The following is a 144,179-nucleotide window of genomic DNA, read 5'->3' on the forward strand; positions in this document are numbered from 1 at the left end:
GATGAATGGGAAGAAAGAAACCACGACCAGACATCTACCGATGAATGGGAAAAGAAAGAAACCACGACCAGACATCTACCGATGATTGAGAAGAAAGAAACCACGACCAGACATCTACCGATGAATGGGAAGAAAGAACGACCAGACATCTCCCGATGAATGGGAAGAAAGGAACCACGACCAGACATCTACCGATGAATGGGAAGAAAGGAACCACGACCAGACATCTATCGATGAATGGGAAGAAAGGAACCACGACCAGACATCTACCGATGAATGGGAAGAAAGAAACCACGACCAGACATCTACAGATGAATGGGAAGAATGAAACCACGACCAGACATCTACCGATGAATGGGAAGAAAGAAACCACGACCAGACATCTAGCGATGAATGGGAAGAAAGAAACCACAACCAGACATCTACCGATGAATGGGATGAAAGAAACCACGACCAGACATCTACCGATGAATGGGAAGAAAGAAACCACGACTTGACATCTACCGATGAATGGGAAGAAAGAAACCACGACCAGACATCTACCCATGAATGGGAAGAAAGAAATCACGACCAGACATCTACCGATGAATGGGAAGAAAGAAACCACAACCAGACATCTACCGATGAATGGGAAGAAAGAAACCACGACCAGACATCTACCGATGAATGGGAAGAAAGAAACCACGACCAGACATCTACCGATGAATGGGAAGAAAGAAACCACGACCAGACATCTACCGATGAATGGGAAGAAAGAAACCACGACCAGACATCTACCGATGAATGGGAAAAAAGAAACCACGACTAGACATCTACCGATGAATGGGAAGAAAGAAATCACGACCATACATCTACCGATGAATGGGATGAAAGAAACCACAACCAGACATCTACCGATGAATGGGAAGAAAGAAACCACGACCAGACATCTACCGATGAATGGGAAGAAAGAACGACCAGACATCTACCGATGAATGGGAAGAGAGAAACCACGACCAGACATCTACCGACGAATGGGAAGAAAGGAACCACGACCAGACATCTACCGATGAATGGGAAGAAAGGAACCACGACCAGACATCTACCGATGAATGGGAAGAAAGAAACCACGACCAGACATCTACAGATGAATGGGAAGAATGAAACCACGACCAGACATCTACCGATGAATGGGAAGAAAGAAACCACGACCAGACATCTAGCGATGAATGGGAAGAAAGAAACCACAACCAGACATCTACCGATGAATGGGATGAAAGAAACCACGACCAGACATCTACCGATGAATGGGAAGAAAGAAACCACGACCAGACATCTACCGATGAATGGGAAGAAAGAAACCACGACCAGACATCTACCGATGAATGGGAAGAAAGAAACCACGACCAGACATCTACCGATGAATGGGAAGAAAGAAACCACGACCAGACATCTACCGATGATTGAGAAGAAAGAAACCACGACCAGACATCTACCGATGAATGCGAAGAAAGAACGACCAGACATCTACCGAAGAATGGGAAGAAATAAACCACGACCAGACATCTACCGACGAATGGGAAGAAAGGAACCACGACCAGACATCTACCGATGAATGGGAAGAAAGGAACCACGACCAGACATCTACCGATGAATGGGAAGAAAGAAACCACGACCAGACATCTACAGATGAATGGGAAGAATGAAACCACGACCAGACATCTACCGATGAATGGGAAGAAAGAAACCGCGACCAGACATCTAGCGATGAATGGGAAGAAAGAAACCACAACCAGACATCTACCGATGAATGGGATGAAAGAAACCACGACCAGACATCTACCGATGAATGGGAAGAAAGAAACCACGACCAGACATCTACCGATGAATGGGAAGAAAGAAACCACGACCAGACATCTACCGATGAATGGGAAGAAAGAAACCACGACCAGACATCTAGCGATGAATGGGAAAAGAAAGAAACCACGACCAGACATCTACCGATGATTGAGAAGAAAGAAACCACGACCAGACATCTACCGATGAATGGGAAGAAAGAACGACTAGACATCTCCCGATGAATGGGAAGAAAGGAACCACGACCAGACATCTACCGATGAATGGGAAGAAAGGAACCACGACCAGACATCTACCGATGAATGGGAAGAAAGGAACCACGACCAGACATCTACCGATGAATGGGAAGAAAGAAACCACGACCAGACATCTACAGATGAATGGGAAGAATGAAACCACGACCAGACATCTACCGATGAATGGGAAGAAAGAAACCACGACCAGACATCTAGCGATGAATGGGAAGAAAGAAACCACAACCAGACATCTACCGATGAATGGGATGAAAGAAACCACGACCAGACATCTACCGATGAATGGGAAGAAAGAAACCACGACCAGACATCTACCGATGAATGGGAAGAAAGAAACCACGACCAGACATCTACCCATGAATGGGAAGAAAGAAATCACGACCAGACATCTACCGATGAATTGGAAGAAAGGAACCACCACCAGACATCTACCGATGAATGGGAAGAAAGAAACCACGACCAGACATCTACCAATGAATGGGAAGAAAGAAACCACGACCAGACATCTACCGATGAATGGGAAGAAAGAAATCACGACCATACATCTACCGATGAATGGGATGAAAGAAACCACGACCAGCCATCTACCGATGAATGGGAAGAAAGAAACCACGACCAGACATCTACCCACGAATGGGAAAAAGAAACCACGACCAGACATCTACCGATGAATGGGAAGAAAGGAACCACGACCAGACATCTATCGATGAATGGGAAGAAAGAAACCACGACCAGACATCAACCGATGAATGGGAAGAAAGAAACCACGACCAGACATCTACCGATGAATGGGAAGAAAGAAACCACGACCAGACATCTACCGATGAATGGGAAGAAAGAAACCACGACCAGACATCTACCGATGATTGAGAAGAAAGAAACCACGACCAGACATCTACCGATGAATGGGAAGAAAGAACGACCAGACATCTACCGATGAATGGGAAGAGAGAAACCACGACCAGACATCTACCGACGAATGGGAAGAAAGGAACCACGACCAGACATCTACCGATGAATGGGAAGAAAGGAACCACGACCAGACATCTACCGATGAATGGGAAGAAAGAAACCACGACCAGGCATCCACAGATGAATGGGAAGAATGAAACCACGACCAGACATCTACCGATGAATGGGAAGAATGAAACCACGACCAGACATCTAGCGATGAATGGGAAGAAAGAAACCACAACCAGACATCTACCGATGAATGGGATGAAAGAAACCACGACCAGACATCTACCGATGAATGGGAAGAAAGGAACCACGACAAGACATCTACCGATGAATGGGAAGAAAGAAACCACGACCAGACATCTACCGATGAATGGGAAGAAAGAAACCACGACCAGACATCTACCGATGAATGGGAAGAAAGAAACCACGACCAGACATCTACCGATGATTGAGAAGAAAGAAACCATGACCAGACATCTACCGATGAATGGGAAGAAAGAACGACCAGACATCTACCGATAAATGGGAAGAAAGAAACCACGACCAGACATCTACCGACGAATGGGAAGAAAGGAACCACGACCAGACATCTACCGATGAATGGGAAGAAAGGAACCACGACCAGACATCTACCGATGAATGGGAAGAAAGAAACCACGACCAGACATCTACAGATGAATGGGAAGAATGAAACCACGACCAGACATCTACCGATGAATGGGAAGAAAGAAACCACGACCAGACATCTAGCGATGAATGGGAAGAAAGAAACCACAACCAGACATCTACCGATGAATGGGATGAAAGAAACCACGACCAGACATCTACCGATGAATGGGAAGAAAGAAACCACGACCAGACATCTACCGATGAATGGGAAGAAAGAAACCACGACCAGACATCTACCGATGAATGGGAAGAAAGAAACCACGACCAGACATCTACCGATGAATGGGAAGAAAGAAACCACGACCAGACATCTACCGATGATTGAGAAGAAAGAAACCACGACCAGACATCTACCGATGAATGGGAAGAAAGAACGACCAGACATCTACCGATGAATGGGAAGAAAGAAACCACGACCAGACATCTACCGACGAATGGGAAGAAATGAACCATGACCAGACATCTACCGATGAATGGGAAGAAAGGAACCACGACCAGACATCTACAGATGAATGGGAAGAATGAAACCACGACCAGACATCTACCGATGAATGGGAAGAAAGAAACCACAACCAGACATCTAACGATGAATGGGAAGAAAGAAACCACAGCCAGACATCTACCGATGAATGGGATGAAAGAAACAACGACCAGACATCTACCGATGATTGGGAAGAAAGAAACCACGACCAGACATCTACCGATGAATGGGAAGAAAGAAACCACGACCAGACATCTACCGATGAATGGGAAGAAAGAAACCACGAACAGACATCTACCGATGAATGGGAAGAAAGAAACCACGACCAGACATCTACCGATGATTGAGAAGAAAGAAACCACGACCATACATCTACCGATGAATGGGAAGAAAGAACGACCAGACATCTACCGATGAATGGGAAGAAAGGAACCACGACCAGACATCTACCGATGAATGGGAAGAAAGGAACCACGACCAGACATCTACCGATGAATGGGAAGAAAGGAACCACGACCAGACATCTACCGATGAATGGGAAGAAAGAAACCACGACCAGACATCTACAGATGAATGGGAAGAATGAAACCACGACCAGACATCTACCGATGAATGGGAAGAAAGAAACCACGACCAGACATCTAGCGATGAATGGGAAGAAAGAAACTACGACCAGACATCTACCGATGAATGGGATGAAAGAAACCACGACCAGACATCTACCGATGAATGGGAAGAAAGAAACCACGACCAGACATCTACCGATGAATGGGAAGAAAGAAACCACGACCAGACATCTACCCATGAATGGGAAGAAAGAAATCACGACCAGACATCTACCGATGAATGGGAAGAAAGAAACCACGACCAGACATCTACCGATGAATGGGAAGAAAGAAACCACGACCAGACATCTACCGATGAATGGGAAGAAAGAAACCACGACCAGACATCTACCGATGAATGGGAAGAAAGAAACCACGACCAGACATCTACCGATGAATGGGAAAAAGAAACCACGACCAGACATCTACCGATGAATGGGAAGAAAGAAATCACGACCATACATCTACCGATGAATGGGATGAAAGAAACCACGACCAGACATCTACCGATGAATGGGAAGAAAGAAACCACGACCAGACATCTACACAAGAATGGGAAAAAGAAACCACGACCAGACATTTACCGATGAATGGGAAGAAAGCAACCACGACCAGACATCTATCGATGAATGGGAAGAAAGAAACCACGACCAGACATCAACCGATGAATGGGAAGAAAGAAACCACGACCAGACATCTACCGATGAATGGGAAGAAAGAAACCACGACCAGACATCTAGCGATGAATGGGAAGAAAGAAACCACGACCAGACATCTACCGATGATTGAGAAGAAAGAAACCACGACCAGACATCTACCGATGAATGGGAAGAAAGAACGACCAGACATCTACCGATGAATGGGAAGAGAGAAACCAGGACCAGACATCTACCGACGAATGGGAAGAAAGGAACCACGACCAGACATCTACCGATGAAAGGGAAGAAAGGAACCTCGACCAGACATCTACCGATGAATGGGAAGAGAGAAACCACGACCAGACATCTACATATGAATGGGAAGAATGAAACCACGACCAGACATCTACTGATGAATGGGAAGAAAGAAACCACGACCAGACATCTAGCGATGAATGGGAAGAAAGAAACCACAACCAGACATCTACCGATGAATGGGATGAAAGAAACCACGACCAGACATCTACCGATGAATGGGAAGAAAGAAACCACGACCAGACATCTACCGATGAATGGGAAGAAAGAAACCACGACTAGACATCTACCGATGAATGGGAAGAAAGAAACCACGACCAGACATCTACCGATGAATGGGAAGAAAGAAACCACGACCAGACATCTACCGATGATTGAGAAGAAAGAAACCACGACCAGACATCTACCGATGAATGGGAAGAAAGAACGACCAGACATCTACCGATGAATGGGAAGAAAGAAACCACGACCAGACATCTACCGACGAATGGGAAGAAAGAAACCACGACCAGACATCTACCGATGAATGGGAAGAAAGGAACCACGACCAGACATCTACCGATGAATGGGAAGAAAGAAACCACGACCAGACATATACAGATGAATGGGAAGAATGAAACCACGACCAGACATCTACCGATGAATGGGAAGAAAGAAACCACGACCAGACATCTAGCGATGAATGGGAAGAAAGAAACCACAACCAGACATCTACCGATGAATGGGATGAAAGAAACCACTACCAGACATCTACCGATGAATGGGAAGAAAGCAACCACGACCAGACATCTACCGATGAATATTCAGAAGACTGCTTTCAGAACAAGGTATGGACATTATGAGTATTCTGTAATGCCTTTTGGTGTGACTAATGCGCCTGGAGTATTTATGGAGTATATGAATAGGATTTTCCATCCGTACCTAGACAAGTTTGTTGTGGTGTTTATTGACGATATTTCGGTGTATTCGAAATCTGAAGAAGAGCATGCTGAACATTTGAGAGTGGTTTTAGGAGTTCTACGAGAAAAGAAGTTATTTGCTAAACTGTCCAAGTGTGAATTTTGGTTAGAAGAGGTTAGTTTTCTTGGTCATGTGGTTTCAAGAGGTGGTGTTGCTGTTGATCCTTCTAAGATAGAAGCGGTATCTAAGTGGGAAGCTCCGAAGTCAGTTTCTGAGATAAGAAGTTTTCTTGGACTTGCAGGTTATTATAGGAAATTCATTGAGGGATTTTCGAAGTTGGCGTTACCATTGACGATGTTGACTAGAAAGGGGCAAGCGTTTGTTTGGGACTCAAAATGTGAAGAAGGTTTCCTAGAGTTAAAGAGAAGGTTAACTACTGCTCCTATTCTGATATTACCAAGTCCGTCGGAACCATTTGAGGTTTACTGTGATGCTTCATTGTTGGGTTTGGGTGGTGTTTTGATGCAGAATAAGCAGGTTGTAGCTTATGCTTCGAGACAACTAAAGGTTCATGAGAGGAACTATCCGACACATGATTTAGAATTGGCAGCTGTGGTATTTGTTCTGAAGTTATGGAGGCATTACTTGTACGGGTCAAGATTTCAGGTTTTCAGTGACCATAAAAGTTTAAAGTATTTGTTTAATCAGAAAGAGCTGAATATGAGACAGAGGAGATGGTTAGAGTTTCTGAAGGATTATGACTTTGGTTTGAATTACCATCCGGGTAAAGCAAACGTAGTGGCTGATGCATTGAGCCGGAAATCATTACATATGTCTATGTTAATGGTTAAGGAATTGGATTTAATTGAGCAGTTTAGAGACTTGAGTTTGGTGTGTGAGAGTACTCACAATAGTGTTAAATTGGGAATGTTGAAGTTAACGAGTGGTATTCTGGAGGAGATTAGAGAGGGTCAGAAATCCGATGTGCTTTTGGTTGATAAGTTGACTATAGTGAATCAAGGTCAAGGTGGTGAATTCAGAGTTGATGAGAATGGTGTTTTGAAATTTGGTAATCGGGTGTGTATTCCGGATGTTATCGAACTTAAGAAGAGTATTCTTGAGGAAGGACATCGTAGTGGCTTGAGTATTCATCCTGGGGCTACGAAGATGTATCATGATTTGAAAAAGTTATTTTGGTGGCCGGGAATGAAAAGAGAAATTGCGAGTTTTGTTTATTCTTGTTTGACTTGTCAGAAGTCAAAGATTAAGCATCAGAAGCCGTCTGGGCTAATGCAACCGTTGACTATTCCAGAGTGGAAGTGGGATAGTATCAGTATGGATTTTGTTTCTGGTTTACCGAGGACGATTAAGAATTTTGAAGCTATTTGGGTGATTGTTGACAGATTGACAAAATCAGCTCATTTCATTCCGATCAGAATGGATAATCCATTAGAGAGATTAGCTGAGTTGTATATTGAGAAGATTGTAAGTTTGCATGGTATTCCGTCGAGTATTGTTTCGGACAGAGATCCTAGATTTACATCGAAGTTCTGGGAAGGTTTGCAGAGGGCTTTGGGAACTAAGCTGAGATTGAGTTCTGCATATCATCCGCAGACTGATGGTCAGACTGAGAGGACGATTCAGTCACTAGAGGATCTTTTGAGGGCTTGTGTTTTGGAAAAGGGAGGTGCTTGGGATTGTTATTTACCTTTGATTGAGTTTACCTACAACAATAGTTTTCATTCGAGCATTGGTATGGCACCGTTTGAAGCTTTGTATGATAGGAGATGTCGGACACCTTTATGTTGGTATGAGTCCGGTGAGAGTGCTGTGGTTGGACCGGAGATTGTTCAACAAACTACGGAAAAGATTAAGATGATTCAGGAGAAGATGAGGATTGCTCAGAGTCGTCAGAAGAGTTATCACGACAAGAGGAGGAAGTCACTTGAGTTTCAAGAGGGAAATCATGTGTTTCTTCGTGTTACTCAAATAACTGGGGTTGGTCGAGCTTTGAAATCGAAGAAGTTGACACCTCGATTTATTGGTCCTTATCAGATTCTGGAGAGGATAGGGGAGGTAGCCTATCGTATCGCTTTACCGCCGTCACTTGCGAATTTGCATGAGGTTTTTCATGTGTCTCAGTTGAGGAGGTACATTCCTGATCCGTCGCATGTGGTCCAAGTAGATGATGTACAGGTGAGAGATAACCTGACTGTTGAAACATCACTTATGAGGATCGAGGATCGAGAGTTGAAGCAGTTGCGGGGTAAAGAGATTGCTTTGGTAAACGTAGCTTGGGGAGGACCAGCAGCTGGCAATGTGACTTGGGAACTTGAGAGTCAGATGAAGGAGTCTTATCCTGAGTTATTCGCTTGAGGTATGTTTTCGAGGACGAAAACTCTTTTAGTGGGGGAGAGTTGTAACACCCCGATAAAAATATGATAATTATTTAAATTAAGTTAATAGTATATTTATTAATTTAATTAAATAATTGGATTATTATTATTGGAATTATTATTATTGGAATATAATGTTGGAATCAGTAAAAAGAGTCCCATTTGGTAAAAAGAGGTTTCCACGTGAAAACAGAGAAACGACTGAAAAGTGGAAAAAGTGGAGAAAGAGCAAGAGAGCAAGGGTTGAAGAAAGGAAAAGCTTGAAGCTAAAGGATTGCCGGATTAACTCAGGTAAGGGGGGTTTATCGTCGTTTAATGGGTATTATGGGTTAACATGTAATGGGTAGTGATAAACCATTGAATCTACTCTAATTAGAATGATGAAGGCTGCAATTTGGGAACTTTTGGATGAACGAGATATGGGTTATAATTGAAGAAAATTCGTAGGAATTAGATGTAGTAAGGTTAGAAATTGTGAAATTGAATTTGTATGATCTGTGTTTGATAATATGAATGAATGATGTGAAGAAATTGGACTGTGGGAGGTTGGATCTGAGGAATCTCGTAGCAGAGAAAACCATAGCAGATCTGGAAATTTGGTTTCTGGTCATACGCGTATGGCACTAGGCAATACGCGTATGAGATGGTCTGGTACGCGTATGGCACTGGGCAATACGCGTATGGATGAAGAAGATGATGTTTCTAACGTAGTTTTGTCTCTATTGGTACGCGTATGGGAGAGGTGTTACGCGTAGCATACGCGTATGAGATGGTGTTACGCGTATGGGATTTGGTCAGGAGACGGGCCATACGCGTATGGGCATAGGCATACGCGTATGAGAAGAAGTTTGATTTCTTCTGAGCTGTTGTTGTGCAGTTTTGGTCGTTTCAGCTGAGTAATGTAATTTAGCTGATGTATGATATAGTAGGGGTCATATCCCGTTGATTTGAGTAGTATAGGTATTCGTAGAGTGTGCTAATACTGTGATTTATTATTTGGCATGATTTGGCATGATATCATTTCCCGTTGTTTTTCGAGGACTTAGGTCCTAATGTGAAGAAGAACTCATTGCCCGAGCATGGGAAATCTGCTGTTAATATGGTTCAGGGTTGCCCTGGCAAATACAAGGTCAGATATGTCATCCATATCAGACAATCATTGGTCGAGATGTATAGATTGTTATGTGGATACAGTCATTACGAGCATGACCACGACAGTTGTCGTGTATGCACTGTCAATGAGAGGGGATGTCATCAAGTCAGGAAAGACATCCAAGAAATGCTGGATTAGGGTGTCATCGAGATACTTCAGAATCGTGATGAGGATGAAGTTAATGTTATATCCCCTGTGTTTAGATTGCCTGAGCCTGTTGTTGTCAGATATGATGGCAGCAAGCAGAAGGCCTCTCCTACTCTCATTATTAAGCCAGCTAGCTCTATTCCATAATCTTCCAACAAAGCTGTTCCCTATCGATATAATGTTGTTGCATTAGAAGATGGGAAGGAGGTACCTATGCCCTCCACCTCTGTGACAAATATTGCTGATGTCAGTGGTTTGACCCGCAGTGGTTTGACCCGCAGTGGTCGTGTATTCTCGGCGGCGCCGAAACCCCAACCTAACACCAGAAGGGCTGATGCTGCTGATAGTGTCGTCCGTCCTGTGGGGAATTCTTCTTCTTGTCTGAATCCGACACTTGCTGTTGACATACCTGTCGCTGTTGCTAGAGCTCCTATCCATGTTGGCCAGAATGGCATGTTAAGAGAGGACTGTGATGAGATGTTGAGGCTTATCAAGAGGAGCGAGTATAATGTTGTAGATCAGCTGCTACAAACACCTTCAAAGATATTTGTGTTGTCTTTGTTGATGAACTCCGAGCCACACCGAGAAGCTTTGCAGAAGGTGTTGGATGTGGCATATGTAGATCATGATGTCACCATAGAACAGTTTGATAGCATTGTTGCAAACATACTGCTTGTAACAACCTGAGCTTCTGTGATGCCGATCTTCCCGAAGAGGGAAAAGACCATAATTTGGAACTACACATCTCTATGAATTGAAAGGATGATGCCTTGTCTAATGTGCTGGTAGACACAGGATCATCGCTGAATGTGTTTCCAAAATCCATTCTGGCCAAACTTTCATACCAGGGGCCTCCCATGAGGCAGAGTGGAGTGGTCGTCAAAGCTTTTGATGGATCCAGGAAGATTGTGATTGGCGAGGTCGAGCTCCCAGTCAAGATAGGACCTAGTTATTTCCAGATCACTTTTTAGGTCATGGATATCCACCCATCATATAGCTGTTTGTTAGGCAGACAATGGATTCACGAGGCAGGCGCCGTGACATCCACCCGACACCAAAAATTGAAGTTGTTGTTTCTAAGAGTTGGAAGCAATTTTGGTAAAACAAAGAGTGTTCACAAGATGTTATGTGTGATGTCTTAACATGAGATATCCTATGTACCTGCTGGAGTTGAAGAACATATGCAAACATGATTGTTTCAGAATGCCACTTACAATGCTAAGGCTTCTGATATTGGATGTACCTGCTGGAGCTAAATTGGAAGACATATGCTGCAGGATTGTTTCAGTTGACATATTCATTGTCATGGTAACTGATATGGCTGTACCTGCTATAAAAGGAAACTGGATTATGCAGGATTTTTCCAAATGTCAGACCCGATGTCATGACATCCTGTACACAGAACATTCAGTATGAATGTCTGGTGTTTTGTGATTGCACAATTGGTGGCAATCATTGGTTGATTGAAGATATGGCTAGCTGGCGCAATCTATCACGGATATCAACCAGATTTGTTTATTTTCCAAGGAGATCTTTACAGCTGATATGAAAAGATTTAATTGGAAAATATATTTAGGGTTTTCAAGCTGTCCAATGTTTCTATAAAAAGGGACTTAGAAAACCTGATTGTACACACAACCAAGACTGAGTGAAATTTAGAGAGAGAGCTAGGGTTTGTGTCTGTAGGTCATTCAAGTCATCCATAGATGATTGAATTGGACTGATTTGTCTTCTTGATCAAAGCTTTGAAGCAAGATCAAGAGTGTGTCTTCTTGATTGAAACTGTGAAGTAAAATCAAGAATATTGTGATTGAAAAGTATTTTCTTTTCACAAGGGAATGTTATTTATAATCACGGGTGTGTGATTGTAAGGGAAGTGAGTGGGTTCTCATATCTAAGAGTGCTTAGGTAGAAATTGCACGGGTAGAGATTAGGTGAGAAAGACTGTAACTTGGTGAAGTGTACGGATAGTCTTTGAACTAATTTTATTTTAATGGATTTCCTTCCTGGCTTGGTAGCCCCCAGACGTAGGTGAGTTGCACCGAACTGGGTTAACAATTGCTTGTGTTGATTGCTTTACAATTCTGTTTATTATCCATTGTGTATTAACAGATATTAGTGTCGTGACATTACCTTCGACATCTTATATCTGATACCAGAATTTCAATTGGTATCAGAGCAGGCATCTTGCTTTGGCTCTGGGTGAGATCTAGGGAGAATACTTTCTGGTACAATGGAGAGGGATGGAGGATCTGTTCATAGGCCACCAATTTTGGATGGTTCTAACTATGACTATTGGAAACCAAGAATGGTTTCTTTTTTAAAATCCCTTGATAACAAGGCGTGGAAAGCTATCTTGACAGGCTGGGTGCATCCTGTTGTTACTAAAGAAGGAGAAGCCACCACTGAGAAAAAGCCTGAGGAACAATGGTCCAATGAGGAGGATGACCTAGCCCTTGGAAATTCTAAAGCTTTGAATGCCATCTTCAATGGAGTGGACAAAAACATCTTCAGATTGGTAAACAATTGTGAAATAGCTAAAGATGCTTGGGACATTCTCAAGACCACTCATGAAGGCACATCCAGGGTGAAGATGTCTAGACTACAGCTACTCACCTCCAAGTTTGAAAACTTAAGGATGAAAGAAGAAGAGAATATTCATGAATTTCACATGAGTATCCTTGAAATTGCTAATGCCTTAGGAGCCCTGGGAGAAAAGATGACAGATGAAAAACTGGTAAGAAAAATTCTCAGGTCACTCCCCAAGAGATTTGCTATGAAGGTAACTGCCATAGAAGAGTCTCAAGACATCTCCAACATGAGGGTAGATGAGTTAATTGGCTCCCTCCAAACCTTTGAGATTGGATTGACTGAGGGAACTGAAAAGAAAACCAAGAGCATTGCCTTTGTTTCCAACACAGAAGAGGAAAATAGTCATATATGGATAAAGAATGGGCCAATGAAGTTGCAATGCTGGGGAGACTGTTTAACAGACTGTTAAAGAAAATGGATGTCAGATCCAAGGCAAATGTCAAGAACATCTCGTCTAACATCAGTAAATCCAACAATGCTGGAAGAAAAGCAAGAGCAGATGAGAAGCCCAAAGAAGGAAAAGAGGTTCAGTGTTATGAATGTGATGGGTATGGACACATCAGGTCTGAATGTGGGACCTACCTTAAGAAACAGAAGATGAGCCTTGCTGCCACATGGTCTGATTAGAGTGACACTGAAGAGGCTGCAAATCTTGTGACTGCTTTGACAGGAAGATGTGAATCTGATGAAGAGTCAAGTGATGGTGAAGTAACCTTTGAGGAATTGGCCTCTACCTACAGAGAACTGTGTCAGAAAAGTGTTGAACTGAACAAACAGTCTTTAAATCAAGAAAAGGACATAACTCAACTTGAGAATGAGAAGGTAGAATTCTTGGAAATCATCTCCAAATTGAAAACAGAAGTTGTGGCTCTAAAGGTCAAGCTAGAAGAAGATCAACAAGTTGAGAGCCAGAAGATAGTGCAACTGGAGAAAGAAAAAGCAGAACATGTGGAAATTATCCTCAAGCTAAAGACTGAAGTTGTGCTCTTAAACTCAAAACTAGAAGAAACAACCAAGTATGTAAGGATGCTGAACAATGGATCTGACTCCTTAGACAAGATTCTTCAGACTGGACAAGTCACAGGAGTCAAATCTGGATTAGGGTACCATAAAACCAAGGCTGAAAGTAGCTACACTGGCTGCAAACCTCAAGCTAAACCTAAATGCAGCAATAGTAAGAGGAGTTCCAAGATGTCACATCATATGTCACACCATCAGAAGAAATACAAACACCAAAGATGGAGATGTCATTACTATGGGAAATTTGGACACTCAAGGGCCTTCTGCTATAAGCTGTATGGTTACCCTACCCACCTTCATCAGCAATAGCAGAAGAGAGGACAACAATATGGCAGACACCAAAGATGGAGATGCCATTACTGTGGGAAAGCTGGACACTCTAAGTCTTCCTGTTATAAGCTGTATGGTTATCCTAGCCATGGGCATCAACAGATCCACTATCAACCCAGACCCAAATGTTACAGGCCTATCAACAAGAAGCAATGGGTTCCTAAGACTAATGTCACAAGTCTAATGGCTCTCAAAGAAGAATGGTACTTTGATAGTGGATGCTCTAGACACATGACTGGGAACTCATACTTGATAACTGATCTTCACCCTCATGACTTAAGCTATGTTACCTTTGGTGATGGAGCTAAAGGTGAAATAAAGGGGATAGGCAAGCTTAAATGTCCTGGAGCTCCTAAACTTGACAATATTCTTCTTGTTAAGGGCTTGACTTCAAATCTAATAAGCATCAGTCAGCTAGGGGATCAAGGTCTGAGTATCATCTTCACTAAAACTGAATGTCTGATTATGAACAAAGACAGTGAAGTAATTATGAAAGGAATCAGGACCAACAACAACTGCTACATGTGGAGCTCTCAAATGGATAACCCCTCTAAACTGAGTACAGTTGCAAGAAGAATCATCAAGGGAAAATTAGGGGCGTGTTTTCTTGAGAAAATATGGCAATTAATGAGGAGTGGAAAAGGCAACAAGAATATTGGCTGCCCAATAAAAAGAAAAAGCCACATTACTAATGAACCATCTCTTAGTATTGGAAATAACACACTCTGCCTGAACACAATCAAACTCCTCAAAGAACCTCTGCTAGGGCAAAGAACATTTTCTCAAAAGTTCAGCAACATGTCTCAACATCCGTCAACATCTAGCTCAAAATCCTTTCATACTAGAACTTCCTCCATGGAATTTTTAGATGAAGATTTGATGGAAGTAACTCCTCTACGTATGATACCAGGTAACGTTCCAAGCGCACCTTCCATGGCTAAAGCTAAGCAAGGTAACATTCCTGAAAAATCACCTGAGGACATGCACTCTACTGATCGCATCATAAGAAACCTAGTTACTAGCATACTGAACGAAGAGCATGGAGTTAAGGACACTTTTACCCCTCTGTCCAGAAGGGAACCCTCACCTAAGGTAGAAAGCCAAGCTGAGAAAGATGATAACTCATCTAAAACAGAAAAGGAAGTAGCTGCTGAGGGTCTGTGTTCTCTTGGAAAAAACTTACCTAGTATGTCCCCTGATACTGCTAAGAACATTGAGGAAGAAAGGTCTGAGGAAGAAGATGACACGTTGGTCAGTCTTGTGAAAACAAGTGTAGCTAATAGACCGAGGAAGAGGAAGAGTATGGCTGAGATAAGGACAGGTAGGAAAAAGAAAAGGGGTGCTGGTATAGGTCCCTCCAAGACTTGGAGTAAAGTAGAGGTCAGAAAGATGAAAGAGAGTGAGAGTTCTGAATCTGACGAGGATGTCAAATCATTTGAAACTTGGAAGGTCATAATTCATGTCAAAACATTATAGGTCATTTTGACTGAATCCCTAAGTTTGGGTCAACTTCCCAAGGACCCAACTTCACATGCACATGAGTTTTCTCCTTGCTTGCATCAGCCTTGCCTATAAATAGAGTGCTGCATTCACTTCAAAATCCAACCTCAAAGCGCCTGAACTGCTGCACAAGTGAAATCCCAACCTCCATTAAAAGGAATTCTGAGTTTTCTATTTCAATTTTCAAGTTCAATTTTCAACTTCATTGGTTGATCTTTGAGCTTCAATTCCTAAACCTTGCTTCCTTGCTACCTCAAGAACACACTGCATTAAAGAATTGGAGTAGATCAGGCATTGTAAAGCTGCTCTTCAAAGGTTTTCCCTCAAACTATTTTCATTCGAAACTCATTAGATATTGATCATATCTTGCATTGCTTGGTACCTCTGAAGTCCTCATGTGAGAGGCAATTGATCTGTGCATTTAATTTCATGAATTGAACAAACTCAGATTGAACACCACAAATTTCCATCTTAGATTTCTCTCTCTCTATATAGAGTGGAAACCAAGGGTACAGGGGTGATGTACATCACCCCAGCTTTCTATTGATGTATGGATCGTGCATTTTAATGAAGGTTTGAAAACCTGTAAATTCTGGCCGGAACGGTGAGTCTCGCCGGAGAAGACGGTGGTTTCCACCACCGTCTCCACGTGGACGAGTTCATGGCCATTGGATCTGTTACTTTTGATCTAATCTGGACCCTTGGCTGTTATGACTTGCTTTAATGCCATGTGTTTCGCTGCTGACTTTGGTCTCCCATGCACGCGCATCTCCCAGCCTTGTGATCAACCACGTCAATTAATGAGGTGTGATCCAAGCGTTGTGGATTTTTGTGATTTTTAATTTCTGATTTTATTTTCTTTTATTTCAATTATTTTCAAAAATTCATAACTTCTTCATTTTTAATTCTAGTTTCTAAAAATGATTTTAAATATTTTTTATGATTCCATTTAATATTTTTTGTGAATTTTCTCTTTTCTGGTTATTTTTAATTCATTTAAAATACTTTCCAATATTCAAGAATGTCAAAAATATTTTCTTAACATCTTTGAATGATGATGAATCTATGAAAAATATTCTCATCAATTTATTAATTGATTTGAGATTTATTTGAGATTTTAGTTCAATTATGTTATATTTTATTCATTTTTAATTATTTAAAATTAGTTTCTGGTTTCTAAAAATGATGAAATTTTTTGTCAAGCCTTGTTTGACCTTGTTGAACTTATAATGATCCAATTGGACTTTTCCAAGTTGATTTGAATTGGATATGAAGTTTGAGCTTTATTTGTTTATTTTAATTCAAGTATTATTTTAATTCCAAAAATACCAAAAATATTTTTATTGTTTCTCGACTTCTAAGCTTCATCTCACTTCTGTTTACCATTGATTGATGTTGATTCCATTCATATTTGGTCAATGTGTTTTGCTTATGTCATTTGAATTTCAATTTATGTACATTCCATTTCTTCTTCTTCTTCTTCTTCTTCTTCTTCTTTCTTTTTGATCAATGAGTTAATGATTGGTGGTTAGCCTTGACATATGAGGGGCTTAACCTTCTTTGATCCAAATAAAATTCATCTTGATCAAAGATCAAGTGAATTGCTTTGCATTAGAGATGGGTTGCTTATTGGTCAAGCAAAAAACCTAAATCCATACAAGATCATTCTTCTTTTCTTTTGGCATGGCAAGTTGTAGGAGCTTGGCTTACTAGCTCATGTTTATGTTAATGCAATTTGCCTTTTGCTCACTTGAGCATATTATTGTGTATATACTATTGTCTTGTGCTTTGTTTTATTTTGTTTGTGTGAACCCAATGCAAATGGAGAAAGGACTTAGATTTTAGGACCTTACCTATGCTAAATGGAGTTTGAAGAGCAACTAGGCCTCATTCCTTTAGAATGCTTAAAAAGAAAATTGTCAAAGAGCAACTAGGCCTCATGCCTTTAGAATGCTTAATCTTGAAGAAGACATTGAAAGGACCCTTAATTCTAAACTCACTCTTGTCCATTCTTTCTATTGCATTGTGGAACTTTTTGATTTGTGTGTTCTTGTGTGCTAGGGATCCTAAACTTGAGCCAAGTAGAAGAACCATTGTCATGAGCATCCAAAGTGAGAGATACAAAAGCCAATTGGAAGATTCCTAGGAGCTTGATTGATTATTTGCTTATTGCTTGCTAATTCCAAAGGAAAGGGAGCAACTTGGATCATCTTTATGATCTCAAGAAGGGAACTCCAAGTGGTTTTATTTCTCTTCCCTCATCTTTGCATGCTTAGGACCTAGCCTTTCTCTTCTTCTCTCCAGTCTAACCCAAGCCAAACTTTTTGTGCAAACATTAACATTGTTTTCAAAAATTAGAAACCTAGGCACTATGCCTTTGATTTTTCAAACTCTTTTCATAACACTTATTTTGAATTGAATCCTAAGTCAACTTTGACCTTATTTTGTGAATACTTTTCATTTGTAAATACAACTCACTCAATTGTTTTTATGGTTCCAATGACCATTTGTGTTAAAGCTTTTCATAAAACATTAACTATTAGGTTTGAGTTATCCTAGAGGTTGATATAATACTGACCTGTATCCTTACTGATGGACTATAAGTCTTCCATGCTTATTATAGGGTTAACCCCTCACTAGCATGTTAAAGTTTTCCTCACATGGTGGATTTGTGGTTCTAGGTTGAGTTTTTTCCCTTTGATAACAAAAGACCTTAAGGCTTTTGACCAATCAGTTCACAAACTTCTTTTGAGATTTTTACCCCGAACTACGAGGTTTTGATCCTACCTTTTTAAGATGATACATAGGCAATGGGTTTATCCATTCAAACACAAAATTGTAAATAACTTGTATATTCTTTTCTCATCTCCCCAATCATGTTTGCACAAATATTTTCACAAATACCAACCTACCATACAACATTTGTAAAAAGGGCTCCCTTAGAGTACTAAGGATGTTTTGGGTGCTTAAAACCTTCCCATTGCATAACCAACCCCCTTACCCAGATCTCTGACATTTTTATTAGTTTTTGATTTGATAAAACTTCTCGGTTTTTGTTCGCTTTCTAACCTTTCCTTTGGATAAATAGAAGTGCGGTGGCGACTCGAATTGTATGATTTACTTTTGATTTATTTTATAAATCTAAAGGTAACGAATACCCGGCTACAAGTTCCCCTAATGACTTTACCAAAATGGTAAATATGGGGATGAGGTTAGAAGGAGTTTGTGAATGACGTCTATCTAAAGAAGAAACATCGTCTAACAAGAAGTATGGGGGTAGTTTCTCCAAGAGGAAGGAGGGAGAAACTAATTCAGTCACTATGGGGAGGCAGAGGATGCCTCATGTCTGGAAAAGTTCTCAACCTCGTCAACATCAACATCAAGTTTCTTCAGTAATTCCTGTTTTTTCCAACAATTCTAATCAATCTGTTCCGACTCAGCTACAATAACATCAACAACAACCGCAACAAAGAACCAACTACAACAACAACAATAATCAACAACAAAGCTTTGAGAGGAAGAAGGTCTCCTTTGACCCTATTCCTATGTCATATAAAGAATTATATCAATCCTTGGTTCTCAAGAACCTTATTCAACCAAGAAATCCTCCACAAATTCCTGAACCACTTCTATGGTGGTTCAAACCTGAACTTCGTTGTGCTTTTCACCAGAGAGCCCCTGGCCATGACATAGAGAACTGTTACCCGTTGAAGTATGAAGTACAAAAGCTTGTGAAGAGTGGGATGGTCTCCTTTGAGGATAGAGCATCCAATGTGAAAGACAATTTGTTGCCTGCTCATGGTAATGCTACTGTCAACATGGTGGATGGCTGTCAAGGAAATTTCCGAGTATTCGATGTACGACGTATCTATAGGTTATTGGTGGAAATGCATAAAACCTTGTGTTTGATCAGTGATCGTGAGCATGACCATGATAGTTGTATGATATGCAGTGTGAACCCCCGTGGATGTATGGTTGTCAAGAGAGATATCCAGAAATGGATAGATGAGAATGTAATCTAGATTCAACAGTCGAGGGATATAGATAATGTGAATATGATTGTGCTAGTGTTTAAGACCCCTGAATGAGTAGTTATTCAGTTTGATAGAAGAAAAAACAACAACGTTAATAGATCGGTATCTCCGTTGGTTATACGGTTAGAGGGCCCTGTTCCGTATGCATCCGATAAAGTTGTGCACTATCAATATAATGCCATAATGGTAGAAAATGGTCAAGATGTTCCTTTACTAGTTGCAAACTCTGTGATGAATATTGTTGGCATTGCAAAGGTGACCCGTAGTGGTCATATATTTGGTCCGGTTTTTCCAAAGGAGGTAGAAGTTGATGTAACCAGTAAGAAGGCAGAGATTCTAGTAGCGAATTCGGTTAGCACTTTAGTGTGTCAGTCTGGTGAATCCAAAAAACTAAAGGCTAATGATGATGATGAAGTTCTGAAGTTAATAAAAAGAAGCGAATTTAATATGGTGGAACAGCTACTTCAAACCCCGTCAAAGATCTTCGTGTTGTCATTATTGATGAACTCTGAGGCACATAGGGAGGCATTGCAGAAAATGCTCGAGCAGGCTTATGTTGAGCATGATGTTACTGTGGATCAGACTGACCACATTGTTGCCAATATTACTTCTTGCAATAATTTGAGTTTTTGTGATGAAGAGCTTCCTGAGGAAGGCAGAAATCATAATTTGGCGCTGCATATTTCAATGAACTGCAAGGAGGACTCTATGTCCAATGTGTTGGTTGACACTGGGTCATCACTGAATGTGCTTCCAAAGTCAACTTTGTCCAGACTTTCTTATCAAGGCGCCACAATGAGATACAATGGCATAATTGTTAAGGCATTTGATGGTTCTCGTAAGATCGTCATTGATGAAGTGGACCTTCTAGTGAAGATAGGTCCGAGTGATTTCCAGATAACCTTCTAGGTAATGGATATCCACCCGGCCTACAATTGTCTATTGGGAAGGCCATGGATTCATGAAGCAGGAGTTGTGACGTCTATTCTTCACCAGAAGTTGAAATTTGTGACAAATGGCAAGCTTGTCGTTATTGGTGGAGAGAAGGCACTATTGGTAAGCCATTTGTCATCTTTTTCGTATGTTAAAGTAGAGGAGGAGGTTGGAACTCTGCTTCAAGCCTTATTTATTGTTGAGGAGAAGAAAACTGTGACACCCATGTCTTCTTTAAAAGATGCACAGAGGGCTATTGAGGCTGGCAACATTGACCAATGGGGCTGAATGATAGAGATTGCTGAGAACAAGAATCAGGCTGGATTCGGATTTCAACCAGGGCCATTCAACGTCAAAACTGAAGTTATGCAACCGAGTTTCCATAGTGGAGGGTTCATTCATGGGAATGATCAATACTAAGTTGTTGTGATTGAAGATGGTGACGATGAAGACGAAGCTTGCGCCAACTTTGTGACACATGGCCAGACTTGCAACAATTGGGTTGCCATTGATGTTCCTACTGTTATTCATCGCTCTAAGTAATTTGTTTCTCATTTTAAAGAAAAATCCTTCTCCTATGCCTAAGGGAGAAGTGAACATTGTTGGGCATTTCTATTATCATCAATAAAATACAATTTTATTCATCCACATCTATGATATTTTGTTTTTACTTTATGCTTTTCTAAAAATGGTAATCACAAAAAACATAAATAAATAATAATCTTCCATCTGTATAATATTTGGTCACAATTTACTTCTCTAAAATCAAAATATCAAATCATTATGCAGGTTAGTTCTCAAACCCATTGAATACAATGATCATAATCCCTCTCCAAACTTTGATTTCCTTGTGTTCGAAGCTGAGGGAGAGATTGGTGAAGAAGTATCTGATGAATTATCTCGTTTACTTGAGCATGAGGAAAAATCCATTCAGTCGTTCGAAAAGCAGATTAAACTAGTCAACTTGGGTTCCGAAGATGATGTGAAGGAAGTCAAGATTGGGTCTCAACTGTGTCCAGAGGCTAAGTAGGGGTTGATTGATCTTCTGTGAGAATATTCAGATGTGTTTGCTTGGTCCTATCAAGACATGCCTGGGTTGGATTCTGAGATTGTGGAGCATAGATTGCTGTTGAAGCCAGAATGCCCGACGGTCAAGCAAAAGTTGAGAAGGTCTCATCCAGACATGGTAGTTAAGATCAAAGAGGAAGTGCAGAAGTAGATTGATGCTGGTTTTCTTGTTACCTTCGAGTATCCGCAGTGGGTGGCCAATATTGTGCCTGTTCCTAAGAAAGATGGAAAAGTCCGCATGTGTGTTGATTATAGAGATTTGAACAAAGCTAGTCCAAAAGATGATTTTCCTCTACCACACATTGATATGTTGGTAGACAATACATCTAAATTCAAACTCTTTTTGTTTATGGACAAATTTTCCGGTTATAATCAGATCAAGATGGCACCTGAAGATATGGAGAAGATCACATTCATTAAACCCTAGGGAACATTTTGTTATAGAGTGGTGCCTTTCGGTTTAAAGAATGCTGGTGTAACGTACCAGAGAGCTATGACCACTCTTTTTCATGATATGATGCATAAAGAGATTAAAGTTTATGTTGATGATATGATTTCCAAATCAAGTGATGAAGAAGAAGATGTTGAGCATTTGTTGAAGTTATTCCAGCGTTTGAGGAAGTACAAACTGCGCTTGAATCCCAATAAGTATACTTTTGGTGTTCGTTCTTGTAAGTTGTTGGGCTTTATTGTGAGCGAGAAGGGTATTGAAGTTGGTCTTGCCAAGGTAAAAGCAATACGAGAGATGCCTGCGCCCAAAATTGAGAAGCAAGTTTGAGGTTTTCTCGACCGCTTGAATTATATCTCAAGATTTATATTGCATATGACTGCCACATGTGCACCTATTTTCAAGCTTCTTCGGAAAGACTAGTCTTGTGATTGGACCGAAGATTGCCAGAAAGCTTTTGACAGTATCAAAGAGTATTTGCTTGAGCCTCTGATTCTGTCTCCACCTGTTGAAGGAATATCATTGATCATGTATTTTGGCTGTGCTTGATGAGAGTATGGGATGTGTTCTTGGTCAGCAAGATGAATCTAGAAAGGAAGAATATGCAATTTACTACCTCAGTAAGAAGTTCACCAACAGTGAGACTCAATATTCTATGCTTGAAAAGACAGGTTACGCATTGGCTTCGGCTCCTATGTGTCTGCGCCAGTATATGTGTATTCATACTACTTGGTTGATATCCAAAATGGATCCAATCAAGTAGATTTTTGAAAAGCCTGCTTTAAGTGGGAGGATCATCTGTTGGCAGATGTTGTTATCTGAGTATGATATCGAATACTGATCTCAAAAAGCTATAAAAGGTAGTATTTTGGATAACCATTTGGCTTACAAACTGATTGAAGATTACCAGTCAGTGCAGTATGATTTTCCTGACGAAGAGATTTTGTACTTGAAGATGAAAGATTGTGATGAACCATTGCTTGAAGAAGGGCCATAACCTAGTTCCCGTTGGGGCATGGTATTTGATGGAGCTGTTAATTCGCATGGTAATAGCATTGGGGCAGTGATTATTACTCCTCAAGGCACTCTTTTTCCATTTACAACAATATTGACCTTCAAGTGTCGATGCATGCTTTTCGCAAGTATATGAACGCGTCAGAGTAATATAAAAGATTGTCAAATCCACAGAGACCAAGTGTCAACCTATCGTTATCTATTGTTATGGTGTTTATCTAAGGCAGTCAAAATAGGGGTTTTTAGAGTGTGCAATGAAAAGTAAAGTGTTGAATAAAGTTTAATTAATAAAGACAGGGTCGAATGTAATTCACATAATCAATTAATAATCCAAGTACTTGCTAATAGAACTACTTATGGGCAGTGTTTCCTACTTTGAAAAGAACCAATTTAACAGGAACTATCGCTTTCGCGTATTCAGAACCGAGTTGTACTCCCTAATCAAACCCTCTTATTGTCACTTATAAAAAGGCGCGCATTGCATTAGAGTAGTAAACCTATTTTTAAGAAATATAGTATCTTGACTAAGTTGAAAAGTATTTTAACCTGGATTTTCTTAACCAAAAGAGGTTCTCACGAACCAAACTCTAAACTTGTAAACGCGTCCGAAAATAGTTTTAAAATATCTTTTCTTCTTAAGTTAAAAACTCCTAATGAACTAAACAAAGCGCTTTCGCTGTTTTGGAAATACTTAAAAACAATTAAGTTTAGATAGACGTTGGACGGCTTTCGATCTTACCCAACGGAATTTAAGTGCGGGAAAACTTAATGTGAAAGTTAAAATAGCCCTTAAGTTTCTATGAACAATTGTACGGATTATCGGTTCAATTACGATCCTTACATTCTAACCTTATAGATTTAGTTAGACATGGTAAAGTAAAGGTGCATTTAATTTAAATAAAAGTAGTGCGAGTGCGGAAAATAAATAAAAGTAGTGTGAGTGCGGAAAATAAATAAAAGTAGTGCGAGTGCGAAAAGTAAATAAAAGTAAAGCAAGTGCGGAAAATAAATGAAAGTAAAGCGAGTGCGGGAAATAAATAAAGTAAAGCGAGTGCGGAAAATAAATGAAAGTAAAGTGAGTGCGGGAAATAAATGAAAGTAAAGACAGTGCGGGAAATAAATAAAGTAAAGACAGTGCGGGAAATAAATAGATAAAGGTAAGGCAATAAAAACCTGCTCCAATCGGAGGGTTGAATAAAATGCAAAGCGCAAATGAAAATGGCGGCAGGATTAACTTCCTTCCAAAGTGCCCCAAACTCAATTACAGACTTGATCACAGACTTGATTACACAATTGTGGTAACACCCCAATGCGAAGCGATTACCACTCTAAAATACTGAATATATGCCTAAGTGAAACAAAGTTTGCTCTAAGTTTACCTCTGCTCTAAGTTTGGATCTTCCTCTGCTCTAAGTTTGGGTGCCTAAACAAGTGAAAGCCAGTTTCTATTTATAAGCAAGTAAAATGATGGAAATGACAAGGATGCCCTTCAGTTTGAATTTGGGAGGGAAAACTTTTCCTCTTGTGGCGCCCGCCACAAGGCCATGGCGCCCTCCACAAGGCCAATTTGTGGCGCCTTAGTGGAAGTAGTGGGGAACGTGGCAGTTGAGGGAAGTTGAGCCAGGACACATCATGGCAGGGTCTATGGCGCCAGCCACAGTGGGAGCCACAAGTACAAAATGCTGACTTTTAGGGTTTTTAGCTCTTTTTCACTCCTTTTCTCGATCGGGGCTCCGATTAAAGTAAAAACCTGAAAACAAAGAGAAAGATAGTAATAACACAACAAAATGACAATAAAACTATTAAAATGCATGCGAAATTGGAGTTGAAAATACGGTGAATTTCAGTGTCATCAAACTCTCCCGCACTTAAACCTTTGTTTATCCTCAAGCAAAACACTAAAAAGCTCATAGAAGAAAAACTGGTGTAAACGAGTGCTTCAGGTTAAAAAGGTTCTAAGTTCAAGTCGGAATGCAGTGATAGGTACTAACTGAGTGAACTAAGGGTATCAAGATGACACTAATCCGCAAATATACGAACATAGACTCCATTCCTATATTAACCAACCCATATTATCCCACAATACCTAGGCTTTCCTCTTCATCTCTTTTTGTGTCCTTTTCATTCAGGCGCAATCATATTAAGCCCGTTATCCGTACATGCTTCATAGCAGAGTGACCTGTTAGTGATTATGATCCAAACATGGGGTTTCTGGTACATAAATATGTGTAAACCCTTTTATTTGATCCAACTGCAGTTGTGGGGGATCGGATCGTAATCCGCCCTACCGAGTTCAGTGCCAGATACCTCTGAACCAACTAACAGCGGGTAAGTTTTTCTTTTTCTTTTTCTTTTTCTTTTTCTTTTTCTTTTTCTTTTTCTTTTTCTTTTTGCAGCAAATTTGTACAACTCTTTGGTTTAAATGACTTTGTGAGGGTCACCTATACCGGATTTGCCTTTTTTATTTCTTTTATTTATTTATTTGGATCATTCCCTTATGTTCATCGATCCTCTGCGTAGAGGATGTGTAGGCCGGAGCTTGCTGTTGGGATAAACTACTGAGAACTTATGCTGAAATGATGATTAAGGCCATGGTATATGGGGTTTCGGGAATGATTCCTATATTTACGAAGTTTATGGTGCTAAAACAATACTGATGTTTCACAAAGTTCAACCAAGTCACCGCATCCTTACTCAGACCCGTCATTAAAAACCCAAAAACTTTCAGAATAACACTGTTTTCTTTTGCAAAATTTTTTTGGTAGGGTTAAAGGTATAGGGAGATTAGACTGTACTAAAGATACACTATATTTGGTGACTCGTCTGACTCATGCATTATCTAAGACACTAAAAGCAAAATAAGCAACTAAAAAGCGATAAATAGAAATAAACAAACTATCTAAAAACAGCAAAGAAAATAAACAAACTGACTAAAAATAGCAAAGAAAAGCGATAAAGTCTCCTACCACACTTAAATCGAACATTGTCCCCAATGTTTCGAAATAAGATAAGGGAAGAGTTACCTGACAACCTACTGCAAACCACTAGTGCCCTCGCCATCCTGAGGTGGACGACGGGATCGGGTACGACGACGATCTCTCTGATCCATCCTGGCCCGTAAGACATCCTGAGCAGTCCTCACTTCTTGAAGGTTACCCATAATGGAAGCTTGAGTGGCTTCAATGAGTGCAGTATGTTGACGGTGGTATTGTTCCTGACGGGCTTGCGTAATGGTGATCGTTTGCAAGGACTGTGAAATAGTGTCATAGGATCTATCCATCCTCCGCTGCGATTCTTGCATGAAGCTCATGTTATCCGCCAGTTGTTGTTGGATGGTAGAGAGTAGGTCATCACGCCTTTTCTCTCTAGCCATGTGGTCACGCCACATCTCTTCTGTAATATAAAAGCCAGAAGCGGTACCTGCAGAAGAAGAAGATTGTGCGGTATGTGATGGTGAAGGATGATGGGGGGACATATCAGGTACGGGAGATCTCTCTCTCTGATCATATTCTTCATCAGTGTCATGTCCCGCCTCATCAGGAATATTAGGAGGAAGAGGACCCAAAACAGGTGGAGCATCTAAAACATAGGTCCAATTCCTTTCATCACGTACATCAGTACGTCTAGTGCATAGTAAAAAGACATATGGGATAGCTACACCATGAACCATAACTACATAGTCTCCTTATCTCATTGTTCAGGTTAAGCGCCCGAGCAATAGACTTAATCAATCCTCCGAAAACAATCGGTCCCGCTTTATTTAAAGTTAAAGCCATATGCGCGAGCATGAACGGGACCGAATTAATTCTTCTATTTGTGAGGCTTCCTTGCAAAAATAGAAGCTCTCTAGCATTAACCTTATTTGGATTCTCCCAGCCAAAAATAGTACATGCCAACAGATATCTAAAAACTCTGATGGCGGGGTTATGGATAGTCGAGGCAAGAATTCCTTCAAAAGAATTTATGGAAGTGTTTGACAATCTCTGCCAAAAGGAGAACACCTCGACTGACCAATCTGAATCCAAAGGGGCCTCACAAATAGCACCGTCCCCATGAGGGATTCCTAACAAGCCTGCTAGTTCGTCGGTACTGAATTCATATTCAACAACAAACATTCTAAATTGGACAGTACCAACTGTGCTAGCAGTGTTAGGATTAACAATATAAATTAAAGAACTTAAAAATTCGATTGTCAATCGCTCATAGGTAGGTTCTTTGTTTGAAAAGATACTATGCAAACCTAAATTATCTAATAAACAAAATATGCTATGATAGATACCCAACGTGTAGAGACAATTTTCATCAACATACCTTGTCGGGAGGATCTCCCGATTTTGCAACCGTTTGATACTCTTCCTTTGCCTATCTCTCGGTTTCCCTCCTCGAAGAATGAATCCATTAAACTCCGTTGTGTAGCTCTTGTAATGTGACGAAGAAGATGAAGTGGGCTTGTAAAAAGGTTGGATTTTTATAAGATTCGACAGATGAAAATGAAAAATGGAAATCGGGAAAATGATTTGTATGGTGTGAGGATGAGAAAGGTGGGAGCTTTTGTGGGTTCAAGGACGTTTTTGCAAGGTGGAAAAATGGGTTTTGAAGGTTGTAAGGTGTGAAAATGGTGAAGAAAGGGAGTCTGCCCCGAGCTTATACAGACGCTGTGGCAGGCGCCACAGGGTCTATGGCGGGCGCCACAAGGCAAAATTTGGCTGAGCCGAATTTTGCTCTTTTGGCTTGTGCTTCTCGTTGTCTTTGTGGATTGGGGGGTCCGGATAGCATTTGTCTTGTAATTTCCTAGTAACATGAGGCTTGCATAATTTTATAAAAATAAAATTTAAACGTTAGACTAAAAAATAAATAAACAACTATAATAAAAATGTAAATAAAATAAACAAACATAAAACATATATATATATATATATATAATATATATATATATATATATATATATATTTATATATATATATATATATAAATGTAGAAATATCAATGTGCTGACGTAGTTAAAAAAATATCCCAAATGCAATGATATAAAATAAGTTATGTAAATGCGAAAAATATAAGCATAAATGAGACAAAATAAAATGAGATGGTAAGATCAAATAGTAGGGGGTTCGTCTTCCTGAGTAGATCCACGGAGCATGACTACCTCCTGCCTAAGCTCTGCGATCTCCTGGTATAAACAGTCGCCTCGGTACCGTGTGTGAGATCAGATACTCCCATCTTCAAGGTGAGGTCAGCCACCTCCTGTCTAAGCCCGACAATCTCTCGACGACACTCTGCGATCTGGGTGCGGATGTCTGGAGTCTGCAATGATAAATTGTTAGAGAATACAGTGATTCTGGGCGAAGGCGGTGTAGGGGTATATTCAGCAATAGGTGGGGATCTCGGCTCCTCGATAGTCTCTCCCTGGCCCTTCAAGGCATAACTCTACTTTGCTGGATCATGCACACTAGTCATCATAGCATCAGGTAGTGTAAAATAATGAATTGCCTCGCTATCAACTAGCAATCTGAACTGACATGGGTGGAAGGAGGCTCTCCTCATCAACCCTCTGGTCAAATAAAAGTCGATATCCATGGTAGTGTACCCACAGTAGGTCCAGAGATGTAACAGCTTGCGAGATAGACCTAGAGCGATAACAATCTGTGTGATGATCCCTCCTACATGAATGACTCCTTCGGTCGATCTGGAAACACCGCTGAGGCCACATAACAGAAAGTTCCCACATGCTACTGGACGAGACTGGGATGCACAAAATAGTAGGAAGATTTCCTCTTCACTCAGTAATGTCTCAGCATCCGGTCTTCCTAGGAAGGAATGTGCCAGTATCATCTGGAAGTATCTAAAAGCAGGGTTATGTATAGCCTGGGACAGCTGCGTAGAAGGATCATGGCTCCCTCCACCTGATATATCACTCCATAACTTTTCCACCTCCTTCCCTAGAAAGTATCCCATAGGTGTCTCGGGGATAGCATCAGGAGTGGTCTGGAAACCCAATAGGTCACCGAACTCTTTCTGGCTGAAAGAGTACTCAACTCCAAAAAGCCTGAAAGCAGCATACCCATCCGGTCCGGAGTACGGGTCATAATCAAATGAACTGAGGAACTCCAATGTCAAGTTCCTGTAGGTGTTACTCAGGTCGTCAGCGAACTCATCCCAATGAAGCTGGTGGCTTAGAAATCGGATACTCGACTCAATGCCCAGTGCCTCCATGCAGTGCTGATCTGGATAACGTGTGGGCGCCATAAGGCGCTGATAAAGAGCGATGTAGCGCTCTCTCTGAGCATCATCTCTATAGGCTACGTGCATATCGTCGAAATCCTGCATCCTGTAAAAGTTAGGAAAGGGGTCCTGAAAATACAAACCATTCAAATATTTAGTCTCGGTGAAAATAAAAATAAAATTAAATAAAATTAAATAAATGCGAAAAAGTAAAATGAAAAACCATGGGTTGCCTCCCACGCAGCGCTTGTTTAACGTCATTAGCTTGACGATCAGAATTTATACACCTGTAGTAGTAGGAATCGGTGGATCAATCAGGGTGTGGCTTGAGTAGTATGCTGGAATGTCTCCTCCTTCGTAGAGCTTCAGTCTTTGTCCATTTACGATGAATGGACTATAGGTTTCGTTCTTGATTTCTACGACTCCGGATCTCAGAATCTTAGATACTTTGAAAGGGCCAGTCCATCTTGAGCGTAGCTTCCCTGGGAAGAGTCGTAACCTAGAGTTGAAAAGGAGAACAGGGTTGCCTATATTGAAGTTTTTCTTTACTATTCTTTTATCGTGCCAGGCTTTTGTTCTTTCTTTGTAAATTTTGGCATTCTCGTAGGCGGATTGCCTAAGTTCTTCTAGTTTATGAATGTCAAGGGTACGCTTTTCTCCAACGGTCAGTTAGTCTAAATTCAAAGTTTTAATGGCCCAATAGGCCTTATGCTCTAACTCGAAAGGTAAGTGACAGGATTTTCCATAGACTAGTTGGTAGGGAGTTGTTCCTATAGGGGTTTTGAAAGCGGTTCGGTAGGCCCATAATGCTTCTTGAAGCTTCTGAGACCAGTCTCTCCTAGAGATAGAAACGGTTTTTTCTAGGATTTGTTTTATCTCCCTATTAGATACTTCTACTTGGCCACTAGTCTGTGGGTGGTATGGTGTTGCTACTCTATGCCTAACTCTATATTTTCTTAAATGTTTATCAAATATCCTCGATATGAAGTGTAATCCTCCATTGCTTATGACTAAACATGGTGTTCCAAATCTAGGGAAATATAGTTTTTAAATAGCTTGATCACTACCCTAGTTTCGTTTGTGGGTGCAGCTATAGCTTCAATCCACTTAGACATGTAGTCTACAGCTACTAAGATATACCTGTTTCCTAAGGATGGTGGGAAAGGTCCCATGAAATCTATACCCCATACATCGAAGAGTTCTACTTCCTGAATGTTTCTTAGAGGCATTTCGTCACGCCTTGAAATGTTTCCAGTGCGTTGGCATGTATCACATTTGACAATGCAAGCATAGACATCACGCCACATGGTAGGCCAAAATAGGCCAACTTGAAGAATCTTAGCGTATGTCTTAGAGGTGCTCGCGTGTCCACCATAGGGTGCAGAATGACAATGCTCGATTATACTATTTACCTCCTCTTCTGGAACGCAACGGCGAAAAATGCCATCTTTACCCCTTTTGAAAAGGAGCGGTTCGTCCCAATAGAAGTTTCTCACATCGTGGAAGAATTTCTTCTTGCGGTGGTAGTCAAGATCAGGGGGTACGATATCAGCAGCTAGGTAATTAACAAAGTCTGCATACCAGGGTACGTTACATATTGCTAAGGAATTTTGGAAGTGCTCATGAGGGCCTAGGTTATCATCTTCAATGGTTTCTAGTCTAGCTATCAGTCTATCGTAGGCGAAATCATCATTTATGGGTACTAAGTCTGGTTTTAGATGTTCTAGCCTAGAAAGGTGATCGGCTACTACATTTTCAGTGCCTTTTTTATCTCTTATATCTAAATCAAACTCTTGTATTAATAGAATCCATCGGAGTAACCTGGGTTTGGCATCTTTTTTTCTTAATAGGTAACGAATGGCAGCATGATCGGTGTAAACTATAATTTTTGCTCCTACTAGATAAGATCTAAATTTGTCTATAGCGAAAACTACATCGAGTAATTCCTTTTCAGTTGTTGCATAGTTAAGTTGGGCAGCGTCTAGAGTTCTACAAGCATAATAAATTGCATGTATTTTTTATCTTTCCTTTGTCCTAAAACGGCTCCAACCGCATAATCACTAGCATCGCACATTATCTCAAAAGGTTCTGACCAATCAGGTGGTTTCATAATGGGTGTTGATACTAATGCTTGCTTTAAAAGATTAAATGCGTCATTACATTTTTCATCGAAAATGAATTCAGCATCTTTCATTAAAAGTCCAGTTAAAGGTTTAGTTATTTTGGAGAAGCCCTTGATAAAACGCCGGTAGAATCTAGCATGTCCAAGGAAACTTCAGACTTCTCTAATATTTTTGGGTGGTTTTAGGTTTTCTATAACTTTTATCTTAGCTCTATCTACCTCTATACCTTTTTCGGAAACTATATGTCCTAAAACAATTCCTTCGGTCACCATGAAATGACACTTTTCCCAGTTTAGCGCGAGGTTCACCTCCACGAATCTTTTCAGGATTTTCTCAAGGTTAGCAAGACAATTGTGGAAATCGAATCCGCAAACCGAGAAATCATCCATAAACACTTCCATGATACCATCTAGGTAATCTGCAAAGATTGACATCATGCAGCGTCGTAAAGTAGTTAGGGCGTTACAGAGGCCGAATGGCATTCGTTTGTAGGCAAAAGTTCCATAAGGGCATGTAAAGGTAGTTTTTTCTTGATCTTCGGGGTGGATAGGTATTTGGAAGAATTCAGAGTATCCATCTAGATAGCAGAAGTAAGAGTGTCTGGCTAGACGCTCTAACATCTGGTCTATAAATGGTAAAGAGAAATGATCCTTCCTGGTTGCTTTATTTAATTTTCTATAATCTATACACATCCTCCATCCTCCTTCTAACCGTTTTGCTACATGTTCGCCTTTATCGTTTTGCACGACTGTGATGCCTCCCTTTTTAGGTACTACATGCATAGGGCTCACCCACTTACTATCCGAGATCTGGTAGATTATACCTGCCTCAAGTAATTTAAGAACTTCCTTTTTAATAACATCACTCATTATAGGGTTTATTCTTCTTTGATGTTCTCTGGAGGGTTTTGAATCTTCTTCGAGTGAAATCCGATGCATGCATAAGGATGGGCTTATACCTTTCAGGTCAGAGATGTTATATCCTAAGGCTGAGGGATATCTTTGTAAAACGTCTAAAAGTTGGTTCGTTTCCTCTTGGCTCAAGGTAGCACTGACTATAACTGGATGATTCATCTCTTCATCGAGGAACTCATATCTCAGATTCTTAGGCAGATCCTTATGTTCTAAGGTTGGTTTCTTAGGGCATGGCATAGGATCTGGGGTAAGGGATAAACATTCGTAAAGGTCATCATCGATGTAGGGTTTCTTAAAGTCATCATCTTCCATTATGAGGGTTGACTAAACTTAATTCCCTAACGCATTCATCAATGATATCTATGGCATAACACGTGTCTCCCATCACAGGTTCCATAAGAAATTTCGAAAGTATAAATTCTATTTTCTCGTCACCTACCTCAAAGGTCAACTTTCCTCTCTTGACATCTATTATGGCTCCTGCAGTTGATAAGAATGATCTACCTAGAAGGATTGGTATATCATTGTCCTCTTTGATGTCCATGACAATGAAATCAGTAGGGATATATAACTGACCTATCCTAACAGGGACATCTTCTAAAATGCCTATCGGATACTTAACAGATCTATCGCCAAACTGAAGTGACATCTTAGTAGGCTGTAATTCTCCTAAGTTTAACCTCTCACAAACTGCTAAAGGCATTAAGCTCATACTAGCTCCTAAGTCTAGAAAAGCTTTTTCGATGACATGACTACCTAAAAGGCAAGGAATGGAGAAATTTCCAGGATCTTTATCTTTTTTGGCTAATTTATTCTCGGAAATGGCATTACATTCCAAGGGCTTCGGATCGTCAAGTCTACGTTTGTTGGTAAGGATGTCTTTGAGAAACTTTGTGTAAGAAGGTATTTGGGTGATGGCTTCTGTGAAAGGGATTTCTACGTGAAGTTTTTCTATAACTTTAATAAATTTCTGATATTGGCTATTTATCTAGGTTTGTTTGAGTCTTTGCGGATATGGTATAGGCGGTTTATATGGCACGGGTGGTACATAAGTTTTATCTTTAGGTTTTTCTCTTTTTTCATGACCTTCCTGGTTTTCAGATTCCTCTGGTTCCTTTACTTTGTCCGTGGGTTCGGTATATTCCTTAGAAGTTTTGGGTTCGGTCAATCTTGGGTTTTGAAATTCTGGTGTAGTCAGTATTCAGATGTTCTACTTCAAGTCATGACATCTGATCTAACATTGTACTTATTACAGCAAGACAGTTATTACACTCTGTACTATTGTGCACCTTTTTACAGTGTCACAACCTCTCCTTCTATGTCATCCTATAGAGGAGGAACAATTTGTTATGGGCACCATAACATTCACCACTGTTGTTTTCCTGCACAGTTGCCATCATGATGTCTCAATCCTGTTTTGAACATCATCTGTTACATTGTTCCAGTTTGTTGGTCATGTACTTGTATTTCCTAGATTAAAGGTTGTAACAAGTTAAACTAATCTCCACTTATTAAGGAGCTAACAAATAGATTATTTGTTAGGTTCATTAATTGTAGCTTAGTTGTTAGTTTCCTAGATTTTAGAACAGCTGGTGGATTCCTGAAGAATAGCCTGAGAAAATTCTGAAACAGATAAACTAACCATCCAACAATATAGCATATGCTGTCAGGAATGAATGTCACAACATTCCGTCTGACATCCAAGCCCAGAACCATATGCTCAGTCTGTTTAGTTCCTGAACACAGACTGCTAAATTTGCTGTACTGTAAAAGACCAACCAGTCTCTACTTCAGTATCAGCTTACTGGAAGAACTGTCAAGACATCCAGTTTGACAGTTTCACACTGCTCTTTTGGCCTTGTCTGATATGCTTTTGAAAACCAGACTTCACTACATACTGAACTGAATTCATCAGCTTATTAAACAGTATGTGCTGTTGTTGATGAATGTCAAAACATTCTGATTGACATTCCAACAGAAGGCTATGTATCAGGTCTGCTATTATCTTGATGAACAGACTGGAATACATGCTTAGTTATGGCAGACATGATTATATCATACAGAAGGAAAACAAACACAGGAAATTGTTAACCCAGTTCAGTCCAACATGACCTACATCTGGGGGCTACCAAGCCAGGAAGAAGATCCACTATTAGTAGTATCAATTCAGAGTTAAACTCCCCCGTTTACAACTCATCACTTAATCCCTACCCAATGCAATCTATACCTAGGAACTCCTAGATAGAAACCTCCAGTTTCCATTCCTATCACTACAAATACAATGTAATGTGCAAACACCTTGAACTTGCTTCACAGCTTCATTCAAGAACATAATCACTCTTGCCTACAGGCTTTGAGTGACAAACACTCTCAGGTTTACCACTGAGAAACACATGGTAACCTTCCCACAGATTGGGAGGTTTACCTTACACACACCCCTAAAAATTCATTCTAAGAGGCTTACAAAAACTAGATTACAATCAGCTATTTATAACCTAATCACCCAACTGGATTTGGGCCTTCAGAAAGCTGCAGCAGACTTGTTCTTTGCTGTTACAACTACAGCAGAAAATTTCTGCTAAAAACAAGGTCTTCAAGTTCCTAATCTCTCTCCATATATATCTCCATATTTTGAGCCTATATATATTCTGAATTAGTCTTCAAGTCCTCCACAAGGGAGTTAGGATATTCACCAGATATCCTTGCTGATCCCTTGACATATACTGAATTAATTAATTCAGTCTTCTACACATGTGCGATGTCACAGACCTGACGTCGTGACATCGTACATGACATGTTGGTCCAGATGTTGAATTTCTTCAACCCAACATATTAAAACAACAGAGGTGGATACATTATTTGTTTTCTAAAATTAATGCCAATCCTGAGGTATCAACAATCTCCCCCTTTGGCAAATTTTAGCTAAAACAAATAGGCCTCTGTTATTATCTCCCCCCCCACCATGAACACCAATGTTGGTGTACACGAGGAAGATGAGAAACAAGGCTCAGTTGTTCCAGAACCCTTCCCTTCAACAGGAGAGCTTCCTGAAGAGTATGTAATGCTGAGTACATAGACAATGTAACTCAGATCACAGGGCACAACTGTTCTCTTAACTCAGATCACAAGACACAAGTGGTATTTCAGTTGGTGAATTTTGTGTACCCCAACTTTCTGTTTGTTACCACAGTGATCTGTTTGCTTCTCGACCCCAGGACGTTTCTGACGTTCTTTTCTCTCCCCCTTTTTAGCTAAACATTTGTAAAGGCACCCTTCACAAAACCAGATCCAGGCGCAGCTTGCCCAGACCTTAACATACCCCATGATTCTGGGATTGGAGTGTATCTGTTGTGGGGAGAAGGGGGGCTCTTGCAGCCTTTAAATATTCCAGCCTGTGCTTAGGAATATCCGGTAGAAATAAATGCTTGGTCAAGATGCATTTATTTTTGCTGAGAAACAGTCAGAGACTCACCAACAAAATCTCAGACTATCTTTGAATGCCTTTTATAGCTCTTGACTGTTTCTTTTTCAAAACAGCCGTTCCAGTGCATGGAGACCATTCCATATATGCAGTCAGACACGTTGCACTCGATGTCTTAACATTCCTGCATTCAGCCAGTCTTCAACATTTCCCAAGACCTCTGTCATTCCTCCAGTAGAGGCTTGACACCTAGCACTGCTACAGCCCACTTTTCACACTTCAGTTGCTGGTTACTCCCCCTGTACCACACAGCTGTAGCCATTAGTCTTATTCTGGTTTATCAGACTTAGCCACACCACCCTCATAATTCCTAATGACTTGAAAAATCAGAAGGAATCAACAGCAATGTCCAGGGCAATGTCATGACATCCGGTCAGACATTCTTCTGCTCACTCAGCCTTGACATACATCACAGCATCCTGATAACTACCTAGTCATCTGAGAGCACATAGACCACAAGCTTGGTGATTGCTTGCAGCACAAAGGCACAACTCCCCCTGTCATGGACAACCTACTCTCTTGGAGGTCACACATGATCATATCCAACATCCCAAGGTTGGACCTTCACATACTTCCTGATTCAAAGAGATTCCAGACCACTTGATGAAAGGAAAACATAAGACGCATCTTCATGTCTTCAAGAGCGCACCCTCTGTCCAACCCTCTTGGCTGAACACATCCACACTCTGTGTCACTCTCTCTTCTAACCAGAACAGAAGATCACTTCACCAGATGTTTTAACATCAGCTGGGACATCCTTCACAGCATCACAAGGAGCACTATCTGATAGACTTCAGATATTACTGAGTCCCCAGCTTGGGCCAGAGGAACCCATACATACATTGGGATATACACTCTCATCCCACTACTAGAGACATTCTTCCATAGATAGCTCAGAACTTCTACCACAAGCTCCAAGAGATGAATAGAGAACACCTCCTTTTGTCTTCAACTTAATACTTTTCTGCTCAAAAGTAATTTGTCTCAGACTTTCCTCAAGAATAACCAGCTGTCTTATGTTGATTATCTTGATTCTTCGAACTCACTTCTGAGATAGACCAACTGCCACTGGTTGATTACCTCCTTCATGAATTCTCATATGAAAAGATCAAATGCTGCCTTTTGACCTTCCCAAGTTTATCAGACTTCTCCCAAAGATATTCTGACCTTTCAAGTGAGATTTGAACTTGAAGTGTCCAATCTACAGCCCTGTAGATCCTTCTATCTCAAGTTGATGTGCCACTTCATCAACTAAGACTCTGATGCAGAACCGAATGTCACAACATTGTGCTTGACATCCAGCTGTTGAATTCAGCTCCTTCTTCTGCCACTTGAAAGAACTTCCTCCCTTCACAGAACAAGAGTTCAATGTTCTCATAGACTTGATTGTGGAACCAAGTTTGAGTAAACAACCTCCATCCTGTAGATTTGCAGTTAAGTCATCCAAGCTCACACCTTGATGAATCTCTGCTTCTTCTCCAAAGACATCAGACACTCTGATGTATGAGTCTTCAGAAGGACCAGTTAGAAACTAACCCTTCAGCTCTACCAAGGATTCCACATCCTAAGGCAAGGCTGTTTCCATGATGTCAAGACTACTGCCACTTGTTCTTGACTTCACAGTGTGCATAAGCTAATGCACTTCCTTACCTAGATCAGAAATAAACTGATCCAAGTAACCACCATCAAGACTATGATGTCTTCTTCTTCTTGTACATACCAAGGCTGAACATGTTTCTTGCCAGGAAACCTTTTCAGAGATCATATGCTTTTGCTGCCACCAAAGAGATAGATCATAACTCAATGTACTATCCTTCCTGTGATTCTTCACAGGGTCTTGAAGAAGAGATTTTCCAACATCTTTAAGAACATCAGTTGTCTTGAGCTCCAAGGATAATCAATTAAATACTTGTACTTGACACAAGTAGACATTGATCTTAAATCCTTTCCCAATTATCCTTTCAGATACTTCCACCATAAGAATACTTTGAAAATACTCTTCTAGTGTCAACATCTTCTGCTTGCAAGCACCTCAACAGTCTTGAGACTCTTTTCAGATTAGATTCACCCTTAGGAATGAGAGAGATGAATCCTTCCTTGCAAATGTGTCACACATCAACCAGAACCCATGTGACACAGGTCAACAGCCAACCTGACCCTAGGCTGACCAAACGTGAGGGGGTTGACCAAAACTCCCCCTCAAATCAACAATCATGGAAACTCCACACCAATATCCATGCATTGTATACAAATGTCTCAACATGACATCCACCATCCCTTACCAGTGGCAACTAACTCCTCCAATCACACCAATCAGGCTTCAGCTGATCATAAGTACTTGTGAGACACACACCAGTCAATAGTAGATATGCATTGCCAGAGCATATTACCTCAACCAACCTCTGAATCTTCATATTCTCACTCCTAGTAAGAACTGCCACTTCTGAACGTGGTGTTTGAATAACAAGATTCATGGTTCCAATCCCCTTAAATGATATCACAATCAGGTTACCCCATTATTGACTGCTAACATCCAGGAGGCTTGTCTTCCAACACATCATAGTACTTCAGGGAACAACTATCCAATCCTGATCAAATTGCAGGAAGATGCCTAACAGCAGGAGATTGCACAATGTCACATCTCAACCAGCTCAACTTCTAGGGATGACCTTCTTGAGCACACACCCAGTTGACCCTGCTCTTGTCAACTTAGCACACACAGATGTCTCCTCTTCCAGGTCAGGAGTAGGTTCCAAACAGAATTAACCCTTTGTTTGAACCCTAATACATCTGCTCTTCAACCAGTAGCTGCATACTTGTTGAACAACATGTTCTAACATCACATAGAACATTGGTTCCACTTCCTTGGAACAAACCTTCCTTGAAGGTCTTCAAGGTCTTCATATACACTACTCAAGAGAGTAAGAGAATCAGTAATTAAGTGACTCTTACCATCCTGAAGTGAGAACGTCATGATGAGTGGACTTGAGGAGACTCAAGTATCTTTGACATCTTCAGTAGATTATGATGAGATCTTGAACACAGCAGCCTTTCATCCACATGAGGGGAAACTTCATCAGAGTTTGAGTTCTGCCAGGTATTATGCAGCGGAAATCATAATACAACTCAACCTGTGAACACACACTTCACCAGATTGGCCTCCAAGACCATACCAGGTTTGTATGTGATTAAGTACTGGCACAGCTGTCTCACACTCAGGCCAATTGCCAATCTCCAGAGACAGGAACACACCATTCCTGTCATGAACAGTCCATCCACCTACTTCAAGGGACCATTCAGGGAATTGCAGAACCTTACACAGGGTCCAGCTTCAGTACTAACATAACTCCTTGCCAGCTACCAGAAAGTATCACCCATGGATCTCATCCAGAGACAGAACAGGATGCCTGCTCTGATACCAATTGAAATTCTGGTGTAGTCAGTATTCAGATGTTCTACTTCAAGTCATGACATCTGATCTAACATTGTACTTATTACAGCAAGACAGTTATTACACTCTGTACTATTGTGCACCTTTTTACAGTGTCACAACCTCTCCTTCTATGTCATCCTATAGAGGAGGAACAATTTGTTATGGGCACCATAACATTCACCACTGTTGTTTTCCTGCACAGTTGCCATCATGATGTCTCAATCCTGTTTTGAACATCATCTGTTACATTGTTCCAGTTTGTTGGTCATGTACTTGTATTTCCTAGATTAAAGGTTGTAACAAGTTAAACTAATCTCCACTTATTAAGGAGCTAACAAATAGATTATTTGTTAGGTTCATTAATTGTAGCTTAGTTGTTAGTTTCCTAGATTTTAGAACAGCTGGTGGATTCCTGAAGAATAGCCTGAGAAAATTCTGAAACAGATAAACTAACCATCCAACAATATAGCATATGCTGTCAGGAATGAATGTCACAACATTCCGTCTGACATCCAAGCCCAGAACCATATGCTCAGTCTGTTTAGTTCCTGAACACAGACTGCTAAATTTGCTGTACTGTAAAAGACCAACCAGTCTCTACTTCAGTATCAGCTTACTGGAAGAACTGTCAAGACATCCAGTTTGACAGTTTCACACTGCTCTTTTGGCCTTGTCTGATATGCTTTTGAAAACCAGACTTCACTACATACTGAACTGAATTCATCAGCTTATTAAACAGTATGTGCTGTTGTTGATGAATGTCAAAACATTCTGATTGACATTCCAACAGAAGGCTATGTATCAGGTCTGCTATTATCTTGATGAACAGACTGGAATACATGCTTAGTTATGGCAGACATGATTATATCATACAGAAGGAAAACAAACACAGGAAATTGTTAACCCAGTTCAGTCCAACATGACCTACATCTGGGGGCTACCAAGCCAGGAAGAAGATCCACTATTAGTAGTATCAATTCAGAGTTAAACTCCCCCGTTTACAACTCATCACTTAATCCCTACCCAATGCAATCTATACCTAGGAACTCCTAGATAGAAACCTCCAGTTTCCATTCCTATCACTACAAATACAATGTAATGTGCAAACACCTTGAACTTGCTTCACAGCTTCATTCAAGAACATAATCACTCTTGCCTACAGGCTTTGAGTGACAAACACTCTCAGGTTTACCACTGAGAAACACATGGTAACCTTCCCACAGATTGGGAGGTTTACCTTACACACACCCCTAAAAATTCATTCTAAGAGGCTTACAAAAACTAGATTACAATCAGCTATTTATAACCTAATCACCCAACTGGATTTGGGCCTTCAGAAAGCTGCAGCAGACTTGTTCTTTGCTGTTACAACTACAGCAGAAAATTTCTGCTAAAAACAAGGTCTTCAAGTTCCTAATCTCTCTCCATATATATCTCCATATTTTGAGCCTATATATATTCTGAATTAGTCTTCAAGTCCTCCACAAGGGAGTTAGGATATTCACCAGATATCCTTGCTGATCCCTTGACATATACTGAATTAATTAATTCAGTCTTCTACACATGTGCGATGTCACAGACCTGACGTCGTGACATCGTACATGACATGTTGGTCCAGATGTTGAATTTCTTCAACCCAACATATTAAAACAACAGAGGTGGATACATTATTTGTTTTCTAAAATTAATGCCAATCCTGAGGTATCAACAATCTCCCCCTTTGGCAAATTTTAGCTAAAACAAATAGGCCTCTGTTATTATCTCCCCCCCCACCATGAACACCAATGTTGGTGTACACGAGGAAGATGAGAAACAAGGCTCAGTTGTTCCAGAACCCTTCCCTTCAACAGGAGAGCTTCCTGAAGAGTATGTAATGCTGAGTACATAGACAATGTAACTCAGATCACAGGGCACAACTGTTCTCTTAACTCAGATCACAAGACACAAGTGGTATTTCAGTTGGTGAATTTTGTGTACCCCAACTTTCTGTTTGTTACCACAGTGATCTGTTTGCTTCTCGACCCCAGGACGTTTCTGACGTTCTTTTCTCTCCCCCTTTTTAGCTAAACATTTGTAAAGGCACCCTTCACAAAACCAGATCCAGGCGCAGCTTGCCCAGACCTTAACATACCCCATGATTCTGGGATTGGAGTGTATCTGTTGTGGGGAGAAGGGGGGCTCTTGCAGCCTTTAAATATTCCAGCCTGTGCTTAGGAATATCCGGTAGAAATAAATGCTTGGTCAAGATGCATTTATTTTTGCTGAGAAACAGTCAGAGACTCACCAACAAAATCTCAGACTATCTTTGAATGCCTTTTATAGCTCTTGACTGTTTCTTTTTCAAAACAGCCGTTCCAGTGCATGGAGACCATTCCATATATGCAGTCAGACACGTTGCACTCGATGTCTTAACATTCCTGCATTCAGCCAGTCTTCAACATTTCCCAAGACCTCTGTCATTCCTCCAGTAGAGGCTTGACACCTAGCACTGCTACAGCCCACTTTTCACACTTCAGTTGCTGGTTACTCCCCCTGTACCACACAGCTGTAGCCATTAGTCTTATTCTGGTTTATCAGACTTAGCCACACCACCCTCATAATTCCTAATGACTTGAAAAATCAGAAGGAATCAACAGCAATGTCCAGGGCAATGTCATGACATCCGGTCAGACATTCTTCTGCTCACTCAGCCTTGACATACATCACAGCATCCTGATAACTACCTAGTCATCTGAGAGCACATAGACCACAAGCTTGGTGATTGCTTGCAGCACAAAGGCACAACTCCCCCTGTCATGGACAACCTACTCTCTTGGAGGTCACACATGATCATATCCAACATCCCAAGGTTGGACCTTCACATACTTCCTGATTCAAAGAGATTCCAGACCACTTGATGAAAGGAAAACATAAGACGCATCTTCATGTCTTCAAGAGCGCACCCTCTGTCCAACCCTCTTGGCTGAACACATCCACACTCTGTGTCACTCTCTCTTCTAACCAGAACAGAAGATCACTTCACCAGATGTTTTAACATCAGCTGGGACATCCTTCACAGCATCACAAGGAGCACTATCTGATAGACTTCAGATATTACTGAGTCCCCAGCTTGGGCCAGAGGAACCCATACATACATTGGGATATACACTCTCATCCCACTACTAGAGACATTCTTCCATAGATAGCTCAGAACTTCTACCACAAGCTCCAAGAGATGAATAGAGAACACCTCCTTTTGTCTTCAACTTAATACTTTTCTGCTCAAAAGTAATTTGTCTCAGACTTTCCTCAAGAATAACCAGCTGTCTTATGTTGATTATCTTGATTCTTCGAACTCACTTCTGAGATAGACCAACTGCCACTGGTTGATTACCTCCTTCATGAATTCTCATATGAAAAGATCAAATGCTGCCTTTTGACCTTCCCAAGTTTATCAGACTTCTCCCAAAGATATTCTGACCTTTCAAGTGAGATTTGAACTTGAAGTGTCCAATCTACAGCCCTGTAGATCCTTCTATCTCAAGTTGATGTGCCACTTCATCAACTAAGACTCTGATGCAGAACCGAATGTCACAACATTGTGCTTGACATCCAGCTGTTGAATTCAGCTCCTTCTTCTGCCACTTGAAAGAACTTCCTCCCTTCACAGAACAAGAGTTCAATGTTCTCATAGACTTGATTGTGGAACCAAGTTTGAGTAAACAACCTCCATCCTGTAGATTTGCAGTTAAGTCATCCAAGCTCACACCTTGATGAATCCCTGCTTCTTCTCCAAAGACATCAGACACTCTGATGTATGAGTCTTCAGAAGGACCAGTTAGAAACTAACCCTTCAGCTCTACCAAGGATTCCACATCCTAAGGCAAGGCTGTTTCCATGATGTCAAGACTACTGCCACTTGTTCTTGACTTCACAGTGTGCATAAGCTAATGCACTTCCTTACCTAGATCAGAAATAAACTGATCCAAGTAACCACCATCAAGACTATGATGTCTTCTTCTTCTTGTACATACCAAGGCTGAACATGTTTCTTGCCAGGAAACCTTTTCAGAGATCATATGCTTTTGCTGCCACCAAAGAGATAGATCATAACTCAATGTACTATCCTTCCTGTGATTCTTCACAGGGTCTTGAAGAAGAGATGTTCCAACATCTTTAAGAACATCAGTTGTCTTGAGCTCCAAGGATAATCAATTAAATACTTGTACTTGACACAAGTAGACATTGATCTTAAATCCTTTCCCAATTATCCTTTCAGATACTTCCACCATAAGAATACTTTGAAAATACTCTTCTAGTGTCAACATCTTCTGCTTGCAAGCACCTCAACAGTCTTGAGACTCTTTTCAGATTAGATTCACCCTTAGGAATGAGAGAGATGAATCCTTCCTTGCAAATGTGTCACACATCAACCAGAACCCATGTGACACAGGTCAACAGCCAACCTGACCCTAGGCTGACCAAACGTGAGGGGGTTGACCAAAACTCCCCCTCAAATCAACAATCATGGAAACTCCACACCAATATCCATGCATTGTATACAAATGTCTCAACATGACATCCACCATCCCTTACCAGTGGCAACTAACTCCTCCAATCACACCAATCAGGCTTCAGCTGATCATAAGTACTTGTGAGACACACACCAGTCAATAGTAGATATGCATTGCCAGAGCATATTACCTCAACCAACCTCTGAATCTTCATATTCTCACTCCTAGTAAGAACTGCCACTTCTGAACGTGGTGTTTGAATAACAAGATTCATGGTTCCAATCCCCTTAAATGATATCACAATCAGGTTACCCCATTATTGACTGCTAACATCCAGGAGGCTTGTCTTCCAACACATCATAGTACTTCAGGGAACAACTATCCAATCCTGATCAAATTGCAGGAAGATGCCTAACAGCAGGAGATTGCACAATGTCACATCTCAACCAGCTCAACTTCTAGGGATGACCTTCTTGAGCACACACCCAGTTGACCCTGCTCTTGTCAACTTAGCACACACAGATGTCTCCTCTTCCAGGTCAGGAGTAGGTTCCAAACAGAATTAACCCTTTGTTTGAACCCTAATACATCTGCTCTTCAACCAGTAGCTGCATACTTGTTGAACAACATGTTCTAACATCACATAGAACATTGGTTCCACTTCCTTGGAACAAACCTTCCTTGAAGGTCTTCAAGGTCTTCATATACACTACTCAAGAGAGTAAGAGAATCAGTAATTAAGTGACTCTTACCATCCTGAAGTGAGAACGTCATGATGAGTGGACTTGAGGAGACTCAAGTATCTTTGACATCTTCAGTAGATTATGATGAGATCTTGAACACAGCAGCCTTTCATCCACATGAGGGGAAACTTCATCAGAGTTTGAGTTCTGCCAGGTATTATGCAGCGGAAATCATAATACAACTCAACCTGTGAACACACACTTCACCAGATTGGCCTCCAAGACCATACCAGGTTTGTATGTGATTAAGTACTGGCACAGCTGTCTCACACTCAGGCCAATTGCCAATCTCCAGAGACAGGAACACACCATTCCTGTCATGAACAGTCCATCCACCTACTTCAAGGGACCATTCAGGGAATTGCAGAACCTTACACAGGGTCCAGCTTCAGTACTAACATAACTCCTTGCCAGCTACCAGAAAGTATCACCCATGGATCTCATCCAGAGACAGAACAGGATGCCTGCTCTGATACCAATTGAAATTCTGGTGTAGTCAGTATTCAGATGTTCTACTTCAAGTCATGACATCTGATCTAACATTGTACTTATTACAGCAAGACAGTTATTACACTCTGTACTATTGTGCACCTTTTTACAGTGTCACAACCTCTCCTTCTATGTCATCCTATAGAGGAGGAACAATTTGTTATGGGCACCATAACATTCACCACTGTTGTTTTCCTGCACAGTTGCCATCATGATGTCTCAATCCTGTTTTGAACATCATCTGTTACATTGTTCCAGTTTGTTGGTCATGTACTTGTATTTCCTAGATTAAAGGTTGTAACAAGTTAAACTAATCTCCACTTATTAAGGAGCTAACAAATAGATTATTTGTTAGGTTCATTAATTGTAGCTTAGTTGTTAGTTTCCTAGATTTTAGAACAGCTGGTGGATTCCTGAAGAATAGCCTGAGAAAATTCTGAAACAGATAAACTAACCATCCAACAATATAGCATATGCTGTCAGGAATGAATGTCACAACATTCCGTCTGACATCCAAGCCCAGAACCATATGCTCAGTCTGTTTAGTTCCTGAACACAGACTGCTAAATTTGCTGTACTGTAAAAGACCAACCAGTCTCTACTTCAGTATCAGCTTACTGGAAGAACTGTCAAGACATCCAGTTTGACAGTTTCACACTGCTCTTTTGGCCTTGTCTGATATGCTTTTGAAAACCAGACTTCACTACATACTGAACTGAATTCATCAGCTTATTAAACAGTATGTGCTGTTGTTGATGAATGTCAAAACATTCTGATTGACATTCCAACAGAAGGCTATGTATCAGGTCTGCTATTATCTTGATGAACAGACTGGAATACATGCTTAGTTATGGCAGACATGATTATATCATACAGAAGGAAAACAAACACAGGAAATTGTTAACCCAGTTCAGTCCAACATGACCTACATCTGGGGGCTACCAAGCCAGGAAGAAGATCCACTATTAGTAGTATCAATTCAGAGTTAAACTCCCCCGTTTACAACTCATCACTTAATCCCTACCCAATGCAATCTATACCTAGGAACTCCTAGATAGAAACCTCCAGTTTCCATTCCTATCACTACAAATACAATGTAATGTGCAAACACCTTGAACTTGCTTCACAGCTTCATTCAAGAACATAATCACTCTTGCCTACAGGCTTTGAGTGACAAACACTCTCAGGTTTACCACTGAGAAACACATGGTAACCTTCCCACAGATTGGGAGGTTTACCTTACACACACCCCTAAAAATTCATTCTAAGAGGCTTACAAAAACTAGATTACAATCAGCTATTTATAACCTAATCACCCAACTGGATTTGGGCCTTCAGAAAGCTGCAGCAGACTTGTTCTTTGCTGTTACAACTACAACAGAAAATTTCTGCTAAAAACAAGGTCTTCAAGTTCCTAATCTCTCTCCATATATATCTCCATATTTTGAGCCTATATATATTCTGAATTAGTCTTCAAGTCCTCCACAAGGGAGTTAGGATATTCACCAGATATCCTTGCTGATCCCTTGACATATACTGAATTAATTAATTCAGTCTTCTACACATGTGCGATGTCACAGACCTGACGTCGTGACATCGTACATGACATGTTGGTCCAGATGTTGAATTTCTTCAACCCAACATATTAAAACAACAGAGGTGGATACATTATTTGTTTTCTAAAATTAATGCCAATCCTGAGGTATCAACAGGTTTGGTGGCTCATCATAAGCGTTCCCACTTCGTAGGGTAATGACATTGGCTTATCCTCTCGGATTTTATTGAGGTTGTCTAGGGAACTGTCCTCCAGGTGTAGTCTGAGGGGCTTGGTTTAAAGCTACCTGAGAGATATGGGTTTCGAGCATCTTGGTGTGAGTAACTATTTGGTCAAACTTGGTTCCTAACTGGGTAATCAGTTTGTTAATGTGAATGTTTTGGTTCATGAACTCTTTGTTTTGTTGGGTTTGAGCAGTGATAAAATTTTCCATAATTTTCTCAAGGCTCTGCTTTGGTGGTACAGGTTACATAGGTTGATTTGGTCTTGGGGCTTGATAACCAGGTTGTCTCGGAGGTACATTATTTTGGAGAGGGTTATTGTTTTTATAGGAGAAGTTCGGGTGATTCCTCCATCCAGGGTTATAGGTATTCGAATATGGGTTCCCATGGGTGTAGTTCACTTGCTCGGAGTGGGTTTCATTTAATAGACTGCATTCTGCAAATTGTTGTCCTTTAGTTCCACATATCTTACAATCCGACGAAACTGCTGCTGCAATATTCAGGTTTATACACATATGCTCGACCTTAAAGGCTAATGTGTCCATTTTAGCTTGCATCATGTCTATAGAGCTTAGTTCATGCACTCCTCCTTAGGCTTCCTTCTTCTCAACTGTCGCTCGTTCGACTCCCCATGATTGATGGTTTTGAGCCATATCTTCGATGAGGGCACTAGCTTCAAGATAATGTTTGTTCATCAGCGCACCGCCTGCGGCAGCGTCGATGGTCATCTTAGTGTTATAGTGAAGTCCATTATAGAAGGTTTGAATGATTAACCAATTTTCTAAACCATGATGTGGGCATGCTTGTAACGGCTCTTTATATCTCTCCCAAGCTTTGAACAACGATTCTTCTTGGTTTTGAGTAAATCTAGTTATGTGGTTTCGAAGAACGGCGGTCTTACTTGGGGGAAAATATCAAGCAAGGAATACTCTTCTAAGGTTATCCCAAGTCATAATGGAATTGGGAGGAAGGGAATGTAACCATGACAGAGCTTTTTCTCTGAGGGAAAAAGGGAATAATCTTAAACGGATTGCCTCAGGAGAAGCTCCATTGGTTTTAAAAGTGTCTGCTAATTGGAGAAAGATTTTTAAATGTTGGTTTGGGTTCTCAGTAGCGAGACCTGCGAATTATCTATGTTGCACTAGTTGCAACAGGGAAGGTTTAAGTTCGAAATTATTAGCTGGGATGGTTGGGTTTACTATACTATAACTAGGTTCTTCGTTGGATGGTTGGGCGAAGTCCTTAAGAGGTCTTTGGTTTTGATCTTCGGCCATAGCTCTCCTAATTCTATGGAAAAATAAACGTGCGCGAGCGAAACGTTCAGGTTCTTCTAAAGGGTAAACTAAGCTTCCGATGCTGCGAGCTTTTCGCATTGACCGGCGGGAAATAATCTAAGTCTAAATGATATAACAACAGGGTAATGAAATTTGACGAAATTGGTCCTCGGCAACGGCGCCAAAAACTGGATGCGTGCTTTTCGCAAGTATACGAACGCTTCAGAGTAATATAAAAGATTGTCGAATCTAGAAAGACCAAGTGTCAATCTATCGTTATCTATTGTTATGGTGTTTATCTAAGGCAATCAAAATAGGGGTTTTTAGAGTGTGCAATGAAAAGTAAAGTGTTGAATAAAGTTCAATTAATAAAGACAGGGTGGAATGTAATTAACATAATCAATTAATAATCCAAGTACTTGCTAATAGAACTACTTATGGGCAGTGTTTCCTACTTTGAAAAGAGCCAATTTAACAGGAACTATCGCTTTCGCGTATTCAGATCCGAGTTGTACTCCCTAATCAAACCCTCTTATTGTCACTTATAAAAAGGCGCGCATTGCATTAGAGTAGTAAACCTATTTTTAAGAAATATAGTATCTTGACTAAGTTAAAAAGTATTTGAACTTGGATTTTCTTAACCAAAAGAGGTTCTCACGAACCAGACTCTAAACTTATAAACGCGTCCGAAAATAGTTTTAAAATCTCTTTTCTTCTTAAGTTAAAAACTCCTAATGAACTAAACAAAGCGCTTTCGCCGTTTTTGAAATAGTTAAAAACAATTAAGTTTAGATAGACGTTGGACGGCTTTCGATCTTACCCAACAGAATTTAAGTGCGGGAAAACTTAATGTGAAAATTAAAATAGCCCTTAAGTGTTTCTACGAACAATTGTACAGATTATCGGTTCAATTACGATCCTTACATTCTAACCTTATAGATTTAGTTAGACATGGTAAAGTAAAGGTGCATTTAATTTAAATAAAAGTAGTGCGAGTGCGGAAAATAAATAAAAGTAGTGCGAGTGCGGAAAATAAATAAAAGTAATGCGAGTGCGGAAAGTAAATAAAAGTAAAGCGAGTGCGGAAAATAAATGGAAGTAAAGCGAGTGCGGGAAATAAATAAAGTAAAGCGAGTGCGAAAAATAAATGAAAGTAAAGCGAGTGCGGGAAATAAATGAAAGTAAACACAGTGCGGGAAATAAATAAAGTAAAGACAGTGCGGGAAATAAATAGATAAAGGTAAGGCAATAAAAACCTGCTCTAATCGGAGGGTTGAATAAAATGCAAAGCGGAAATGAAAATGGCGGCAGGATTAACTTCCTTCCAAAGTGCTTCAAACTCGATTACAGACTTGATTACACAATTGTGGTAACACCCCAATGCGAAGCGATTACCACTCTAAAATACTGAATATATGCCTAAGTGAAATAAAGTTTGCTCTAAGTTTGCCTCTGCTCTAAGTTTGGATCTTCCTCTGCTCTAAGTTCGGGTGCCTAAACAAGTGAATTCGAGTTTCTATTTAGAACAAGTAAAATGATGGAAATGACAAGGATGCCCTTCACTTTGAATTTGGGAGGGAAAACTTTTCCTCTTGTGGCGTCCGCCACAAGGCCATGGCGCTTGCCACAAGGCCAATCTATTGCGCCTTGTGGAAGTAGTGGGGAACATGGTAGTTGAGGGAAGTTGAGTCAGGACACGTCATGGCAGGGTCTATGGCGCCAGCCACAGTGGGAGCCACAAGTACAAAATGCTGAATTTTAGGGTTCTTAGCTCTTTTTCACTCCTTTTCTCGATCGGGGCTCCGATTAAAGTAAAAACCTGAAAACAAAGAGAAACATAGTAATAACACAACAAAATAACAATAAAACTACTAAAATGCATGCGAAATCGGAGTGGAAAATACGGTGAATTTCAGTGTCATCAAGTGTACAAATAATATGGCTGAGTATGAAGCTTGCATTATGGGGCTTGAAAAGGCCATTGATCTCAGAATCAAATATCTTGACATCTATGGAGGTTCAGCTTTGGTTGTGAATCAAATCAAAGGTGAATGGGAGATAAATCAACCCGGTTTGATACCATATAGAGACTATGCGAGGAGGATTTCAACTTTCTTTACAAAGGTTGAGTATCATCATATCCCTCGAGATGAAAACCGGATGGCAGATGCTCTTGCAACGTTGGCTTCAATGATCGTGGTAAAATTTTGGAGTGAAGTTCCCAATTTGACTGTGATGCGTCTTGATAGGCCAACTCATTTGTTTGTTGTTGAAGAAGTTAAAGATGAAAATCCGTGGTATTTTGATATCAAATGTTTCCAAAAAAATCAGATTTAGCCACCTGGGCATCTTTTAAAGTTAAGAAGACTTTGAGAAGATTAGTTGGCAACTTCTACCTGAATGATGATGTGCTTTACAAGAGAAATTTCGATATGGTTTTGCTCAGATGTGTGTGTCGTACCCTAATTTTGTCCGGGCTTATTTTAATTTTTTTTCAAAATTAATTTCAGTTTTATTTTTTGCATCATACGCATAACATGACATACATTTGCATCATGAATAATACCTGAAATGTCGGTCAGAATGAATTTATTTGAGAATACAGAAAAATCGGTTGAATCGTTAAAATTTGAGGAAAGACTGTATTTTTTTTAATGAGTATTATTTTGTCCTGACAATTTTAGGGTGACTGGCTTAATTTTCCGAATAAAATTGGTACTTGATTTCTATTTTAATGGGTCATTATTTTTTTGTTTAGATATGTAATTAAAATAATTAGAATATGTTTAAATTAAATATTAGTTATTTAATTAAATATTAGTTAGATTTTTTTAAAAATATTAGTTAGTTTTTTTTAGATATTAATTAGAATCAAATATTAATTAGGTTTTTCTTTGTTGATTTTATTTTTAAATAAATAACAAGTATTAAATTAAAAAAAAGAAAAAAAGGCATTGGATTCTCTTTTCATTTGTCAGCTAGCTCTCACGTGTCTCTCCACTACTAACCCACTCACTCTCCACTACTAACAACCTAACAAACTCCCCAACGTCTCTCTTCCCTCTCTCACCACACTCACGAAAAAGAAATAAAAGAGGGCAATATTCACATTCTCTGGGAGACGCTTTGATTCCCTCAAGAAAAATCCTTCACACGCGTCCTTCTCTCTGAAAAGCTTCCACTCTCCTCACTCTCTTCATTTTCGGAAGACCCACTTTCCTCTTCATTCACTCTCAAAATTCACACCTCACAACTTTCCTTTTCGTTCACTCTCCAAAAACCCTTCACGATTCCCTCTCTTCCTCACAAAAACGCCGCCACCCTTCAACTCACCTTCAATCATCTTCTTCCTTCCGCCACCACCACTCAACCTTTAACCTTCGCATAAACCCTTCTTCTTCCATCCGCCATCAACCTAACCGCCGTCGCTCTCGCCGGCAAACTCTCTCCATCTACCTTCAAATCGCCTTCCATCAAACCCCAGCCGCCGCCACCTCCAACTAACCTTCAAAAACCCCACCGTAAATCCCAACGCCGCAAACTCGCTCATCCCCAAACCCTCAACTCCATTCAGAGCCGCCACGCTTACATAGTCAAAATCACTGCTAACAAACCCTCGCTTTAATGGCTGTTTGGACCTTTGATGGGTTATGAATTCATTTCTGTTTTACAGGTCAAACCATTGCGGTGATTTTGGTCTCGCAAGCCTTGAGGACCGGTCGATGTCCATTGTGGCCATAGAGTTGAAATCAAAACCGGGACAAATCGCAGGAGGAAGCTTTGAGTGAGCGGAGGCGATAAAGCAACAGTAAGAGCTAGCAGCAACGACAAAGGCATCGGTAGCTGGTAATACCGGAAGAGTCGTATTTCGGTAACAATCTTGAATTCTCTTCAAAAATGTCAATTACGGTTTGGCTTTAATCATATAGTTGTTTTGGGTTAGGTTGCTACGAGATTCATTGTTATATGCCATGGTTTTATTAGTAAAAGGGTATTGTGTATTGAGAAAGTTCTGTAGTGTATCTGTTGTGGTTGTTATAATTATATTAATTCGTGATTTTAGAATAAGTTGCTTGAGTTTACATAAAGATGTGCAGTTGAGACAATTTGGTTGATATGTAATGGCACTTGCTGTTACAAACTGTTTTGTTTACATTTGGCTTGGATTTTGTGTATGTTATTATATGTTACAGGAAGATTTATATTAGGCTGTTATTATAAGGTTCAAACAGGTTGTATATATGCCGTAACTGCGGTTTAAAGTTTTGCATTTAGGTTCAAACAGGTTGTATATATGCCGTAACTTCGGTTTAAAGTTTTGCATTTAGGTTCAAACAGGTTGTATATATGCCGTAACTTCGGTTTAAAGTTTTGCATTTCTGATTCCATGGTTAATTCACTAGTTTCGGTTTGTGCGGGGAGGAGCATCACACTGTTTAGGTTATCATTTGAGGTTAATAAAGATGTGCAAGTTTATTCTTAAAATCCAGCTATCATGAATTATTGCCTGGGTGGTTATTAGTGAAGTTTTAAAAAAAAACTTAGTTAAAATTTCTGTTGTTCTACATACTTTAATTTACCTGATTATTAGTGTTGGTAAATAATAAGAATTAAATTCAATGTGTTTTTGGAATTGGGCCCGAATTAATTTCAATAAGTCGTGGCCCATGTGTAGGTGTGCGTCGATCTTCAATTTCTTTTCCTTTATCCTTTTTTGTAAAATGCATTGGATAATTAAGTAATTTTTTTCAAGGACTAAATCAATTGTTAATAGGTCTATTTTTACTTCTGTTGTTCACATTTGTGGTATTTGGGCGATAGAAATTCAATCTATGCTTGATTCATGATAAATATCCAGTTCCAATTGAATTTACTACCCATTCAAAATAAACAAATTTCAAAATTTGTGGATTTTTTTCCCCTCATAATAAACAAATTTCAGTTTCAATTCAAACAATTCAAACCGCTTTTTAAAATCAAAAATAATTTCTAAAGTCAAATTATTTTCAAATCAAAAATAGTACAAATCATTACTACCAATTTCAAGTCTTTTTCAATTCTATACTTCAAATAATAAGAGAATAGGAGGCGTACGCCTCACTATTTTTCGATTATTCGAACAATTGGCGTACGCCATATTGCTTGAATTTTCATCATCAAATTATTTTAAACCATAACATTTTAAATCATATTTTTCTAAATCAAACTACAAATTCTACAATCATTTAGTTCTATATTTCAGATGATAAAAGAGGATAGGAGGCGTACGCCTCACTATCTTTCGATTATTCGAATAATTGGCGTACGCCACATTGCTCGAGTCTTCGTCATCAAATTAAAACCTTAATCATATACATTCAAACCTCATTTTCTAAGTCAATTACAAATCCTACAAATATTTAAATTCTATATTTTAGATGAAAAGAGGATAGGAGGCGTACGCCTCACTATCTTTCGATCATTCGAATAATTGGCGTACGCCACATTGCTCGAATTTTCGTCATCAAATTTAAACCACAATTAAATAAATTCAAATCATCTTTCGATCAAAACCTACCAATTCAAAATTCAAACTATTTTCCAAATCGAATACAAATTCTAAAAACATATCTTTTACAATTTAAACCTCGGATGATAAAAGAGGGGAGGCGTACGCCTCACCATCTCTCGATTATTTGGATAATTGGCGTACGCCATATTGCACAAATTATCGACTTCCGACTAAAACACGCTAAATAAACTTGGATAAAGGAATAGGTGGCGTACGCCTCGTTATTCCTTGAATAAGCAAGTAGGAGGCGTACGCCTCACTACCGTGCGTATTCAACATCCGCAAACACAACTTTCAAAATAATTCGAATGAAAAAGGAATAGAAGGCGGACGCCTTATTATTCCTCGAAAGAATTGGACGATTGGTGTACACCACATTGCTCAACCTTTCGTCGTTCTCCAAAAAACATCTCAACAAATCAAAACTAACTTCTCACCCCCGAGCGATCGAAATCAACCAAATCAAAAACCCAAACACATCAATTCAACTTGTCACCCCCGCGTGACCAAAACCCTTCCAAAAAAGAACACTGTCAATCCTTTCTAATGCGCCCAACAAACCAGTGCTAGAGCCTCCCCCGAGAGTAGACAAGCCAGCGTTTAGCCTTTAGAACGCCGACCTACACAGTCGTTCATCAAAATCAAACCCACCAAATATTCGTAGTAGCCTGAACTACGAATGCTCTGATTTCCTTATTGCACCATAAGGATACGTAGGCAGGAGATTGTTGTATCTTCGCGAGCACACTAATAAAAAACCTCCCATTTCCCCCTCCTGAGGTCTTCATCCATATCTATCAACAATTCTTATCACTCGAAGCAAGCAGATAAACAATCGATTAACAATCAAATAGCAAAATCAGACTAAGAGGTTCCCGTTGAGTACAACGGACGTAAGGGGTGCTAATACCTTCCCCTTGCGTAATCGACTCCCGAACCCGAATATGGTTGCGACGACCATTATTCTTATCTATAAAGGTTTTCTCGATATTTTCCAATTCCTTCATTGGAATAAATAAAGTTCGGTGGCGACTCTGTTTCGAACAATCATTTTTTTCCGCGTCCCATCGCGAGGGATCGCATTATCATCATTTTTGAGGTGCGACAGTGTGGATAGACACGAAGCAGACATGTTGATGGATGAAGTCCATGAAGGTTCTTTTGGTACTCATTCCAATGGACATGTGTCATGGTCAGTTATATCAGCAGAGAATGAAGAAAGCTTTTGATAATAAGGTCAAACCTCGTGTGTTCAGAGAAGGTGACCTTGTGCTCAAGAAAATTCTATCTTTTAAACCTGATGCTAGGGGAAAATGGAATCCTAATTATGAAGGCTCATATGTTGTTAAGAGAGCCTTTTTAGGCGGTGCTTTGATTCTTACAACTATGGATGGTGAAGAGTTCACGCGTCTTGTGTATGCAAATGCAGTCAAGAATTACTTCGCCTAAAAAGAAAAGAACAACTCGCTAAGTTGAAAACTCGAAAGGGCGGCTTAGGCAAAAATGAGCGTCTCAGTGGATTGAAAACCCGAAAGGGTGATCCAGACAAAAATTAGAGACATAAAACATAAATTTATCCCGATAGATTGAGTACCCCACCTTGGGGCAATCTAGGCAAAAGTTAGGGATCATGGCAAGTAACTGCATTCGATTGGTCCTGATCATTGGAGCAATTTGGAGCAAGTCGTTTGGTTCTGATTCGTCATTCTCAACCAAAACCAAGAGCGCAACGGATATTGAAGTTGGTAGAAGGATTAGTGATACTTGTATTCAATGTAGCCCTTTTCCATGTAAATTACCATTTTCAACTTTTGTAAAGATCTATGGAGTCTTGTCATTTACAGTCTATCATTCTGTTAAATAAAGTTGAGCTTTTATCCATTTGTTTCTACACTTGTTTATGTTCAGCTAAATAAAATTGAATTTTTCTGATGATAATTTTGAATGGAATTAATAAATTAAAATCATTTTTTCTTAAGAGTATAAAAGCAATTACTTTAAGAACAATCGATTTCAGCCAGGAATATCAACAGCAGTCTGAGAACAGGTAAGTCTTGACGTGCGAAGTCTTGTTGGTCTTCCCCAAGCAGTTGGTTAGGTGATTTTTCCCAAATAATTCATCATTTATCCCAGTAGAGTGGAGCTGGTGATCAGTCTCTTTTGCAAATATTTTCCCCCAACTAAGTTGTAGGCTCACATCCTCAGCAGTTTGCCTAGATCCTCCATATAGAGTTTTATCTCTTGTACTCCCCGTCGGAGTACATCTTCAGATACATCAGTGATGATTCTGAGCAGTATTTGATTTGGTCCCCTGCGAGGTTGTCTCCCATTTTGATATGGTGTTGACCTAAAATTCCATGCATAGTTGACAACTTGGATCCTCAGTAGATCTTTTCTCATTCCCCAACCAGGATTGAGATATTCAAAGCTAGATTATTTGTGTTCATCCCCAATATTTTTCTCCATTTGGTGTTTCCATCTTGTTGAGATTAACCGAGTGTTGCAGTGATGACTCAAATCTGTGATATTTGTATCCTTTGTGATTGTTTTATCAGCATAATCATCAATCATATACATACATATTCATGCATCAAATATTTCATTATGCATTTTTATCGCATTTTATTTTTTATTTCTGATCCCCTGCTATGGTAATATTTTTTCCCATGCAGATTCGATGCGTCTGTCCTCCTTCAATCATAGAGTGTCAGCCCCTTAAGTAGAAAGAGTTTAACCTTTCTCATTCCTCACTGATTTATTCCTTCGTGGATGATTATTATTTTAGTTTCCTCATCAGTTAATTATCTGGATGGAACCACTCCCCTTGAGATATATCCTCATTGGGTTGAGTCATTTGTTTGATCGTTTCTTTCTAGTTACTACCTAGATATATATTTTTGGTCTCCTGAGAGTCTATTACCCAGTAACTGGTAATTTTTTTCTTGTTTTTCGAGTACATTACTTTTTCCCAATACCCGGTAAATGTAATCTACTTCCTTTGCTTTCCCCAGCGGATTCGTTTTCACATTTCCCCAGGTAGTATATCCTTGATATGTTCATCCTAACCGGTGACAGATATTCTCCCTTTGTGGTTTTCTACCCAGTAAAAAGGTATTTATAATCCCTATTTCATTCCCCAGAGAGTTAATCCTTGATATGATCATCTTAACCGATGACGGATTTTCTCCTCCTTGCGGTCTTCTGCCCAGTAATCGGTAGTTGTAAATCATGTTTTCCCTTGCCGAGTCTATCCTTGATATGTTCATCTTAAACAATGACAAATATTCTCTTCTTTGGTATTCTATCCAATAATGGATAGATATAATTCCTATTCTTCCCCGAAAGTCTATCCTTGATATGTTCATGCTAATTGATGATGGATATTCTTCCTTTGAGTCTATCCTTGATATGTTCACTTTAACCGGTGACGAATATTCTCTCTTTGGTCTTCTGCCTAGTAACCGGTAGTTGTAGACCATATTTGATGTATTCCCCAGTAGGCCGTTCTTACCCAGTAACCAGTAACAAATGTACCTCCTTTTTCTCAGCGAGTCATCCTTGATATGTTTACCCTAATCGGTAACGGATACCCCTATGTTAGAGTACATTAACTTCCTACCAAGTAACCAGTAAAGTAATATACTTCTGGTACTCCTGTGTTAAAGTTCATTCTTACCCAGTTGAGTTTGAGTACGTATTTCCCCAGTGAAATCGCCATCCCCTGTTTTGTTCGAGTATTTTAACTTTGTTCTGATTTACCCATTTCCCCTTATCCCCAACCAAGTATTTCCATTGATTTATTTTCATGGAAATTCCTCTCGTATCCCCAGTAGTTTTTTAATTCGTAGTCTGGCCTACGCATAACCGCTTATTCCCCAGAGTCTTTGTCTCCCTAGTGAGTGTTCCCCACGAAATGCATTATGCTTCTGTGGACTTTCAGTCTCTCCAGATTCGTTTCTTTTGTGGCAATATTTCCCCACAGAGATTATTTTGACATTCATATCATATGCATCAATAGGTCTCTCAAGGACCAAAATTTGTTTCTATATGTTGTTATTTAAGTACATTCTACTGAGTTGATACGAAGATTTTAACCTTCACATCCTCAGTTAGAATGTCCTTAAATAGGGGCAGCTCTAAGACCCTAATTTTGGCCATAAGATCCCTTATGACATCTCATCATATGCATTGACTTTGGGATCACACCTTGGCATCCTCCTTACCCCTCATTAATTGGATTTGCATTGGGAGAGGTACCAAGCATATTTGATTGTATCATACTTTTTTTTTCATTATTTACTAACCAAAATACCAAAAATATGTCAATGTATAGTTTGTTGCTTTTGTAGGTAGTGTGTGCATCCACCAATGCCTCATCAAGCTCATACCTAGGGTTTGAGACCCTAAATGCAAGGAGACTAATAAATATATGGTTTAAATTGAATCTAGACATCATATATAGATCCCCATGGTCTTCACATATCATTTTGATCAATAAAACATCAAAAGTTTGAAGCTTGTTTGTCTTGGAAGCCCCAATTCATCTAGGTATCTTTTGTGACTTCCTCAGCAAGTTTCTTCAACATTTGATAAAATATTTCAAGGGATACTTCATTTTATATCATATTATTCATATATGATCCTCCATGAGTCTCAAATATCAAGATAATGTCAAGTTTCCAAGTTGGTTCATGGTGGTTGACCAGATAAAGTCAATTGGTCAAAACAGGGGTTCCCTAGACCCTATCTCCTACAATATTTGTCATATGAAAATTATTCCAACATAAAAGTTACTCCTTATGATATTAAAAACAACTTTCATGTTTAAGTAAAGACCTAGTTTTTCTTGGAAAGTTATTTTTTATGGTGAAAGATTATAGGTCATTTTGTCTGAACCCTAGTTAGAAGGTCAACTTCCAAGGACCATAACTTTCTCAATTTTTATGAGATGAAAGCCATTCAAGTTCCATGATCAAATTAAATATGTCCTTTTAAACTTTTATTTTTATAATAAGTTAAAATTAAACTTTAAAATCCATGTGCCAAGAGGGAATATTATAGGTCATTTTGGGCCATTACCATTGAACAAGTGATTTTCCTCAACTTCTAAAATGCATAACTCCTTCATGACAAATGCAAATGAGGTAACACTTGTGACCAAATTGAATAGGTTTGAAAGGTATACAACTTTGATGAAGGGACTGTTTCCATTTGAAGTCCATATCAAAAGTTATTCAAGGTGGAAGAAGTGAACATTTGACTTGGTACTTAGAAAATGTTCAAATATGTTTGATTTTCCAATCTTCCACCTCAAAATTCATCATGTTACAAGCTTCAAATGAAAATATGTTCAACATGAAATTTGTTCCCCTTGATCTCACCTTTCGAAAACGTCCAAGATCACCTTATTTGGACCAGGATTGAGGGACTTCCACATGATTACTTTGGGGGGTTTGTTTTGGAAAGATTTGAATTCAAATGATTATTCCTTTTTGCGTGCTTCCATGTGATGACCTCGATACTCTTTATGCACGAATTGGATATGGATTGCTTCGTTGTTTAGGCCCAAACTGTTGCCCATGCATCCATGCACATTGGTTTTCAATTTTAGCAAAATTTCAAGTGGTGCAAAGATCAATTCCCTTTCCTATTTAAACAAGCTCATGGCCTCAGAAATCACACACACACCTTGCCCAAGCTTTGCCAAGAGAACTCAGAACCTCACACCATAGATTTCTTTGAAATCGAGTTTGAATTTCACCTTCTGTTTTGAAGTTGAAACTCCAAGGATTCATTGCCTTTTTCATCTCAATTGATTACTGCAAGCAAGAGGAAGACAAATCAAGCAAATCCAGATCAAAATCAAGTTGAATTGAAGCTACTCGAAGGTGAAATTTCAGAAACTTCTCTTCTTCGATTCTCCCTCATTTCTCAATTATTTTGATTGATTTTTGGTTGGCTGAAGTCCTATCAATGTAGGCAACACAATTGAGTTGCTTTGAGATCAAATTGAAGCAACTCAGTTCATGATCCTCAAAATTCAAATCTCTGTATCTTTTTATATACGTGGAATTGGAGAAAATTGAGGCCAGATTCGAGCTCCTGGGCATTTTCTCTTTGAAATAGTGTCCTTGTTTTTCATTTTTTTATAAAGTTGAGGTTGGACCAGTCCGGTGGTGATCACCAGAGAAGATGACCGGAGCTAGGGCTCCGGTGGTGCGTTGGCAAGTCCCAAGCCATCTGATCTGGTTCGAACGTTTTAATCTTAGCCGTTGCTTTTGCATACCACACGTGTACACGCATTGACTAAAATGTTGGTGGAATGCGCGCTTCTGACCATCAAATCTGCCACCTCAATTAATGAGGGAGATCTGATGGCCCTTGTTTTTTTGAATTTCTTTTGAATTTCTGATTTTATGTTTAATTGCTTTATTTTGTTTAATTCATATTAATTTCATTTTTAATCCAAAAAATATGGGACTTCACCAAAAATCTTTAAATATTTTTCTCTTTCATTTTCTGAATTAAAATTATTTTTTGGAATAATTTTGATATTTTTCATGAATTAAATGTTTTTGTGCATAGTTTTAATTGTTTAAAAATACTTCCGACTTTTCAAAAATGATGAAATTTTTTTCTAAAGTCCTTTGACCTTGTTTGACCTAGGATAAATCTCTTGGCCATTTATTTGGTGTTTTGAAGAGATTTTAGGTTTTGATCAAATTAAATTGAATTTCAATGCATTTTTAATTTGATTTTTAATTGATTAATTGTGTAAAAATTATGTTGAGCCATTTTTATGGTCTTGTGATGTGTGACTATTTGTTTGGGCCTTGGTCAAGGTTGATTTTACTTTTGTTGGATTAAAATCATTGGATTTAGGGGATTGATGAAATATACATTTCATCTCCCAAAATGAATAAATGATTTCAATTTGATAAAATTCCTCCCATGACCAATTTGTGTTTTTCTCATTCCCCTTACCCTTCATCTCCATCCCTATACTTTCCAATTTCTTTCATTGACCAATGAAATCTCAAATGTCCTAAGGCTAATTGGTTCATCAATGAGCTTGTGTTAGATGAACCAATACAAGTATGGATGAGATAGGTCCATCCCTGTTGATCTTTTCTTTTAGTGTGTGGTATGTTTTAGGAGTTTTATTCATTATACCAAATCTCTAACACGCATTAACACCTAAATTTTTATTACCCGACCTCAAATAATTGTGACTTCTACATAAGTCCAATTACGATTGCTTAACATAGAGCTAAATTTGACCCTAAAGGCATAGCATTCTAGTAAGTGAGATTGTAAGGCTCCCATCCTTCATGGTATTATGTGGAAACTTGGCCTTTTTACCTTCCTATGGAAGATGCATTGGTTCAAGGATTCATGCTTGTGAATGGATGGTTGAGTGTTCTCCAAAGAATGACTTAATCAATTTAAAAGCAAAATACCACTAACACTTGACTAACTCTTATTAATATTTATTTACTTTTAAGTAATTTACTTTATGCAATTTAAATTTTAGTCATTTATCATTCATTGTCATTTACATTTCATTTAAATTATTTATATTTATGTCATTTTCCCTTTGCTCATTTGAGCCATGTCTTGTGATTGTATATATTGTTTGTGCATTTTGATGTTGTTTGTGGTCTTAGGACCTTAAAACACTTAAGAAACAACAAAACCCCTAAAAAATGTTTGGTGGACTGTTGATCTTGATCTGAACTGAGCCTTCATCTGATGTATGGGAATTGCTTGATTGGATGTGGCTTTCTTTATTTGATGCCTTGATCTTCACAATGTCTGATATTTTTATTTGGTTGTTGATTATTGCTTGACTCAAAGTCCAAAGGAAAATGTGTTTTTATATGACATTCTTGTCTGTTGGATTGCATCCCATTGGTCAGATATTTTCAACTCTTAACTTTTAATTTTATGCTTAGGATAGCCTCTTCATCTTCTCCCACTTCTTAAATTTTAAAATCTCTCCCCCTTTTCAAAAACTTTCTTTGCTTATGATTTCAAACTTAGACCTTATTTCAAGTAGAAACTTTGGCATTATGCCATTGAATTTTTTAATTTCTTTTTCTTAAATCTAACTTGTAAATAAATCTAATCATATTGAATTAAAATTTCAAAAGACAAAAAGACCTAACAATTCCATTCAAACCTTTGGCCCTTTGGACCCTCCTCAATTAAATTTTTGTTAAAAGCAGTTCATCCACTTTGAAATTTTTACCACGAACTACGAGGTTTTGATCCCTCATTTTTATGTTGGTACGTAGGCACAAGTGCCTTGTCTTGTCAAACACAAAAATATAACCAATGAATTCTTTTCTCATCCCCACTCTCTATGTTTTCTCAAACATCTTTTATACCAAACACATATGCACACATAAAGAAGGGCTCCCTAGGGATACCTAGGATACTTTGGGTGCTAACACCTTCCCTCTGTGTAACCAACCCCTTACCTGTAATCTCTGGCATTTTATTAGTTTTGATTTGAAAACTTCTTATCTTTGTGTTTTGTTCGTACTTTTCCCTTTTCCTTTGGAAACAATAAAAGCGCGGTGGTGAATCTGGTTTTATTGACGTTAAGCTTATTCATAACTTGATGGTCATGAATTTACCGCTACACTAACAGACCTCATGATGCATATGATATGAATGTTAAAAGTAATCTTTGTGGGGAATATATTTCCACAAAAGAAAAGAATTCGGAGAGACTGAAAGTCCACAGGAGCATAACGCATTCCCTAAGGAAAGCTCACTGAGGAGACAAAGACTCTAGGGGATAAGAAGTTATGCATAGCCCAGGCTACGACTTGAAAGCTGATGGAGATATGAGGGATTTCCACGAAAATAAATCAATGGAAAGACTCGGTTGGGAGAACCAAGGAAATCTGCAGGGGAAATGGGTAGATCAGAACAAAGCTGAAATAGTAAAATCAAACAGGAAAAGGCGATTCCACTGGGGGAATACACACTCAAACTCAACTGGGGAAGAATGAACTTCAACACAGGAGCACAAGAGATATATTATTTATCACCGGTTACTGGTTAGAAAGATAATACACTCTGATAGAGGGACATTTGTTACCGGTTAGGGTAAACATATCAAGGATGACTCGCTGAGAAAATGAGGTGTATTCGTTACCGGTCAACTGGGTAAGAGTAACCTACTGGGGAAACAGATCAAATAGGATTTACAACTACCAGTTACTGGGTATAAGACCAAAGAGAGAGAGTATCTGTCACCTGATTAAAGTGAACATATCATGGATAAACTCAAAGAAAGAATATTCGTCATCAGTTAAGATGAACATATCAAGGATAAACTACCGAGGAGAAATAAGAATCACAACTACCGGTTACTGGGTAGAAGACCAATAAAGAGAGTATCTGTCGCTGGTTAAAGTGAACATATCAAGGATAAACTCAGCAAGGGAAAGTAGGAATTACAACTACCAGTTACTAGGCAAAATACCGAAGAGAAGGGAAAATCCGTCACCAGTTAAAGTGAACATATCAAGGATAGACTCTCTGGGGAATAAAATAGGGATTACAGCTACCTTTTACTGGGTAGGATACCAAAAAGGAATAATATTCGTCACCGGTTAGGATGAACATATCAAGGATAAACTACCGAGGAAACATGAAAATGAATCCGCTTGGGAAATCAAAGGAAGTAGACTACATTTTACCGGGTATTGGGAAAAAGGAATGTACTCAACATCAAGAAGAATATTACCAGTTACTGGGTAATAAACTCTTGGAGACCAAAAGATCTATCTAGGTAAGAACTAGAAAGAAATGGTTAATCAAAGACTCAACCCAATGAGGATATAACTCAGGGGGAGAGGTTCCATCCAGATAATAAACTGGGGAGGAAACTGAAATAATCATCATCCACGAGGAAATAACTCAGTGGGGAATGAGAAAGGATGAACTCTTTCTGCTTAAGGGGATGACACTCTACAATTGAAGGAGGACAAACACACCAAATCTGCATGGAAACATAATATTACCAAAGCAGAGGATCAGATGAAAAAATCAATGCGATAAGATGCACAATGAAATATCTGATGTTGTGTTATATGCATGAACATGTATGTATATGATTATGATTATGCTGGAAAAACGACAAAAAGGATACAAATAACAAAGATTTGAATCATCACTGCAACACTCGGCTAATCTCAACAAGATGGAAACACCAACTGGAGAAAATGCTAGAGATGAAAATAAATCATCTAACGGTGAATAAATCAACTCTGGCTGGGAAAGACATGGAAAACACGCTTTCAATCAATCACGGCAAACCTTGCGGGAGGAGAGCATCACTGAAGGATGATCAACCAAACATTCCGAGTATGGAGAAGGATATGCTAAGGATCCACATAAATCAATATTGCAGGGAATTTTAAGTCAACACCATGTTAAATAGGAGACAACCTTGCAGGGGACTAAATTAAAAACTACTCAGAATCAAACACTGTCGGGAAAGAGGGGGCTTCTATCAGAAGATGAACTCCGACTGGGAATACAAGAGATAAAAATTCTGCATGAGGATTTAAGCAAATTGTTGGGGATGTTGTGACCAAGACCATCACATTCTTAAATAATAATCGAATTCTTCTTGGAAATTGTGAAATAAACTAATTCCAAGGCAAAGATAAACAATCAAATGCAAAATGGAAACCAAATAAAGGTTCCGGATCTCCAGGGTCCAATCATAAATCACTAACAGGGGGATACAAAACATGAGCACCTCGGTTGGGGACTTCAGACTTGCAAAGGGGACCGATCATTAGCTCAACTAGGAATAAAACCCACCAACGCTACTGGGGAGAGGAGATTATTCAGGGAGAAACTCATTAACCAAGTCAAGGACAAATGACGAACTGGAGGAAAAGAATTACTAGACCAACTACTTGAGGGGAAAGACTAACAATGCTCCACACTCCAAGACTTACCTGTTCTTAGATTGCTGTTGACATTTCATGTTGAAATCAATTATTCTTAAAATGACTACTTTTATTATTTCAAGAAAAATAATTATTCATTGATTTATTTCAAAATTATCATAATGAAAATTCAATTTTATTTAACAAAAGTAAATAAGAATAGAAATGATTGGATGAAAAGCTCAACTTTATTTAATAGAATGGTAATCCGTAAATGACGAGACTCCATGGATCTTTACAAAGTTTGAAAATGGTAATTTACATGGAAAAGGTCTACATTGAATACAATGATCACTACTCTCCCTAACAACTTCAAAATCCATCGCGCTTGTCTTTGGTTGAGAATGACGAATCAGAACCAAATGACTGCTCAAAATTGCTTCAAAGATCAAGACCGGTCGGATGTAGTTACTTGCCATAATCCCTGATTTTTCCCTAGATTTCCCCAAGGTGGAGTATTTAATCTACCAGGATGAATTTTTTGTTTTAGGTCTCTAACTTTTGCCTGGATCGCCCTTCTGGGTTTTCAATCCATCAAGATGCTCATTTTTGCCTAAGTCGCCCTTTCAGGTTTTCAACTTAGCGAGTTGTTCTTTTATTTTTAGGCGAAGTATTTCTTGACTGCATCGACATTCATAGGACAAGTGAACTCTTCACCATCAATAGTTGTAAGAACCAAAGCACCGCCTGAAAAGACTCTCTTAACAACATATAAGCCTTTATAATTAGGAGTCCATTTTCCCTTAGCATCAGGTTTGAAAGATAGAATCTTCTTGAGCACGAGGTCACCTTCTCGAAACACACGAGGCTTGACCTTCTTATCAAATGCCTTATTTATTCTCTGCTGGTACAATTGACCATGACACATGGCAGTTAATCTCTTCTCTTCAATAAAATGTAGCTGGTCATATCTGGTTCGGCACCACTCAACTTCAGTCAACTTGGCTTCCATCAAAACACGCAATGATGGGATCTCAACCTCTACGGGGAGCATAACTTCCATGCCATAAAAGAGAGAGAAATGGGTTGCCCCTCTTGAAATGCGGATGGATGTACGGTACCCATGCAAAGCAAATGGGAGCATTTCATGCCAATCTTTGTATGTCACAACCATCTTCTAAATAATTTTTCATAATGTTCTTATTTGCAGCTTCAACAACCTCATTCATCTTTGGTCTGTAGGGAGAAGAATTATGATGCGCAATCTTGAAGTCTTTGCAAAGAGCTTCCACCATATAATTGTTCAAGTTCGATCCATTATCAGTAATGATATTGCTTGGCACACCATAACGACATATAATCTGATTCTTGATAAACCGGACCACCACTTGCTTGGTCACATTCGCATACGATGTCGCTTCAACCCACTTTGTGAAGTAGTCAATAGCCACCAGAATAAAATGATTCACGTTTGAAGCTTTGGGCTCAATCATACCAATCATATCAATTCCACACATGGAGAAGGGCCATGGAGAGGAAATGATATTCAATAGTGTTGGAGGAACATGAATATTATCTGCGTAAATTTGATACTTGTGACATTTCTTCACAAACTTGCAACAGTCAGATTCCATTGCCAGCCAATAGTAACCTGCTCTCAACATCTTCTTTGCCATAGCATGTCCATTGGAATGAGTACCAAAGGAACCTTCATGGACTTCAGTCATCAACAGGTCTGCTTCGTGTCTATCCATGCATCTGAGTAAAACCATATCGAAATTTCTCTTGTAAAGCACATCACCATTCAAGTAAAAGTTGCCAGCTAATCTTCTCAAAGTCTTCTTATCTTTCAAAGATGTCCTAGGCGGGTAAATTTGACTTTGAAGGAAACGTTTGATATCAAAATACCATGGCTTTTCTTCTTTGACTTCTTCAATAGCGAACACATGAGCTGGCCGATCAAGACGCATCACGGTCAAATTGGGAACTTCATTCCAAAATTTTACCACAATCGTTGAAGCCAACATTGCTAGAGAATTTGCCATCGGGTTTTCATCTCGAGAGATATGACGAAACTCAATCTTTGTAAAGAAAGTTGAAATCCTCCTCACATAGTCTCTATATGGTATCAAACCGGGTTGATTTGTCTCCCATTCAACTTTAATCTGATTCACAACCAAAGCTAAATCTCCATAGACGTCAAGATATTTGATTCTGAGATCAATGGCCTCTTCAAGCCCCATAATGCAAGCTTCATACTCAGCCATATTGTTTGTACATTTGAAGGTCAATTTAGATGTAAACGGAAAATGAGTGCCTTGAGGAGTAATAATCACTGCCCCAATGACATTACCATATGAATTAATAGCTCCATCAAATACCATGCCCCAACAGGAACCAGGCTCTGGCCCATCTTCAAGGCAATGGTTCATCACAATCTTTCATCTTCAAATACAATGTCTCTTCGTCAGGAAAATCATATTGCACGGACTAATAATCTTCAATCGGTTGGTGAGTCAAATGGTCAGCCAAGACGCTACCTTTGAATGCTTTCTGAGACCGGTATTCAATATCATACTCAGATAACAACATCTGCCAACGGGAAATCCTCCCAGTTAAAGCAAGCTTCTCAAAAATGTACTTGATTGGATCCATTTTGGATATCAACCAAGTAGTATGATTCAACATATACTAGCGCAAATACTTAGCAGCCTAAGCCAATGCACAAGACGTCTTTTCAAGCATAGAATAATGAGTCTCACAGTCAGTGAACTTCTTACTGAGGTAGTAGATTGCATACTCTTTTTTTCCAGATTCATCTTGCTGACCAAGAACACAATCCATACTATCATCAAGTACAGTCAAATACATGATCAACGGTCTTCCTTCAACAAGTGGAGACATAATCGAAGGCTCAAGCAGATATTATCGAAAGCTTTTTGGAAATCTTTGGTCCAATCACAAGACTGGTCTTTCCGAAGAAGCTTGAATATAGGAGCACATATGGCGTTCATATGCGATATAAATCTTGAAATATAGTTCAAGCGGCCAAGAAAACCTCTGACTTGCTTCTCAGTTTTGGGCGCAAGCATTTATTGTATTGCTTTGACCTTGGCAGGATAAACTTCAATACCCTTCTCCCTGACAATAAAGCCCAACAACTTACCAGAATGAACACCAAAAGTACACTTATTGGGATTCAAGCGAAGTTTGTACTTCCTCAAACGATGTAATAACTTCAACAAATGCTCAACATGTTCTCCTTCATTACTTAATTTGGCAATCATATCATCAACATAAACTTCAATCTCTTTATGCATCATATCATGAAAAGAGTGGTCATAGCTCTCTGGTACGTTGCACCAGCATTCTTTAAACCGAAAGGCATCATTCTATAACAGAATATTCCCTAGGGTGTAATGAATGTGGTCTTCTCCATATCTTCAGGTGCCATTTTGATCTGATTATAACCGGAAAATCCGTCCATAAATCAAAAGACTTTGAATTTAGTTGTATTATCTACCAACATATCAATGTGCGGCAGAGGGAAATCATCTTTCAGACTGGCTTTATTCAAATCTCTATAATCAACACACATGCAGACTTTTCCATCTTTCTTAGGAACAACACAATATTGGCCACCCATTGCCGATATTTGGAGGTAACAAGAAAACCAACATCAATCTGCTTCTGTACTTCCTCTTTAATCTTCACTGCCATATCATGATGAGTTCTTCTTAATTTCTGCTTGACCAGTAGGCATTCTGGCTTCAACGGTAATCTATGCTCCACAATCTCAGAATCCAAACCAAGCATGTCTTAATAGGACCAGGCAAACACATCAAAATAATCTCGAAGAAGATCAATAAACCCCTTCTTAGCTTCTGGACATAGTTGAGACCCAATCTTGACTTCCTTCATATAATCTTCGGAACCCAAGTTGACTAGTTCGATCTGCTCTTCGAACGGTTGAATGGCTTTTTCTTCGTGCTCTTGTAAACGGGATAACTCATCATATATTTCTTCGTCGTCATTCTCTTTCTCAACTACAAACATATGGAAATCAAAGTTTGGAGAGGGAGTAGGATCATTATATTCAATGGGTTTGAGAACCAAACTGCATAATGATTTGATATTTTGATTTTAGAGAAGTGGAGTGCGAACAAATATTATGCAATTGGAAGGATTATTATTTATTTATGTTTTTTTTTGTGATTACCATTTTTAGAAAAAGAAAAAAGTAAAAATAAAACATCATAGATGTGGATGAATAAAATTGTATTTTATTGATGATAATAAGGAAAATGCCCAACAATGTTCACTTCTCCCTTAGGCATAGGAGAAAGTTTTTTCTTAAAGATAATAAAAACAAATTACTTAGAATGATGAATGACAACATGAACATCAACAACAACCCAATTGTTGCAAGTCTGGACATGCGTCACAAAGTTGGCACGCGCTTCATCTTCATCACCACTGTCTTCAAAAATGGCAGCTGAGTGTTGATCATTCTCATGAATGAACCCTCCGCTACGGAAAATTGGTTGCATAACCTTGGCTTTGACGTTGAACGATCCTGGTTAAAATCTTACCCGGCTCTGTTCTTGTTCTCAGCGACTTCCACAACACGGGCCCACTTGTCAATACTGCCAACTTGAATAGCCTCTTGTGCATCTTTCAAAGAAGACATGGGTGCCCCAGTTTTCTTCAACTCATCAACAATAAATAAGGCTTGGAACGACGTTCCCACATCCTCCTCGGCATCAACATACGTGAAAGATGATAAATGGAACACCAATAATGCCTTCTCCCCACCAACAACAACAAGCTTATCGTTCTTCACAAATTTCAGCTTTTGGTGAAGAGTAGACGTCACTACTCCAGCTTCATGAATCCATGGCCTTCCCAACAAGAAGTTGTAGGTCGGGTGGATATCCATCACTTGGAAAGTAATTTGGAAATCACTCGGACCTATCTTAATCGGAAGGTCCACTTCTCCAATGGCAGTTTTATGAGAACCGTCAAATGCTTTGACAACTATTCCATTATACCTCATTGGGGCGCCTTGGTAAGAGAGTCTTGACAGAGTTGATTTCGGAAACACGTTCAATGATGACCCAGTATCAACCAAAACATTGGACAAAGCGTCCTCCTTGTAATTCATTGAAATATGTAATGCCAAATTGTGATTTTTGCCTTCCTCAGGAAGCTCTTTATCACAAAAACTCAGATTATTACAAGAAGTGGTGTTGGCAACTATGTGGTCAAATTGATCCACAGTAACATCATGCTCAACATAGGCTTGTTCCAACACTTTCTGCAATGCCTCTCTGTGCGCTTCGGAATTCATTAGCAATGATAGCATGGAGATCTTTGACGGCGTATGGAGTATCTACTCCACAACATTGAATTCACTTCTTTTTATTAATCTTAACACCTCATCATCATCGTTAGTCTTCAACTTGCTGGACTCACCAGACTGACACGTTGAAGCACTAACTGGATTCACTACAGGAATCTCTGCTTTCTTTCTCACGGAAAAATCTTCTACCACCTTGGGAAAACTGGACTGAACACACGATCACAACGTGTCACCTTTGCTATATCTCCGATATTAACCACTGAGTCTACGACTGGTAGAGGAACCTCTTGACCATTTTCAATCATAGTGGCATTGTATTGATATGTCACAGCTTTATCGGATGCATAAGGGACAGGGCCCACTAACTGTATAATCAACAGTGATACCAATCTATTGACATTGTTGTTGTTGCTACTATCAAACTGAATGACTACCCACTTAGGGGTCTTAAACACTGGTACAATGACTTTCACATCATCTCCCATATCCCTTGACTGTTGAATCTGGATTACATTGTCATCCATCAACTTCTGGATATCTCTCTTGACAATCATACACCCACGAGGATTCATGCTACAAATGACATAAGCGTCATGGTCATGTTCACAGTCACTGATTAAACACAAAGTCTTATACATCTCCACCAAAGATCTTCGGATATGTCTCACATCAAAAACTCGGAAATTCCATGGACAACCGTCCACCATGTTGACAGAAGCCTTACCATGAGCAAGCAACAGATTGGCTTTCACATTTGGCGCTCTGTTATGAAAGGACACCATACCACTCTTCATAAGCTTTTGCACTTCATACTTCAACGAATAGAAGTTCTCTATATCATGACTAAGGGATCCCTGGTGAAAAGTACAATAAAGGTCAGGCTTGAACTACCATGGTAGTGGCTCAGGGATTTGTGGAGGATTTCTTGGCTGAATTAGATTTTTGAGTACCAAAGACGGGTACAACTCTGCATACATCATAGGAATAGGGTCAAAAAAACCTTATTCCTTTTAAAATTTTGTTGGTGATGATTGTTGTTGTTGTTGTTGTTGGTTCTTTGTTGTAATTGTTGATGTTGTTGTTGTTGAATTGGAACTAATTGATTGCTCGAATTTTTGGAAAAAATCGGAATTACTGAAGAAACTTGGTGTTGATGTTGACGGGGTTAAGAGCTTTTTCTGACATGAGGCCTCCTCTACCTCCCTACTGATACTGAATTTTCTTCTCCCTCCTTCCTTTTAGAGAAACTTCCACCATACCTCTTGCTAGCTGACGCCTCTTCTTTAGACAAACGTCCTTCACAGACTCCTTCTTCTAGCCTTAATCCCATGTTTACCATTTCGCTAAAATCATTGGGGACACTTGCAATCATACATTCGTAATAAAATGAACTCAATATCTTCAAGAAGATCTTCGTCATTTCCTTCTCTTCAAGCGATGGAGTGATTTGAGCAGCCAATTCTCTCTATCTCTGGGCATATTCTTTGAATGTCTCTTTATCCTTCTGAGACATAGACCTCAATTAATCTCTATCAGGAGTCATATCCATGTTGTACTTATATTGCTTGATAAAGGCCTTGCCTAAGTCATTGAAACTACAAATGCTTGGACTGTCCAGACCCATGTACCACCTCAAGGCAGCTCCAGTTAAATTATCTTGGAAATAGTGAATCAACAGATGATCATTATCAGTTTGAGTAGACATTTTTCCTAGCATACATAACAAGATGGCTTAGTGGGCAGGTGTTCCCTTTGTACTTTTCAAAGTCTGGGACCTTGAATTTCACAGGGGTCTTAATATTAGGGACCAAGCAGAGTTCAACAGCACTCTTCGCAAACAAATATTTCCCTCTCAGAGTCTTCAACTCTTTACGTAGCTCGAGGAATTTACCTTTCATTTCATCCATCTTCTCGTCTACATATGGACCCTCAGAAGGCTCAGACTGGTAGATAGTTTCCTCAACACGAGGAAAAGTATGAACAGCAGGAGGTGGCACTGACATGACCGGGCTAGATGCCGACAGAGAAACAAATGTGGGTGCATACCCTTCTGGCCTAAAATTTAGTGGCATTCCCCAAGGGAATCCAGTGGGCATAGTAGGAATGGGTTGAATGGCAGGAGTAACAGGAACAATTGTAGAAGCAACCTCAGAAATAACGATCCTCTGAGAAGGAGGAGTTTCAGAAGACGGTGATGACTGATTCTGGGCAGCAATGACAGACTCCATTAGCTCCATAAGTCTGACGATCTCATCCTTCAGTTCTCGGTTCTCTTGCTCTAGATGCTCCATTCTCTTCGGTTGATTAGCACGGGTGTTATAGCGGTGAGTCAGCTTGGCTGAATGCACAGAAGAAGAATTGATAAGACATCTGGCGAAAGAAACCTATTATGCAAGTGATGCATGAAATGCAATGTTTTTTATTGTTTTTAATTTCAAGGAACATATGAAGTCCTATTTGCAAATATATATACAAATAATAACAACAATTTGATTGACCATAAAATCTCTTTTTATTCATAAAATTTGGAAGGACTACACTTAGTACAATTTCAAAAACCAAAGTACAAATACAAGAGAAAAGGAAAATGTCATCTTAAGGATCCCTAGCAACTACATCAGATAATCTGGCTATGGGTGCATACTTCCTTCGGATGCATCGAATCTCGAACTCAAAGGATGTCTTCATCCGAGCCTTCTCGAGGACTAGTTGATCAACAATCTTCTTCCAAGCACCGGAAGCCTGAGGCATACTAGAGGAAGATAGACCCTCTGGCTCTCTCTATCTCTTCACTGCTCGGTCTTCAAGAATCTCGATAAGTGCATCCTTGTCTTTCGAGTCAAGCTGCATCTCTTCATGCTTTCAGCTCAAAGCATGGAACAACTCTTCCCACATATCTCTTTCTTAATTCATCTTGGCAAGTGCGCCTTCCAACTCCTTTACATCTTGGTTATGGAGAGTTGATGGCTCATCCATAACCACAAACATAGGTCTTTCATAATCATACGACATCTTGAGCTTCAAAGCTCTATTCTTCCCCCAAATAGTGTAAGCTTCCAAAGCTACACAGTTGCATGGACCAAGCTTAGATCTTCCTTTCTTATGCACATTATGCCAAGCATGTATCATCCTTTTATTCAAGTGTTGGGGATCTTTACCCTCTTGATAAAACAGAACTTCTAACTGAGTGTTATTAGGTTCATCTCTCAAGGGGAACCCAAGCTGACGACGGGCCAGTTCAGGGTTGTAGTTGATTCCTCCTTGTGTACCAATGAGAGACACAATAGAGAACTCTCCATAACTGTCAATAATATCCAAGTTACTCAATACAAAATCATACCAAACAATATCATCATTAGTGAGAGACATAAGTCTCTAAGACCACCGTAGACATTGTTTGTTCTCCAATAAAGTAGGCGTCTGAGGCAAGTGCAAAATAAACCACTTGTACAGAAGAGGAGCACAACCTACAATAGTTCCACCACCTTTAGACTTCCTCAAATGCAAAGAGAAATACATGTCACCCAACAAAGTCGGAACAAGATTCCCAATCAAGAATATTCTAATGGCGTTAACATAAACAAAGCCGTCAATGTTAGGGAACAAAGCTAGACCATAGATGAGCAATACAAAGATAGCTTCAAAAGCATCCATGCTACCGATTTGAGAAAAAAAATAGCTCTATCAATGAGGAACTCAGAAGTCAACCCAAGAATACCTCCTTTATTCACCAAATGAGCATCAATCTCATATTTTTTTCAAATGAAGAGCCTCGGCTATGACATGAGATCTAGGAATCTCCTCTAATCCACTGAAAAGTACCTTGTCAGATACAGGTATACCCAAGAGATGGGCATACTCCTCTAACATAGGTACAAACTGATAATCAAAAAAAGTGAAGCACTGGTAAAGAGGGTCATAGAACTGAACCAAAACACTCAGAAGTCCTTCAACCACATCAACAGATAACGCAGATAAAAGCTTCCCATGACGTTGCTTGAAGTCCAAGTGATCTAGTACAAAAGATGACAACTTCCTTAGCTCTTTCAAATTAGGACATCTGAAACTGTACTTCTTAGTGTTCCTTCGTCCATAATCCATGGTCTGAAAATATTTGAAAATAAGACCTTAGTTCCTTGAAATTTATTTTCTGTGATGGATGTCATGATGTGCATATATGCATGAATGCACCAACCACACACAAGGGATCACACACAAGGCAAACACAAACAAAAGTCAAGGGATGGATCAACTCATCATCAAGATCAATCATCCATTTTGGTGGGTTACGGTTTTCACCTTATCAACACCCAAGTTCCATTGATATTGACAAGACTTGATGGGATCAACCAAGAATCAAAGGGTTTGTTGTGAGTCACGGGCAAGGAGTCGGGTTAAGAACCATCCCAAAGGACTGTACTAAGGATAAAACATATAGATCATGTTCTAAGAATTTCCCAGAGTCTTAATCCCATCTATCGGATATTATAGGTTAGGATGACTAACTCATCAACCCATAATATTCTCAAGAGAAACTCGTCTAAGTGTAGTATCGTGTAACAACTGTGATCAAGTCTACACCTGAACAGTCTCTGCATTACGTCCTAAATAGGCCAAGTTGGGTTAAATGTTCTACGGTCCTCAACTTCTCATACCCCAAATCAGAGAAAGTAATGCCTATCCACAAATAACTTGTGTGACATGGGTAACTACAAAGAGGTCTCCAATGAGTAGATGGGTCTCAAGCCAACTTGTTAAGGACTACTCCGCACAAGTTGGACATGACTATACCATCCTCCTATCTTAATTGCACTCAAGTTCGGGTTAGAACTTATCTCACCACTCAGAGATCACCATGCACAACAGACAAATTATATCACACAAACAAGATATACAAACAATAAATGTACAAATATGTACACATAAAAAGTAGGCTAAACCCATTGAGGACTACTCCCCAGCAAAGTTGCCACTTAATTTATGTAGCGGTAAGTTCATGACCATCAAGCTATGTATAAGCCTGACATCAATAAAACCAGAGTCACCACTGCGCTTTTATTATTTCCAAAGGAACAGAGAAAAGTACGACAAAAACCCAAAGATAAGAAGTTTTAAAATTAAAACTAATAAAATGCCAGAGATTACAGGTAAGGGGGTTGGTTACACAGAGGAAATGTGTTAGCACCCAAAGTGTCCTAGGTACTCCTAGGGAGCCCTTTTTATGTGTGCATATGTTTTGGTATAAAATATGTTTGAGAAAAAATTGAGTGTGGGGGTGAGAAAATAATTCATTGATTATATTTTTGTGTTTGACAAGACCTTCGGTCTCATGCCTACGTACCAACATAAAAATGAGGGACCAAAACCTCGTAGTTCGTGGTAAAAATTTAAAATAAGTCGGTGAATTGCTTTTAACAAAAGTTTAATAAGAAGAGGCAAAAAGGGCCAAAATTTTGAATGAAGTTGTTAGTTCTTTTTGTATTTTGAAATTTAAGTCAATATGGTTAAGTTTATTTATAAATTTGATTTAAGAAAGAGTTTGAAAATTCAATGGCATAAGTCCAAAGTTTCTAATCATTAAAACATGTCTAAATTTGAAATTACAAGCAAAGAAATGTTTTTGAAAAGAGGGAGAGATTTTGAAATTTAAGAAGTGGTAGGAGATGAAGAGGCTATCATAAGCACAAATTTAAAAGTTAAGAGTTGAAAAGATCTGACCAATGGGATGCAATCCAACAGACAAGAATGTCATATAGAAACCCATTTTCCTTTGGACTTTAATCAAGCAATGAGCAATATCCAGACATCATAAAGATCAAGGCATCAAATAAAGATGGCCACATCCAAGCAAGCATTCCAATAGCTAGCAGTCTTCATTATCCTCTAATGTACCAGATGGAATATTTCTTGATCAACTCAGAACAAAACATCAGACAAAGATAAAAACAAAATAACAATTAAGTACAAAGATAAAGTAGCAGATGAACCAAAGAGATCCCTAAGTCTTGTATTAGATGAAAGTCACTTGTCAAAAATAGCTCAGTTTCAAAATGTTGGCATTGGCCGAGTCCTTTAGCATGGGGAATGTTGCATAATCCTAAGTCCAAAAGTTCAGATCAAGTTCAACAGTCCACCAAATGTTTTTTTAGGGTTTTTGTTGTTGTTATGTGTTTTTAAGGTCCTAAGAACACAAACAAAACAAAGACAAACAAACAAATATATACAACCACAACATATAGCTCAAATGAGCAAAGTGAAAAGGACTTGAAACATAAACAAGTTGCATGAAATGTAAATGGCAATGGACGATAAATGACTAAAATTTAAATTGCATAAAGTAAATGACTTGAAAGTAAAGTAATAATGAATAAGAGTTAGTCAATGGTTAGCCAAATGTTAGTCAAAGGTTAGTGTTGTGTTTTAATTGATTAAGTCATTCTTTGGAGAACACTCAACCATTCATTCACAAGTATTAATCCTTAAACCAGGACATCTTCCATCAGAAGGGCTCTAACTTGGATAATTCAACAAGTATGCCACTAGCTCTTATGAAAGGAAAAAAGGTCAAGTCTCCATACAATGCCATGAATAATGGGAGACTTACAATCTCACTTACTAGAATGCTATGCCTTGAGGGTCAAATTTAGCTCTATGTTAAGCAATCGTAATTGGACTTATGTAGAAGTCACAACTATCTGAGGTCGGGAAATAAAAATATAGGTGTTAATTCATGTTAGAGATTTGGTACAAGGAACCAAACTCCTAAAACATACCACACACTAAAAAAATATTGAGGGACCTATCTCAGTCATACTTGTATTCATTCATTTGACACAAAGCCATTGATGAATCAATTAGCCTTTAGACATTAGAGATTTCATTGGTCAAATGGGGAAATGGGAAAGAATAGGGATGAAGATGAAGAGGGAGGGGGAGATAGAAACACAAATTGATCATTAGAGGAATTTTATCAAAATCAAAACCATCCATTCATTTCGGGAGATGAAATTTACATTTCATCAATCCCCTAAATCCAATGGTTTTGATCCAACAAAAGTCAAATCAATCATGACCAATACCCAAACAGAAAGTCAAACTTCACAAGACCATCAAAATAACTCAACATAATTTTTAAACATTTAATCATTTAAAAATCACATTAAAAATGAATTAAAATACATTTTAATTTGGTCAAAACCTAAAATCCCTTCAAAAAAACAAATAAATGACCAAAGGATTTATCCTAGGTCAAACAAGGTCAAAGGACCTGAGACAAAAAATTTCACAATTTTTAAAAAGTCATAAGTATTTTTGAACAATTAAAAATATGCACAAAAACATTTAATTCATGAAAAATATCAAAATTAATCCAAAAAAATAATTTTAATTCAATATATGGAAGAGAAAAATATTTAAAGATTTTTGGTGAAAGTCCCATATTTTTTGGATTAAAAATGGATTTATTTTGAATTAAATGAAATAAGAGTAATTAAAAGAAAATCAGAAATTATGAAAAATCAGGGGCCATCAGATCTCCCTCATTAATTGAGGTGGCAGATCTGATGGCCACACGCATGGGGAACACAATGGACTTGAGTCAATGCGCTGCAAACAGGGTCAAACAAATTGAAGGTCCAGATTAAGACGTTTAGATATGATCAAAGGGATGTGAGGGTGCCAAGACACCACCGGAGCTAGGACTTCGGTCATCTTCTCCGGTGGACCTCACCGGCCTGGTCCACCATCAACCTTCACTAAAATATAAAGTGAATACACTAATTTGAAGAGAAAAATGTCAGGAATCCAAATCTGCCCTCAAAATTCTCCAATTCTCACTATATTGAAAGATACGTGGAATTGAAAATTAAGGAGTATGAAATGAGTTGCTTCGATTTGACCTCAAAGCAACTCAATCTTCTTGCCTAAGTTGGTAGGATTTCAGCCAACCAAAAATTAATTGAAATGATGGAGAATTGAGAGAGAATCGAAGAGAGAAAGTTTGCCAAATTTCACCTTCTGTTTGTAGTGATGAAGCTCAATCGGGATCTCAATTGGCTTGGGCTTGCTTCCACTTGATTGTAGGAGGTGAAATGAGAGCTCAAATGGCTTGGATTCTTGGAGTTTCAACTTCAAAACAAAAGTGAAATTGAAACTCAATTTTCAAATCAAAACCTTCAAGATTATCCTTTAATGGAGGCGGGAAGGTTGCAGAAGCAAAGCTTGGGCAAGGTGTCCCTTATTCTGAGTAGTAAGGCATGTATTTATAGGCTTGGCAATTGATTTTCACACACTTCCATTCAAATGCCAAAAATAGTAATTCAAGTGTGCATTCTTGCATGGGCATGTGATAGGCCCGTGAGATGATGTCAAAAGGTCCAAAAATGATCATGAATGATACTGAAAGCCTAACATGAAGCCATGCATTTGTAATTGGAAAGTGATCATGAGATTCATCCAAATGGAACCATGACGAGTAACCATGTGCAAGTCATTCAAACCTTATCCAAATGAAGTGATTTTAGACTTTTTAGAAAGGTGAGATCAAGGGGAACAACTTTATTGTTGGACACATTGCCATTTGAAGCATGGATCATGGTGAATTTTGAGGTGGAAGTTTGGGAAATCAAACATAATTAAAAAGTTTCTAAGTACCAAGTCAAATATCCACTTCTTCCACCTTGAATAACTTTTGCTATGAGTTTCAAATGGAAATGGTTCCTTCAACAAAGTTTTAAATCTTTCAATCCTCTTAAATTTGGTCATAAATTGGACCTCATTTGGATTTGTCATGAAGGAGTTATTCATTTTAGAAGTTGAGGTAAATTGCTTGTTCAATGGTAATGGTCCAAAATAACCTATAATGTTTCCTCTTGGAACATGCCTTTTCAAGTTGAATTTGACAATTCTCAAAGAATAAAAGTTGGAGAGGACATATTTGAATTGATTATGAAACTTGTATGGCCTTTATCGCATAACAATTTAGCAAGTTATGGTCCTTGGAAGTTGACCTCCTAACTAGGGCACATACAAAATGACATATAATCTTTCACCATAAAAAATGACTTTTCAAGCAAAACTAGCTCTTGACTTCAACATGAAAGTTCTTTGGAATATCATAAGCAGTAACATTTCTATTGGAATAATTTTAATATGATAAACATTGTAGGAGATAGTATCTAGGGAACCCCAGTTTTGACCAGTTGACTTTCTCTGATCAACCACCTTGAGCCTACTTGCAAACTTGAAGTTTTTTTGATCTTTGGGACTCATGGAGGATAATATATGCTTAAGATGATGTGAAATTAAGTATACCTTCATATATTTGATCAAATGATGAAGAAACTTGTTGAGGAAGTCACACAAGATACCGAGATGAATTAGGGTTTCCAAGACAAACAAGCTTCAAACTATTGGTGATTTCTTGATCAAAATGATATGTGAAGATTATGAGGACCCATATATGATGTCTAGAACCAATGTGAACCATCCCTTGATTGATCTCCTTGTACTAAGGGTCCTAAACCCTAGATGTGAGCTTGATGAGGCATTGGTGAATGCACACACTACCTACAAAAGAACAAAGCTATACATAGACATATTTTTGGTATTTTGGTTAGTAAATAAAGAAAAACAAAGTATGATACAATCAAACGTGCTTGGTGATCTCCCCCAAAGCAATCCCAATGAATGAGGGGTAAGGAGGATACGACGGTGTGATCCCAAAGCCAATGCAAATGATGAGATATCATGAGGGATCTTAAGGTCAAAATTGGGGTCTTACAGAAAGCACTGCTGAAAATATTAACCAAACATGCTGAGGATAAAAGGAGATCTGCCGAAGATCCACATCTCAGGCTGAGGAATATATATATATATATATATATATATATTGTAAGACCCCAATTTTGACCCTAAGATCCCCAATGACTATCTCATCATATGCATTGACATTGGGATCCCACCTTGGCATCCTCCTTACCCCTCATCCATTGGGAGAGATTACTAAGCACATTTGATTGTATCATACTTCATTTTTTTTTGTTTACTAACCAAAATACCAAAAATATGTCAATGTATAGTGTGTTGTTTGTGTAGGTAATGTGTATGCTCACCCATGATTTATCAAGCTCATATCTAGGGTTTAAGACCCTCAATGCAAGGAGTGCAATAAAGAAGTGGTTAAAATTGACTCTAATTATCATATATGGACCCCCATGTTCTTCACATGTTATCTTGATCAATAAATCATCAAGAGTTTGGAGTTTGTTTGCCTTGGAAACCCTAATTCATCTAGGTATCTTGTGTGACTTCTTCAATAATTTTCTTCAACAATTGATCAAATATTTCAAGGGATACCTCTTATTTCATCATCTTACACATATATGATCCTCCATGAGTCCCAAAAGTCTAGAGAATGTCAACCTAGCAAGATGGTTCATGGTGGTTGACCAGAGAAAGTCAACTCGTCAAAACAGGGGTTCCCTAGACCCTATCTCCTTCAATTTTGGTCATATGAAAATGATTCCAAGTTAAAGTTACTCAAAATGACATTACAAACAACTTTCATTTTGAAGTCTTTATCTAGTTTTTCTTGGAAAGACATTTTTTATGGTGAAAGATTATAGGTCATTTTGTCTGAACCCTAGTTTTGAGGTCAACTTCCCAAGGCCATAACTTGGTCAATTGTTATGATATGAAAGTCATTCAAATTTCATGATCAAATTCAAGATGTGTACTTAAAATTTTATGTTTTGAGGAAGTTCAAGTTCAACTTGCAAATGCATGTGCCAAGAAGAAACATTATAGGTCATTTTGGGCCAATACCATTGAACAAGTGATTTTCCTCAACTCCTAAAATGCATAACTCCTTCATGCCAAATCCAAATGAGGTCAAATTTGTGCCTAAATTTATGAGGATTGAAATATATACAACTTTTATGAAGGAACTTTTCTCATTTGAAGTCCATAGAAAAAGTTATTCAAGATGGAAGAAGTGAACATTTGACTTGGGACTTAGAAAATTTTCAAATATGTTTGATTTCCCAAACTTCCACCTTAAAATTAATCATGATCCAAGCTTTAAATGAAAAAGTGTTCAACATGGAAGTTGTTTCCATTGATCTTACCTTTCCAAAAAGTCCAAGATGACCTCATTTGGCCAAAGTATGAAGGACTTGCGCATGGGTGCAAGTTGAAGGTGTAAGAACAAAAATAGTTCTACAATAGATTCCATGATTTTGATGATAACAAAGGATGAAACCAAAAGTGGTACCCTAACGAAAAGTTTCTAAGTGTGCAGGGTTCTAAAGAAAGAAGAAATAAATCTGATGATGTCATCAGATGCAAAACAAGATCAGATGCAAAATCTCAAGTATCAGAAGCATCTAAAGAGAAATCTCGTTTTAAGAAGCTCTGACTCTGGACAAAACTGCAAGTATCAGAAGCATCTGAACATGAAGTAGAGTCTAGAAGCTCTGACTCTGAACAAATGCCTTCTGTAAACTCTGAAGTTATCAGCGCTTTCTGAACATTCAAGAAATAACATCAGAAGCAAGTTTCTCCAGATACACAAAGACTCTAATCAGAATTGTTAATCATGATGAAGTAACGTTTAAGCCAAGTTAAAGTTCTGCAAATGGATTTCCTCAATTAGAAAGAGACGTTAATCTCCACTTCCAAGAGAAAAGATACTAATTGTGGTAAGTAGTCACTTCTAAGTGAAAAAGTCTACTGCAGAAGCTATTAATGGAATGGCGTAACTACATCTAAATATCCAACAGATTCAACGCTACTTCAATTCTACTTCAACTCCTATAAATAGAGAAGAAATCTCATTCAGTACACACGAAGAAATCACTAGCCAAAACTATACTGAAATCATATCACGCTCAAGAAAAACATCTTTGTTCTTCAAAGATTTTCACTAAGCTTTTGCTTATCAAGTGAAAAATTTTGTTCTTAAGTTTGTAATATTTGCTTTCTTAGAAGCACTCTAGATTACACATCTTGTATCTATTTTTATTTGATTTCCTCAAGTGACTCTTTGTAGTCTGTAGACTTGAGAGGACTAAGAGATTTTCTTTTCTCTTAGGGGTTGTTTGTAATCTTTCAAGATTAGTGGATTAAGTCCTTGTTGAAGGCGAAATCACCTTGGCCGGGTGGACTGGAGTAGCTTTGTGTTATAAGCGAACCAGTATAAAATCATTGTGTGATTTCATTTTGCAAAAGCGCTTATTTTTCAAACAATTCAAACCCCCCCTTTCTTGTTTTTCTCACCTTCAATTGGTATCAGAGCTTCGGCTCTGTTATTGATTTTCAAATCAAACACTTAACCGTGTAGAGAGATCCAGTGCGAGAAAAACAAATGGCCCACTCAAATGAGAAAGATTCTTACAATGCCAAGCCTCCTGTTTTTGATGGAGAAAAGTTTGATTACTGGAAAGATAGAATCGAAAGCTTCTTTCTGGGTTATGATGCTGACCTCTGGGACATTGTCACAGATGGATACAAACCTCCAACCTTAAATGGAGCTGAAGTTCCCAGAAGCAAAATGTCAGAAGATCAGAAACGTGAGTTCAAAAATCATCACAAGGCCAGAACAATACTTCTAAATGCTATATCATACAACGAATACGAAAAGATCACCAACAGAGAGACGGCTAAAGATATACTTGACTCTCTGAAGATGACCCATGAAGGAAACTCCCAAGTCAAGGAGACGAAGGCTCTGGCGTTGATCCAGAAATATGAAGCCTTCAAGATGGAAGATGACGAAGCTATAGAAGCTATGTTTTCCAGATTCCAAACTCTTATTGCAGGTCTTAAAGTGCTAGACAAAGGATACACGACTGCAGATCATGTTAAGAAGATTGTCAGAAGTCTGCCAAAGAAATGGAGACCTATGGTTACTGCTCTGAAGTTATCAAAGGATCTGAACAGTATCAGCCTTGAAGAACTTGTTAGTTCTCTCAGAAGCCATGAGATAGAACTAGAGGAGGATGAGCCTCAGAAAAGGAACAAGTCAGTGGCGCTGAAGTCCAGACCTGAAAGACGGAAGTCAGACAGAACCAAAGCTCTCCAGGCAGAAACTGCAGATACCGACGACTCTGAACCTGAAGACTCTGATGATGAAGAAGAACTGTCCTTACTAACCAGAAGAGTTAAGCAACTCTGGAAAAGAAGGAACAACAACAACTTCAGAAGATCAAGACCCAGAGGGGATAGATCAGAGTCAACTTCAAAAGGTAAACCTAATAAAGATATTACCTGTTTTGAATGTAAAGAAACAGGTCATTATAGAAATGAATGCCCCAAGCTGAAGAAAGATAACTCTAAGAAAGAAAGCTTCAAGAAAAATGCCTTCAGAACAAAGAAGGGATTAATGGCGACCTGGGACGATAGTGAATCAGGATCATCAGAATCTGACTCTGATGAACAAGCCAATGTAGCATTTATGGCTACCACATCCAGCAGCTCAGATGAAGAATCTGAAGAGGTATTTTCTGAACTTTCTAGATCTGACTTAGAATCATGTTTATCAGAAACTCTTACCTCTCTTCAGAAATTAAAACAAAAAGTTAAAAGCATTAAAGGCCTTCTTAAAGCAAAATCTGAAGAATGTAGTGAACTTGAGACAACAATTCTAGCACATGAAGATACAATCAAATCTTTAACGTTAGAAAGAGATGGAGCTAAAACAAAAAGCTTAAAATTAGAAGAAGTGTTGTCTCAAGCACCACAAACTTCAAATGAAATTATTTATAAATATGAAGAAGCCTTTCAACAATTTCTGAAGAATGGGATAAATAGGAGTATTATGGCATCCATGATTTATGGAGTAGGTCAGAATAATAAAAGGGGAATTGGGTATGATTCTGATTCTGATAAAACTTCTACCTGTAATCAAATTAAATCACCTTTTTCATACCACTATACACACACACAAGAACACAAATTTAAAAATGCTAGAAGACCCAAAGTTGTAAGAAACTCTGGGAAAACTAATCTGAAAGGACCCAAGAGATTCTGGGTACCGAAAGATAAGATTATCTATGTTGCAGATATCCTATGCAGCAAAGTTCAGACACCAGTCATGGTACCTGGACTCTGGATGCTCGCGACATATGACGGGAAGAAAGTCTATGTTCCAAAGCCTGGAACTTAAAGACGCTGGCTTTGTAGGCTTCGGAGGAGATCAGAAAGGAAGGATCAGAGGCTCCGGAACTATTGGTAATGGTACTCTTCCCTCTATATCTGATGTTCTTTATGTAGAAGGATTAATGCATAACTTGTTATCCATAAGTCAATTAAGTGATAACGGTTATGATGTAATCTTTAATCAAAAAACGTGTAAAGCCATTAATCAGAACGATGGCTCTGTCCTTTTCACAGGCAAGAGGAAAAACAACATTTATAAAATAAATCTTTCTGATTTAAAAGATCAAAATGTTAAATGTTTAATGTCAGTTCACGAAGAGCAATGGGTATGGCATAGACGCTTAGGCCACATTAGCATGAGGAAACTTTCTCAGCTAACTAAACTTGAGTTAGTCAGAGGCCTACCTAAACTGAAGTTTTCTTCAGATGCTCTGTGTGAAGCTTGTCAGAAAGGAAAGTTTTCAAAAACATCTTTTAAAAAGAAAAATGTTGTTTCTACCTCCAAGCCTCTGGAGCTTCTTCACATTGACTTATTTGGTCCTGTGAAAACAGCATCAGTCAATGGAAAGAAGTATGGACTAGTAATCGTTGATGATTACAGCCGCTGGACATGGGTAAAATTCCTAAAGCACAAGAGTGAGTCTCACTCTGTATTCACCAGTTTCTGTTCTAAAGTGCAAAAAGAATTTGACTCTAAAATTGTTAGAGTCAGAAGTGATCATGGTGGAGAATTTGAAAATAAAGATTTTGAAGAACTATTTGATTCTAATGGAATATCCCATGATTTCTCCTGCCCTAGAACTCCACAACAAAATGGAGTTGTAGAGAGGAAGAATAGGACACTCCAAGAAATGGCCAGAACCATGATCAATGAAACAAATGTAGCAAAGCACTTCTGGGCAGAAGCTGTAAATACAGCGTGTTACATTCAGAATAGAATCTCTATTAGACCTATTCTGGATAAGACTCCCTATGAACTGTGTAAGGGAAGAAAACCCAACATTTCTTATTTTCATCCTTTTGGATGCATTTGCTTTATATTAAATACTAAAGAACATCTGAACAAGTTTGATTCCAAAGCACAGAAAGGTATTATGTTAGGATACTCAGAACGCTCTAAAGGCTACAGAGTATACAACACAGAAACCAAAATTGTGGAGGAATCAATTCATGTTAGATTTGATGATAAGCTTGACCCTGAAAAGTCAAAGCTAGTTGAAAAGTTTGCAGATTTAGAGATCACTCTGGTAGAATCTGAGAAAACTCCAGAAGCAACTGTCACTCCAGACTCTGAAGAAATTAAATCTCCAGAAATTCCAAGGAAAGTCAAGAGTCGTAGCAACGTATCTGAAGATTTGATTTTGGGAAACAAAGATGAACCTGTTAGAACCAGATCTACCTTCAGAACTTCTGAAGATATTCCTCTAGGACTAGTGTCTCTGATTGAGCCTACGTCCTGTGATGAAGCTCTTCAAGATAACGATTGGGTGGCAGCTATGCAAGAAGAGTTAGATCAATTCTCCAAGAATGATGTCTGGGATCTCGTTCCTAAACCCAGAGGCACTCATGTCATTGGAACCAGATGGGTTTTCAGAAACAAACTGAACGAGAAAGGAGAAGTTGTCAGAAACAAAGCACGACTGGTAGCTCAAGGTTATAGTCAACAAGAAGGTATTGATTATAATGAAACTTTTGCTCCAGTCGCAAGGTTAGAGTCTATTCGTCTTCTTGTATCATTTGCTATTAATCACTCTATAAAATTATACCAAATGGATGTCAAGAGTGCATTTCTAAATGGTTATATTTCAGAAGAAGTGTATGTTAATCAACCTCCTGGTTTTGAAAACTCAAATTTTCCAGAACATGTCTTCAAACTTAAGAAATCCTTATATGGACTTAAACAAGCTCCCAGAGCTTGGTATGAACGCTTAAGTAATTTTCTTCTGGAACAAAATTTTATTAGAGGGAAAGTTGATTCTACACTCTTCTGTAAAAATCATAAAAATGATCTCATGATATGCCAAATTTATGTTGATGACATTATTTTTGGTTCTGCTAATATCTCTGTTTGCCAAGAATTTTCTAAGTTAATGCAGGCAGAATTTGAAATGAGTCTAATGCAAGAACTAAAGTTCTTTCTGGGAATTCAAATCAATCAAACTCCAGAAGTCACGTACATTCATCAAAGCAAGTACATTAAAGATGTTCTAAAGAAGTTTGATATGTCTGAATGCAATTCTGCAAAGACTCCCATGCATCCAACTTGCATTCTGGAGAAGGAAGAGGTAAGCAACAAGGTTTGTCAGAAGCTCTATCGAGGTATGATAGGCTCTCTTCTCTATCTGACTGCTACTCGTCCTGATATTCTCTTTAGCGTCTGTCTTTGTGCCAGATTCCAATCAGATCCTAGAGAATCTCATTTAACAGCTGTTAAGAGAATTCTTAAGTATCTGAAAGGAACTCCTAACCTGGGCCTGATGTATGAGAAAACATCAGAGTATAGGCTTTCTGGTTATTGTGATGCAGATTATGCAGGAGATAGAATAGAACGTAAAAGCACATCTGGAAATTGCCAGCTTCTGGGAAACAACTTAATCTCCTGGGCTAGCAAAAGACAGTCAACAATTGCTCTATCAACTGCAGAAGCAGAATATATCTCAGCGTCACTATGCACAACTCAGATGCTCTGGATGAAACATCAGCTAGAAGATCTACAAATCTTTGAGAGTAACATTCCTATCCTTTGTGATAATACTGCTGCTATTTGTTTGAGTAAGAATCCCATTTTGCATTCCAGAGCTAAACACATAGAAATAAAACATCATTTTATTAGAGACTATGTTCAGAAAGGGATAGTAACGCTGAAGTTCATTGATACAGAACATCAATGGGCAGATATCTTTACTAAGCCTCTAGCTGAAGATAGATTTCGTTTCATCTTAGAAAATCTGAACATTAAAAATTGTCCTGAGTAAAATTTGGTTCTGAACATGTAAAATGAGACTCTGACAAAAACAAATATACTTCTGCCTCTGACTCTGATACTTCTACCAAGTTAAGAAGATATCTGAGTTAGAAATCTTCAGAAATCCTTTGGTATTCCTGAAGATCAGAAACATCAACACGTGGGGAACATGCGTCTAACCCTAGAACTTCTAGACAGCTGTCAAAAGAAATCAAAGGTCAGAACGCTTGAAATCTCCTTGAGCAGTGTGCTTACTGTTGGGATTAGACATTCATTAATGAGCTGTAATCATTTTTCCCCCAAACGTGCTATTTTGGTTTTTGTGCTAACGCTTGTATGTGTGTCGTTTTGCATGTGTTTTTACCCTTAGTATATAAACACTTTTCTCACATTTCACACACTTATCACTCTCACTCACTCTTAAACCCTAAACCCTCTCTCGAAGTTTTCTCTGCAACCTTCTCAGTTCTTCATCTTCTTCATCAATCTTCGTCATGAATCCTCAAGAACAAGCAGTTTTTAACTTCTCCCAACAAATGGAAGCTGCTTCTAACCCCCAAACCTCAAACACTCAAACACCCATGGTTGTAGATGTTACCACGACCCCAGTTTACAAAGAACCTCATATTTTGGAACGTGAACAACACATTCATCTTTCAACTCCCTTTGAAGGTTTGGATGTACTGTGTGAATCGCTGGTGGATTTTGAAAATTTGAAAAGAAATGGCGTTGATTTAACTGAAGATCTTCGCAAGCAAGGTTGGGAAACCTACTTCAACAGATTGTATGGTCCAATCTATCCTCTTCTGGTGAAAGAATTCTGGAGATGTGCAGATGCTGATGATGAGTTCATCGTTTCTTTTGTTCTGGGAGTGAAGATCATTATCACAGAAGCGTCTATTGCTTCTTTGCTGAATATGGAAAAAGCTGGAGGTAAAAGGATTTACAACATTCCTCCAAGGTCCAAGCGCATCACAGAAGTCATTAACCCTACAATCTTCAAAGCAAATGTTGAAGGAAACCCATCTAAGAACAAGGAGCTTCATCAGAACCTCCGAGTTTGGTTGAAGATTATTCTGGGAACAATCCATCATCGTCCAGCCTCCAACTCTTCAGATTACATTAATGCTGATCAGAAATGCATCCTCTACTGTATTCAGAAGGGTATTCCAATCAACCTCCCTGTTCTTCTCTTCAGATATCTGAGGGATTCAGTCAGAGAAACAAGGAATAATATGAAGCCCAGATCCTACATTCCTCTGGGAAGATTGCTCTCTGACATCTTCATTGAGCATGGGCTGGTAGATGCTCTGGAGAAGACCAGATGTATGGATGATCTGGCAATTGACGTTGGAAAGCCTCTGAATGCCAGAAATCTGAGGAGTATGGGAATCATCAAGGACATCAGAGTCAAGCCCACTATGAATGTGACCTGGGAAGCTCTGAAGGATCAGAGGAAGATGCCTCATGGCCTTGAAAGGTTCTTCAAGAATGAACCCAGAGATGCCATTGCTATCTACCTTCAGGATCGTCTGGATGAAGGCATTGATATCTCTGATTTTCGCCTAGAAGACTGTCTGGACTCTGTAGAAGATCTGGTCAGATACAAAAGAGGCCTTTCTGAGAAGAAGATAGCTGAGGAAGCAAGGAAGGCAAAGAAAGCCAGAATTGGAGAAACCTCTGGCACCAAAGCTTCAGCACCTCTGAATGTCTCCTCTGGTAAGTCCATTCCTCCTGTCTCTTCTGCACCTGTAATGGCTTCTTCTACTCCTCTCCCAACACCTCCCATTTTTACAACCTCAGAAATCCCTCCTTCAACCATTAGAACCTCTCAACCTCCACCTGTTCTAAAAATTGCCCGTACTTTTACAACAACCTCTGACCCTAATCAACTATATCACCACAGCTCTTCCTCATCCTCTGAATATGAATCACCACCTTACCTTTCCCCTTCTTCTGACCAAGAGTTCTCTGATCATGAGTCCTCTGATCAAGAACACTCTGACCCAAACTCCCCAACAATAGCTGAAATTTATGCTAAAAATTTCGCCCCACAAACTCAAACACAAACTGAAGTAACCTCTCCCCTCCGAACTTCTCTTCCCCAACAAACAACCACCATCTCCTCTGAAAATCAAACCTCACTTCCACCACAAACAACCACCACACCCTCTGAAACCCAACCACCTGTGATTCAACCATCTGAACCTTATATCACTCCACCACTTATTCCCGCTGTACCTGGACCAGACTCTGACCCTTTAGACCTAAATCCATTATATGCTTCTTCTCCTAGTCTTCAACCAGACGCAGATTCTGAACTTCAAGCAGAATCTGAACCTCATCAAACTGAACCTCAACCTCTAAATCTCAGCCCTCAAAACTCTCCACCTCATTCACCTGAACCTGAACCTAAAATTATCACACCTACCCTTGAGGAGGCCATTATACAGGTTGCAGAAGCTTCAGTCCAGAAGGTCAAGTCTCTGGCTAAAAATTCTGAAGTCAGTGATGATCCTAAATCTGTTAGGACACACTGGAACAGAGTTATTAGTTGGATGACCTCTGAGTCTTATAGGCTGAAGAGTATCTCTGAACAAGTCAGAAATGGCTACATCAGAGACTCTGAGGAAAGACTCCAAGAGAGACTGGCTAGAGAAGCTGAGGCCAGAAGGTTAGAGGAAGAGAGACTGGCTAGAGAAGCTGAGGCCAAGAGATTAGAAGAAGAAAGATTGGCTAGGGAAGCTGAAGAAGAAGCTAAGAGATTGGAAGAAGAACGCCTGGCAAAGGAAGCAGAACTTCTGAGAATTCAGGAAGCTGAAGCCAAGGCTAAGGCAGATGCAGAAGCCCAAGCTGCTGCTGAAGCTGAAACTCAGCAGGCTCTGATTCAGGGGGAGTCTTCCTCTGCGATCCCTCTGATTCTTAACACTCTGAAGGAGATCAAGCAAGATCAGCAAGAGATCAAGCAAGATCAGAGTGAGCTCCGGGCAAGGATGGACAAGCAAGACGCTCTGAATGAAAACCTCCAGAATATGTTTGCTATGCTACTACAGAGACTTCCTCCTCCTCCAAACCCTTAGGCACTTAGGATTTCTTTTGTTTGCCTAGTGTTTTTGCTTCTGTCTTTTCTTTTTTAGCTCTGATATTTCTGTTAAAACTGATGTTTTGACTTCTGCTTGCCTTTGTGCTTTTGTTTAATGAAGTGTTTTTCTCTCTATTATTTTTTATGTTTTATGCCTTTTTGATTATGCCAAAAAGGGGGAGAAATTATTAATTAGCTCTGATGAAAATTATGTCTAAAACCTTAAGCATTCTGCAACAATTATAGAATTAGTTCTGATATAAATAGCTCTGATTAAATAATCGCTCTGATTAAATAATTCTAACATTAAATTAAGAAATTGCAGAAAGTTTTCAGAAATCTTATTGCTTGGAAAGCTCTGGTAAGAACTTCTGAACTCCCTAAGTACTAACTCAGGGGGAGCTTTTGTCTATCTGATCTAATTTTTTTCATGTTTCATCTGATAATTTTTATTTGTTTTGTCATCATCAAAAAGGGGGAGATTGTAAGAACAAAAATAGTTCTACAATAGATTCCATGATTTTGATGATAACAAAGGATGAAACCAAAAGTGGTACCCTAACGAAAAGTTTCTAAGTGTGCAGGGTTCTAAAGAAAGAAGAAATAAATCTGATGATGTCATCAGATGCAAAACAAGATCAGATGCAAAATCTCAAGTATCAGAAGCATCTAAAGAGAAATCTCGTTTTAAGAAGCTCTGACTCTGGACAAAACTGCAAGTATCAGAAGCATCTGAACATGAAGTAGAGTCTAGAAGCTCTGACTCTGAACAAATGCCTTCTGTAAACTCTGAAGTTATCAGCGCTTTCTGAACATTCAAGAAATAACATCAGAAGCAAGTTTCTCCAGATACACAAAGACTCTAATCAGAATTGTTAATCATGATGAAGTAACGTTTAAGCCAAGTTAAAGTTCTGCAAATGGATTTCCTCAATTAGAAAGAGACGTTAATCTCCACTTCCAAGAGAAAAGATACTAATTGTGGTAAGTAGTCACTTATAAGTGAAAAAGTCTACTGCAGAAGCTATTAATGGAATGGCGTAACTACATCTAAATATCCAACAGATTCAACGCTACTTCAACTCTACTTCAACTCCTATAAATAGAGAAGAAATCTCATTCAGTACACACGAAGAAATCACTAGCCAAAACTATACTGAAATCATATCACGCTCAAGAAAAACATCTTTGTTCTTCAAAGATTTTCACTAAGCTTTTGCTTATCAAGTGAAAAATTTTGTTCTTAAGTTTGTAATATTTGCTTTCTTAGAAGCACTCTAGATTACACATCTTGTATCTATTTTTATTTGATTTCCTCAAGTGACTCTTTGTAGTCTGTAGACTTGAGAGGACTAAGAGATTTTCTTTTCTCTTAGGGGTTGTTTGTAATCTTTCAAGATTAGTGGATTAAGTCCTTGTTGAAGGCGAAATCACCTTGGCCGGGTGGACTGGAGTAGCTTTGTGTTATAAGCGAACCAGTATAAAATCATTGTGTGATTTCATTTTGCAAAAGCGCTTATTTTTCAAACAATTCAAACCCCCCCTTTCTTGTTTTTCTCACCTTCAGAAGGACCATTTGGATGTTTTCCACTTCCATTTTTCATACACAATTGCATGGCCTTCCAACATGAATTCAGCATGATAAACACTCATTTTTGGATCAAAACACATCATTTCGTGGGCCTAGCACACGCCCATGCAACCATGCAAAGAGAATTTTGAAGTTTTTCCAAAATTGGAAGTGTGTGGAAATTAATATCACTAGCTATAAATAAAACCCTCATTGCTCAGAACTAAGGACCTCAGGCCCAAGCTTTGAACCTGTAACCCCAAACCCTCACCACTGAAGGATAAACTTGCGGATTTTCTTTGAAAATCGAATTTCAATTCTCCATCTGTTTTGAGATTGAAACTCCAAGAGTCCATACTTCTCCTTGATCCATTTCACCTCCGTTAAGCATATGAAGCAAGGTCAAGCATAATTGAAAGCAAGATCGTGTCAATCTGAAGCTCCATTGAAGGTGAACTTTCAGAATTTTCATCTCTTCGATTCTCCCTCAATTCTTCACCATTCTTGTTGATTTTTGGTTCTCTGAAGTCCTATCAATGTAGGCAAGAAGGTTGAGTTGCTTTGAGGTCAAATCGAAGCAACTCAGTTCATGATCCTCAAAATTCAAATCCCTGTATCTTTTTATATACATGGAATTGGACAAAATTGAGGCCAGATTCGTGGTCCTGGGCATTTTTCCTTCAAACTAGTGTATTCACTTTTCATTTTTTATAAGGTTTTGGTTGGACCAGTCTGGTGACCCTCACCGGAGAAGATGACCGGAGTTAGGACTCTGATGGTCTGCTGGATCAATCCAGGCCATCTCATCCATTTGATTTGTTTTAATCTCGTGCATCCAAACAGATTACCATGCCTGCAGCGTGTCTGACTCGTGTGCATGTGGAACGCGCGTTTCTAGCCATTTGATTTGCCACCTCAATTAATGAGGGAGATCAGATGGCTCTCCTTTTTTTGATTTTCTGTTTATTTCATTTAATCTCTTCTTTTTTATTAATTCATATTAATTTCATTTTTAATCCAAAAAATATGGGACTTTCTACAAAAAAATTCAAATATTTTTCTCTTTCATTTTCTGAATTAAAATTATATTTTGGATTAATTTTTATATTTTTCATGATTTAATTGTTTTTGTGCATATTTTTAATTGTTTAAAAATACTTCTGACTTTTCAAAAATTATGAAATTTTTTGTCTAAGGTCCTTTGACCTTATTTGACCTAGGATAAATCTCTTGGACATTTATTAGGTGTTTTGAAGAGGTTTTAGGTTTTTGACCAAACATAATTTAATTTAAATGCATTTTAATTTGATTTTTAATTGTTTAATTGCGTGAGTCATTTTTATTGACTTGTGAAGTTTGACTATGTGTTTGGGCCTTGGTCAATTTTTATTTGAGTTTTGTTGGATTAAAATCATTGGATTTAGGGAATTGATGAAATGTACATTTCATCTCCCAAAATGAATGGATGATTTTAATTTGATAAAAGTCATCTCATGACCAATTTGTGTTGATCTCATCTCCCCTCCCTCTTCATCTCCAATCCTATTCTATCCCATCCTTTTTATTGACCAACGAAGTCTCAATATGCTAAGGCTAATTGGTTCATCAATAACTTTGTGTTAGATGAACTAATACAAGTATGGATGAGATTAGGTCCATCCTTTGATCATTTTCTTTTTTTGTGTGGTATATTTTAGGAGTATGGTTCATTATACCATATCTCTAACATGCATTAACACCAAAAAATTTATTGCCCGACCTCAGATAGTTGTGACTTCTACATAAGTCCAATTACGATTGCTTAACATATCGCTAAATTTTGACCCAAAGGCATAACATTCTAGTAAGTGAGATTGTAAGTATCCTCCCTTTTATGGTATTATGTGGAAACTTGGCATGTTTTCCTTCCTTTGGAAGATGTCTTGGTTCAAGGATCCATGCTTGTGAATAGAGGGTTGAGTGTTCTCCCAAGAATGACTTAATCAATTGAAAAGCAAAACACCACTAACATCTAATCAACTAATATTTGACTAACTTTTATTAATCTTGCTTTTTATTTTCAAGTCATTTACTTTATGCAATTTAAATACAAGTCATTTACAATTTCATTTTCCATTTACATATCATTTAACTTGTTTATGTTTAAGCCATTATCACTTTGCTCACTTGAGCCATATATTATGGTTGTATATATTTGTTTGTGTACCTTGTTTGTGTTTGTGGTATTAGGACCTTAAAATACTTAATAAACAACAAAAACCCTAAAAAATGTTTGTGTGGATTGTTGGATTTGATCTAAGCTTTGGACGTAGAATTGGGCAACATTCCCTATGCAAAAGATCTTGGCCAATGCCAACATTTTTGAAACCAAGTTATTGTGAGTTGAGCTTCCATCTGATGCAAGTATGGGGATCCACATGAATTCATCTTCTACATGGTCTTTATGCAAATGTTATTTTGAACCTGAGTCTAATGTCTTATTCTGAGTCAATCAAGGAGTAGTTCATCTGATACATGGGAAGATTAAGAAGAAGACTATGAAGTTGCTTGCTTGGATGTGGATATCTTTATTTGATGCCTTGCTCTTCATCTTGCTACTTTCTTATTAAAATTGCTTAATTTAAAGCCCAAAGGAAAAATGGGTTTCTATATGACATTCTTATCTATTGGATTGCATCCCATTGGTCAGAACTTTCCAACTCTTAACTTTTAAATTTTTGCTTATGATTAGTCTCTTCATCTCCTCCCACTCTCTTAAATTTCAAATCTCTCCCCCATTTTTCAAAAACCTTTTTTACTTGTGATTTCTAAACTTAGCTTTATTGCAAATTAGAAACCTTGAAGTGACTGAAAAATATTCTGAAAAATATTCTGATGAAGTGACTGACGACTTCAATTCAGAATCTGAAGCAAGCCTTGACATCCTGGTCAACGTGGTATCAATCTTACCACAAGAATACAAGTGTGTGACTGAAGTCGAAGGGTCAGTGGACAATGATGAAGCTGAAGAAATGGCTTTGCATAAACCAAGATGCTATTTTGTGCTGAACGATGGTGCTGCTGAAAGCGAAGAGGCAGTGTTCGAAAGACCAACGATGAACATGAAAAACCATTTGAAACCACTGCTGATCAGGGCAAAGGTGGAAGGCGTAACCGTCAACAAAATTTTGGTCGACGTGGTTTTGTCGGACTATAGAGGGAAGACGAAAAGCACCATGGGAGTAATTATGGTGAATATTACAGTAGGTTCCGTGACCAGACCGACACTATTCATGGTGATAGACGCAAGGCCAAGTTACAACTTGCTACTTCGCAGAGAGTGGCTACATGGCATCGGAGATGTGCCCTCTTTAGGCCACCAAAGACTGGTGATTTGGAGAGAGGATGGGGTGGCCGAAAACATCGAGGCCGACCAAGGATATTTTATGGCCGATGTGAATAGTGTCGGCAAGAAGGAGTTTGAAAGAAAGTTGGCCAACATCTCTCCTTGCTTCCCAGTTGAGGATGTTTATGCTAATCTAAGTGAAGCTTTCATCTCTCTAACTCTACATGAGACTCACGGATTCATTTGGGATGTGGAACGCCTAGATGATCCACCATACACGGGTATCCGGCCGACAGGCTGGGGGGATGCCAGTGATGATGTCTAAGTTGGAAGCTTTAAGAAAGATTTCGGCATACGTTGCCGAAAACAAAATAAAGTCGGCCATAGAGGCTGAAGAAAACATGGATGTTGAGGCCTATGCGTTGAATAAAGGAGGACATATGGCTATGGGGCCAGAACCCTCAAACAAACCAACCTTGGCCAAAGGGGACTTCGACATGCAGCGTCTGGATTGCATTTATGACAGTGAACCTTTAGGGTTCGAAAAAGACCCATTGGAAGAAGTCGACCTTGGCGAAAATGGCGAAAGAAGGCCAACATATATAAGCGCCAACATCGACAACAAACTAAAGTCTGAGGTAATATCCATACTCAAAGAATTTAGAGATTGTTTTGCTTGGGATTATAATGAAATGCCTGGTTTGAGTAGAGATTTGGTCGAGTTAAAGCTGCCCATAAAAGCTGGAAGAAAGCCAGTGAAACAAACGCCCAGGCGTTTCGACCCAGAGGTTATGGCAAAGATAAAAACAGAAGTTGAAAGACTCTTGAAATGCAAGTTCATCCAAACTGCAAGGTACGTGGAATGGTTGGCCAATATTGTGCCAATCATAAAGAAAAATGGGTCTTTAAGAGTGTGCATTGATTTTAGAGATCTGAATGCTGCCACACCAAAAGATGAATATGCCATGCCCGTGGCTGAGATGCTGGTCGATTCGGCCGCTGGTTTTGAATATTTAAGCATGTTAGATGGTTATGTTGGATATAACCAAATTTTTATTGCAGAAGAAGACGTGCCGAAGACGGCGTTTTGATGTCCAAGAGCCTTAGGGACATATGAGTGGGTGGTCATGCCATTCGGCCTGAAAAATGCCGGAGCAACATACCAGAGGGTAATGAACTTAATGTTCCATGACTTCATTGAAGATTTCATGCAAGTCTACATTGATGATATCGTGATAAAATCAAATGGACAACATACTCATGTCGACTATCTACGAAAAGCCTTCTTAAGGATGAGGAAATATGGATTAAAAATGAATCCATTAAAATGCACTTTTTGTGTGCAGACAGGCGACTTCCTTGGTTTTGTGGTGCACAAAAAGGACATTGAAGTAAATCAAAGCAAAACAAAAGCCATTATGGACGTCAGGCCTCCGTCGACCAAAAAGGAGTTGCAATCTTTTTTTGGAAAAATCAAATTCCTTAGAAGATTCATATCAAATCTAAGTGGCAAAACAAAAGCGTTCTCCCCACTACTTTGACTGAAGAACGAAGAGTTCAAATGGTAGGATGCACACCAAGAGGCTTTCGACAAAATCAAAGAATATTTGACTAAGCCTCCAGTATTGGCCCCTCATGTTAGGCACAGGCCAATGAGATTGTATATTGAAGCCTCACAGTCGACTATAGGGAGTATGTTAGTCCAAGAGGATGAAAATTGTGTCGAAAGACCTGTGTATTACCTTAGTCGAATGTTGAATGATTCTGAAACTAGGTATAGTGACATTGAAAAACTATGTCTATTCCTGTATTTCTCTTGTACGAAATTAAAGCAATATATTAAGCCTGTTGATGTTTACGTATCTTCTCATTTTGATATTATTAAACATATGCTATCTAAACCAATTTTGCATAGTCGAATTGGGAAATGGGCTTTAGCGTTAACAGAATACTCCCTGACATACGTACCCTTGAAAGCGATGAAAGGGCAGGTAGTAGCAGACTTCCTGGTCGACCATTCAATGGTCGAAATGGCGCAGAATTACGTAGATTTAGCACCATGGAGGCTATACTTCGATGCATCAAGACATAAGCATGGAGCTGGGATAGGGGGAGTCATAATTTCTCCAAATGGAATTCCAGCAGACTTCAAATACAAAATCGAAGGGATATGCACCAATAATGAAGCAGAATACGAGTCATTGATCACCGGACTTGAACTACTGCTGGAATTGGGGGCAAGGAATGTCAGAATTATGGGAGATCCGGAGTTAGTAATTAAATAAGTATCAAAAGAGCATAGGTGTATTAAAGAAAATCTGATCATGTACTTCGTGGTTACCATCAGACTGCTCAAGAGGTTTGAGCAAGTCAATCTCCAACACATACCACGGCAAGAAAACAAAATAGCAAATGATTTAGCACATGAGGCTTCAGGGTATAAAACGTCGAAAGACCAGGACAAAGAGATCCAAGTAAGAAAGAAAATAATGGCGACAGTATTGTCACCGTCAGATCTGGCGATCATGAAGCTGGGGGCAGTAGATAAAATCATTTCGAAATTCTGACTATCGACAACGAGGGAAGGAGTGATTGGCGTAGACCGCTAGTCGATTACTTACGCAATCCCGTGGGATCGACAAATCAAAATATAAAATATAGGGCCCTTAACTATGTCCTGGTAAATGATGAATTATTCAAAAAGATAGTCGAAGGAGTGTTATTAAAATGCCTGGGAGAAAATGAGGCGTACGTGGTTGTGTCGAGCACACACAGCGGGGCGTGTGGGGAACACCAAGCAGGTTTAAAGATGAAGTGGCTCTTGATGCGTTCGGGAGTTTATTGGCCTTCAATGTTGAAAGATTGCATTGAATTTGCCAAAGGTTGTCAAGAATGCCAATTGCATGGGGGCATACAGCACGTGCCTGCAAGTGAGCTACACACAATTGTGAAACCTTGGCCATTTCGAGGATGGGCTTTGGACGTTGTCGCAACCTAAATGCGAAAAAGAGACAACCGGCGAAAAAAAGGGAAATGACAGGAGAGTCGCCACCGTGCGTTATTTATCCCAAAGGAGGGAAAGGAAACGCTCGAAGTAAACCTGGGAAAAGGGGAGGAAAAGACAAGGTCTCGCAACCAAATCTTGGGTTCGGGAGCCGATTATGCGAAGGGAAGGTATTAGCACCCCTACGCATCCGTAGTACTCTACGGGATCCACTTTTGTTGTTCTTGTCTAAAGGGTGTGGGTTTATCTAATGTACTATTTGCTAAAAGAGGGGGTCAAAAGAAAATGACTCGCACGGATATCGCATCCACTGCATACGTATCTCATCTGGATATGAGAATCAGAGTCTTCGTAGCTCGGCTACCTATGGGTTAGGGGGATGTGTGCTCGGTAAGACGTCGCGTCTTATGCCTACGTATCTCATCTGGAATGAGAATCAGAGCAAAACGTAGTTCGGCTAACTACGGGGTAAGGGTTGTGTTTTAGGGTGAACGACGTTACTACGCAATCTACCGGATGCTCGACCTTTGGAGACTTACTCGCCTGTAGTAGAAGGAGTAAATGTGTTCTTAGGAGAAGAAAAATCAATGAGTTTGTGGTGTTTGGGGATGCTTACGCAAAAATGCAGTCCTAGACGAAGGAACCGCGCTACCTTAATTGACATGCAAACGGGAGACTATACGAAGCCTAGCAATCCTATGGGGGGACGATCACACCATACAAAACAAATATGCATAAAGTAAACATGCCGACAAGGGGGCGCAAACATACAGGGGTAGGGCTTTAGTCAAGAGGGGTCATATCAACCTCGACAAACAAGCCATGGAAAGGTAATCAACAAGGCTCTTAACCACTGACATTGACCGTCAGGGTGAGCAAATCAAAAGGGTAATGAGGATAAGACCTCATAGCTCTTAACCCTGGACAGGGTAAGCTCATGACATAAAGTGGGGATTCAGGAAGGTGGAACCCTCTCCACTGACTGACCGGACAAAAGATCTTGAGCTTTTGTTCTGAAGCATCGACACGTAGTGTGATCTTAAAGAACGACGCACTGAATAACGGGGGATTGACTACTAATCCCTTTTATCCGTCAATTGCCTCTTCGTGGAGGTCTTCAACACTGGTGCCTCTTTTTGGAGGTCTTTAGGCACAAAAATAAACACACAAAAACAATTGCCTCCTATCGAGGTCTTCCAGCTAATAAAGCGGTAAAATGCGGAAAAAAATAAAGAGATTAAGAGATCTACCACACGGATAAGAATCCGAAGTAACAACAACTAAAGAAATAAGAAACCCAGAGATCTCTCAAGCTGGCACCATAAAAAAAAGCAGGTCAATACAGGTAATCGGAATAAACCTCCAGATGGTATCCCACAAATAAAGTGGAACACCAAGCAAGCTATCCATGCAAGAGTATGTGAGCCCTCACAAAAACTCAACAAACAGGTTAGAGTAACAGGATGGAATCAGGAGAAAACAATGCCATGCCAAACACAAAACATATTAGAGCAGACAGAAAAGCAACTGTTGTCGCGATCGCTGCTGCTTCGCCCAGCGAGGGCTTAGCGAAGCTTCGCTGCAGGCTCGCCTAGCGATGGTGCTAGCGAACGCCTGCGGATTCTGGATTTCCCATTGATAACAGTACAATTTTAGGGACTCCAAACCCTATGGTATCCCTTTCAGAAGTCAAGTGATCAGACATTCAAATCATTATTTTACACATTCATGCATATCTAAACTCGCATGCAAAACCTCACGATAATACCTCATACATTAAGAGTATTCAAATTAGAAGCATAAAGTGATAGGAATAAGGCAAACCTGATTGGAGAGATCGATTAAAATCGAGTGACACGGCTGGGTTTGCAAAGCAATGTTAGGGTTTGCGTGAGATGGAGGTGAAAAAGTGTGTGAGTCAGAGTGAACTTTCAGAGTTGTCTGAAGGCTGCTGCAGATTAGTTCGTAGTCTCCTTCTCTCCCCCTTTTTCTCTCAAGGGTTTTGTTCTACTGAGACTCTAGTATTTATAACCTGATTTCCGTGGCTTGGTGGGATCAAATGAGGGCAACTCAGGCCCATGACTTTCTGTTACATTCTGAAAACGCGTGCGCTTCGCCTAGCGAAGGATCTGCTCGCTTAGCGAGCATGATAGTTCAAGGTTCGCTAGGCGAACCATTCTGCTCGCCTAGCGAGCATGACAGCCCAGGAACGGATTCCTGCTCCTTCAGTATTAGCATTTGGAATGATGAATAGACCCCCTTTGAACCTGTTGGAAGTAACTCAAGTCTTTCCCTTGTGTTGACTGATCACCCGGATAGAACCCACAAAGTGTCTTGGATGATGTTCAAGCTTTTAGGATCTGATTCTGATTGACATGATGAAATGCAATATGAAATGTTAAATGACCTAAAAAATGAATGCATGAATGAGGAGGGAAAATTTTGGGGTGTTACAGCTGCCCCTATTCAATCATCAGTTAACCCGAGCAGGATGAAAGTGAATAACTTATCAGACAAACAGGGTGAGTTGTGATTGGATACCAAAGACAGACCGAAAATTTGCACTCTGAGAACACCACCAAAATGCTGAAATACACCGCACTGTTATTTTTCTTCCGATCCTCTGGCTGAATCTGAATCAGTCTTCTGACTTAACCTGGAGTTTCGATCCTCTGGCTGAATCTATACTCAATTTAGTCCTCTGGTTGGATATTAATTTTGATCCTCGGGCTGGATACAATTTTGATCCTCGGGCTGGATACGATTTTGATCCTCAGGCTGGATACGATTTTGATCCTCAGACTGGATACGTATCATCGATATTCCGGCTAGATCTCACTTCGATCTTCTGGCTAGATCTGACTTCGATCTTCTGGCTAGATCTGACTTTGTTTCGATTCTCGGGCTGAATCTACTTTTGTTTTGATTCTCTGGCTGAATTTATTTCGGTCTTCGGGCTAGACCTGACTTCGATCTTCTGGCTAGATCTGACTTTGTTTCGATTCTCGGGCTGAATCTACTTTCGTTTTGATTCTCTGGCTGAATCTATTTCGGTCTTCGGGCTAGACCTGACTTCGATCTTCTGGCTAGATCTAACTTTGTTTCGATTCTCGGGCTGAATCTACTTTCGTTTTGATTCTTTGGCTGAATCTATTTCGGTCTTCGGGCTAGACCTGACTTCGATCTTCTGGCTAGATCTGACTTCGATCTTCTGGGTAGATCTGACTTTGTTTCGATTCTCGGGCTGAATCTACTTTCGTTTTGATTCTCTGGCTGAATCTATTTCAGTCTTCGGGCTAGACCTGACTTCGATCTTCTGGCTAGATCTGACTTTGTTTCGATTCTCGGGCTGAATCTACTTTCGTTTTGATTCTCTGGTTGAATCTATTTCGGTCTTCGGGCTAGACCTGACTTCGATCTTCTGGCTAGATCTGACTTCGATCTTCTGGCTAGATCTACCTTGTTTCGATTCTCTGGCTGAATCTATTTTCGTTTTGATTCTCTGGCTGAATCCATTCTCTTTGATTCTCTGGCTGAATCTGATTTTCGGTCTTAGGGCTAGACCTGACTTCAATCTTCTGGCTAGATCTGGATTGCATTGATGATAAAATCTCATCATCAGGATCTCGCATCTTAGGCATGCGCTGGTTGACCCTCTTTCGAAATCTACACCAAATCTTCATGTTAGATCTGCAGCTTCGAGCATATTCCACTTTTTGGGCTTCGTACATATTCTTCAGGCTAGAACATGTTGTAACGACTCTTCAATTAGACCTTTTTTTTTTGGCGATCCGCGGGCTGGATCCTCTTGTAGGTTGATTTTCTGTTGAGCTGTCAATCTACTCCTCCAACTGGCTTGCTGGGGAAATAACGCTTGCAGGCGACTCTCTGGATGAATCTTCAAGATGAACCTCAGGCTGGCTCACTGGAAAACGATTCTCAGGCTCAATCTTCGAAATGACCCTCATGCTGGATCACACACACTCGATCCTCTGGATGAATCTCATGACTTTGGTTGTGAAGTAATTCTTCAGTCTGCTTTGAAGAACCTATTTATCAGCTTATGCGTATGCTTGATATGATATGCATGCAAATGCAAATGTTATGCACGGTGCAAAAAGAAATCTGCTTGGGGAAGCAAACTCCGGGAGGGAACGGATCGCTGTATCAATCCTTGAATGCTCTGTGGGGAATGATCCATCTGCCGGGACCGGGGAGCCACCGAAAATAAATCGGCTCTCTCTTGGGAGGTTGACCTTGCAGGGGGAGTATAAACTATGGGAACTTTGCTTGGCGAGGCTCTGCGAGGAGAGTCTGCGGGGAAAGCACTTCCTGGGGAAAGGTCGTAGGAATCGACCTCTGCTGGGGATATGAACTTGCTAATCGTCCTCAGGCTGAGGATCCGAACAAATCTGTTAAAAATAATCCGCTGGGGAATGAGATGAGCACTGGGAACACCACCTTCCCGTCTGTTGGGTATGCAACTATTCCGCTGTTGCTGGGGATACAAGGTGCAACTCTGCTGGGGACATGCTCTGCTGAGGAGAGACTTTGTCAACCGCTTGGGGATGAGGATTCATGGGTTGGCATCCGGTTCCTGTGACCTGCAATCACAGACGTATGTCCCGGGGGAATTACTCGGTTTGAATTCACGGTCCGGGATTAAGCACATTCAAAGCAATTTTAAATGTTTTCCTGTGCAAATCATCTGCAAAAGCCACCATTATGTTCAGATTCAATATGTTTAATCAAGAATTCAGACATCTTTTGCAAACAAACTGATAAATGAAAAAATAAAAAGGCTCTTTAACTGAATTATTCGACTTTTATTGGTTGAAAAATTTGTGCCAGGAATAGGTGAGTACATCAGGAAGCCGATCCCTGAAAAGAGGCGATCACTATAAATTGAACAAAAGAAAACTATCCTAATTGCAATGTGGAAACGGGGTCCCACTGAGTTTCGACTCTGCTATGGCTCGTATGACCTCAAGACGCTCTGCTCATCTTGCTTTCTGAAGTGGATGATTAGTCGATCTTTAACCTTCGAAGATTGCCGGATTGAATGAAACGGTGATATAACATAGATGAAATCAGATTGTAGTCATTCGCTTATTCCCTCTTTTGCGTGGACCGCCCGTTTGGGTTTTCAATCCACCGGGATACCCTTTTTTGCCTGAGCCGCCCTTTCGGGTTTTCGAATCACCGGGTGTACATTTATTTTATTTTTATATCCCTAATTTTTGCCCGAACCTCTTTATTCTGTTTTTGGTTCGTCGGGATGCCTTTTTTTGCCTGGACTATTTTTCTTTTGTCCAGCGGGTCAATTACGCGAAGTATTTTTTAACTGCGTCTGAGTTGACAGGGGATGGGAAGTCTTCGCCATCCATGGTTGTTAGCATCAAAACTCCGTCAGAGAAAACTCTTTTAACCACGTATGGACCCTCATAGTTTGGTGTCCATTTGCCCCTGTGATCTGTGTTAGGAGGAAGAATTCTTTTGAGTACCAATTCACTGACTTGATAATCCCGAGGGCGCACTTTCTGATCAAATGCTCTCTTCATTCGTCTTTGATATAGTTGGCCATGGCATATGGCTGCTAGCCTCTTTTCCTCAACTAGGCTCAGGTGGTTGTATCGAGAACGGACCCATTCTGCTTCGTCCAGCTTAACATCCATTAGGACCCGCAAAAAAGGAATTTCGACTTCAACCGGAAGAACTGCTTCCATGCCATATACAAGCTGATAAGGTGTTGGCCCGGTGGATGTTCTAATTGAAGTTCGATACCCATGTAATGCAAACGGTAACATCTCAAGCCAGTCCTTGTACGTTACCACCATCTTTTGCACAATCTTCCTAATATTCTTGTTAGCTGCCTCAACAACGCCATTCTTCTTTGGCCTGTAGGGGGAAGAATTGTGATGCTCGATTTTGAAGTCCCGGCAAAGCTCTGCCATCATTTTGTTATTGAGATTCGAACCATTATCAATAATGATCCGCTCGGGAACTCCGTATCTGCAGATGATATCTCTTTTCAGAAATCTGGCTACCACCTGCTTCGTAACATTCACATAGGATGCTGCTTCCACCCATTTAGTGAAGTAATCAATAGCGACCAAAATGAATCTATGGTCGTTGGAAGCAGTCGGTTCGACCTTGCCAATCATATCAATGCCCCACATTGCTTGGAGGGATATGCGCTTTATCTGCGTAAATCTGGCACTTGTGACACTTTCGGGCATATGCGCAACAGTCTGCCTCCATTGCTAACCAATAATACCCCGATCTTAACAACTTCTTAACCATTGCATGTCCTCCGGCATGGGTACCGAAAGATCCCTCATGTATTTCTTGCATTAACATGTCCGCTTCCTGTTTGTCCACACATCTGAGCAAGACCATGTCGAAATTTTGCTTGTACAGAGTATCGTCTGAGTTCAGAAAGAAGCTACCGGCTAACCTCCTGAACGTCTTCTTATCATTCGAAGATGCCCCAGCTGGGTACTCTTGACTCTTCAGGAAACGCTTGATGTCATGATCCACGTCTTATCATCAGATACCGCATCGACAGCAAACACGTAGGCGGGTATATCAAGCCGAGATACATCATTTCTGGGTACGTAGTTCCAACATAGCACCTTAATCATTGAAGACAAGGTAGCCAAAGCATCAGCAAACTGGTTTTCTTCACGAGGAATATAGTGCAGCTTCACTGTCGTAAAGAAAGTCAATAATCTTCTCGTGTAGTCTCTGTAAGGAACCAAATGAGGCTGATGTGTATACCATTTCCCGTTGGTTTGATTGATGACCAAAGCTGAATCCTCGTATACATCCAGGGTTTTAATCCGTAGGTTGATGGCTTCCTCAAGTCCTAGGATACAAGCTTCGTATTCGGCTTCATTATTGGTGCAGGGAAAAGTTATTCTGGCACAAAATGGCATATGAACCCCCTCCGACGTGATCAACACTGCACCAACTCCGCGACCATTGACGTTGACCGCCCCATCAAACATCATAATCCATTTGGATTCAGGGTCAGGCCCCTCCTCCTGGAGTGGTTCCTCGCAATCTTTCAATTTGAGAAACATGATGTCCTCATTAGGGAAGTCGAACCTCATAGGTTGGTAATCATCAATCGGTTGCTCTGCAAGATAGTCTGACAAGAGACTTCCTTTGATGGCCTTTTATGAAGTGTATTGGATGTCATACTCTGTCAGTATCATTTGCCACCTAGCAACCCTTCCGGTAAGCGCTGGCTTTTCAAAAATATACTTGACTGGATCCATCTTTGATATCAATAGAGTCGTATGAGTCAACATATACTGTCTTAGTCGGCGAGCAGCCCATGCCAAAGCGCAACAAGTTTTCTCGAGTAGTGAGTATCTTTGTTCACAGTCGGTAAACTTTTTGCTAAGGTAGTATATTGCATGCTCTTTTCGACCTGACTCGTCATGCTGACCGAGCACACAACCCATTGACCTTTCTAACACAGTCAAGTACATGATCAATGGTCTTCCCTCTACTGGAGGCATTATAATCGGAGGCTCCTGCAAATACTCTTTTATTCTTTCAAAGGCTTTCTGACAATCATCATTCCACCTGACCTCTTGCTCTTTTCTCAGCATTTTGAACAATGGCTTGCATGTGGCTGTAAGATCAAATATGAACCTTGAAACATAGTTTAATCTGCCCAGGAAGCCACGAACCTCTCTTTCTGTTTTAGGTGCAGGCATTTCTTGAATAGCTTTTACTTTCGTAGGATCTACCTCTATTCCTCTTTCACTTACAATGAAACCTAACAACTTACCAGTTCGCACTCCAAAAGTGCACTTGTTCGGATTCAGCCTTAATTTGAACTTTCTCAGACGTTCAAACAACTTTTGCAGATTGTCCAGATATTCTTCTTCTGTTCGGGACTTGGCAATCATATCATCCACATAGCATTCGATCTCTTTGTGAATCATATCATGAAAAAGTGTTACCATAGCCCGTTGGTACGTTGCCCCTGCGTTCTTCAACCCAAAAGGCATGACCTTGTAACAGAAGGTACCCCACGGTGTGACGAATGTCGTTTTCTCCATGTCTTCCGGTGCCATCCTGATTTGATTATAACCGGAGAAACCATCCATGAAAGAATATACGGAGAACTGAGCTGTGTTATCAACCAAAACATCGATGTGAGGTAATAGGAAGCCGTCTTTCGGACTAGCTCTATTCAGATCTCTGTAATCGACGCACATCCGTACTTTTCCATCCTTATTGGGTACTGTTATGATATTGGCGACCCATGGTGGGTAACTGGCCACAGCGAGAAGCCTTGCGTCCCACTGTTTCTGAACTTCTTCTTTGATTTTTATTACCATGTCAGGATGAGTTCGGCGTAACTTCTGCTTCACCGGCGGCATATCTTCATTCAACGGTAACCTGTGCACAACAATGTTTGTATCCAAACCTGGCATATCTTGAAAGGACCAAGAAAAGATGTTGACGTACTCACGAAGCAAACTGATCAACTGTTCTTTCACCTCGGCCTGTAGACTGGCCCCGATCTTGATCTCTTTCTTGTCACCTTCTGTACCAATGTTAACGGTCTCAATCACCTCCTGATGAGGTGTAACAGTTCGGTCCTCCTATTTCAACAACCTGGCTAACTCTTCAGGTAATTCACAATCTTCCTCAACCCCTTCTTCGGCTTGATAGATAGGATTGTCGAAGTCATACTTGGCCATAGCAGTGTCGTTAGCAGTGAGATCCGGGTGATCATCTCTGCATGATGGAGGATCATGCTTTACCTTAGAACGAGATTTTTTTGTTGGAAAGAAAAACGAAAAAGAAACATTGCCATTTTTTGTAAAAGTAAAATAATTGAAAGAAAGAGAACACAAAATTGTTTGCAAAAACTGTCCTTTATTGATGATGAAAATAATTGCGAAATGCGACAAAATGGATGGCCTTACAGATGAGTCATTACACCTTGGGAAAAGTGTAAGACTTTATTATGCATGTAATAAAAGGAAAACAATAAAAATTACTCTTTCAGTAGAGTAACCCGGACGACTTTTCGGACGACCAATTGTTGAGCTTTTCTCTCGGGACACACGGGCGAATCCAGCTATCTAAGTCACAGTCGCTGTCAGTCTTGTCTTCATCTGCAGCATTGACGATGTGGGGAGAAACCAAACCCCCGCTGGAGAAAGTACCGACTTCATTCTTCTGAGACCCCGGAGTAAACCCCAATCCAAACTTGTCTTCTTTGATGATTGGCTCCACGAATTTGCCCCAGCCTTGGGCATTACCAGCTTTAACCACTTCAACAACTTGCTTGTATGAAGAGATAGAAGTCCTGACCTTCTCGGACTTAGGTGAAAAGATAGCTTCGGGCGCGACCTCACTGATGTTTATGGCTTCAAAGCCCTGACACAGCATCTCATGCATCTCGCCATCCATCTCCACATACTTAAATGTAGACAGGTGGCTAACAAAAATATCCTCTTCACCATAGACAGTGACGACTTGACCTTCTAGTTCATATTTGAGCTTCTGGTGGAGAGTAGAAGTAACAGCATCGGCAGCATGAATCCAGGGCCGACCTAGCAGACAACTATAGGCAGGCTGGATATCCATCACATAAAAGGTGCTCTTGAACACCTGCGGTCCAATCTTAACTGGAAACTCAACTTCGCCGAAGACAAATCTCTTAGAGCCATCAAAAGCCCTCACAACTAAATTACTTGGCCTCAGGATGATGTCATCGCAATCCAACTTCATTAAGGCTTTCTTTGGAAGAATATTCAGAGAAGAGCCTGTATCAACCAAAACATGGGAAAGCACCGCCCCTTTGCATTCCATTGTGATATGTAAAGCTTTGTTGTGATTTTTGCCCTCAGATGTCAGGTCATAATCGGTGAAACCTAGCCCATGGCTAGCATTTACATTTGAAACCACCGACTCCAGCTGGTTAACAGTTATCTCTGGTAGAACATAGGCCATATTCAGTACTTTCAACAAGGCTGCTCTGTGCGCCTCAGAGCACATCAACAATGAGAGAATGGAGATCTTTGAGGGTGTCTGATTTAGCTGGTCGACTACCTTGTAGTCACTTTTCTTGATAATCCTCATAAACTCATCCACCTCCTTCTCGAATGCGGTCTTAGGGGGAGCTTCCTCAGTAGTAACCTCTTCGGCGGCTACCTGTTTTCCTTTAGCCTTGGCAGCTGCCTCAGCTTCAGTATTCGTGCGCAATGTTGATGGTGCAAACAGGCGTCCACTACGAGTAAAGCCACCAACCCCTCCAACATTGTCTACTGCGGAGCTACCAATGTCAATGTCTTCTTCGTTAGCTTTTTTCCCCTGGAAGTAGATATCAGCCCCATAGTGCCACGGGATAGAACTGTCTTTCTCATACGGAACAGGTCCTGGTACCGTGATGGTGACCGGACTAACCAAAGTTGGTGGAGGGCTGTCAGAGTAAATTGTAACTGGTGCTAGACTTTCGATGTTCACCGTTGCTGGTTCTGTACTTTCTGGGAAATATATTGTTGTCGGAGCGGGTCTCTTGGGAACATATATTTCTTCAGGAGTGAAATAAATCGTCATTGTCGACACATCATTCTTCACTGGACGGGTTTGATCAAACTGAAGACAACCTTCATCTATCAGTTGCTGAATACCCCTTCTCAAACTGTCACATCCGTTCTCGACAGCTTCACAATTTCTGCACTCTTCCCCACAGCCTGGGAAAATCTATCCTTTCAAAAGTCGGTCTTTGACCACCGATAGCGAAGTCTTCACTTTAGTCACATCAGAAACCAAATTCAAAGTTTCCCCACTATCAACAGCATTAATCCTCTGCCCGCCGTGGGCTGGCATCGGATTTTGGATAAAAATAGACACCGGAGAAAAATTGATAGCCTGGGCATCTCTCAAATCTTGTACCTTAGCTGGAGAGCCTTGCAATTATCTGTAGTATGGCCAGGTGCGTTGGAATGAAAAGCACATCTGGCGTTGACATCATAACCTCTAGGCAAATTATTAGGATCGATTGGTGGGGCTAGAGTTCTCAACGTAACCAGATTCAGGTCAATCAGCCTGGGAAGTAATACAGAATAAGGCATTGGGATTGGCTCAATGACCCGGTCCGTCTGTCTTGGACGTTGTTGATAGTGTCTCTGCTGACCCGGATTACCTCCTTGTTGTTGATTGTTGTACCTCGGTTGCTGTTGCGGATGATACTGCGGTTGTTGTTGCTGTTGAGGAGCAGGTGTTGGAATAGCGACTGCGGCCACTTGATCTTGATAATAATTAGGGCGTCCTCTTCCCCTGCCTCTGTCGGCATACATAACGCTTGTCTCGCCTTCTCTTCTTCGCTGACCGTTACCAGCAAACGGTTTCTTGGGACCTGATGAGCTGGAAGCACTGTTGTCTTGAATTCGGCCCATCTTCAACAGACTCTCGATTCTTTCTCCAGCAATCACTATCTCTGCAAAGCTGATTGACGGGCAAGCAACCAATCTCTCAATATAATTGCCTTGAAGAGTGTTCATGAACATGTCCGCCATCTCCCTTTCAGACATAGGGGGTTGGACGGACGCAGCAATCTGTCTCCAACGCTGAGCATACTCTCTAAAGGTCTCCTTGGTAGTCTGAGACATTCCTTGCAACAAGGTCCGATTTGGAGCCATGTCCAAGATGTACTGATATTGTTTGACAAAAGCCTCTGCCAAGTCTTTCCAGCTCTTGATGGTAGTACGAGACAAATGAGAATACCATTCACGGGAAGCTCTAGTTAGACTGTCTTCAAAATAGTACATCCACAGTTTTTCATCTTCCGTGTGGGCTCCCAACCTTCCCAAATAAGATTGGAGATGAGTGCGTGGGCAAGAAGCCCCATTGTATTTCTCAAAAGTAGGGGGGTTTGAACTTGCGAGGAATCCTCACCCCCTGAACCAGACCAAGATTTGTGACATCAAAACCTAAGGAATTTTGAGACTCTAAAGATTTGAGCTTCTCGGCAAGCTCATCCAAACGGCGGGTGGTCTCGTGAGCTTCGTCGTGCAAAAAGAATTGATCATACTGATAATCTTCAGTAACGGGGCGCCCGTTAATCCGAATTCCTTGATTCACATTGTACCTTCCGCCAATACCATTTCCAACATTCCCCGGGTTGCCGACATTACCCGAGTTTCCATCAGCATTTGCGTTACCCGCGTTATCAGTGTTCACAGGGTTATCAGCGTTTCCCTCAGTATTTGGTATCTCCACCTCTGGATCAGGCCTCGGTTGCTCAACCAATTCCCTCAGCTTTTCCTGGCCTTCTTCCATACCAGTCATCAATGTCATGAACTGATCCATCCTTTCACGCATATCAGCCAGCTCTTTCTGTACTTGGTCAATTGCTAGTTGCGGACGATTTTCCTTTGTCGGGTACCTGTGGACTCGCTTGGGACCAATAATGCCTAAGATAGGGAACAAACATTAGACATTGCGGTGACACCTGCAAAACAAACAAGGGTTAGTATGCATGGTATGCGATGCACTGCTTATTCAATTTCAAGGCACCCCCCTTTAAAAAGGGAATACCCTGCAAATGAATAAGCATGAAATGTTGGATGCAAATATGCAGATGATGTTATGCAATGTAAAGGCATGTCAATCAAGATTGCTGGATCCGCTTGAACATCTGTCAGGTTGCACTTCCTAGAGAGAAACCCACTGAGGAATATAATACCGGATCAACACTTCGGCATGAATTCGGAACCGGGAACCATAGAACACAATTATCAACTCAGAACCCATACTTCAGAACCAACGGTCACCAGCAAGAACCGAACAATAGTCACCAACAGAACAAGTCACCATCAGTACCTGTAAATGATTCATTCCCGTCCCACTTACGGGTGTAATCTAGGCCAGGGTAAGGTCAAGAGAAACGCAGGATAAACAATCCTTTCAAGAATATCATCATATGCACACCAGGTGTATGCAACGATAATACCCCATCAGAATATGAACTGCTCGTGATACCATGTTCCGCTAAGTGGCGCCATACCACTCGCTTCCCATGAATCGCCATATTCCTAGGTGTCCTAAAGTTCACTCATAGCCTGTGTATTGGGCCTTTTACCTCTTGTGACTCCCACCCAACAGTGAAACAGGTACACAACCAGCACAGTCTGCATGAAACAGTAAAGCGCACATAGGATGCAATGCAAGCAGATAAGTATGCAAAGCAATAAATAAATAACACACAATAGACAATAAACAAACAAAAGCTAGGAAAGGCCCACTAGGGAAAATAAGTCTCTCCCCCGCAGAGTCGCCAGCTGTCGCAACCTAAATGCGAAAAAGAGACAACCGACGAAAAAAAAGGGAAATGACAGGAGAGTCGCCACCGTGCGTTATTTATCCCAAAGGAGGGAAAGGAGACGCTCGAAGTAAACCTGGGAAAAAGGGGAGGAAAAGATAAGGTCTCGCAACCAAATCTTGGGTTCGGGAGCCGATTATGCGAAGGGAATGTATTAGCACCCCTACGCATCCGTAGTACTCTACGGGATCCACTTTTGTTGTTCTTGTCTAAAGGGTGTGGGTTTATCTAATGTACTATTTGCTAAAAGAGGGGGTCAAAAGAAAATGACTCGCACGGATATCGCATCCACTGCATACGTATCTCATCTGGATATGAGAATCAGAGTCTTCGTAGCTTGGCTACCTATGGGTTAGGGGGATGTGTGCTCGGTAAGACGTCACGTCTTATGCCTACGTATCTCATCTGGAATGAGAATCAGAGCAAAACGTAGTTCGGCTAACTACGGGGTAAGGGTTGTGTTTTGGGGTGAACGACGTTACTACGCAATCTACCGGATGCTCGACCTTTGGAGACTTACACGCCTGTAGTAGAAGGAGTAAACGTGTTCTTAGGAGAAGAAAAATCAATGAGTTTGTGGTGTTTGGGGATGCTTACGCAAAAAGGCAGTCCTAGACGAAGGAACCGCGCTACCTTAATTGACATGCAAACGAGAGACTATACGAAGCCTAGCAATCCTATGGGGGGACGATCACACCATACAAAACAAATATGCATAAAGTAAACATGTCGACGAGAGGGCTCAAACATACAGGGGTAGGGCTTTAGTCAAGAGGGGTCATATCAACCTCGACAAACAAGCCATGGAAAGGTAATCAACAAGGCTCTTAACCATTGACATTGATCGTCAGGGTGAGCAGATCAAAAGGGTAATGAGGATAAGACCTCATAGCTCTTAACCCTGGACAGGGTGAGCTCATGACATAAAGTGGGGATTCAGGAAGGTGGAACCCTCTCCACTGACTGACCGGACAAAAGATCTTGAGCTTTTGTTCTGAAGCATCGACACGTAGTGTGATCTTAAAGAACGACGCACTGAATAACGGGGGATTGACTACTAATCCCTTTTATCCGTCAATTGCCTCTTCATGGAGGTCTTCAACACTGGTGCCTCTTTTTGGAGGTCTTTAGGCACAAAAATAAACACACAAAAACAATTTCCTCCTATCGAGGTCTTCCAGCTAAAAAAGCGGTAAAATGCGGGAAAAATAAAGATATTAAGAGATCTACCACACGGATAAGAATCCGAAGTAACAACAACTAAATAAATAAGAAACCCAGAGATCTCTCAAGCTGGCACCATAAAAAAAAGCAGGTCAATACAGGTAATCGGAATAAACCTACAGATGGTATCCCACAAATAAAGTGGAACACCAAGCAAGCTATCCCTGCAAGAGTATGTGAGCCCTCACAAAAACTCAACAAACAGGTTAGAGTAACAGGATGGAATCAGGAGAAAACAATGCCATGCTAAACACAAAACAGATTAGAGCAGACAGAAAAGCAACTGTTGTCGCGATCGTTGCTGCTTCGCCTAGCGAGGGCTTAGCGAAGCTTCGCTGCAGGCTCGCCTAGCGATGGTGCTAGCGAACGCCTGCGGATTCTGGATTTCCCATTGATAACAGTACGATTTTAGGGACTCCAAACCCTATGGTATCCCTTTCAGAAGTCAAGTGATCAGACATTCAAAGCATTATTTTACACATTCATGCATATCTAAACCCGCATGCAAAACCTCACGATAATACCTCATACATTCAGAGTATTCAAATTAGAAGCATAAAGTGATAGGAATAAGGCAAACCAGATTGGAGAGATCGAATAAAATCGAGTGACACGGCTGGGTTTGCAAAGCAATGTTAGGGTTTGCGTGAGATGGAGGTGAAAAAGTGTGTGAGTCAGAGTGAACTTTCGGAGTTGTCTGGAGGCTGATGCAAATTAGTTCGTAGTCTCCTTCTCTCCCCCTTTTTTTCTCTAGGGTTTTGTTCTACTGAGACTCTAGTATTTATAACCTGATTTCCGTGGCTTGGTGGGCTCAAATGAGGGCAACTCAGGCCCATGACTTTCTGTTACATTCTGAAAACGCGTGCGCTTCGCCTAGCAAAGGATCTGCTCGCTTAGCGAGCATGACAGTTCAAGGTTCGCTAGGCGAACCATTCTTCTCGCCTAGCGAGCAAGACAACTCAGGAACGGATTCCTGCTCCTTCAGGATTAGCATTTGGAATGATGAATAGACCCCCTTTGAACCTGTTGGAAGTAACTCAAGTCTTTCCCTTGTGTTGACTGATCACCCGGATAGAACCCACAAAGTGTCTTGGATGATGTTCAAGCTTTTAGGATCTGATTCTGATTGACATGATGAAATGCAATATGAAATGTTAAATGACCTAAAAAATGAATGCATGAATGAGGAGGGCAAATTTTAGGGTGTTACAGCTGCCCCTATTCAATCATCAGTTAACCTGAGCAGGATGAAAGCGAATAACTTATCAGACAAACAGGGTGAGCTGTGATTGGATACCAAAGACAGACCGAAAATTTGCACTCTAAGAACACCACAAAAATGTCGAAACAACAAAGGTATGTGTTAGTCGGCATCGACTATTTCACAAAATGGGTCGAAGCCATAGCATTACAAAATGTAAACCAAGAAAATGTGATAGATTTTGTCCAGAGTTACATCATTTGCAGATTTGGCATCCCAGAAACTGTTACAACCGACCAGGGGTCAGTCTTCACTGGTCGAAAAGTGCAAGAGTTTGCAAAAGAAATGGGAATTAAGCTACTGACATCTACTCCCTATTACGCACAGGAAAATGGCCAAGTCGAAGCTGCTAATAAGGTAATCATTAGCCTAATAAAGAAACACATAGGACAGAAGCCAAGGAATTGCCACAAGACGTTAGACCAAGCCTTGTGGGCATGTCGAACGTCACCAAAAGAAGCAACTGGAACAACCCCATTTCGACTGACTTATGGGCATGACACAGTATTGCTAGTAGAAATTCAGGTCCAGGCGGTCAGGACCCAAAGGCAGTGTGAAATACCTTTTGAAGATTATTGGAGCATGATGACAGACGAATTAGTCGACGTAGACGAAGAAAGAATGCTAGCATTAGACTCTCTACAAAGGCAAAAAGAGAAAGTCGCCCGAGCCTACAACAAAAGGGTGAAAGGGAAAATGTTTGCTGTCGACGATTTGGTTTAGAGGGTGATCTTGCCTATGGACAGAAATGATAAAATGTTGGGTAAGTGGTCCACAAATTGGGAAGAACCGTTTAAGGTTGTGCAGGCTTTTTCTAATAATGCCTATGAGGTCGAAGAGTTGGCACCAGACAGGCAAATTTTAAGAGTGAATGGGAAATACTTGAAAAAATATAGGCCTCTCCTTCAAGAGGTCAGAATTTTGGCAGATTAAAATAAAATGTCAAAAAATAAAGTTGGAGATAATTATGTTAGATACCAACGGCAAAGGCACAGAAGATAAATATACAGTGCTAAAGGCAGATAACATTAATGTTGCTATAAGCCATTGTGTAAATATTACAAAAAATGAACTGGTACAATCGATAAAAAAGCAGTCAAAGTTGGCCAAATTTGGATTGGAAAGATTTAAGTTCAAAATTATAATGGAAAGACACAGGCTCCAAGGTGTCAGCATGGGCTTTGAGCTCTTCAAGCTTCCCCTCGACGGCCATAAGTTCTTCACCGACTACTAAGGCATCACTGGTGGTTTGCTCCATAGTGGCCTGAGCAGGCTTCAAGACTTCGTCGACAAAGAGGGCCTCCTCTTTAACAATCGATTCCAACTCATTACCTAAAGTGGCAATTTGACGCCGAAGGGCATCGATTTGTTGGCGTAGTTCAGTGGCCCTTGCTTGTTTGGAAGCCAATTCCTTTTGCCGACCCTCCACAACCCTCAACATACTGGTGACTTCCGCATCGGCATGCATTACCAAATCCCATTTCTCCTTCACAGAGGCCTCAGTATCGGTAATTTGGCGCTCAGTGTTCCGAACATTGTCAATATGGCGCAACATAGGCACCAGGATTTGTTCTAGAGCTGCCATTGCACGTTTGGCGTAATCAGAGAGTTGAAGATCCTTTAGTTGTGCAAGTGCATTCAGGATCTCTGGACCAACAGCAGGTTCATTCATGAGCACGAAGGGAAGGTCGGCATTTAAGGCGTGAACGCGGATCTTGTCCATAAGAACTTTAGTCTTCGTCGCCTCAGGACCCACTTTACCAGAATGGAGTTGGTCAGAATCTGAGGAGACCTCACGAGATTTCACCAGATTGCATAGCCTGGCAATTGCTTCTAAAGCAGAAGGCTTAATTGCCAGCCCCGGGAAGGTCGAAGGAGAAGCTGCTGGCGGAGAAGTAACCTAAGGAGAAGTAGTCGATAACGGGGTAGCCTGGGAGGACTGTTGTTTGTTGGTGTCGACACCGACTGGCTCCCGTAAATCCTGCAAGGAAGCTAAGGAGAGACCCGAGTCAGAACTAGTCGAACTGGAGTCCAGATGTGTTGCAGGACTAGTGACTGAGTCAGAGTCATTGTCACTAATTTGGAGAGGAAATTTGATGGACTCACCAGCGGTGTCGACATATTGAAAGGGAGGATCTGAAGAGGAAACCGGCGACGCAGGAGTATAATCAGCAACAGGTTGAGTCGGCTCAGTAGAAGCATCAGCTTGTAGAAAGAAGAATTGAGTAAGAAAAGGGCAACAAAAAATCCAATGGAATAAATAGGAATACGGGCAAATACCTGTGTCAATGTAGGGGAGACTGCATCCTGATTTATGTTCCCCAAGGCAGTAGCGGGGGAAGGACCAATTGACGGCGAAGCTCCCACGACTGGAGCAGGGGCCGCACCAAGGGTGGGAGCATCGACTGCAGGAGTGTCGGCATCTGTGACAAGAACCTCTAAAGGAGGCGTTGTATGATGCCTCTTATTTTTATTGTCACCACTCTTGGAAGGAGAGTCATGTTTCTTCCTTTTGTGGCCATGATGGCTTTTAGATTTATGGTGGGAGGTGTGCTGGAGACACGAAGAAAGGTTATAAGCAATTAGTCTAGCCAAAAGAGCAGACGAGCCGACAAGAAATACCTCAGTGCCTGTGGAAGCAGAGCGTTTGTGTTTTTTGGATTTTTTGGAGACGGAAGAGCCAGTAGGCTCTGTCGAGCGTGGTTGACCCTTCACATAAGTGAAACATTAGCAACCACATAGTGTTCCCCTTTAGAAAACAAAAGAGAATGGAGATGCTTCAAGGAGGAGCATACAGAAGAGTTGGGTTTCTTTAAGACTTGAGATATGGGGCGCCTATCATCGTCAGAAGATTGCTCAGGAGCAACCTGCAGGAAAGGAAAGGATGGCTAAGAATAAAGAAAAAAAATCAGAGATAGTGAGGCATCCAGAGTCGAACCTGAGCCTTTTGTGTCGAGGGAGCAGTTTGGTCAGCAGATACAGAACCTGCAGGATTTAGTGGGAGCGCTGCAAATAAATAAAAGAAACGCAAGTAAGTGGCAAGATTCAGCTAAAAGAGAGTGCTTAAATTTCCAGAGAAATGTTACCAAGTTGCTTGGTTTCAAACACCCTAACATATTAAGGATCAATATGAAGCGGTCTTGAGTACTCAGGGAGATAATACTTCGTTGGGACCACTTTGTCGGCTTTTCTCTTTTTAGAGGCGTTCTGTATGTACGAAATGGGACAATAGAACCACACTGGAACCAAATGACCAAAGGCCAAAGCCAGTGGACTAGATGGCAGAGGAGGGAATTTGACTTTTCCGGAGTGAAGAGCGTAAAGATATCTGTCTTTCACATAGGCAGGGATTTTGAGTTTCGAAAGTTGGTCGGTTACTTTCGCTTTTAGTTCGACCGTAGCTTCTCAGATGGTCCCACGAAGATTTTCTGGTCGATACACTACTTGGAAATAATTCTGGAAAGCACGAATTTGTTTGACATGAAGAGCCTTACATTTAGTCGACTTCGCCTGCAAACAAACAAAAGCCTCAGTTAATTCAGAAAGTTTTGCATCAGGATCTCCAACATAAAGGGCAAAATAGGACTGCCACCAATCATGGAATTCCTTGGTACAATAGTGGGCTGATCGGAAAGGGAGAGAGGGAAGACGCGGTCGGCTTTTCAAAATATTTTCGAGTTCCTCTTCGACCTCGCTCCAAGGTTGGCCGCAAAGGATATTGGCAAGTAACTCTTGCGAAGAAAACAGAGGTTTGGGGATGAATTGGCAGAGGCCAAATTGCTTGGCCACAAGGTTAGGCTGGTAAGCTACTAGACCAGGGTTGCTGTAACACCCTTCTAAAATACCCCAAATATTTAATTAAAATAACAACATATCAGTCAGAGAAATATGCAATCAAGGGTGTCACACAATTACTTTCACACTAATCACCATAATATTCAGTCATGCTCATTATTTAACTCAAAACATAAAGTATTGCACAATACACAGCGGATAGAGATCAAATCGATCATTCAAAACATGTAACATATTACATGTAAAATGGTTCACAACCAACAATAAAACATTTAAAACAAGTTAAAACATCCCATCCCGATGTTACATCTATCAGAGCACGACCCACTACGGAGACTACACTAGACTCCAAGCATTAGCTTCTACTCAACTCATTGCTCGTTACCTGAAAAATAGTTGTAAGGGTGAGTTCCTCAATCGATATAATAAGCATTATAAAATATCTTGCAATGTTAAGTAATTTAACACATTAATCACCCTAATCACAACATACAATCAGTAACAGCACATCAGCTCACATCATACTCAACATTCCATAATACACAAGTATAATCTCAAATCATACTCTACAACAACACAAACACACGTATAATATTGGAATACATCCATTCATATTATACGCCATACATACATTATGCAATGAGACTCAACATATGCGGTACCGACTATTCTTGAACATATAGTCCAAGCTCACCGATCAAATCCAGATACGGCTACTAAGCTCACTAGTCCCACTCATTTGAGATCTAATGACTCACTCACTAATTCCTCACCATGGGAATTAGCTACAGCCCCGAAGGCTAGACTATGCACACTAATCATCTAGCATGCCAACATCAACAACAAATCCACCATGATTCACTCACTAATTCCTCACCATGGGAATTAGCTACAGCCTCAGAGGCTATGCCATGCACGCTAATCATCTAGCAATGCAACATCAACAACAATTCAAGAATAGACATATGCTCACACTCTAAGCCATACAACAGTCCATTCACACATACATGCATAATATATACATTCACGTCAGTATGCATATCATCATACATCATCAACACATGTATCAACACATCATTATCATGTAAATCAATTAAACACAGTATTAGCACACTCTACTAATACCGAGACTGCTCAAAACAGCGGGATCTAATCCCTATTACATCATACGCCAACATAGGCCAACTCTCAATTAGGTACACAACATTAAAAAGCCAATTTTTCCACTCTGTAACAGTGTTAACCGGTTAACGCCCTGGGTTAACCGGTTAACGCAGGCAAAAACACATTTTCTGGCAAAACGCAACAGCGTTAACCGGTTAACGCCCTGGGTTAACCGGTTAACGCAGGCAAAACAGCACATTTTCACCAATTATAACAGTGTTAACCGGTTAACACCCTGGGTTAACCGGTTAACGCAGACAAAACAGCAGTTCCTGCGCTAACACAAGGCAGAATGCAGAATTCTCCGCATTTCCCGCCGTTGGAGGACTTTCGGACCTCCGATTCCGATTCCGTACAAAGCTATACGTTCGGAATTTCACAACTAACCCAACCACAGATTCAATTACAGTCTAAATACAGTTTATCCCACATAATTCTTCAGCATCAACAATCCCAATTAGGGTCAAATTAACGGCTTATCACTACCCATCACATATTATCCCATAATACCCATTAATCGACGATAAACCCCCCTTACCTGATTAATCCGGCAAATCTTTGAGCTCCAAGCTTTTCTCTCTTCAACCTTCAGCCCTTGCTCTGTCTCTTTGCCCTTTTCCTCTTTCACGATCGTCTCTCTGTTTTCACGTGAAACTTTCTTTTTACCAAAATGGGATTCTTTCTCTTATTTCCAACATATATATATTTTCCGAATAATAATAATAATCCAAAAATAATAATAATAAAATTTCCAATTATTTAACTAAATTAATAAATAAATTATTAACTCAATTTAAATAATTATTTTATTATTATCGGGGTGTTACAACTCTCCCCCACTAAAAGAGTTTTCGTCCTCGAAAACATACCTCAAGCGAACAACTCTGGGTAAGACTCCTTCATCTTACTCTCCAGTTCCCAAGTCACGTTGCCACCTGCTGGTCCTCCCCAAGCTACCTTCACCAAGGCAATCTCTTTACTCCGCAACTGCTTCAACTCTCGATCCTCGATCCTCATAGGTGATGTCTCAACAGTCAGGTTATCTCTCACCTGTACATCATCTACTTGGACTACATGCGACGGATCATGGATGTACCTCCTCAACTGAGACACATGAAAAACCTCATGCAAATTCGCAAGCGACGGCGGTAAAGCGACACGATAGGCTACCTCCCCTATCCTCTCCAAAATCTGATAAGGACCAATAAATCGAGGTGTCAACTTCTTCGACTTCAAAGCTCGACCAACACCAGTTATCGGAGTAACACGAAGAAACACATGATCTCCCTCTTGGAACTCAAGTGACTTCCTCCTCTTATCATGATAACTCTTCTGACGACTCTGAGCAATTCTCATCTTCTCCTGAATCATCTTAATCTTTTCCGTAGTCTGTTGAACAATCTCCGGTCCAACCACTGCACTCTCACCGGACTCATACCAACACAAAGGTGTCCGACATCTCCTACCATACAAAGCTTCAAACGGTGCCATACCAATGCTCGAATGAAAACTATTGTTGTAGGTAAACTCAATCAAAGGTAAATAACAATCCCAAGCACCTCCCTTTTCCAAAACACAAGCTCTCAAAAGATCCTCTAATGACTGAATCGTCCTCTCAGTCTGACCATCAGTCTGCGGATGATATGCAGAACTCAATCTCAGCTTAGTTCCCAAAGCCTTCTGCAAACCTTCCCAGAACTTCGATGTAATTCTAGGATCTCTGTCTGACACAATACTCGACGGAATACCATGCAAACTTACAATCTTCTCAATATACAACTCGGCTAGCCTCTCTAACGAATAATCCATCCTGATCGGAATGAAATGAGCCGATTTCGTCAATCTATCTACAATCACCCAAATAGCTTCACAATTCTTACTTGTCCTCGGTAAACCAGAAACAAAATCCATACTGATACTATCCCACTTCCACTCTGGAATAGCCAACGGTTGCATTAGCCCAGACGGCTTCTGATGCTCAATCTTTGACTTCTGACAAGTCAAACAGGAATAAACAAAACTCGCAATTTCTCTTTTCATTCCCGGCCACCAAAATAACTTCTTCAAATCATGATACATCTTCGTAGCTCCAAGATGAATACTCAAGCCACTACGATGTCCTTCCTCCAGAATACTCTTCTTAAGTTCGGTAACATCCGGAATACACACCCGATTACCAAATTTCAAAACACCATTCTCATCAACTCTGAATTCACCACCTTGGCCTTGATTCACTAAGGTCAACTTATCAACCAAAAACACATCGGATTTCTGACCCTCTCTGATCTCATCCAGTATACCACTTGTTAACTTCAACATTCCCAATTTAACACTATTGTGAGTACTCTCACACACTAAACTCAAGTCTCTAAACTGCTCAATTAAATCCAATTCTCTAACCATTAACATAGACATATGTAATGATTTCCGACTCAACGCATCAGCCACTACGTTTGCTTTACCCGGATGGTAATTCAAACCAAAGTCATAATCCTTCAGAAATTCTAACCATCTCCTCTGTCTCATATTCAGTTCTTTCTGATCAAACAAATACTTTAAACTTTTATGGTCACTGAAAACCTCAAATCTCGACCCGTACAAGTAATGTCTCCACAATTTCAGAACGAATACCACAGCTGCCAACTCTAAATCGTGTGTCGGATAGTTCCTCTCATGAACCCTCAGCTGTCTCGAAGAATAAGCTATAACCTGCTTATTCTGCATCAACACACCACCCAAACCCAACAATGAAGCATCACAGTAAACCTCAAATGGTTCCGACGGACTCGGTAATATCAGAATAGGAGCAGCAGTCAACCTTCTCTTTAACTCTTGGAAACCTCCTTCACATTTTGAGTCCCAAACAAATGCTTGCCCCTTTCTAGTCAACATCGTCAACGGTAACGCCAACTTAGAAAATCCCTCAATAAACTTCCTATAATAACCAGCCAAACCAAGGAAACTTCGAATCTCAGCAACAGACTTCGGAGCTTCCCACTTAGATACCACTTCTATCTTAGAAGGATCAACAGCAACACCACCTCTTGAAATCACATGACCAAGAAAACTAACCTCTTCTAACCAAAATTCACATTTAGAGAGTTTAGCAAATAACTTCTTTTCTCGTAGGACTTCTAAAACCACTCTCAAATGCTCAGCATGCTCTTCTTCAGATTTCGAATACACCAAAATGTCATCAATAAACATCACAACAAACTAATCTAGGTACGGATGGAAAATCCTATTCATATACTCCATAAATACTCCAGGCGCATTAGTCACACCAAAAGGCATTACAGAATACTCATAATGTCCATACCTTGTTCTGAAAGCAGTCTTCTGAATATCCTCAGTTTTCACACGTATCTGATGATACCCAGATCTCAAATCTATCTTGCTGAACACACTTGCACCAACCAACTGATCCATCAAATCATCAATCCTCGGCAAAGGATACCGATTCTTGATCGTCACTTTATTCAGTTGCCTGTAGTCCACACACAACCTCATAGTACCTTCTTTCTTTTTAACCAACAACACTGGTGCACCCCACGGTGACACACTCGGACGAATAAATTTCTTATCCAACAGATCCTCCAGCTGACTCTTCAATTCAGCCAACTCAACAGCAGACATACGATACGGAGCCATCGATATCGGTCTAGTACCAGGTACCAAATCAATCGAGAACTCAACTTCACGCTCTGGCGGCAATTCATTTACTTCTTCAGGAAACACATTAGGAAAATCACACACCACAGCTAGATCGCCAATCACCAGTTTATCTTTAGCCTCCAAAGTCGCTAACAGCATAAACAACTCTGCCCCATCTGCTACTTCCTCATTCACCTGCCTTGCTGATAGAAACAAACTCTTTCCTTCTTCAATCTCAGGAAATATCACAGTCTTATCAAAACAGTTGATAGAAACTCGGTTGAACACCAACCAGTTCATACCCAGAATAACATCAATCTGCACTAGTGGAAGACACACCAGGTCTATCCCAAAGTCTCTACCAAAGATACTCAAAGGACAATTCAAACAAACTGAAGTAGTAGTCACTGAACCCTTCGCAGGAGTATCAATCACCATACTACCATACATCTCAGATATCTCTAACTTAAGTTTCACAGCACAATCCAAAGATATAAAGGAATGAGTAGCACCGGTGTCAATAATAGCTACAAGGGGAAAGCCATTAATATAACACGTACCTCGGATCAAACGATCATCTGCAGAAGTCTCAGAACCCGATAAAGCAAAGACCTTGCCTCCTGACTGATTCTCTTTCTTCGGCTTAGGACACTGTGGACTGATATGACCCAACTCTCCACAGTTGAAACAAGTTACAGTCTTCAACCGACACTCTGCAGCCAAATGACCACCTTTTCCACACTTGAAACACTTCATCTCAGCACTGGTACACTCATGGACACGATGTCCAGCCCGACCACATCTATAACACTTAGCAGGAGCACTAGAGTCTCCCCCACTAGGCCTCTTCATCCCACTCTGCTTCTGGAAACCTTTGCCAGCTGCATACGGTTTTCCACGATCATTCTGATTCTTGCCTTTCCTATCAACCCTTTGCTGATAGCTCTCTGCTCTGGCTTTGGAATCCTGTTCAAAAATCCTGCAACAGTCAACCAAGTCAGAAAACACTCTGATCCGCTGATATCCAATAGCCTGCTTGATCTCGGGACGCAACCCGTTCTCAAACTTCACACATTTCGAAAATTCTCCAGCAGCCTCATTATAGGGAGTGTAATACTTTGACAGCTCTGTGAACTTCGCAGCATACTCAGTCACAGACCGATTGCCCTGCTTCAATTCCAAAAACTCTATCTCTTTCTTTCCTCTGACATCCTCTGGAAAGTACTTCCTCAGAAATCTCTCTCTGAACACAGCCCAAGTGATCTCAGTATTCCCAGCAGATTCCAACTCAGTGCGGGTAGCAACCCACCAATCATCAGCTTCTTCTGACAGCATATGCGTACCGAACCTGACCTTCTGGTTATCGGCACACTCAGTTACTCGGAAGATCCTCTCGATCTCCTTCAACCACTTCTGAGCACCATCTGGATCGTATGCTCCCTTGAACATTGGAGGATTGTTCTTCTGGAACTCACTCAGTTGACGAGCAGCTCCCATTCCCACAACATTCGGATTTCCTCCTAGTACTCCAGCTAGCATACCCAGAGCCTCAGCAATCGCAGCATCGTCTCTACCTCTTCCAGCCATCTCTATTCTGAAAACCCAAACAAATTAAAACAATGAGTACTGATAGGGTTACACAACACCTATCCCGTACAGGGAAACAGAATAATTACGACTCGACTCGACCGACTATGCTCTGATACCACTAATGTAACACCCTTCTAAAATACCCCAAATATTTAATTAAAATAACAACATATCAGTCAGAGAAATATGCAATCAAGGGTGTCACACAATTACTTTCACACTAATCACCATAATATTCAGTCATGCTCATTATTTAACTCAAAACATAAAGTATTGCACAATACACAGCGGATAGAGATCAAATCGATCATTCAAAACACGTAACATATTACATGTAAAATGGTTCACAACCAACAATAAAACATTTAAAACAAGTTAAAACATCCCATCCCGATGTTACATCTATCAGAGCACGACCCACTACGGAGACTACACTAGACTCCAAGCATTAGCTTCTACTCAACTCATTGCTCGTTACCTGAAAAATAGTTGTAAGGGTGAGTTCCTCAATCGATATAATAAGCATTATAAAATATCATGCAATGTTAAGTAATTTAACACATTAATCACCCTAATCACAACATACAATCAGTAACAGCACATCAGCTCACATCATACTCAACATTCCATAATACACAAGTATAATCTCAAATCATACTCTACAACAACACAAACACACGTATAATATTGGAATACATCCATTCATATTATACGCCATACATACATTATGCAATGAGACTCAACACATGCGGTACCGACTATTCTTGAACATATAGTCCAAGCTCACCGATCAAATCCAGATACGGCTACTAAGCTCACTAGTCCCACTCATTTGAGATCTAATGACTCACTCACTAATTCCTCACCATGGGAATTAGCTACAGCCCCGAAGGCTAGACTATGCACACTAATCATCTAGCATGCCAACATCAACAACAAATCCACCATGATTCACTCACTAATTCCTCACCATGGGAATTAGCTACAGCCCCAGAGGCTATGCCATGCACGCTAATCATCTAGCAATGCAACATCAACAACAATTCAAGAATAGACATATGCTCACACTCTAAGCCATACAACAGTCCATTCACACATACATGCATAATATATACATTCACGTCAGTATGCATATCATCATACATCATCAACACATGTATCAACATATCATTATCATGTAAATCAATTAAACACAGTATTAGCACACTCTACTAATACCGAGACTGCTCAAAACAGCGGGATCTAATCCCTATTACATCATACGCCAACATAGGCCAACTCTCAATTAGGTACACAACATTAAAAAGCCAATTTTTCCACTCTGTAACAGTGTTAACCGGTTAACGCCCTGGGTTAACCGGTTAACGCAGGCAAAAACACATTTTCTGGCAAAACGCAACAGCGTTAACCGGTTAACGCCCTGGGTTAACCGGTTAACGCAGGCAAAACAGCACATTTTCACCAATTATAACAGTGTTAATCGGTTAACACCCTGGGTTAACCGGTTAACGCAGACAAAACAGCAGTTCCTGCGCTAACACAAGGCAGAATGCAGAATTCTCCGCATTTCCCACCGTTGGAGGACTTCCGGACCTCCGATTCCGATTCCGTAAAAAGCTATACGTTCGGAATTTCACAACTAACCCAACCACAGATTCAATTACAGTCTAAATAAAGTTTATCCCACATAATTCTTCAGCATCAACAATCCCAATTAGGGTCAAATTAACGGCTTATCACTACCCATCACATATTATCCCATAATACCCATTAATCGACGATAAACCCCCCTTACCTGATTAATCCGGCAAATCTTTGAGCTCCAAGCTTTTCTCTCTTCAACCTTCAGCCCTTGCTCTGTCTCTTTGCCCTTTTCCTCTTTCACGATCGTCTCTCTGTTTTCACGTGAAACTTTCTTTTTACCAAAATGGGATTCTTTCTCTTATTTCCAACATATATATATTTTCCGAATAATAATAATAATCCAAAAATAATAATAATAAAATTTCCAATTATTTAACTAAATTAATAAATAAATTATTAACTCAATTTAAATAATTATTTTATTATTATCGGGGTGTTACAGTTGCTACTGGCAGTCTCCGCCGGCAGGAAGCGAGGGACCAAAAACCGCCTCCAAATGAGGAAAGATTCAGTCCTTAGTTCCCCATCAGCCAGAGGGAAAGGTCTGGTAAGCCACTCAGGACCCTCAGTTTGACGGCAAAAAGGTGCCATAGAGGGTAGGAAGTCGACACCGGTCAACATGATGTCGAAGATGAGGCGAAACACTCGAAGGTCCGGAAAGTTCTTGTCAATGAGTGTCAAGGGGATCCACCTTTTCCAGATAACATGTCGTTCCTCTGGGGGACATGCAACCCTCCTCATCCCATAGGGGGCTACCTCTTTGGAGAAGGTGGCATTGAGCCACAATTGCAGGAACCATAAAGGGCCATGAACCAACACATTCTTCTTCTTGGAGTTCTCAGTGTCAAAGAGTCTAATCTGGCAGACGACCTCAGATAGAGACTCGTAGAGAGAGGCTAGTAGCAGCTGGCCCAAGGCAACGTCACGCTCTTGATGCAATTGGGTGGCCAAGAGAGCAAAGTGTTTGGCTACCTGCATAAACCTTGAGCAGAAAACAAAATAAGACAGCCAAAGGGTCAAGAACGCCACATGTTCCTCGTCAGTCACGGGGCCTGCAAGAAGTGGCGTGATGATCAATAAAATTTTTGTACGTTGGTTTGCGAGAGTCACCAACGTCGAATCTCAAGGAGACTGGTGCTACGGCCTCGCAGTCAAAAACTTCGCCAATCGGTCTCAAGCCAGTGATTGCAGCAATATCTAGGAGTGTCGGCGTGATCATGCCACATCTAGTATGGAAAGAATTGGTCGAACTCTCCCAGAATTGAAGGGCGGCTAATAACATGCCACAAGACTGGGGAGGGCCACAGTAGGCAATCTGTAAGAGGGTATAGATGTATGTCCTTTTCCAGTGGTCGAGTTTCTCCGTTTCCAACCGGTCCATCCAAGCACAAAACTTAGGACAATTCCTGGGAGGAGCTGTCCTGAAGTTCCTATCGACGTATCGAAGGGAGAAGGGTTGTTGAGCAGATATCGCAGGTTCAAAAATGTGACTGGCGGGAAAAATGGAAGACTCATTTTTGGTAATTTCTAGGTTTCAGTTTTCTGGAAGAGGACCTAGAAACGCTAGGGGTTCATTAGCCAGAGAGAAAGGAATCAATACCTGAGAACGCCAGATTTTCTCCTTTTCTTCTACCAATGGAGGCTCAGGGACATACTCCCTGCCATCAATGTTGATGGGGCACGTGAGTTCAACAGCTAAAGGTTTGTTGGAGGTGGCCATGGAGATAACATGAGGGTTCTTTGTTGTGGAGTGGAAGATTTTTTCACAGAAAAAAGCAGAAGACAAGTGAATGCTGAATCAAGAATGCCAAAAAAGAGAAGAAGAAAGAAGAATGAGGGTTTTATAGCCCTTAAACCCTGAGCAAAGAAGAGGGAACGGTTACACTTCCATGGCCGAAACGTATACTCACGTTCCCACGCCTACAAACACGTGGAGGAGAGAAGGTAAACAAAAAGACAAACACGTTCAGTTTTGGAGACGTGAAGTGACATAGACGTTCAGTTTTGTTACCACGAAATATTCCTAAGGCAGGTTGAAAGCACAAGTAATGAAAGATTCCTATGAATGTGGGGATCATACCTTACCAAAAGGTAAAAAGATGTTGAACGCAAGCAAGAAAAAAAAGCAAACCAAAGGAAGAGGCCGACAGGGAAAACCGGCTCCGTCGACAGGCCGTTATGTCGACCAACGAGAGATTAGGGACTTAAAACAATTCTAATCAAAAGTGCAGAAGACAGCTTCGCCCTAACGTCTGGGCGGGAGAAATTTGAAATTTAAAATAAAATAGATGTTCCAAAAGAAATAAGAGCGCCATAACGTGGAGCAGTTAGCAAGACATGGGCGCGGCGGTTATGCAAATCGTGGGTCATAACATCTACTAGCTCCTAGGAAGTTAGCTTAGGAGTAGTTCCTCTAGTTTAGTATAAATAGGAGTATCCCACAAGGGACTAGATGTGTTCACTCTGTACTACAAAATCACTTGTAAGAAAACTTCCCATTCCCAGCGCGAGGAAGCAAGAGTTTTTCTGAGAGTGCTATGTACGTGAATCACCACATTTATTTCAATGCAACTTCCCTACTTTTCCATTGTTCCCGTTGAACATTTTATTTTAATTTCTTTTGTTTTTGAGTTATCATTTTACGTTGTCGTTTACGCTGTCGACACTGACTCTATCACGATTATAGAGTTTACCAAAAGCGTGTTCGTAGTATACATCTTTTGAATGTTATAGAGTTGTCGGTCAGGAGTCACCTACAGGCGATAACATTGTCTAAAACCGTTCGTGTGGAAAAACCCTACACTTGTTCGACACTTTGTTGGGAGCCATTCCTCACAAAGTCATTTCGTTGAAAGTTTGAACAAGTCTCACTTGCACTAGCATATGTCCTAGGATCAACTGGTCGATCCTGCAAGTAACCCTTCGTTTTAAGACCAGGGAGGACCAGCGGTTGTTTACCAATTTCCACATTAAACAGCGGGCCCCGTCCCGTATGCATCCAATAAAGTTATTCCGTACCAGTATAATGCCACGATGGTGGAGAATGGTCAAGAGGTTTTGTTGCCTGTGACCAATTCTATTGTGAATATAGAAGATATTGCGAAGGTGACCCGTAGCGGTCGTGTATTTGGTCCCGTTTTTCCAAAAGAGGTGATAAAGGATGTTTCAGTTGGTAAGAAGGTTGATGTACCTGTAGTAAACCCGGTTAGTGCTCCAATGTGTCAGTATGGTGAATCCAGCAAATTGAAGCCTAATGATGATGATGATGTACTAAGATTAATTAAGAATAGCGAATTTAATATGGTGGAGCAGCTACTCTAAACTCCTTCGAAGATTTTAGTGTTGTCTCTGCTAATTAATTCAGAAGCGCATAGAGAAGCATTGCAAAGAGTATTGGAGCAAGCCTATGTCGAGCACGATGTTATTGTGGATCAATTTGACCATATTGTGGCTAACATCACTTCCTGCAACAACTTGAGCTTTTGTGATGAAGAACTTCCTGAGGAAGGAAGAAATCACAATCTGTCTAGATTGTCATGCCAAGGCGCCCCGATGAGATACATTGGCGTGGTCGTCAAAACTTTTGATGGTTCTTGCAAGACTGTTATAAGAGAAGTGGACCTTCCAATGAAGATAGGTCCGAGTGATTTTCAAATTACTTTTCAAGTAATGGAAATCCACTCAGCCTATAGATGTTTGTTGGGAAGGCCATGGATCTATGAAGTTGGAGCTGTAACATCCACTATACACCAGAAATTGAAATTTGTGAAGAATGGCAAGCTTGTCATTGTGGGTGGAGAGAAAGCACTTTTGGTGAGCCATCTGTCATTCTTTTCATACATTAAAGCTGAGGAAGAGGTAGGGACTCCGTTCCAAGCCTTGTTTAGTGCTGAGGTAAAGAAAAGAGGGGCATCGATGGCTTCTTTCATAGATGCGCATAAAATTATTGAAGATGGCAATACAGACTAATGAGGCCGTATGGTAGAGGTCGCCAAGAACAAGAACAGGGATGGAATAGGATTTCAACAAGGGTCGTCCAATGTCAAAGCTGAAGAAGTGCAACCGAGTTTTTGTAACGGAGGGTTCATCCATGGTAATGAACAACACTCAGGTGCTGTGATCGAAGGCGATGAAGATGAAGACTGTGACAATTTTGTGACGCATGGCAAGACTTGCAACAATTGGGTTGCTGTTGATGTTCTTGTTATTGTCCATCGTTCTAAGTAATTTGCTTTTTTCCATTATTTTAAAGAAAAATCCTTCTCCTATGCCTAAGGGAGAAGTGAACATTGTTGGGAGTTTTCAAATTATTATCAATAAAATGCAATTCTATTCATCCACATCTATGATGTTTTTACTTTTTGCTTTTCTGAAAATGGTAATCACAAAAAACATAAATAAATTATAAATGTCCATCTGCATAATATTTGGTCACAATTCACTTCTCTAAAATCAATATATCAAATCATTATGCAGGTTGGTTCCTAAACCCATTGAATACAATGATCCTAACCCCTCTCCAAACTTTGATTTCCCTGTGTTTGAGGCCGAGGAAGAGGCTGAAGAAGAAGTGTATAATGAACTATCTCGTCTACTTGAGCATGAGGAAAAAACCATTCAGCCATTTGAAGAGCAGATTGAGCTAGTTAACTTGGGTTCTGAAGATGATGTGAAGGAAGTCAAGATTGGGTCTCAATTGTGTCTAGAGGTTAAGAAGGGGTTGATCGATCTTCTCCGAGAGTATTCAAATGTGTTTGCTTGGTCCTATCAAGACATGCCTGGTTTGGATTCTGAGATTGTGGAGCATAAATTGCCGTTGAAGCCAGAATGCCCGCCAGTCAAGAAAAAGTTGAGGAGAACTCATCCTGATATGGCTGTGAATATCAAAAAAGAAGTGCAAAAGCAGATCGATGTCGGTTTCCTTGTTATCGCTGAGTATCCACAGTGGGTGGCCAATATTGTGCTTGTTCCGAAGAAGGATGGAAAAGTCTGTATGTGTGTCGATTATAGAGATTTGAACAAAGCTAGTCCGAAAGATGATTTTCCTCTGCCACACATTGATATGTTGGTAGACAATACAACTAAATTCAAAGTCTTTTCGTTTATGGACGTATTTTCCGATTATAATAAGATCAAGATGGCACCCGAGGATATGGAGAAGACCACATTCATTACACCCTAGGGAACATTATGTTATAGAGTGATGCCTTTCGGTTTAGAAAATGCTGGTGTAACATACCAGGGAGCAATGACCACTCTTTTTCATGATATGATGCATAAAGAGATCGAAGTCTGTTTCGATGATATGATCGCCAAATCCAGTGATGAAGAAGAGCATGTCGACAATTTGTTGAAGTTATTCCAGCGTTTGAGGAAGTACAAAATCCGCTTGAATCCCAATAAATGTACTTTCGGTGTTCGTTCTGGTAAGTTGTTGGGCTTTATTGTCAACAAGAAGGGTATTGAAGTTGATCCTGCCAAGGTCAAAGCAATACAAGAGATGCATGCGCCCAAAACTGAGAAGAAAGTCAGGGTTTTCTCGGCCGCTTGAATTATATCTCAAGATTCATTTCGCACATGACTGCCACGTGTGCACCTATATTCAAGCTTCTTCGGAAAGATCAGTCTTGTGATTGAGCCGAAGATTGCCACAAAGCTTTTGACAGTATCAAAGAATATCTACTTGAACCACCGATTTTGTCTCCGCCTGTTGAAGGAAGACCGTTGATCATGTATTTGACTGTGCTTGAGGAAAGTATGGGTTGTGTTCTGGGTCAGCAAGATGAAATTGGAAAAAAAAGAATACGGTATTTACTACCTTAGTAAGAAGTTCACCGACTGTGAGACTCGGTATTCTATGCTGGAAAAAACTTGTTGCGCATTGGCTTGGGCTGCTAAGCGTCTGCGCCAATATATTTTGAATCATACTACTTGATTGATATCTAAAATGGATCCAATCAAGTACATTTTTGAAAATCCTGCATTAACTGGGAGGATTTCCCGTTGGCAGATGTTGTTATCTGAGTATGATATTAAATACCAATCTCAAAAAGCAATTAAAGGTAGTGTCTTGGCTAGCCATTTGGCTCACCAACCGATTGAAGACTATCAGTCAGTGCAATATGATTTTCCTGATGAAGAGATTTTGTACCTAAAAATGAAAGATTGTGATGAACCATTGCTTGAAGAAGGGCCAAAACTTGGTTCCTGTTGGGGAATGGTATTTGATGGAGCTGTTAACCAGTATGGTAATGGCATTGCGGAAATGATTATTACTCTTCAAGGCACTCACTTTCTGTTTACAGCTAGATTGACTTTCAAGTGTACAAATAATATGGCTGAGTATGAAGCTTGCATTATGGGGCTTGAGGAGGCCATTGATCTCAGAATCAAGTATTTGGACGTCTATGGAGATTCAACTTTGGTTGTGAATCAAATCAAAGGTGAATGGGAGACGAATCAACCCAGTTTGATACCATACAGAGATTATGCGAGGAGGATTTCAAATTTCTTTACAAAGGTTGAATTTCATCATATCCCTCGAGATGAAAACCGAATGGCAAATGCTATTGCAACGTTGGCTTCAATGATTATGGTGAAATTTTAGAATGAAGTCCCCAATTTGACTGTGATGTGTCTTGACTGACCAACTCACATGTTTACTATTGAAGAGATCAAAGATGAAAAGACATGGTATTTTGATATCAAGTGTTTTCTCCAAAGTCAGATTTACCCGTCTGGGGTATCTTTGAAACATAAGAAGACTTTGAGGAGATTAACTAGCAACTTCCATCTGAATGGTGATGTTCTGTACAAGAGAAACTTCGATATGGTTCTGCTCAGATGTGTGGATAGACACGAAGCAGACTTATTGATGACTAAAGTCCATGAAGGTTCCTTTGTTACTCATTCCAATGGACATGTTATGGCTAAGAAGATGTTAAGAGCATGTTACTATTGGCTGACAATGGAATCTGACTGTTGCAAGTTTGTGAAGAAATGCCATAAGTGCCAAATTTACACAGACAAGATTCATGTTCCTCTGACACTGTTGATTGTCATGATTGAACCCAAAGCTTCAAACGAACATCGTTTCATTCTGGTGGCTATTGACTACTTCACAAAGTGGGTTGAAGTGGCATCGTATGTGAATATAGCCAAACAAGTTGTTGTAAGGTTTATCAAGAATCAGATTATATGTCGATATGGTGTGCCAAGTAAGATCATGACTGGTAATGGATCTAACTTTAATAATAATATGGTGAAAGTTATTTGCAAAGACTTCAAGATTGCACATCATAATTCTTCTCCCTACAGACCTAAGATGAATGGGGTCGTTGAAGCGGCAAATAAGAACATCAAGAAGATCATTCAGAAGATGGTTATAATGTACAAAGATTGGCATGAGATGCTCCCATTTGCACTACATGGGTACCGTACATCCATTCGCACTTCAACAGGGGCAACCCCTTTATTACTTGTTTATGGCATGGAAGTTATGCTCCCAGTTGAGGTTAGGATCCCATCATTGAGTGTTTTGATGGAAGCCAAGTTGACTGAAGTTGAATGGTGTCAGACCAGATATGACCAGTTGAATTTAATTGAAGAGAAGAGATTGACTACCATGTGTCATGGTCAGTTATATTAGCAGAGAATGAAGAAAGCTTTTGATAAGAAGGTCAGGCCTCATATATTCAGAGAAGATGACCTTGTGCTCAAGAAGATTCTATCTTTTAAACCAGATTCTAGGGGAAAATGGACTCCTAATTATGAAGGCCCATATGTTGTAAAGAGAGCCTTTTCAGGCGGTGCTTTGATTCTTATAACTATGGATGGTGAAGAGTTCACTCGTCCTGTGAATGCCGATGTAGTCAAGAAATACTTCGCATAAAAAGAAAAGAATATCTCGCTAAGTTGAAAACCCGAAAGGGCGACTTAGGCAAAAATGAGCGTCTTGGTGGATTGAAAACCCGAAAGGGCGATCCAGGCAAAAGTTAAAGACATAAAACATAAAATTTATCCCGATAGATTGAGTACCTCACATTGGGGAAATTTATGCAAAAATTAGGGATTATGGTAAGTAACTGCATCCGGCTGGTCCTGATCGTTGAAGCAGTTTTGAACAGTCATTTGGTTTTGATTCATCATTCTCAACCAAAGACAAGAGCACCGTGGATTTTGCAGTTGGTAGGGAGAGTAGGGGTTGGTTACATGGAAAAGGGATACATTGAATACAATGACCACTACTCTCCCTACCAATTGCAAAATCCACGGTGCTCTTGTCTTTGGTTGAGAATGATGAATCAAAACCAAATGACTATTCAAAACTGCTTCAACGATCAGGACCAGCCGGATGCAGTTACTTGCCATAATCCCTAATTTTTTCCTAGATTTCCCCAAGGTGGGTGTAGCGGTGTATTCGTCGCTATATGATTTATCGATTAAACCATAAGCAAAGCATACAATGAAATTTTCGAGTCGCCATCGCACTTTTATTTATCCAAAGGACTGGCTAAAAAGCGAACAAAAGCCTAAGAAGTTTTACACGTAGAAAACTAATGAAAAGATCAGAGAGTCTGGGTAAGGGGTAAATTACGCAATGGGAAGGTGTTAGGCACCCACTACGTCCTAGGTACTCCTAGGGAGCCCTTTTCACACTTGTTGTAAAAATTGTTATTTGTTATGACATAAGGATTGTGCAAACATGATTGGGATGGTGAGAAAAGAATATACAAGTTTTATTGGGTTTGAACGGATGAACCCGCTGCCTACGTACCTTCCATCAAAGGTAAGGATCAAAACGCCGTAGTTCGGCTAAAAGATTTCCAAAAATGAGTTGGGTTCAATTTTAAACACAAACCCTAAGGTCTTACGTTATCCACGGGAGAAAACTCAACCTTATACAAACAACAAAGTCCACCATGTGAGAACAGCTTCAACTTGCCAGGGAGGGGTTAACCCTATAATAGGCAAGGAAGACTTACAATTCAATCACTAAAGACAGAAGGTGAGATTAACATCAACCACTAAGATAAATCAAACCTCTAGCTCATGTATGAAAAGATTAACAATGGACAAAGCCAAAACAAGTGAATGAGTGAAGTTAATTGATTGTGATTATGAAAATGGAGTCAAAGTATGATTAAGATTAATTCAAAGAAGTATTATGAAAATGGAGTTTGAAAAAAAAGTCAAGGACTTGGGTCCAGGTTTTTAGTTAGAAAAACATGGAGATGTTTGCACAACACTTATCTCAAATTTGAGAAGTAAAGTGTGAAAAGGTTTAGGACATAATGAATGATGAATGGATGAAGATGGATTGTAAAACTTCTCAGAAGGTTCACTTCTTGAAATCATATAGAAGATGATTCAAGTGTGTCCTTTGGAATGGCAATGGATAATAACAAACAAACAAGAAAGCAAAAGCGGATATCGGATGCCAATCACTGGGCTTATACCAATCTCCTAAAATAGGACTGGATATCAGATGCCACTCAATGGTCTTACACTAATCTCCTCAAACAAAGAAATAAAAGGAGGATACCGGATACCAATAGATGGATTTACACCAGTCTCCTAAAACAGAACAGGATATCAGAAGCCACTCAATGGTCTTACACTAATCTCCTCAAAAGAAAACAAAGATGAAATATGGAAGTCAACTGCCAATCTATCTGGACTTAGGTTAACTCCACATATGATCATAGGAAAACCAATGCCACATTACAGGGACTTACAATGGATCCTCACATACAAACAGATAGAACAAACTATGATCACAGGAAAGCAGATGCCAACTTACAGGGACTTATAACTGCAACCTCTCATACAAATCAAACAGATCAAATTATGATCACAGGACAACAGATGCCAACTTACAGGGACTTATAACTGCAACCTCACATACAAATCAAACAGATCAAATTATGATCACAGGACAACAGATGCCAACTTACAGGGACTTATAACTGTATCCTCACATACAAACAGATAAAACAGAAGATATGAGTGACCAATGAGGTCTTACACTCTATCCTTCCATATCATAGGAGCAAATGCAAAAGCAATAGACTTACAATTGTCCTCAATGGGCAAACAACAATGATAGCATCACAAAGACAAATGAGATGATCATGCATTAATGGCAATTGATGATGATAATAAATGTATGAAGCATACAAGCAACCATGTGCATATGAAGCAATCAATCAATCAATGAATATCAAACAGCACACTCTATAGCCAAACAAGGAGGCTCACACAAGAGGGTTTGACTATGAAAGTCCACTGTAATAGGTAAATATCGCTCTTAACCTTGCCATTGAGAGGCTAAGGTGAAGCAGATGAAAGGAGATGAGGGGTGTGCCTCATTGCTTCTATCCCTAATCAGGGAGAGCATCAAAGAAAGTGTGGGAGCTCAGAAAGATGGAGCTCTTTCCACATTATTGACTCGATAGATTTTGGGTTTTTATCTCAATGCTTCAACCATGTAATGGGAGCAAGGAGAGGACTCACTGAATAGTAGGGGATAGGTTGCTTATCCCTTTGATCTACCAATTGCCTTACTTGAAGGACTTTTCCTGCTTGGGGACAATTTTAAACACACACAAGCATTGCCTCTTAAGGAGGACTTCAGACAGTTTGCCCGGCCAAATAACAAGCCGGGTCTCCAGACTACATGAAGAGAGAGTAATTATACCTCAAAAGCAATTGCTAAATAGCAAAGCAAGCAAATAAAGCAACTAAAGGGTACCTGAGAAAAATCAAACAAATCAGTTCACAGTTCCACACTTAAATCAGAGAGAAAGGGAACAAACAGTTAATAGTAAACAGATGTGCCAAAGCACAAGACCAAACTCATATGAGTTACACCTACAAAACAAAGGTTAGCACATGATAATATAGTCAAGCTCAATGAAATTGGCATGGTTTCTTTGAAGCACTATGCTTAACCTGAAACAGATGAACTCAACATAAGTCCAAAAGACCACTAGGGCAAGCCTAGGGTCAAAAACAAATAAGAAATCCAAAACAGCAAACCATATTCAATCAAAATCAAAATCAATCATTTGAGAAGCAAACACAATTGGATTCAAACTCATATCATGCATCATTATCATTTCATAGACCAAAGAAGTCAAAACATGGCAAGAGGGAACACACAAAAGGTCAACAGCAAGACCAAGCTCAAAAGCAATCAAAACAATTCCAAAAATTATGAAATAATTCATACTCAATCACAATCCATAACATAGCATGCATATGAAATTTCAGCTCGATTGGATCATGGGAAGATAGTCAATTAAAATCAGGAAGTCAACACATTTCCAAGTATGCACCAAGAAGTCAACAAAACATGTGTCATCTTCAAAAAATCATAACAAAATGAAAACAGATGAGAAATGGATGGGATCAACACCAATGCAAAGCTCAAGATGTCTAGTATGCACATATGAAATTTCATGATCATACAATAAGGTATGACAATTTCACAAAGGATTTGACAACATGTATTATACAAAGTCAACAATTGACTAGGCGGGGAAGAAAATTCACAAACAATTAGGAAATGGCTCAAATAATTCCAGGAAAAATCACACATCAACTAGACACATAAAAGATGGCTCATGCAAAATTTCAGATTAATTGGAAGCCAGGAAGCATGTGAACAAAAATCATGAAATGGCATAACATGGGTGTGACACAAATTGTCACACCCTACTTCAGAAAATCATATCTCACACACCACAAATTATAAATGCACAAACTCTACATCAAAGCAAAGATGAATGAGTCTAGTTTCACCACAAAAAATTTCAGAACCATTGGATACATCATCATCATTTCACAAAAGGAATGGCCAAAGGTGTCAAATAAGCATACATGTTAAAAAGTCTAATGCCATTTAAAATCCAGCCACACAAAAAATAATTAAAAATCATGATAAAATAGTGGACATTCAACAGGTCACAATGCAAAAAATCCCATGATTTTTGGAGTTAAAATAAATGAGGAATGAATTTTACAAGTTGAATAACAATTTGTGATAACATGAGCAAAATAGCATGGAAGGATGGTCAAACACGGTTGACCGATGGCAATGTGGTAAATAAGCGTTTCATTAAGCAAAACGCAGAGTTTCAGCAAGGGCCACGAAATGTTGTGATTGGCTGTTGCCCAATGGAACAGTGAACAAGCAGATCAAAACAAACCAAGTAACCAATCGTGTTTCTGGAAAAAATGGCTAGGGTTTTGCTTCATCAACAGCATGTGTTCATGGTTCATCAAAGTCAAAAATGAATTTCCAACAAACATCACATAAGCAGCATGGCAATAATAGAGGAATGTTCATGCAGCATCAAACATTAGCAAACAACACAGTTCATGCAAATTCTGGAAACTAGCTAGGGTTTATCATGTAACAGTATGATCTTCATCATCTTCATATAATCAAAAGTTTCGAAATGCCCAGAATCAAAAATCAAACACACCAATGGGATCAGCAAACCTCAGGCATGCAAATTCTAACAATAGTTTTCATTGAATCAACAACATCCAAGCAAATCGATCGAAAACAACTTTGAGCACAAAAAAGTAAATCCAGATTTCTCAGCCATTTCTTAATCATTTCATGTGATTCAAGTTGTAATGGACTCAGCTAAGCAAGCTCTATCTAACACATGGCATGGATGAGAGAATGAAGATGGTCGAAATCTTACTTGGCTGTGAAGAAAATCGAGGGACAGTTGTGTTTTGAGTGATGCAAGCTCAAACAGAGGTCCACGATGCTTGGAAATGATGAACACTTGAAGTTGTTTGGCTCAGCAAAGTTTAGAATTCTTCAAACCTCGACTTGCCATTGTTGGTCCATGGAAAAACAGAGCTTAAAAATGGAGTTCCAGCTGGGATTTTACACTTGGAAGCAGCTCACAATGATGATGGATGATGAAGAAAACAAAGGAAAGCTCGAGGGTTTTGGAAATTTTGGCAGAAAAATGCAAGTCGAGCAAAATGCAAGAAGGAGAGAATGAGTGTTTCTGTGCTTGGAGGCTGTGATTCTAGGGTTCAAAATGACAGAAATTTCACTATATATTTGCTGTTTTAAGTCTGCTAATCCAATGCTAAGCTGGTTTTACTTTAATGTAGCCATTTGCAAATTTGCTAAATTTGAGCATATGGAAATGGGGGTGCAAGTTCTGCACGAAATTGGGCCCTGAAACATGCTGTAAACAGACCTCATATTTGATGTTTTAAGTCTGCCAATAGAGTGCTAAGTTTGTCTTACTTCAATGAAACCAAAATGCATCATTTGCCAATTGTGAGCCAAAGGTGCATATGGAGGTGGTATGATGGGATGCTGCTCGATTTGGGCCTTAGACAAGTCCCAAATGACATTTAAACGAAGTTCCAAATAGCAAAAATGAATGGAAACACTTAATTCACAAAAGTCAAATATTGGTCAAACTTGATTTTTAATGAAACAAGTCAAAAAATGCCATTTTGATTGGCAAGGTTTTGGCTCATGAAATTTATATTTTTGGAAAGAGGGGATGAAATGTGGTTTGTAGGAAAAAACCCCACCGAATTTGGCCTTGTGGTTCATGAGATATGACCATTTGAAGTTCACAAATTTTTGAAATTGAATTGATCATATCTTGACAACCATACATGGGATTTGAGAGTTCTTGGACTTTTTGAAAATGGGAGAACAAGATCTTCAACTTTCATGTGGGGCAAAAATTCATTTGAAGCTTGTATCATGATGTAAGTTTAAGATCAAGAAGTTTCCATTTTTGGCAGTTAAAATTACAGGTCCACTTTCTATTTTGGGAAATTTCTGATTTTACTTGATTTTCTTCCATGATGAGGTTGGACATGATATATGAGGCTTGTATAAGCATGAATGAGCTCCTTCAAATCAATTCTACCCATCAAATCACTGATTAAATCCACAGTTGACCAAGTTTGACTTTCTGTTGACTTTTCTAGGGTTTTGCATGACTGGAGCATTTCTGATGAATTCCAAACCCTAATTCTTTGAGGACTTGACTTCAAATGGTGTCCCAAGATATATGAGCTCTTGATTATTGATCATGGTGTCCAAATTCTGCAAGAATGGCCACCATCCACTGCTTTGACTGACTGTTGACTGTCTTTGACCTAATTGGTTGATGATTGCTTCAGCTGCAAGTAACAAGGTTAAACTGACAATATTTTTGTACTTTTTGGTTAGTAAACATATGAAAAGCAAAAATATACAAATGCAAAGTATGCTTGGTGATCAAGAATCAACCCACAAGGCAAACTACCCACTAGGAGGGGACTAAGGTATGCAATGAACCTTGAGGCCATGATATGATATGATATGGGCCATGAGGGATCTTAGGGCCAAAATTGGGGTCTTACAGATGCCCCTATTTAAGGTCATTCTAGCCGGAGAAGTGAAGTTTAGAAATCTTCATCTCAACGCGGTAGAATGGGCTTAAATAACAGTGATGAGACAAATTTTGGTCCCTAAGAGACCTCATGATGCAAATGTATGCATGCAAAAGACAAAATTCTGTGGGGAATATGATTCACACAGAAGAAAAGACGATCCGTCGGAGTAATACACTCACCAGGAACAGAGACTCTGACAAGACTCTAGTTGGGAATAAACACAACTGATATAGCATGTACAAGACACGACTCTGATTTGGAAATAACAGAAAACAGACTGGAGAACTCACTGGGAGTGAAGGACTCACACTGGGGAAAAGAATTCCAAAGGAAAATAAATCCATTGGAGAGACACAAGCTGACTCCTGGGGGAGAAACAACAGAAAACTTCACTGAGGAAGCACCAAAGAAATGAGATGTTACCGGGCATAAGGGTAACAGACTCAGGAAAATCTGACTCCACAAGGGGACCGAGGTCATAATAGGGAGCAGAAAGGAGGGAACACCAAGGATACCGGTTACTGGGTATATAATAGGTGACCGACCAAAGCGTGAATTGGATTTCACTTCCAAAACACTCATCATCCTGAAGAGAGCTAGAAAAGCAAACTTGTTTATAGGATGGATATTTGATTCTGTAAAGAATGCAAATCTTACTCTGAGGGGAAAGCAACAAAGGATTCCGACCAAAGAATGCATGAGATATATTATTCATTACCGGCAGACCGTGAATAATATACTCGAAAGGAAAATTATCCTGAACCGGTTACTGGGTTGTTTATAGGATAAAATCCGAAGACGTGAATTGGTTTTCACTTCCAAAACACTCATCATCCGAAAGGAGGGCTTGAAAAAGCAAATCGACTTACAGGATGGGCATTCGAATCCACAACGGGAAAACGAATCTTACTCAAATGGGGACACAAACCCAAAGAGTGCATGAGATACAATATCCATTACCGGCAGACCGTGGATAAGATACTCGCATGAGATATATTATCTATTACCGTCAGAACGTAGATAATAAACTCGCATGGTAAGAAACACCAGAGATACCGGTTACTGGGTATATAATAGGTGATCTACCGAAAACGTGAATTGGATTTCACTTCCAAAACACTCATCATCCAAAACACAAACTGGTTAAAGGATGGATATTCGATTCTACAAAGAATACGAATCTTGCTCAGTTGGAGAAAATCAACAAAGGATTCCAACTAAAGAGCGCATGAGATATACTATTCATTACCGGCAGACCGTGAATAATACACTCGCAAGGAAAAGACACCAGAGATACCGGTTACTGGGTATATAATAGGTGACTAACCACAATAGAGAGACAATCGATACCAAGCATCCGGGTAAACGAAAGACAACTCAAAGGGATAAATTGCAAGCATCCGGCAATTATCCAACAACAAGAATATTCGACTCCACAAAGGGAAAAAACGAATCTTACTCGAACAGGGAAACGCAAAAGGCTTCGACTGAAGAGTGCATGAGATATATTATTCATTACCGGCAGACCGTGAATGATATACTCGCATGGAAGATTATCCACAACCGGTTACTGGGTTAATAAAGGATAAATCAACCGAAAAGAAAGGCATCGGGATACCAAACTAGGTACATAATGATGACCAATCAAAGGGAGCAACAGACATTACCAACAAAGGGGTAAATGAAAGGCGATCTGCTGAGGATAATTGCAAGCATCCGGCAATTATCTACAGGGACTAGCTGGGGATGCATTGATGAACAATCAATGATCCGGGGAACAAATCACTAGCAAACGGTGAAAGGACCCACTGGGGATAAAATTGCTAGCATACGGCAACTATCCACAAAAGACTTGCTAAGGATATAAGTGCTGATCTGAGCAACTTATCCAGGCAAAGGAAAATCAACATCAAATATTGAATGGAGATAATCACGAAATTAGGGTTTACATCTACCGAATACGGGGTAGAAGACCAAAAACTCCGCGTGGGGATAGAACAAATCACAAATCCGCACGGGAAACCAAAATAGGGTTTATAACAAACCACAAACTGCTGAAGAGCAAGAAAAAAGGATTTACAACTACCGGGTAGGGTAGAAAACCAACAACTCTGGCTGGAGAATAAAAGGTGTATAACCACAAATTCTGCCAAGAAAGCCGGGAAGAGTAGGACTTATAGCTACCGGTATGAGGGTAGAGGCCCAAAATCATTCCACTGGGGGAACAACCCACTGGGAAACACAAGATATCTGACAAATAGCCAATTCGGGAAAAATCCGAAAAGACAGACTGAATCAAGACACGTCCTAATGAGGATGTAACTCAAATAGGAAAATCCATCCCAATATATGTGTTGGGAGTGTAGCGGTGTATTCGTCGCTATATGATCTATCGATTAAACCATAAGCTAAGAGATACATTGAAATTTCGAGTCGCCACCGCACTTTTATTTATCCAAAGGACTGGCTAAAAAGCGAACAAAAGCCTAAGAAGTTTTACACGTAGAAAACTAATAAAAAAGATCAGAGATTCTGGGTAAGGGGTAAATTACGCAATGGGAAGGTGTTAGGCACCCACTACGTCCTAGGTACTCCTAGGGAGCCCTTTTCACACTTGTTGTATTAAATTGTTATTTGTTATGACATAAAGATTGTGCAAACATGATTGGGATGATGAGAAAAGAATATACATTTTATTGGGTTTGAACGGATGAACCCGCTGCCTACGTACCTTCCATCAAAGGTAAGGATCAAAACGCCGTAGTTCGGCTAAAAGATTTCCAAAAGTTGGTGGATTCAGTTTTAAACACAAGCACTGAGGCTTTTCATTATCAATGGGAGAACACTCGACCAAAAACAACATCCACCATGCGAGGATAGCTTCGACGTACTAGAGGGATTAGCCCTGTTTTCAGTACGGAAGTCTTATAGTCGACTCACTAAGGATAGGTAAGATTTACATCAACCACAATGATAATTGAAACCTATGGCTAATGCATGAAAAGATTAACAATGGACAAAGCCAAAACAAGTGAATGAGTGAAGTTAATTGATTGTGATTATGAAATGAGTCAAAGTATGATTAAGATTGATTCAGAGAAGTATTATGAAATGAGTTTGAAAAAAGTCAAGGACTTGGGGTCCAGGTTTTTAATTTGAAAACATGAAGATGTTTGCACAACACTTATGTCAAATTTGAAAGGTAATGTGTGAAAAGGTTCTAAGACATAATGGGGATGAATGGATGAAGGTGGATTGTAAAACTTCTTAGAAGGTTCACTTCTTGAAATCATATGGACGATGATTCAAGTGTGTCCTTTGGAATAGCAATGGATAATAATAAACAAACAAAGAGGAAAGCGGATATCGGATGCCAATCACTGGGCTTATACCAATCTCCTAAAATAAAACTGGATATCAGATGCCACTCAATGGTCTTACACTAATCTCCTCAAACAAAGAAATAAAAGGCGGATACCGGATACCAATAGATGGATTTACACCAGTCTCCTAAAACAGAACAGGATATCAGAAGCCACTCAATGGACTTACACCAATCTCCTCAAAAGAAAAACAAAGATGAGAAATGGAAGTTAACTGCCAATCTGTCTGGACTTAGGTTAACTCCACATATGATCATAGGAAAACCAATGCCACGTTGCAGGGACTTACAATGGATCCTCACATACAAGAACAAAAGCAACAATATGGTCATAGGAATGCAAATGCCAACTTACAGGGACTTATAATTGCAACCTCACATAAACAAAGAAAACAAAACATGGATGTTAGATGCCAATCTGTCTGGGCTTACTCTAACATACACAGTATGATCCTAGGAATACAAATGCCAACTTGCAGGGACTTACAGT

The 144,179-nt window shown here is 40.0% G+C and overlaps 1 non-coding gene across 1 annotated transcript; it reads left to right on the top strand.

Annotated features, from left to right (window-relative positions):
- The first annotated feature begins 47,750 nt into the window (after positions 1 to 47,750).
- On the top strand, positions 47,751 to 47,857 carry LOC127124500 (small nucleolar RNA R71). Its single transcript, XR_007803984.1, has one exon. It is a non-coding gene; the product is annotated as a small nucleolar RNA R71 (small nucleolar RNA).
- Positions 47,858 to 144,179: the final 96,322 nt, after the last annotated feature.

Source organism: Lathyrus oleraceus, chromosome 2, assembly GCF_024323335.1.
Source record: "Lathyrus oleraceus cultivar Zhongwan6 chromosome 2, CAAS_Psat_ZW6_1.0, whole genome shotgun sequence".
Classification (NCBI taxonomy): domain Eukaryota; kingdom Viridiplantae; phylum Streptophyta; class Magnoliopsida; order Fabales; family Fabaceae; genus Lathyrus; species Lathyrus oleraceus.